Source organism: Psittacula echo (genome assembly GCF_963264785.1).
Source record: "Psittacula echo genome assembly, chromosome: 10".
NCBI lineage: Eukaryota > Metazoa > Chordata > Aves > Psittaciformes > Psittacidae > Psittacula > Psittacula echo.
This window is the reverse complement of record NC_137741.1, coordinates 13867886-14012064: the sequence shown is the minus strand read 5'-3', so window position 1 is coordinate 14012064 and position 144179 is coordinate 13867886. Positions and strand designations below refer to the sequence as shown.

At 40.1% G+C, this 144179-nt stretch overlaps 1 protein-coding gene across 1 annotated transcript; it reads left to right on the top strand.

The window, feature by feature from the left end:
* Positions 1–39481: 39481 nt before the first annotated feature.
* Positions 39482–141353, top strand: ARNT2 (aryl hydrocarbon receptor nuclear translocator 2; the record flags this gene model as incomplete). Its single annotated transcript, XM_080626788.1, has 19 exons — positions 39482–39542; positions 65494–65605; positions 71814–71861; positions 78167–78380; positions 80527–80740; positions 102472–102574; positions 104539–104604; positions 105060–105145; positions 113246–113322; positions 114983–115117; positions 115767–115841; positions 119374–119525; positions 126859–126931; positions 127088–127211; positions 131601–131700; positions 134287–134425; positions 136000–136165; positions 138726–138862; positions 141255–141353. Exons 1-19 carry the CDS (start codon positions 39512–39514, stop codon positions 141351–141353), a joined length of 2151 nt encoding a protein of 716 aa, XP_080482914.1. The 5' UTR covers positions 39482–39511.
* Positions 141354–144179: the final 2826 nt, after the last annotated feature.

The following is a 144179-nucleotide window of genomic DNA, read 5'->3' as shown; positions in this document are numbered from 1 at the left end:
ACAGTCCTCTGGACTCTACAGACTGCATTACCCCACTTGTTATGAAAAATTAGTGACTGAAATTGTTTTCCCTGTAGCTGAAACAGGTTTAATGTACTTACACCTTTCTCTACCAGCTATCTGTCTGCCTCTTCCCAAAGGTGAGCTTGGGGCAAGAATTGCTCCTTCCTGAGAATCTGAGAGTGCTAAGAACATCCTGGTCAGTGCTTCAAATCAGCCACTGCTGTTACCTGCAGTTATCTCTGTTCAGCTCTAACCAGCAATCCGCTAGTGTTGCGAATGGTCTCCCCATTCCTGAGGAGGAGTTACCTGGAATTACCTGTCATGTGAATTTTCAGATGAGGTGTTTTGATACTGAAAAGATGCTTTCAGCTGGGCCATTTTGAGGAATCCTACGTGTTTCAAAACAAGGTCTCTTGGCTTACCTCAAATCTCTGCCTTGCTATTTGACTACCCTCGATGTGCACTGTGTCCTGCAGTCATGTAGTTCACATGCTTGCCACTGTTAAATATCACAGATCTCCTTAGAACAGACCTAACCATGGTGTAAACTATTCTACATATCACAAACTCAGTATAAGCAGATGTAACTTGTAAATAGAGCAAGATAGAAGGCATCACAAGATATTTCTTTTTAAAATGGAATAGAAGGTAGTAGGTGAGGTAGTACAGATTCCTGTTGGTGATTGTTTTAATTTCTTTGTGGGGTGACTTGCTCCATTGCCTCCTGTTATGTTTATTAATGTCTAGCTTAAATTGTCAGTTAAGCCAGCTCTCAATTTATCCAAAGGTTTTAATGTAGGAACATAAGGAGATTACAAGAACAAATTGTCAGGAGAAAAGAAAGCTAAAGGCAACGGTTCTGATCCCTGCGCAAATAAGGAAACAAGGCTTTGTTTATACAGAGTATCCCATTCTTACCAAATTCAACAGATAAAATTCTGCTAAAAGTGCCAGTGTTACTTCCTTTTCTGCTATTAATTTTAAAAACTGCTGTAGACATCACGGTTTTGCAGATACTTGCTTAACACACAAATAGATGTCCACATATAAAAAAGAAAATGAAATTGGTTTTGCTGTGAGATGGAAAATCACCTGGAAAATTCTCCTGCACTGTGTGCAAAATATCAGCAAAGCATTTGTATACTTGTGTGTTCCAAGGCAATGTTCTGAGTATGATGCCAACCAGTCATTGATTTCTATTTCAAATGATTCCTTTAAAGAAGTGTTTCAGTTTGAACAACCTAAAGCAGGCATAACTGTTTCCTTCTCAACACTCCTATGCTAGTTTTCTGACAGCTATCCACATAAAAGCTTTATCTTTGGTGGGTGGGTAGTAGGGAATGCAGAAATCACAGCTTAGTGCACAAATGGTGGGGGGCTTTTTGCATGTGTGTTTGTTGACACTCTAACACCCACCTACCCACACAGAGCCTGTGGTCTAAGCCACATAGCATCACTTAAGTCGTACACCTGAGAAGGGTGGGCTTCAAGAGTGCTGCAAGTTCAGCTTGGTCAGAGTTAGATCTGGGACTACCCCTCCGTGACATAATGTCAATAATGTATGCACCAACCCTGCCAAATCTCTCTGTCCTCTGCTTAGAAAGCGTTGACTCCACAAAACCTCCTCTTAGATGCCAAGTTAATTTCTTTCAACCCCTGTGCTAGAGTCAGCTTCCAAATGGACTCTACAGCAGTTTCCTATAGCATTTGCTTCCAGTTGGCCAAGGCTCTGTCTGAAGTGCTCTAGAAAGGCTCATGTTTCCTGGAGATTAGAAGTTTCTCTTTACTTCAGTCACCTGAAACTGTGGTTTTCAAAAGTGTGTTAGAGCTATTTCTAGCAAAGTTCATGTTGGTTGCTTTCAGTTATCACCATCACATAACACATAACATGGCAATAACTGTAGATAGGGTAGAAAACTCTTTATTAGAATATTACTTCCAATATGGTGGGGTTTTTCAGACAGCAAGCAGCTGAGGCAATGTATCTTTAGAAGTTACCTCTTATCAGCTGAGACAGAGTAACAGACTGCCTATGAGCTCTTAGTCTATCTCGGAAAATCAAATAAGAATAAATGACTAAATCGCAGACTTCATGAAAAAGCTCAGCATAGGTTGATTGCTCCTGTGGTTCCCTTATAGAGCCAGTCTTTCACATTTGAACTGTAACTTCTGTGAATTTTAACTGGGAAGAATTCAATGATGTCTGTTACCAAACTGCCCAGTGAAGTCACTGGAGCATGCATAAACGGTTTTGAGAGCAGTGTGTTACATGAACACTTCAATTTTTAATCTGTGGCACTGGATGGCTATGATAGCAGTGGTATCTCTATTGTAAATAAATGGTGAGACTGATTCATCATATTTGGAAGGGATGGGTAGGCTGATAAGTTTCAAGTACTATACATCCAGGAAGTCCAGACATTTGAAACCTAGGGAAACACCATAGAAGAGTTTGTTCTGTGCTCAGTACATTCATGTTTTAGCAGTAGCCAAAAGAAAAAGAAGCCTAGCAGTCAGTTCAGGTGTTTTCTTATGAAAAAGTGACTGTCTGATCAAATGCCACCTGAAAAACATCACTTTTAGAACAAGATCCTAGCTGCAGGGAAACAAAGGAAAGCTGTTCTGCTGACTTAGATGGCATGTTTTAGCTCAATTTCTGCTGTATTTAATCTGTGCTTCCCTCATCCATAGGCAGGGGTAGGGAGCAGCACTCATAAGGTGCTATTTCTTCAGGCCTACAAGCTTAAGGAAGGAAGGTGGCACATCTGTAAAGGAGTATTACAAAAAAAATAATAGAAAGGCTTTGAGTGTATAGTATACTTGTTTCATACTGTGGATAAAGGCTACAAAAATTTAGTGGTGTTTGTGGGCTCTGGTGGTTCTCAAGTCCTTCTTAGCAGCCCTTTTAATGTACAGCTGGTGGAAACCCCAAAGATGAACCCTAAGGTTTGCCTCTGTGTGTGTACATGTATACAGTTACATATAAAATGCCCTCTTTGTATTTTACTGTTACTCAGCCTATTGCTCTTATGAACAGTGATGGATTCTGCATGGATCACGCTTCCTAACAGCTAAAGAGTATCTTTTGTCATGGCATCGCAGGATGGCTTTGGAAACAAATACTAGTATCAGCTATTCCTGTGACTGCTTGCTGTACGAGTCTTGTCCAGTAAGCTTGAAATGAAGCAGTCTATAAACGTGCCCTTTCCCTTAGGTGCTTGCTGAAATGTTCAGCTGCTTTCATAAAGAGAGACAGGTGTATCCAACTGGGACCCATTCAGGTGACACATTGCTTTTTCTCTTCCAATAAAGACAATGTATGCTTTAGTACTAAATACTGTTTAAGGAAACTTTCCTGTGGAATAGAAGCTGCTTCCATTTCCTTCCCAAATATTGATTTTATTGGGATTGTTTGGTTTTGTCTTTTTCAGAGACACTGCTTTGCTTGTATGCACTTTTTATTCCTTACCTAAATCTTGATGCAATGAGGATTATATGAAGTAAATACTTAAGAAAACCCCAAAACAAAATCAAAAACCCATCCCCTTGCTGTTTTTCTTCAGTGGGCTATATTTTGAGATTTAAGGATATATAAAGAGCACTTTAAATCAAATCCCAGGCTATGGAGTGCTATACAAAACATGCTCCCTAGGCACAGTATTTCTTCACAAGAAAATTTATTCCGTCTACTTAAATTCCATCTGTAACCGAACTTCATTTCTGCTTGCATTATGCTTTCATTCCTCTTTTAAAATATTATTTCCGTTGTTCCACACATAATTTAAACCAAGCCACTATTAGAAAACAACAGGATGGCACATAACTTCATTGTCTATAACAGTCCCATTATAAATCTTTAATGTATGTGCAAGGACTTAAGCAAATAAAACCTCAGATGAAAGGCTGGCTATTTGCACAGGAGAGTGTTGCTCACAAAGGTGAGTGTTTGGAAGGTCAGGATCTCTTGTGCTTCTTTCTTTATTTTAGTCACAAACAGAGTAACTTTTGCAAATGCAAGTAGCTGTAGATTCCAAAAATATTCTCAATATACCTTTCACAAAAGTCTTTTAGGTTCTGATCCAAAGTCAGTGGGAGTCTATTCATTGTATTCCACAGATTTGGGAACAAGACTCAAAGCAGAAGGCAGCTGGGGAAAAACTCCTTTACAGATGCAATTATGGATTAGGTTTTTTTCTTTTTACTTGCTATTACCAACCTGTTCCCATTCTTCAGGCAACTCTTAAAAGAACTCATTACTAAGATCTGGCAGAAGGAAAATTATCTGAAGTGACAGCAGGTGGTTTCTGAACAGGGGTATCTGCTTCTTTCCAGAAAATATCAGTACTGAACAAGAAGATGAGAACTGTAAACGCTGTAATGGTGAGAAAGAGCATGATGCTACTCATTCGCAGGGTGCTGACCAAGTACAGCAGATGAAAAGAGACAGAAGAGATCTGCCTGAATACTTTTGCAATTGAACAAGGATTGGATCAGCTTTACTCAAGTATTTCCTTCCTGGCTGCCTTTTGTAACTTGCAAAACTGCAGTGATGATTTAGTAAACTCAGGAGAATACAATCCAGAAAACAGTGTTTTTGCAGGTGCAGACAGTAGAAAATACTTCTGTTTCTCTCCCTAGGTAACACTCCAGGAATGGCAAATTGTAGCAAAAAGAAAAGCAGTGTTTCGTAAACTTGTGCTTTTAAATAGAGAGGTTATCTATTAAGCTTGCATATGCAGTATATGCAGTGAGGCTTTTGAAACTCTGGTGAGATTACCATGCAAGGTCTCAAATTCCTTTTTATAAAGGAATGCTTGTAGATGAGATTTTTGAAGCACGAATCCTAAAGAATCCCCAAAAATGGAAGACAAAAAGTATTCAGGTTTTGGAGTTCATTCTTTTTGCTTTGGTTTATCCAAGTTCCAAGACTTTGAGTAGTTATGATCTGTCATTATTTGGACTTCTAATAATGGGAGATGCTTTCCTGACAAGATCTTGCTGACAAAAATTGGCTCCTTCTGTTTTGCGGGCTAAGACTTCCTCTTCTCTTCAGTCTCACCGCTTTTCATTGTCTCTGATGAGGCTTCAGGCTTATGGCTCCCACCAGGCTTTTTGAAAATCACTGCTGAAAGTGAGCAAGTGCTGCTCAGCCACTCTGATGTATCGATAATGAGCTATTCTTTCCCCTGATTTCACCCCTAAAGAAAGCATGAGGATCCCAAAATGACTTGTGACAACAGTTAGTGCCACCAAGTGAGGTAGAAAAAAATTATCTATTATTATATCTGAATTATGCTCAGACTGAGGGCTGAATTTTAAACTCAACTAATGAAAATCCAGAACAATTCTACAACTTATTGTGTGATAGATTTATTTGGTATTATTTGGTAAGAAGTTATAGATATATTGGCGATGCTGATAGAGTGAGTGGGAGCTTGAATTTGAACATGGAAACAAAAATTGGATGGATGACATCAGATGCTTTGGAACAGTTTGTAACAAACTTAAAGTGTGATGCAGCAGATTCTTGAGTAATCATGAAACCAATCAGATGGCGCAGGGAAAGAAAGGGGAGGCTTTTCTACCAGATAACACAGGTTTGCTTAAGGCATGTGATTCTTTACAGCCAGCAGCACTGATTTAAAGTATAAGCAAAGCAATAAGAGAAAACCTGTGATTTGTGATAAAAAGAAATAAATCCTTTTTCTATTTCTAGTAGAAGAAATGTGAGCATCTGTGTTTTCAGCAACCTTCTGTCTCATTTCCTCATCTTTCCCCCTGAACAAAGTACTGACTGACACTGGGAATGTGATGTTCTTCCTGTCTAGGAATCTCTCTGGCTGGCTGCTATGCATTCAGCATGTCTGTAGACAGGACACACAGAGGCTTAGTGTCACCAGGGCTAGAGGAAATAGATTTGAAACTTAAATACTAAAATGATGCTGGGAAAAGATATGTCTCTGCAGCCACTGTTCAAGCAAACCCTTGTTAAGTTCATATGCTGTTTCCTTTGTATTTATGTTCAAAAGAGATAAAAAGATCCTTAAAGATTCCATGAACTAACTCATGAAGATTCAGAACTGAGCACACAGCATTTGGAGTCTTCTCCAGATGTTTCAGTGGAAAAACAGATATTTGATTTGCAGTCTGCCACTGATCATCAAGTTTATTAGGATACATACTTTCACAGCCTTATTTTAAAGTTCAATGTGTTCAATTAATCTGCAAAAACCCAGATGTCAGAATTCTTCCCTAAAGCTTTAGGGAACAAATACAGAAGGTGAAGGAATTGTGCATCAGTTCTTCTGCATCTTCTGAAGGTCAGCCTGCCTTACAGGTGCACTTTGAAGGTGCTTTGCAAAATGTAGAGCATGATCTTTCTGATGCTGGATGTCTTTTGGTGTGTAGCTCTATCTTTTGGATAGCATGTGGAAAAGGCAAGTGCATTATTTTTGCCCCTGTTTAAAACAACAGCTCAGGCAGTAGTACTCAGTCGTAGCCCTTTAATCCTCCTTGAAGTACTCAATCTTAGTCCTTTAATCCTCCTTGAATACTACTGCACTGCTGCTCTACAGACAGTAGGTTCTGGGGCTTTTGTGAGTGTGGAAAGCGGAGTGAGTCATTGTGGAGAAGTGTGTACACTGAACTGTAGCTATTACAGAGCATTAAGCAATTGCCCTTGGTAAGAAGTGATAATAGCAAATAATAGCGTATTCATTTTGTTGTTGAAAATTGATTGTCTAATATAACTGAAAATCCCAATTAATTTCAATCTTGATGCTCACAGCAGATAAGCATAATGAAGATTCTAAGAGACCTGCTTTCATACATATGAATAAAATAATTATTATGCAGGATATTTAAGTAGATGACAACAGCAGAAAATCTACCCTTGAATAACAGGAAAGGCAGAAAATGACCTTTCTTTTCTACTCAGAAAGGAAGTACTGGTTATGTATGTGGCATATTTTGGACGTCACTAGCTGTAAGGTATTTTTCTTTATAAACATGACAGCTTTATAAAACATGGTACAAAAATATTTTTATATGAATTCAGCTAAGCTTATCTCTTTGAGAACGTGTTGAATGCTGTATCTTTTAACATAACATTTTCTGCACCACTGGTTCCTGATGCAACTATGACACACATTTTCATTGTGCTTTGAAACCATGGACCATGTTTATCCATACACTTTATATTCTTTCATACGGTTCTGTACTGGAAGTTTTGTCTCTGAGACTTAAATGACAAGATGGTGCAGTCATACTTCACATTGTAAGGAAATGTCAGTCCTTCCACAAGTGAAAAAGTGGTAGAGATCTAGTGATGTGAATTAAAGTAGTTTAGCAATGTTAGAAACTACTATTAATTAAATTGACTTGCAACTCATTACTGGTGATGTAGGATAAAAATGGTAAACTTTCTTTTGTGTGTATCTAAGATGGCAGCGCAATAAAATGAACTTGACTTATGATGCAAGGCTCCTGCCAGGATTACTTAAAAGGCAGGGTGAAGAAGTGAAAACATTTGTTTACAAATATGCTTATTCTAGACTGTTGAGAAATTGGATTTTATACTTAATGTTCTCAATTGTAAACTTGACATGAACAATAATATATGGCAAATAATTCCAAGGTTCCAGTTCAGGAAACACATTTTGATTAGAGACTTGGAATTGCAAGAAGGCATAAATGCATCTCTAATCTTTCTTTTCATCTTGTGATTCTTCTTATGAATGCAGTGTCTTTCCAACATCAACTCTTATTTGCACTTCTTTTCCTCCCCCTATTTTGTTCCTCGGAGAAAATAATTTCAAAACAGTAGCTTGTTAAATTACCACAATTACTTTACTTGAAAATGTCTGTTGATAATGTCATCAAAACTGCATGTTCTGAGTTAATTCTAGCTATGTGTGAAATTCCTGCTATTTCCTTATGATAGATAAATCAATACTAGGTTTATAATGCTCATTCAGAGATGTCTTATAACAAAGCCTCCTATATTTCAAATTTATTATTGGCTTTGCTGGATGTCTAGATGGAGTTAACAGGGACAGATGCCATGCACACTGATGGTGACCTGTTACTGGAAAAATTGCACTGATCTTAGGCTCAGGTCCTTAAATGAGAGCGACTAGAACACCTACCAAGTGTTCATTAACAGAAAGTGAGAAATTGGGATAGAAGACAAGAGGGGAGCAGATCAGAGTCAGGTGCAATTCACTCTCCTCATAGATTTGTCTATTTTCAAAGTTGTAGGGCTAATGAAGGATAATTATAACTTATTAATTTCTCATTATCTTAATGACTGCAACTCAGTAACACCATATGTCACAAGGCAAAAAAGAGAAAATTCTCTTGACTGCAGTGTGAGAGGAAACAGCTCTTGTCAGCACCTATCAACCTGAAGGAGAAAAGTCTCTAAGACACCCATGTTGCGCATGAGTGGAAAGATGCGATAATTTCCAGGGTGTTTCTCGGTGTCATTAGCTGTGCTAGGACTAAACATTGCATCTTTAGCATATTACATCTTTAGTAGCACCTCTGCAAAAACTCTTTCAGCAGAAACTAAACTTTATTTGTCTAATTTCTGAGAATTATCCCTTCTATTAAAGTGGCACCACAAATCTTGCCCAAAACTGAAATGACAGATAGAGCAAAGAGGAAATCTTCTGTTCACTATGTAAAGACTTCCTACATGTTTCCCAGTGGTTTACAGTAACTAAATAAACCCCAACTTTCAAAAAAACATTGAGTTAGAAAATTAAAGACTGCTTCCATTAGTGCTCCTTTACAAGAGATCAATGGCTATTTAATATTGACATTTGACTGAACAGCAAGAAAAGAATCCCTAACTTTTGTCACTTGCATGCACTGCTCTCTTAAACATTTATCATGCATTGCCTTAGAGAGTTAAACATGCCTGAAGCCCAAAATGGCAGTTATTCTCGAGACGGGCAGTTTTTTAAAGCCGGAGCCTCCTAAGTCACTGAGAAAGCTGTATCAAGAAACCAGAGAAATGCAGCTTAATATTAGTCCTTAAATTAACAAAGCAAAACCTGCATAGTCAAATTTGCTTTAAATGCTGCACAGTTTCTTCCAAAGGCCTGCAATTATTGCCCAAACTGTAATTTTACAAACACTTTCAGGCTATGTAAAAATCCCTCTTATGAACCAAACTTTAAATCATGCTTTCCCTCTCCTGCTCAGTACAAATAGAAAACTGCAACTGCAGAGTACAGAAAGAGAACATTTGAGTCTGATGAAAACCACTGCTATGCTATGGTAAAGTACAGTTTATAAACATTTATCCACAAAAAAGCATCTGCAATTTCAGACCACATGGAAGAATTTACCCCAAACTAGAAATTAGCCATATCTGCTTGAGTCACATGAATGTATTATTCACTATAAAGACACTCATTCACATAGTTGCAATGTACAGTTTATCACTATCCAAAGGCACAGACCCTGTAAATCCAGCATTAGAGTAATACTACAGAAAATAGTTTGCACCCAAGCATAGGAAGCATGTTGTATAATTAAGAACAAGCACACAAATGAACACTGACATTAAGTTATTAAGCACCACCTCTGTTTAAGCACTGTCAAATATGACCATAGAAAAAAGCTACAAACCTAACAGCACTAGTTCAGCACAGGACTGTACAGCGAGCACTCCCCTGCAATACACACAGCCACACGATGCAAAACGAGACAGTTAGTGTCACTGCATATCAGCTCCATTCCTTCACTTGATTTAGAAACAACAACAACAGAAATAACCCATGCTCTGATGCTGCTCCCAGACTAGAGGTTGTGTCTCTTCCAGCAAAAGCTGCAAGGCTTCAGCTCCTGATTAACCCAGGGAGCCGGCGCCTGCTGCAATATCCAAGTCACTTACTGCATTGCTTTTCAGCGGAGTGAAAGTGGCTGCTCTTCCCCAGCACACATGGCTTTCTCAGCTGGAGGGTTCTCTGTTCAGCACAGTTCAGCTCCAAAGTCTCTGCATGTGGAGGGTGATTGCCTGTGCTCTGTACTGAGGTTTTCTGGCTGCAGTGACTGCTCACCCTATCCATTGCCTCTGGTGTATGCTAAGTAAGCAATCCCTTGGGTCTTCATAATGAAAGGATGGAGAGTCGCAGCTTTTGAGAGCAGATAAGGTGTTCTGCCGAAAGCCTCTGTGCTTCCATGGCATTTTAAAGGCAATGCCTTTATCCTGCCTCACAGGTTTTTATAGTGCAAGTTGTTGTATTCTGTAACTTGCAGTCAAATTTGCAGCCAAAACCTATTTTTTATGTTTCAGAGAGAACTTGAGTTTACAAATTCAAGCCAATGCATTTTTAAATGTTGAGGAACAAACACTTGCAATTGAACTTAATCTTCTAATTTTCACAAGTGCTAATGAAGGGGAGGGGTTTCCTAGCTCTAAAACATACTGTACCAGCCCCACTTACACCAAGGGTACAGTCATCAAGCAGCAGCCTAAAACTTCGTGGATTAACATCCCAGATTTAAAATGCTCCACTCACTGTTGTAGTCCTGAAGGATGGACTGCCGCCTTTGTCTGTTGTCTGTAGAGTGTCTGTCAGTGTGTGGTGGGGGGACTGGTCCTACAGCATGTTGACAGAGTTAGAAATAGCAAGAACTAGTAATAAAGAGACAGAGCAAGAGCCACAGTAAATAATTCCACATTAGGGATCCTAATCTTTTGACTGTGGTGACATGTTTGTCTGTTCCTTTGGGAAGATGTGGGGGAATTCACTTGCTTTCCTTCTAACCAGCCTGAGTGAGGCGTACAGATGAGCAGATTTGTGAAGCCAGATCTGACCTGTAAGGGATTCTCAGGAAGAAAGACCCATTCTGGTTCTGTACTTACCTATCACCCAGGCCTCCTGAGACCTGCCAGTGCTAATAGTGCCTAACTGTGTGCCGTAAATTTGTGAAAACCAATACATTGCAGTCCTGCAGGTAAAATGTGATGCTTTTTCCACATAGGTGCCCCAAACAGATAGCACAGCAATCATTCAGATTTCCTAAAACTAAGCATTGTATAAGGTGTTGATTCACTCATCTGCCTTAAAGCTCTTGGCTAGGGGAGATTTTCTCTGCCACTGATGGGAGTGTTAAGACCTCATGAAAACAGTGGTAGCAGCAAGAGGAGGCTTTAACCCCCTTAGTAACGGCTTCGAAATTCCCAGAGGCTGATTATCCTTCCAGATAGCATGGGGAAATCCCAGCCACTGAAAGAGCGTGCCTAATAAATATTTCAGGAATATTAATTGGATCCTCCAGAAAAAGGGCAGTCAAGGACAGGCACCTAGAAAGAGCATGTCACATTCTTCCTTTGGAAAGTGTTTTATTAGCTGGGCTTTGGCTTTTTCTGGAATTTCCATATCAATGCAGCTTTCTACACTGCCCCTCAGCATCAGTGGTACTGTACCTATCATTTTCAGTGCTGTGAGTTTTGCCTGTGAAAATGCCAAAGATACTCAAACTGGCTGACACTGGTTTGCACTTGCACAGAAATACATCTCAGAGCAGAGGGGAAACCAGCTCATGATATATTGGTGTCAGTGTCAGTGGGTTTCTATGAAATGTGAAAATACTCTCGTAACAGAAAAGCTGGCCTTTTTTTTTTCTCTCTTCTGCTCACAGCTGTGTTTAGCACCTCAAGGTAACAAATTTGTTGAGTCATAGAAAATAAGAACTAACAAAGGTGCCTTGAATTTTAAGTTTGTTGTATATAGAAATTATGTATGAGGCATGCGTCAGCTTTCAAAGTGCAGAGTTTACACAGTCCCTGGCCCAGGGAGTATCCAGTGAAGATCAGACAAAATGGTGCAGATGTGTAACAACGAGGATTACCATATGATAATCTTATTGGAAGGAAAGCAGGAAAACCTGGCTGGATTTGGGAGCTGCAGCATTGGTGGCAGAAACAATTAATTCATGCTGAAGGATCTCAACTTTTATAGGACCCTATAGAAAGGCACTCAAATTCTCCTCTTTGTTCCTCTCTCACCCTTTTGGAGTATATTGATCCTTCCAGTAAGTCCATTTACTCTCCTTGGTTGGGGGATAAGCTATAATGGATTTCTTTGAAGTGTGAGTTGGACAAAAATAATCAAGCCAGCACAGTAATTAGGTGTGGACCTTTTTAACATTCCAGTAGACCCCAGCCTTGGCTATGGGCAGATAAGTAGTTATTCTAACAAGCGTAATAATCTCATGTTCTGGAGCTGTGGTGAGGGCAGAGGGAAGAATTATAGATTTCAATGGATCATTTTCCTCTAGTTTTCTGGGCTCCTTGCCTCAGTTCAATAACACAGCAAGCTCTGCTATGCTAACACATCACTTTACTTTCTGCTAGTAACAGTATTTTAAATCCTGAAAACAAAAAGAACCAAGCAACTGATTTACCAGGGATAGGCACAAAGGATGGCAGCATTGATTCCAAGCCTTTAGGAGGCATTTTAAATTTAAAAAGCACAGTTGCACTCCCCACTCAAAAAAACCTTTGAACCCCAAACTCTGTATGCAGTCATTTCAATGGAAAACAAATATGTTGTAAAATAACTATCACATTTAAGGAACAGACCAATAAATACCCTGGAAGTGTAGGGTTGTCAGTTTGTTGTTGTGTAGGGAGGTACCAGCGACTAAGCAGCAGTGTTGCACAAGATGATTTAACTGAAGAGCTTTTCCAAGCCAGCTGGAAAGTATATTGTATTTGCAAACTGCAATTAAAGAAAACTGAATTTTAACCTTCCTGCTAGGGACACAGTAAAGGGCTCATAATTAACTCTGGATGTGTAATTTTGAAGAGAGCCATATAGTGCAGAGTGTTTGTGAAAAAAGTAAAATAGTTAATGTATGAATTTGTTTATTGTAAACTTATTTGTTTGTCATAAATATATAAGGATTTATATAGTAACAATATAGTTGTGTCAATAGACTCCACAAGCTTAAAAGAATTTGGGAACAGCCTGGATATGCCTTTATTGAATTCCTTTGTGTTATAGTAGGGACAGGTTTATTGGCAGCATTTAAGAGCCTCAGCAATAGCTTGGGATAACTTGCGGTAGCTATTGTACAGCGGCGAAGAACATAGCCTGCCCAAGGGGCAGCTGAGCTGGAGGCCAGTGTTTGCACAAGTGGAAGATCACCCTGCTGCTCCTATTTCAAGTGGGGAATAGAAAAATTGGGAGGAAAAGATTGAGCAAGGCCTGCTCAAGTCACTTGGAGCCTTCAGAGAATTCAGAGAGCACAACATAAGGTTACAAAAAGCCAAGGATGTTCTTTCTGTGCCTCCTTCCATAGAGTTGGGCAAAAGAGCATCTTTTTCCCTTAGTTATTTAAATAAATTACGTAGTGCAAATTTGAAATACTCTCCTGCTTCATCATCTTTCAGCTGGCTTTGTGGTCAGCTGCTCACTGCAACCCACAGGAATCGAGCACTGGAAGAAGGGCTTCCTCACTACACATCATCTCATGATAGCAATTAGTGGAATATCTGACTGATGTTGTGTCCTGGAAGAAAAGTGATTATAGAAACTAGATATTTGTACGTTAAGGACATTGTACATTAGGACAGTAATACTTTGATGTGTGAGATCAGATTTGTGTACATGCTGAATGAAACTTATCACCGTTAAACTGTGTTTAATCTTATTCCAGAATAATTTAACCTAAATTGAATGACAAACACTTTAATTTTCAACACAAACATGAAACTGCTTTAAATACACATCTTTACTGTTTTCAGATGTTTTTTCCTGAATATGCCTACATAGGCAGACCCTGCAAAAGTGAATGCACAGGAATCATGCCTGTGCCCTCTAGGAGGACATTCCCGAATCGTTTTTAAACTGATTTAATCCTATTCCATTTGAGATACTACAGCTTGTGGAGATGACAAGCAAAAGGAACAGAGTATTTAGTCAGAAAATCATCTCATTTGATTTAGACATGTTTTCTAATTTCATGGGGCAATTAGCTGTGGGGATCAGTATCTTAATTACCTTATATTTTCCCCTTAAATTAGCACGTTGCACACTCTTCTATACTCTGTTTCAGCTTTTCTTCTTTTGTTACTGTCAGTGCTGTTATTCTGACTGACTTGCTACACGTGAGTTGTTTAACCCACAACTTGTCATCTCTAATGGTTTCCAGTTAAAGCCATGACTTCAACTTTCCCTACATTTCCTACATGATTGTTCTCTCTAAGGTCAAGGATGTCACATAGGGAAATCTGGGTATGTCTCCAGTAAAACATGAAAGTGGAATCATGAAACTTGAACTGGGTCTAATAGAATATTCAAGATTATCTTACAAAACTTGTAGTCCCTGTGCCCCAAAAATGCACTAGGCCCTTCCCAGGTGATGAAAAGGCAGGCACAGCCCTAGAAGTACTTCAGTTTGGCAAAGACATGTGCTCTGAGAGGATGTGCTGTGGAGCTGTGGGAAGCTATGGTTTTATATTTCAGCATGAGGGAAAGAAGAGCAGAGTGTTACTGAGGAAAGGAGATGACGTGAACTGAAAAGTATGCAGACAGCCCTGATTGTCCATGAGATCAGAGAATGTCTTTTCTCCAAACACATTTTGCATTTGGATCTTGCCACTGGATTTTTTTTGGGGGAACTGACTGATATTAAGCTCTGAAGGCTTATGTGTTCATTTTGGAGGTGGTTTTGACTTGACGAGATAACCATAGGATAAAGGATGGTTGCAGTGGTGCAGTTTTGATTTTGCCGTGGGGATGAGAACTTGAAGAGGTTGTGGCAAGAAACAGGAGCTACTGAGAGTCCTGAACAGCAACTGAAGAGAGTGCTGTGACATTTCAGAAGAAAGCGGTTTACCTTCCTCTTGGGTACATTGAAGAAAAGAGGAAAAGTGAGACCTGGAGGGTGTGAAGAAGCTCCAGCTATTACATACTGTGCAAGGACAAAGGCTGGGAATTCACAACTCTGATACAAGTTATGGCATGTGTCAGAGCTGTGAATGACTGGTCTGTTACTGCTGTTCTGTGACAGTTATTTATTGCACAACAGTAAGAGACAATGAAGTTCCTCTTGTATTTGAACAGTTAATTCCACCTATGAAACTTCTTTTGGTATTGAGAATTCAGAGGAATAAACCAAATTATTTTTATGTAGACAGCTCTCCAAAGCCTCAAAGAGAACAAAAATTGAATGAGCTCCTCTGAGGAATATTTTCTTCTCTTTTGCCCGTGTCTTTGGGAAAATGTATTATCTGATGAGCTCATTATCTGTGCATCTTTATTGTTATTCTCTTCAGAGCTCAAGTCAAACATTCAAAAGGCTGGGTCAAAAGAAGAGCAATAGCAGAGAAAGCAATCTGGCTGCAAATGAAGGATTTAGTAAAATGGATCTTTTATGCAGCCAGCTTCTACAAAGAGAAAGGCAAGTGCAGTGCCTATGTTGTCCCATTAATATTCATCTGACTTAATCTAGAGGAGCTGGGATGAGAGAGGAATTCAGTTCTGAGGGTCTATAATTCTCTCTGAGGCTGTCTGACATGGGTAATGGGAGTCTTGTGCAAGCAATGCTTTAAAGAATCTACTATCAATTGCTGAACAATAACACCTGCAAGTGATCTTCGTAGCCCGATGTTTCGCCAGGAAAGAACTGGGTTGCTTCCTATCTTCACAGTTCTTGTATGATGGGGCTGGGAACACTGAGCAGGGAGCTAATGAGCCTTCATGAAAGCAGATGGATCTTGTGTTGCAGAGGCTGATATGCTCAGTCTCTTAGAGGAACTGAGTCAATTGACTGTAGTTCCTACTCTGAGAGGTTGGTGACCTTGAAGTAACAGCTTTGGGAAAGATTCTTCTGTTCATTTCAGATGGGCAGACCTAGACTATTAGAATTTGTTTCAACGTGTGAATTTTAGCTTATTAGCTAATGTCTGGATGATTCAAGTTGTTAATAGCTGGGTGCGAATTTGCTTTTCATGCTTTGTATTAAGTAACAACTAAAAACTTGTAAATTAAGATGTCCAGGAAACAAAACTAAATCAAGAAATAATTATATTAAGCTAAACCTTCTTAAGAGATGGAAGCAATCTCTAACCAAAACCAGGTTATTACAGGATGGTCAGAATACCTGTGGGTAATAGAGTCATCCATTACACCAGGCTCTCTTTAAATATTTACCACTATGCATGGCATGTATCCCTTGGAACAGTATGCAGGTAAAAAATGCATCATATGTGGAATGTGTAAGTGATAGATGAGGAATAACAACTATGAATGATCTCATTCATCTGTGCATAATTTTCAGATGATGTTGTTGTTACTCAGTATCACAAGACATTTATGACTGGGAGAACCAAAATGAAAATATGGACTTGGAACAAAAAATGGATCATCATGCCAAATGGAAGGTTGTTTTTTTTCTAGACAGCAAGTCACGCCTTCCTGCCGTGGATGCTTTGAGGTTTCTGTGCAAGAAGCAAGCATCTTGCTGTGGTTCAGAGAACTGCAGGAAAAACATCTTAAAAGGACATAAACCTTTCAATATGCCCCATTGAGGAAGGGAACATATATAGGTATGTCAGGTTGAAAAATGGTCCAAAGACAATTCCAAAAAAACCCTGAGTCAGACTGCTGCTCTCTCTACCTTAGCATGAAGCAAGGGAGAAAAACGTGAGTTAAGAAAAGGTTGGAAAAGTCTGAGAAGTTATGATTCTCCTTTGTACAAAAGCAGTGGTGAAAATATTAAATTAGTCCTATAAATTGATGTCTATGGAAAAATGTTCTTCTGTCTCCATTCAAACTTACCTTCAAAGAAGAATTGTGTTCAGTGGGAAAATGTCATGCCTTTATACACCTGGTCTTTAGTACAAGGCACAAGAAAGTCCCACCTGCACTCAGCTACCTCCTGAGGTTTCGATTTGTGCTTAGAATCAAACCACTGTGTAAATGATAACCAGTTCTCAAGTCCACAGATACCTTTTGCTGTAAAAAAAGCATTTTGGATGTAAAAAGCATACCTAGGATCCAAGTGGAGAAATCAAAAACCCCAGACTCCGTGGTTGTTTTGCAGTCTGCTCCAGTGGAGCAGATGCACCTCTGGAAATGCAGAGAAGCTGGGAACTGCCTTTAGTTAGTGAGCTGATAGGAGATGGGCTTGAGGTAGGACTTCCGTGTTTTGCTGCCACAGTCCTTTTCCTCTGATGAGCATTTTTTAGCCATATGAAAGGCAGCACCTACATGCTCCCAATTTTTTTCATTAGACAAAATAATTTCCCAGGCTTATGCTCTGTGATTTCTAAGGGGTGCTCTAAAGCAGCATGCCAAGCCAAAATTAGACAAGAACTATTATCTCTGAGGTTTTCTAGCTGATGTGCTTGGTAAGATGGTATTTAAATTGCATCTGTGGGCTTGTTATCTAGCCACAACACAAACCTCAATAAGGGCTTGAGATGAAACTGCATGAATAGGATTTTTTATTTCATTCTTGTACCTATTATGTGTTAGTCTGTTCTGTAAGTCAGTGCTTGATTTGGCATAAATGATCAGATCTAATCAGAGCTTTAGATGCAAGATACCAAGGATATCTTTATATCTTGATTTGCCTACTATTTTTTTCTTCTTATAAAGCATTACAGCCTTAAAAATTAGGAGTGGAGGGAAAGCCTGCATTCAGACAATGAGTTTTCTGAAAGATACAGCCAGTGCGCCAGGATTTCATTCATTGCACTCTCATAGCAAAAGATGCAGAAAAAGCTTCAGTTACTAGTTTCAATACAATCAGCTCAGCTTGGTGACAAAATAAATCAACCTCGGGCCTGAGGCGTATGACGAACAACAATTCCAGTTGAGACCTCCATTTCTTTATGATGAAGCTGTCAAACAGTATTAAAAAATCATGAACACAATTTTTTCCTGTAAACAAAGAACACTTCATTATAATATCTACCAGCTGATCTTGAGCATATATTAGCAATGAAAAATAAATGCCATTCCTTGAAAAATAAAATATAAAAGTAGCAGAATATTTTCTTTTTTTTGCATACATAGAAGGACCTGGTTACATCACATGAACATTTATTCCACTGTAAGCATCTTTTTTAATCGAAATAAATCTCAATTTCTCAGCTGTTTAAAAAAAGAGCTCTACTCCAGTAAAGTTGAGCTCAATTATAACAGTTCATTACAGCAAACAAAAAGCTTAGTTCTCTAGAGAAGAATAACATAAAAATGATGAGTTGTTTGTTGTTTTATGACCAAGCATTTGTGAATGGTCCAGTACTGATCTGATTCCTTTCAATTTTTGCTCATATTAGGATTATCTGTCTGTTACTAAAATAGTTTTTAAATCTCTGCCACAAATAGAAAGACCAGGAAAAAAAATCCCTCTAGACCTCAGCCTTGTTATTGTAATATAATGGGTTTTAGGGTTTTGAGCTTCTAAGTTTTTAGTGACCTCAAATTTTTTCCACATTTGAAAATATAAACGAGGTTTGCTATTTATTTAGTGCTGCTAGACATTTCAGTATAATGAAAACAAAATAAATCTGAGTCCTAGCTCAGCTGTGTGTGAGCCTGTTTGCACCAGAGTAACCATCCCAATGTGACTGATGGAAATCTTCATGGGAATCCCTTTGCAGACTTTCTCAATTGGTGTTCACCTAAGCAAATCAGAGCTTGTTCTAACCTTTTCTGAGAAACCTTATACATTTGTAATAACAGCTTCTTTCTCTTCTTTCTGCTACTCACACCACATTGATGGAGTTTTTTTTCATCACATGCCAGTGAAAAGAGAATGAATCCCTCCTAATGAGCCCTGTTGTCCAGGAGAATCTGAAGTTATAGGACAGACATTTTTCCAGGGCATCACGAAATCTGTTTCCACATCATACCCCAAAAGGAGCTCAACAGAAAGCCTTCAAAGGCTGGTAAAGAACCTTTCCCTGCCGTAGTGTCAGTGCACAAGTATGGCCCTGAAGCTGTTCCTTCTGCGCTACAGTTCCCATCTAGCTCTCTTGTAATACTGCCATTCACCAAATGCACAAGGCTTTCCACTGTACCAGTGCCAGGGGTTTGAGGGCCCAGCTGCTGGACTTAAGCAGAGGCAGGAGGGGAGCAAGCACTGGCAGCTGTCTGAGTGGAGAGCCACGCTTCATTCCTTCTACCCCAGCTCCTGCCAGCCACGCTACACCACTGTGCTCACACGTTCACACCGTCTCTCACACTCACCCACTCACTCTTCAGTGGATTAACACTGACATTCTTCCTGGAAAGAATGCGTTCTTCAGAATCTCATGACTTCAATGTGTGGCTGTTTATAAATACCAGCATGTTGAATAGTTTTCCTCCATTGCAAAGGAACATTTCCTAATTCTCCAATGAGATACTCCATTTTATATAGCGGCTGGATGTTTTGTCTGGGTGGATATTGCAGTGGCTCCAGCAGTTTCTTACAAAGTGCCACAAAGTTCCAGATGTTGGAATTCCACCTCAGTGTTGCATTAGGAGAAATTCAGCCTTGCACTACATTTGAGGAGACCACTGGGTGTTAGTAGAAGTTAACTCAGGATGGATCCAGGCTACTCTAGGGGAGCTTTCTCTCACTGTATCTATAGCAGTGTGTCACCTTCTTAGCTATGACTGGGGACACAGGCATATTCAAGGCTGTAAGAGATTTTAATACAGTGTTATATGGCCCTGAACAGGGCAGAGTTAATGACAGCAGTAGCCGCAGCCCTATCTTCTCTTTTGTTCCCATGCAACTTTTTGTAGCACCATGTTGGATGTGTTCATCATATAATTTAGCTGTTTGTACGTGTCACCTGCTAAATCTGACATACTTACTGATTTAAGCTATGTTTTCCCAGAAAACTGGAAATGGATTTGCAATTATTTTTTTCTCTTCTGGGTATTTATGCTTGTCTCCTTAGGTTTTAAGTGTATCTCATTTTAATTATAAGTAGCATAAATAGGGAATTAGGCAAAGAAGTAAGATGCAGTGTTTCCTGTTTTCAGTGCATTGCTCTACTCTCAAATAGTGTATTTTAAGAAGTCTTGAAAAATATTTTACATTTTCTGCTAGAAGTATTCTCTGGTATTCAACACCCCCCCCCACCCCCCACCCCCCTTTGAAAAGAAAGTTCTAAAAGTAAGAAATCTCAGGTTATATTGGAAAAAAACTCTTGGTATAAAATGGTTTATAAAAAGAAGCATTATGAAAATACTGTAAGTTGGAGGCAGGTGAAAAAAAGATAAGGAAACAGATGTGTTGTAAAACTAGAAAATGCTAAACAAAGAGAAAATGTTAGCAACTGAATTTACAAAATATGAAAGCTCTGGTTGCTAGGATTTTTTGACGGAAGATACCTACTTATACAATACCTCAGGTGATGACTTGCCTACCCCTTTTCCCCTCCACTCATGTGAATAGCAGAGAGCTAGGAAAACCTACAGAGGAAAGCAAATTCAAGAGTCAGAGCCCCTGCAGCACAGAAGCCTTTTCTACCAAACATCTAACCTGTAAATCTGGGAATTGTTAGTATAACATTCTAGGCAGCTGATCTTAAGAACTGTGGTTTGGAGAACCAGGGGAATTAAGTACACTGCTTTCATGAAGAGTTTATATGCTTCAGCCTGCGCATGTGAAGATTATTTATAGAGTTAAGTCCAAGAAAACTGTTCCGTCTGGGAGAAAATGGAAACCAATGGGCAACAAAACAGTGATCGAGACATGATACCTGGGGTAAACAACTTCAAGGGAGTTAAAATAACAATAACTCAATAATCAGTTGGGAAAATGCTATTTTCCAGGCCTCGGGCAGTTACGCAGTTGGCCTGCCAAGTCTGAGAGCCCAAAGATCAAAAAGAATATGAATCTTAAAAGGGCTTTGTTGGAACAAGAAAGGAAGAAGTGGGTTGTGAGCAGCTGCCTGAGGATGAGAGGAAGAGTCTGAAAAATAAAAGGGAGCGCAGCTGAGCCCGAAGGTGAAGATAACTGAACAGAGTGGGAAAACATGGGCTGAAATTCATACTGCACAGTGCTTATTTCAGCAGCAGGTGGAAGTAAATCCTTGTGCACCTGGGCATATGGTAACTAGAAATATCTGATTACCATCAGGATTTGCACTGATATCCAGGCTTTTGATAGGGTTTGGTTTTTCAGTGGACAAGGAAGTGAGCAGACTCTAAAACTGGATTTTGGAGCTGAAATTTGCTCATAGTTTGGAATTCAGCCCTTTTTGTTCTAATATCTCCCGATATTAGCCAGACTGTTCTACGCAGTGGAGAAATTTCTTGTCAGCTTTACTTACAAAGATCTGTGTATATAATACACTATAATAACTATTTCGGAAGTTGATTCCCTAGCTGGGGTTTGTTTGGTATTTTTTTGAATCCCACCATGCCTGCCTTCCACCCCATCCTACAGATTTGTCTTGTCTGTCCAATACCTTTGTTCATCAAGTAATGTTCATCAAGCTACTCCGTGTTGGCTGAGCTTCAGTAATTGCTGGTGTTTCTGTCCATTACTGGCTGGTGGAAAAAGAAAAGTCTTAGAGGTTTGTTTATTTACTCTAAGTAAAAAAATATATTGCATTGAAATTGTCTGGAAAGTAAGACCCTTCCTGTTGAACTCCTCTGGAAAATACTGTGTTTGAACATGATTGTGGACATATTTCCTTTTCCCTTCCCCTTTTCCCTCTTTTCTCTTCCCCTTTGCCATTAATGCTGATCTTAAGCTATAAAGGCTAAGACAAGCCATACACAGCCCTTCAGTAAATTAATTGTGGTCTTCCACATGCAGCACTCTCAACATCCCATCTGCTAATTCAACTCCCAGCAACTATATTCAATGTTTTCTACTGAAAACAAAAGCTCCTTGAGACAACAGCATGTAAGTACAAGCATTGTCTATGTGGGATGAGAGTTTATGTTTGGAATGACTCTTTTGTCTTTGAAACCCTGAAAACCTTAATAACTATTTTGGATGCTGATTCTCTGGCTGGGATTTGTTTGGGATTTTTTGGAATCCCATCGTGTCTGCCTCCTACCCCATCCTACACATTTGTCTATCTGCTATGGCTCAGCAGTTGAGCTGCAGGCTCCACGGAGCAAGGATTGTCATTATCTTCATGCCTCAATGAATTGGCTGCTACATGCTGCAAAAATATTTGTTACAAAATAATAGCAACAGCTCATCCGAGTGGCATTCACTTAAGTACTGAAATACTGCTTTTGAATTCAGAATATCTTGTTCAAATCTTCAAAATCTTCCTTCTTGCTCAAAGTAGGAAAATACTACGTATTCTGAAAGGGAAGCTCTCAGCAGTATAAACACCATAGCCCACAGCAGAACAGAGATCATTTGATCGTGATTCTCATGTTGGAGTACGTGCAGTTGGAACACAAAGCCCTAAATAAGCTTCTAAGCTGTGCTGAATGATCACCATTTTGGATAGAATATTTGGTGGGTATTGGAATAGATATTGCATTTTTATGAGTGCTTAAAATTCTCCCAGTGGACCTTAACAATAATTCAGCTTGCTGAGCAGTTGCTGACAGACCCTTATGGTGTAGCTAAGTCCATTCCATCTCTCCTTAATAACACAAATGTATGCCAGTTATGTTACAGGCACACATCTGCCCCAGATTTGTGTCAATGTGGGCTTGGATGTCGAGGTCAACCCATGGATTAATGTTAGCATGGCGTATTCAGTGATGCAACAGCTCATTTTTGTTTCACCTCTGTAAGGAACTAGCTTCATGGTTCCATTGAAGATAAAACTATGCTAGCTCATACAGCAGAGGATTATAAAGTCTATCAGAAATACTGTACCTCAGAGTTTTCAAAGTGATGTATTACCCTTGTGCATCTTCCTCTGTAAAACTAATGTCCACCTAAGCAACTCTGCATCTTGGCTAAGGGCCGACCATGCTTTCAGCCTAAGGCAGGTAAAAGGAAGGCTCAGGACCGCTTCCAAGAAACTGCCATCACAGGGGAGGCATTGACAGCCTCATGAAACCCATGGAAAGGTGAGGTCTTCAACTGTCACAGATCTACAGCTCTGATTCGTTACTGAACAGCATCCTCACTGGAGGAAAGATACGGACTTGGAAAAAAAAAGTCTTGAAAGTGATTGAAAAGAATAAAAGATGACACTAGTGGTCCTGGCTCTGCACAGTACTCAGGGAGCCTACTCTGACACCCTGCCAGGTATGTTCAGTGAGAGGGTAGGACTGGAGAGTCAGTGATGAGAATGGTATTTTAATACTCAAATGCCCTGTACCAGCCATAGCCCCCTGTGACCTTTCCCCATGAGGACTTCTGGGCCTGGCAATTAGGAAAAAAGAAGAAATGTGCTGCATTCAGAGATGTTTGTGTAGAGGCTACAAACATGGGAACAATGTCTTCTGCAGGACCAGTGGATGTCAGCTCAGGGGTGTGGGAACTGGGAGCAGCACATCTGGTTTCAGGGGCGTTCACTGTGTTCCATCAATAGCAATTTTCAGGATTTCTGATGCCTTTTTGCTTTGGCTTCATCTACAGCTCTTGACCCTTTCCCATGAATTCTCTTGCTTTTTTCTACTCTTCTTCAGCATAACAGAAATAAGCATTGTGTTTGGTTTTTTAATATAATGAATTGTTCAAACTCGCCAACAACAAAGCCTTATTCCTTGGGAAAAAAATTATTACAAATAAATAAGGAAACATTTTTAATGATCAAAAGCACTCAGCATCTCTGACTGATGTAATCTGGAGCCTTCCCACAGACACTGATTTCATTTATAGCTGGACTAAGGGCAGGAAGACATGCATAGGAGTTAAATATACATATTTTTTTTTACATCTGTGACCTGTTGAAAAGTGATATAGAACATGGGAGACAGAGATAAAGACTAAATAATTACCTGAATAGATAAATTAATGGTGATACTTTTAAATAGATAGGATGAGTGATCAAGAACTTCATAATGGCTTGTTGGAGGTATTTAAGGCTCTCATTCCACTTATAAATTTCATTTTCTATTTGACAACAGGAACAATATATCATCTATTACCAGGAGACAGTACATGAGTAGGAACAGGAGGATCTACATTTATGTTTTATTGACAGTACCTCACTAAATATAGAACCTTGATATGTATGAAGCAAAAATTTCTTCATTTTGATTTTACTGCTGATAGAGGGAAGGCTGCCCTAACGTCAGTAAAACTGTGAAATATCTTTTTATACGGCTATCTAATACTAATAACACTCACTGAATATCAAGGTAAAAATGTATTGCTCTGTCTTCTGACTCCATTCTCAAAGAAAGTACTCCATAGAAAGAAATTATTTTCACCCACTTACACGATTTTGACAATCTGGTTCCTTGTTTCTTTCCCAAATTGTTCTATTGATATCCATGGAATAGAAACACCGTGTCTCTGTATCTATCCACGCATTTTCTTCTTCCAGCACATATTCCAAAGTAATCTTGTGTCATAAGTAAATAAACCCCAAACCATGTTTTATTACCTCTTGGTGTTCTGTGTTTGCTATCCAACATTACTTCATAACCCACCAAGCTTATGAAGGGATTTTCAAAAAGCATTTCTGGAAAAGCTGGTCAGATGTCTTTCCACTGGACTGAAAGAAATATTTTTTGACTTTGTGTGGTTCTGTGTCAAAGCCAAATTCATGTCTGGGTAGATGTTGTTTCTTATTTTTGGCAGATAAGACAATGATGCAACAACACTACTGTCTCCGCATTCCTCATATTTGGGGATCATTCATTTAGCAAGGCCTTACTAACACGCTGTTGTTTGTCTCTAAGAAGCATATCAGAGATGACAGAACCAATGTGAGAATTTAGTTTTGTGGATCTTAAGCTCTTTTTCATTACAAATATGAATTGGTGACTAGATCTTTGCACTGCGACTGTATTTACATTTGTATCTTAGATTTTATTTTCCTTCTATTCATCCTTTACACCAAGTGTTTTTGTGCCTTCATTTCCATCCAAATGATGGTTTCCCCTGTATGAAGTGGTTTTGAGCTCTTCCGTAGATCCAAAGTTAAACTTCTTATTTATCTAGATGGTAGTAAATAATGCCTTCTTAAGGAAACTGGATTCATGGACTGAATCTACTGAAAAAATATTGTTGTTAATAAACTAATCTTTATCTTAATTTTGACCTTACATCTACCTTTTACTCATCAATGGAGCAAACTCAGAAAAAATTGCTTTATCTTAAACACTGCATCTACGTTAACAGCCATGCTATTCCTTCATTAACTTACAGGTAAAATTGGCAATTCAATCCGTCCCTCCTTGCTGCTTCTGGCTCTGTGATCTGGACTGTTTGTGGAACTAAGGGTTACTTTAGAATCATAGAATCATAGAATAGTTAGGGTTGGAAAGGACCTTAAAATCATCCAGTTCCAACCCCCCTGCCACGGGCAGGGACACCTCACACTAACCCATGCCACCCAAGGCTCTGTCCAACCTGGCCTTGAACACCGCCAAGGATGGAGCATTCACAGCTTCCCTGGGCAACCCATTCCAGTGCCTCACCACCCTCACAGTAAAGAACTTCTTCCTTAGATCCAATCTAAACTTACCCTGTTTAAGTTTGAACCCATTACCCCTTGTCCTGTCACTACAGTCCCTGATGAATAGTCCATCCCCAGCATTCCTATAGCCCCCCTTCAAATACTAGAAGGCTGCTATGAGGTCTCCACGCAGCCTTCTCTTCTCCAGGCTGAACAGCCCCAACTTTCTCAGCCTGTCTCCATACGGGAGGTGCTCCAGTCCCCTGATCATCCTTGTGGCCCTCCTCTGGACTTGTTCCAACAGTTCCATGTCCTTTGTATGTTGAGGACACCAGAACAGTACACAATACTCCAAGTGAGGTCTCACAAGAGCACAGTAGAGGGGCAGGATCACCTCCTTCGACCTGCTGGTCACGCTGCTCTTGATGCAGCCCAGGATACGGTTGGTTTCTGGGCTGCGAGCGCACACTGAAGCCGGCTCATGTTCATTTTCTCATCCACCAACACCCCCAAGTCCTTCTCTGCAGGGCTGCTCTGAATCTCTTCTCTGCCCAACCTGTAGCTGTGCCTGGGATTGCTCCAACCCAGGTGTAGGACCTTGCACTTGGCATGGTTAAACTTCATCAGGTTGGCATCAGCCCACCTCACAAGCGTGTCAAGGTCCCTCTGGATGGCATCCCTTCCCTCCAGCATTACGATTCAGACTTTCAAGCCCAAATGTCTTCCTAGCTGCAAGCAATGTCCTTACTGGAAATGAAGAAGGCAGAATGTAAGTCTCTAATAGATAGAATACCTCAATGCCACACAGTCACCAGTCAAATACACTGTGTATGTTAACAGTGTGGGAACAGAGATGCAAAACTGTTGAAGGAAATAAGCAAGTGATCTTAATAGCTAAGTAACATTGTCCTTTTTAAAACGTTTTGTTTAGTTTTGGTGCTTTTTTTCTGTGACTCACACAGCACAAGGCTTGTACACTATGGAGAGTTGCTCTCTTGGTGATTTAAATTATATTCAGTTTCTCAGTCTCATTTTACTGTTCATTAATACTCATTCCTTGCAGTGAGAAGGTCTTGTATCTGCACACTCCTTTAAACCACTCACACTAATTAGCAGTTGCTCATTATGCAACAAATGCAGAATATCATTTAGTACTAACATTAGACAGAGAAGATACTTCAAGAACTGAAATGTGAAGTCCTCATCATTGTAAATCTTTTTACAATAAAAGTAAGCTTGAAGGGCAGGGTTTACACACAGTGCATTGCTCACATCCCTTGCCTGTTCGTCGCTTGCTCTTTTAAAGCTTTGCAAGTAATCGAGCACCATGTTGACAGTAAGAAATTTATTTCATATTATTTGTGGGATAATTTGGTTTTCTCAGAACTCCCGGAGGTCCGAAGGAACTCATCCTGCAGATCTACTCTCTGTAGGTGAGTGTGAACTTCAGAGACCCATATCCTAACCTGTAATGCTACAGCTTTTGTCCTTACTTTTTATTTTTAATGAAAACATTTCATGGTATGTGATCTTGCAAGCACTTAAATTAATCTCCTGTAAAACTGGTCCATGAAATCTTAATCAGTCCCTTAAAAAGACAAATCCAAGAGATTTTCTGGGACCTGATTCTTCTACTTACATAGTTAAACCTTGTGTTCAAAGTAATAACCTTGGTTATAGTGACTCAGCTGATAGATTAATATACAGTCCAACCTGCACAATGAAAATTTGGGCACTCATTTACAACTGCGTGAACTATTTATAATTCAAATAACCTCCCACAACCCTTGTATGAATGTTATTGTTTGTGTAGTTACAGATAAAAATTATCTTGTTCATAAACTGGATGAACTGTGCATAAATCCTTGATGTTAATGAGTGGGATTTTGTAACCTAAGTAACATACAGAAGCACTATAACATGCAGAAGAAATTACTTTTGCCAGAAAAAGTTGCTTCACTGAGTTCTATTTAGTTTTTCTTCATAACAAACTTGCCTAATCTCAGTTTCTTTAACTTCTGTTAAAATATTAAATAACATTGTATCAATTGCATCCCCTATGACATTAAAGGGAATGGGAAGCTTAAGCACAAATTAATTGCATTCCAAATTGCGGCATATAGCTTAATAAACCTAATTTAAAGGACCTCAGAACAATGACATTTATGCTTTAATTAGAGCAGATGAAAGCTGTGCTGTGCACTTTTAGACAAACAATTTTTCTTGTGGAACTCGGCCTTTCTGACAAGGTGCAAATTTCCCTGCAGTATGCCACATGTCAGTCATGTCTGGCTTCCCGGAGATGGACATTGGCAAAATAAAAATAGAATAAAAAGTAATAGAAAATGAATAAGTATAAAAAAAACCCCAACAAAACCAAACATTAGGGAGAGCTAAGCAGACAGTACAGGCAGCTTTAAAGCAAGGCTTTCTCAAGAGCAGATTGGACTTCCCAGGAAAATGAAATCATTTGTTTCTCTTTAAGGAGAAGTTTTTTTCTTTAAGGAGAACACATTAAAAAGACTAGATATGTTCCAAAACCAACAATAACAGTTTAAGATGATAAATGTTATTTTAATGATCCCCATCTACTCTGGTATTCTAATGACAGCACATGCGGTTAAAGCACAAAACATCAATACTGCAAAGAAACAATTGACATGAGATAAAACCCCCATTCAAAATCAGAGATAGATTAATAGACCTAATTTACTTCAAAGGTATTCACAAACTGTTATAAAAAACAGATTGGTCATAAGACTTAGTTGTTACCATATGCATTTCACAGATTCTGTGTTATGTTCCTTGTGCTGGCACACTGACTAATGATTTCAAGACTGTTCCCCAGACAAGAACACGACAATTTGTATGTTGTGCATTAAAGCTCTTTGTGCTCCATAGCAAAATGAAACATAAATTTTGCAGGAGAATTTAGATGTTCTTTCACAATCTGGTCTGGTAAAAAGGAAATCGTGTAGGAGCTTAATATATATTTAAAACCGAGACTCTTACTGAATGCAGATGAATAATGTAGTATGCATACTGCACTTGCATTTACTTTAATTTTATGGGGTTTTTTAAATGCTATTTTATTATCTTGCAGGTTTTTATATTAAGAACTTCAGCACATCATTTAGCTATTGTCTTAGGTATGACTGTAGGTTTTTTTTGCAATTAGACAGAGTTGGAGGCACTCAGGACCACAGGATAAGCAGAGCAGGCAGGCAGACTTGTTGAATATAACAGCAATGTAATTGTTTACTCTGAATCTTAATGGCAGTAATTAAAAATGTCAGTATTGTCAACAATCCAACAAAATTATCAATGCTAAGCACAGGTATTTGGAAATATAGCCACAATATACCTTAAAAAAAGCAGATCATAAAATAACAACTGAGGAGGGCTGGTGTGGCAACAGTGCATTCAAGTCCAGAAAGCTGTGGCGAATTGCTTCATTTAATAGAAGTATTTCATATTGACTTTTGCAATTTATCCTATTTTGACTTAAGTATTAGAAAAATATATTACAAAAGGCTAAGCCGAGTACATAAAGATTGTAGGTAAAACTAAACATTTTTCTCTGGTTGAAATGGGCCATTTTGATATGACTGAAATAAAATCAGTAAGTAAATAATGCCTCCAGCTTTTTTCGAAAATCTTTTTTGGCAAAAATAATGCATGTTCCAAAGGAGCACTTTGATGAAACTGCAGATTCTGGAAAAAAATGTTCTGTTCAAGTAATGTCAGCGATCTCTATTTTAGGGCTTATTCAGCAATTTAGTGAATATAAAAGCTAACACCTCTCTCTCCTCATAATCAGGAAGGACTAGAGAGAGATATATTTTTTAAATGGAAATTAATTTTGGAAAAGGCTAGAATTGTAGGATGTGTGTGGCACCTGGCCAAGTACTTGATATTATCTGTTAATTGGAACTCGAATTCTTTCTCTGTTTTGCATGCATGTATGCCTGAGAAGTGATAAAACCAGGGCAGTTCTATGTGGGACTGTATGCTACAGAAGTTCCTTAAAATCATCCCTATAAATGGTCACCCCTCGCTAGCAAGAGGTGCATGTCTAACTTCCAAATTCTGATGGAATTGAAACTTAAGAGTTCATTTATCTTAGACTTTAACAGCCCAAAGTATTAGTAGGAAGCCCAGGCTGCTGAAGAACACGCTCCTCTGCACAAACAGGACAGTGCTGGTGAGCCACGTAATGGATATTAGACTATCTGGGAGTGAAGCTCCAACCCCATGTGATCTGGTGGTGACAAAAAGCCATGAATTTACTGAGTATTATTTCTTCTGCCTGGTGGTGAAGACAGGGATAAATGAGCAGTTACCATTGAGTTTTTCTCTATTTTAATCCTCAGATATGCCCCACAGGATCGCACATAAGAATGTGAAAACATTGAATCATGCCATTTAATTGTGGGTACTTAAACCTTCGTTTGACTGTGGCAGAGTTTTGATTCTGAAGACACAATACAGAAAACCAGAAAAGTTAGTGTTAATCTGCCCTTAAAATTATGGGGTAAATAAAGTGTGAATTCCAGAAAAATAATTTGTGTTTTAAGAAATGATTTTTCTTCCCCATTATCAGTATTTTGTTGTAACACAACCCAGTGGAGTGGGTTTTGCATTTGTGGCTGTGTGTTGCCAAGTGATGGTTAGATGATTAGTAATTCAACATGACCTTGAATCCTATCACCCACAAACTGGTAATCACACATCTTATGTCTATTTTGCTACTGCTTTGAACAAGAGAAGATGGAAGGAGTTGCCTTCTTCATGAATATTAGCATGAATACTAGCAGCAGGGCTAATCTGATCCCATATGGTATTAATAGAAGTTAATTCTTTTTTTTTTAAACAATTCAAATAATGTCTGAGAACAGCATTTGATATTAGTCATGATAGCACGAAAATACTGTATCAATAGTTTTCCATGAAAAATATTGCATGAAATGATGTATTTTGCTAGTCTTCAGGACACATTGATATTTATTTGGTCATCTGTGCTCCTAGGGTAAGGCACTGAGAGGTACTACAAATCCTCCAAACACATACCAAGGAATTTGTTAATTGGGAATGACAAGAGGAGAATGATCTTCATTGGGAAAATGCAGACTACTCACTCCTATTTTTATGACCAACTTTCACTTCAGGATGAGATTCTTGAAGGTGTGATTTCCTCAAGCCTTTAGAAGATGTTAAAATCAGAGAGGTTGTTACTGTAAAAGTTGGTCAGAGAAACTCTCTAAGACTCAACTTGGAGTTCTAGAAAGCAGGCATTCTAAATACAGCTCAGGGTAAATAGGGGGATGCAGCCCTTATCCGATCCTCATTTTGGCACTGGACAATGTCAAAACTGTGTACACATTCTCACTACTGGGCTTTGACCATTCAAAAGGTGAATCTACCTACATGGCTCTGTAACATCCAGCAGCTTTCAGGTAGACTGATCACAATTAGGAAGTCTCACTGTCCTCTCCAGACATCATCTGTTTCAGGCAACAGGAGCCACAGAGGAAACATTAGACTGATGCCAAATATGATTAAAGTCAAATTTAGACAAAGATCAGCTGTGTCCAGCACCATTCCAGGAAGTGCTGGGGGCAGTACTTTCCTGTGATCTCATTTTATTACTTAGGCTCTGGCTAACCACATTTCACACAGCTCCCTCCTGCACTTGCTCACCTCTCTGGTCTGTCTCCATCATTCACAGCCACTGCCACAGATGCTGGCAATGCAATTGTAGCATGGGGGAAAGTGTGTAGCCCTGTCCAGACAGATACAGCTGCATAGCTTAATATCCTCCCTAGTGGGGTTTGGGAATTAGCATAATCCCTGTGGTCCTCTGTAGCTCCAATGCACCAAGGGCATTCCTCGAAATCCTGTTCTCTGATTTTGCCTTCCATCACTGTTCAATACTCTAAATGATAGATCGTAAGTTGAGGTGAAGCAAACGTGCTTAGAATGGAAAATCCCTGACAAAACCTGTAAACATCACATTACAAAATGATAGCTCAGGCTCTGAAGAATCAGTCACCAATCCACCGTTCTTCTGGTCTCTCTTTATCTGTCCTTCTGCTCTCACCAATGGACAGGATAAAATACATCATGAAAGAGGCAGTATGAAAAACCAGTGTCGTGCTTACATCCCACCGACAAAGCTTTACAGGTATTTCATTTCCAGGCTTCTTGTGAGCAAGCTGCCCTGGAGCAAATGCCACTTGGGGAAAAATGTTGCTCTGGAGCAGTAATAAGTGGCTTTTCCAGACGTGTGCTAGCCAAAAAGAAAAAGCCCAAAGTATCATCCTAGATCTCATCACATTGAATTTGCAGTATGGTGACTGTAAATAAACAGTAACTACTTTTTCTTTCTTTTCTTTTCTTGGACAAAGATGAGTGGGAAAAGGAAGATCCTTATTTTCTAGCTTCCACGCAAATGCATTTATGTAATATTTGCCATGAGCCTTATCTTCAACAGAACTTTGTGGATGTGAAGCGCTCAGGTATAGTGAATTTAGATGAGATGAACACAGTAAAATGCATTTCAGTCTCTGGACTTAGGATATTTTGTGATAAATTTCCCTACTGTTTTGTCCAATTCAAACCACACACTTTAGGCATTGCTATTCCAGTCTTTTTCTTATAAGCATTCATCCCAGCGTGCCTTGCTGTGCTATTTGCACTGTACCATTATCTCCTACCCCAAAAGATGCAGCTACAAAACAGGAATCTATGTGCCAACTTCATCAATGTGCTGTTTAAAATCCTGACACTCAGCCTCGTGTTTGAGGGGATCAATACACGATCCAGCCCAGCTGGATAGAAATTAATTGATGTGGCATTTTACAATTAATTCAGAACACTAGGCTAATGCTAAGAGAGGTTTTAATTATGCAGATGAATCCTCCTACTGCATGAATTCCCTTAGTTGCAGTTTGCTGGAAGCTGCAAGAGTACAGCAGAGGGGAGTATAACTCAGTGTTTGCCTTGTCTTTACCCTGTTTTCTGAAGCATTGCAGAGTTAGTGGACACTGCCAGAAACAAAGTGCTTGGCAAGGTGGATCTTCAGTCTGGTTAGTTGTTATATACTGACAACTGTTTTTAACAAATATACTAATACACTTTAATTTTCATATATTATCAGATACAGTAAAAGAATTAAGATTATATTGGAGGTGACCTGGATGGATTGATAAGAATGTAAAATTATCTGTGGCTATATATCCAGCTATTAAAATATTCAAGATGGTTCTTCCTTCTTTGTTAACGCAAATGCAAGAGCCATAAAGCATATGGTAAGGGATGCTCCATCACTTTTAAAGAACACTTCTGCTAACGTAGAAATGAATTATGATGCATTCCATAATTCAGGGATTAGATTTTTGAACATAATTAAGCATGTACTGTCTGTTATTTGAGACACAGGTACACGTGTTCAGTTTGTATATTTCAGAAATAAAATCCAGTAGGAAGCTACCAAAAATATTTCATGCAGGCTTTAAATGGAAGGATCTGCTGAGAATTTGCATAATGTCTTACTTGTGAAATGTAAAACCTGCCATAAATCATAATTCAATTTATAAGACAATTAAATGCCTGTGTTTCTGTTCTCTTTTATGGTTCTTGGAAATTGTTATCTTGTGTAGCTGGAGAAAGAAGGGCTAAAGAAAGCAACGAAGGAGCACATTAGAACAGAGGGCAAGTATCAGACAGACGCTTTCTTCACATATTTGTTCTTTCAAGCTGTCCTGTGCTCAACTGAAATAGCACAGCATGCTTCAGATTCCTCATAATTTCTTATTTTCCTTAAAACACAGATTGCCTTCTATGTCTCATAGGACTCAGACAGTTTTGTTGCAATTAACTGTGAGAGATTTTCTTCCATTTTAGTCTTTTTGCAGCTTTCGATCCTCAGTAAATCTCTCTGATGAGATAAAGAAAACTCTGTGAGGAGAATAGAATGTTGTTTATGAAATTTATCACAATACTTTTCATAAATTCTCATTTCAAACAAGGCAAAGGCCTCCACCAAGTTGGCAGCAGTATTTTTGTAACATACCATGTTCTTAAAGTATACTTTTCAAACGGCATTCCCATAAATGTAAACATGCCCTGGCCCTACTTTTAGTTTTACTGTATGCCAGAACATAGCAATCTTTTGTGGATTACAGACAGATCAACCCTAGCAATATTGTAAATCTAGAAATCATGAACCAAGAAATTAAATACTTTTGCCAAGATGTGTGGATGTTACATTACTTCAATCTTTACATTTTATTGCATTCATAGACTTTGTGATAGAGCAGATGGGGCAGCAGGAATCTGGGAAATTGGCAGTTTGGTCGCACCCTGAGCAGTGAGTGAAAAAAGACCTTTTTTCCGTACAAAGGTACCAGCTCTGGTTTTACTGTTCATTTTTATTAAACTGACAATTTTTTTTCTCCAGCTAGTATTGTAGGAGTTGAGGGGATGTCACACAGTGGCAAAATTGTTAAAGAAAGCCCTCCTTTTGCTGGAACTACTAGTGATGTGCATGCTTGTTCCTGAAGAATTTAGCTTATTCTTACCCTTATTCCTGAAGGTGGAAAGGGAAGGTGTTCATGACTATCTACTGACTTGGAACATCATTTCTGTATCTCCAACCAAATAGGTCTCAGTCACTTTATGCTTTAAATCATAATATCCTGATTAAAATATAGCAGAAACACATCCCTTCAAATGAGTAAGTTTTTATTTTATTTCAAAGTGAGAAACATGGGATTTGGGGAAAAAAGACTTGACTCAGATAGTTCTGCATTCCGTGCCAGTTTGCTGATTCAGGCCCCGGTGCTATTTCTGGGATCTATCTTTTTGTTCACATCTCAAGGTTTTGGTAAGTAGACTAGCATTGTTTATAGTTCTTTTGTTTTTTACCTGGCTGCTTCCCAGAATGCTTCCAGGAATATCAGCAAGTGTGCACTGTCAAAACTGTATCCCCAGACGCTATGCGGTCAGTTCTGCCCAAGGTAACCACCAACAGTCTCTAATGATGCGTACTGTTGGCACTGCTTCTGCCAGTGAGGGATGTTAATATCAGGAAGTAAAATAAAATCTGCTTGGCAAACATTGTAAAGAAAGCAAGCTATGTGCTAATGTGTTTGCACCACTTATTCCTCTCTCAGGCTTTATAATCAAGTTTCATTGTTTAAATTTTGGTTATTAACACATAGTTAAGTTTATGCAAACTTAGAAGAAGCTTGAAACATTAGAGCTGAAGTTAAGAGATAAAAGATGCCTGTGTGCTTGGTTCCTAGTCCATGATTTTACTAGCAGAAAAATACTTGTCTGATCTCAGTTACATTTCTTAGGTAAGAGGACTTCTGCCACAGACATTTCACCTTTAGGAGGGTTTCTCTAATACTCAATGTCATTTTCCCTGGAGGAAAACCACTGCAAAATTTAACAGCGATAACTGTAGAGAAAATCATAGAAATTACATTTCTGTACCTCCAGGACTGAATAGAGATTAATATAACTTCCACATTCTTCTCTAGGTATTTTATTGCATTTTATAGGCAGAATACAATTTTCTCTTAAATTATATGGGATAGTTTAAAGAACAAGGTTGTAATTTCCTTAACAAATGCTTTTAAGACCTTCCTATGATAGTTCATGCTTTAAATGTCATCATTTTCTCTATAGCTTATTTAGACAAGTGTGGTCATCCATATGTGACAAAACAAATTAAAAAGGGCATGTAATGATCCAGTTCTGAGTACTTGGGTAGATGGGGTTGCTTAATATACATATATCACACTTATTCCAAACTATCTGAGACTTTTGGACGAATTGGGTGCAATATATTAACTCAATTACAATAGAAACATGGATCAAAGACTGTAGCTGGGAGGTCTTATTAAAGTATGAGACTTTATTAATGTCCCTGGCTTTGATTATACTGCATTAAAATGTCTGAAACTTCTCTTAGCTGTTTCATGTCCCCAGAGAAGAAAATCCTGCTGCGGAACTGTAGGTTCAAGTTTTCAGACCTTGTTTTTCAGTTCTGTTAAAGTGGAATTATCATAAATTGGTAAGAAAGCCAAAGACCTTTTTTATCCATTTTTGACACTGTACATACATTGTTACTAGCTTCAATTTATTACCTTTTTCTTTTGTGATTTTTGTTTGTGGACTTGACTCATTCACAAGGGGTAAACCATCTTGGAAAGACTTCAGATTTTCAAAGGAAATAATTAAAAACCTTGTCTTTCCTCTATTTCATAGAACCATAGAATGGTTTGCATTGGAAGAGATCTTAAAAATCATCTAGTTCCAACCTCACTGCTATGGGCAGGGACATCTGCCACATAAAAATAAATATAAATATATAAAGAAGTAAACATGTTTCAGAAATTATTAGTACATAGCATGGGATGAAAACACATAGAAAGGTACAACTCCAGGTTTTCCACTTTGCAGGCCAGAACTAGCTTTCAAAGGAAAAGCATTAATGAAAAGCAGTTACAGTGTGCTGTGATGCTCAACTGATCTATTTCTACTTCTAGTGCCAAGACGCAAAATACACATATATGCTGAGCTCTACCATCAGTGATAATAGCCCTCCAAATTGGAAACAATCATTGAAAGACACCTAGCAGACATTCTCTGGCACATAATAACAAGATTGAGATAAAAATCACTTTTCTTAATTCGTTTACTTTCCTGTTGCTACACATCATGTCAACACTTGTTTGTAATTATATTAATATGGTAAGTGAAGCACCCCCTGTTGTGCCACATGAACAGGAAAAATGTTGCATTTTGTCAACTTGCATGTGCATCAGATTTTGAGCTTGGTATTGATACAGAGCTGTTTAATCTCTCAGCAACTGCAAGGGCAGAGTCCAGTGCTGTCCCTGCTTTTGTTGTGAGGAGCCTCATTTCACAGGAATTAGGCTTTCAAGGTACACAGCTTGCATGAACTTGGAGAAATTAATTCAGTAACTACAGTGATTTTGTGTTGTACTGTGTATACTTCTTTGTATTACAGTGAGAATAAAACACAGAGCCTGCATTTCTACCATTAGTAAAACATGACTTTAAAAGCAGTGATGATCTTTCTCTTCAGTTACTGGTTTTACAGATCTCACCACGGGTATGGAAAGGCTCAGAATGAGATAGCAAGGAAGTAGTTTATTACAAGCAAACACAGAATAGTTCCATTAATTTATGGATTGTTTCAGGGATTCTGAAAGGCTCTGCTAATGCTGCCTATTAAGATAGAGAAAATGGGGAGGAGAGAAAATCAATCTCATTTCTGTATCCATTTAAGTGAACAAAGAATTACGTGTGAAACCGAACAGAGCGAGCCAACAAAGCTCACACCAAACAAAAAAAGAAAAGCAGCTTTATTTTGCATAATGATGTCTGAATCACAGTAGATTTGACAGAACGTGTTCCATCCTAAGCCCTGAGGTCTTATTTAGGTAGAGCACAGTATCAAATATACTGGCTGAAATGTGCTCTTTCTGGGCTAATCTAGTGTCTCATGGGATATTATGCAAGGGGACAACACACACACTGGTATTGGTTTATATTCAGTCATTATATTCAGGCTTATTCCATACATCTGTTGAAAGCTATGATAGCGCACTGTCAGATACCTCTCAGTTTGTTTCTTCCGGGGTGGCTTCCTTATCTCTAAAATAGAAATGAAGTAAGAAATATTAATGTTTTTCTGTATGAGAGAGATAACTTTTAACTCACGGATACTTGTAAATGCCTTCAGAGGACACTTCACAAGTGTCCAACGCTATAAATTACGGTTTTATAAGCTATTTTACTAACATAGTCTTAGGGGGTTTGTCCCATAGACTTTATGGATGTCTGTATCTTGACATAATGCAGGCTCATGGAAAAGTTCTCATGAGCAGTATTACCTGTGCAATTTGAACATGAGACTTTATAGAAAGGAATTGAGCTATAACCTGTTTTCTGCAGCAGGGTGAGCTCTTCCAAATCTTGCTTTCCTCATTAAAGGTAAGAATCTAGAAATACTGTGACCAAGGATCTCTGAAATCACCACAATGTTTTATCTGAATGGAAATAAACTGTATTTACAAAATTACTAATAATAACACAGTTATTATTATTAGTTATTATATATACTATATATATTATATATATTAATATATATTTTTATTATTAGTTACGCTTCTAGTATTAGCAGCGTAAATGCCTTAAGATAAGAATTAAGATTGCCTGCTGAGTATCCAGAACTTCACACCATCAGAAGGCACTAAAGTAGTGAGATGCTTAGAAAAACAGCTCAACTTCTGATGGGCAAAACCACAATAAATCAAAGATAAAGTAAACTTTCTAGATAAGGAGGAGCATTTAATGCTACTCTGATTAAACTCATCTACAGAAAATGAGTAAACACAGCTTTCATACTTTCTCCATCTTTCTGCCAATTTACATCTTAATGGCTAAACTATTCCAGGTTACTTATTCAGCAAAGCACGGGATTCATTTGCAACTTTTCATTTTGAGTGCTTCCATTAACTTCTGCAGGGCTGTTCAGGGCAACTGAGCACAGACATGGGGAAGCGTTTAAAAATTAACAGGCCTTTGCAGCATTCCAGGGTGTGAAAAAGCCATCAAAAATATTTTATCAGTATTATGTACACACTACACGTGACTGCTGCAGTTATTACACTGGTGGCTTTTCACAAATCTTGCAATTTGTTTGTTCTTTGATACTGGGGCTTTTTTCTACTTAAAGACCTGAGATTATGAGAAAAATCTCAGATTTCATTGAAAGTGTATTTTTAGTCCTTGTGTTTGTAATGGAAAACCTTACAATGTGAGCTGAGAGAGTTACAAAGGATCAGTTGTTCAGTTGCACTACTTAGCTTGGATGTGGGCACAGTGTGAGGTAAACCATGGGTTTTAGAGGGATACAATTCAATTATACTCCACCTGGAGCCCAGAATGACCTGTCTCTGAATTCCTGGATATTTTTTTAAAGAACTCAGAGTTCTTACATTTTCTGTTGTAATTCCTGGTAATCAGTATTATTAACAGAGGACTGAGATGTTTCTGTATAGCACTATCCATTTGCAGTCATGTATTTAATGTAGTTGTAATGTGAAGGTGACAATATAGCTCCTCTTACCCCCTGCTAAAAAGCTCTAGGGCTCACATCACAGCCGACCAAGCTGAATATCAGCTTTATGTCTGTGTGTGTGTTGGTCCTGGGGTGTCACAGAAATGGCACTCCTGAACCCCAAAAGGAGGATGCTTTGGAGGTGTACAAGCTTGTTGGGCTCTGTCCCACTTCCATCTCCCAGAGGACATCCCCACCTTTGGGAAGAAGGGACGTCACCGTTCGGGGACAAAAGAGATGGTGTTAATGTCATCCAAAGGTTCCTCTTCCGCATCCCGCAGAGGGGTCTTTAGTTTCGGATGGCAGTATGCTGCACCCTAGCCGCAACCCCTCACCTCCAGGGCTGGCAGACGGCAGCACCGACACTGACAGCCCAACCAGCACCCGCGGTCTCATCACAGACCTCCCTGCAGGGAGCTCGCACCCCATGAGGAGCCGCGCACACCGGGTCCGCGGGTTCGAGCCCCGAGGGGAGCATCCGGTTCGGGACCGGAGCGAAGAACGCGTCTACCCGGTACTCGCAGGGGGTACTCCCGGCCGGGCGCCGGCGGGCGCGGTCCCAGCGCACATGTGCGGCCGCCCGGCACATGCTCACTGTGCGCGGCGCATGAGCAGACGCGGCGCGGGGCCATCGGACATCTTGGGCAGCCCCTCGCAGAGCGGGGAGCGCCGCCGCCGGGACCCGGGGCGGGAGCAGCCGCCGCCGTCCCCGCGCCTCCCGCCCGCCCCGGCGCCAGCTGCCTTCCCCTCCCCCGGGCTGCTCAGAGCATCCCTCCTCCCCTCTTGCATTTGTCTTAATTCTTCTCAGAGACAAGATGGCAACGCCGGCGGCGGTAAACCCTCCCGGTGAGTAGCGGCTGCTGCCGTCGCCCCCTGCGCTGCAGGCAGTCCGTCTCGCCCCATGTGGCCCCGCCGCACAACACGCCTCCCCCCCCCCGTAGGCACACACCCGCCCCTGGGCACGGCGCGGTTCCCGCATCCATGAGAGTGAGCAGTCCCCGCCGCTCTCCCCCGCGCCCTGGGCTCGTCCCGCCGGTTGGCGGGGCCGGAGGGGGCGCGGCGCCGGTGGCGGTGAGAGCCGGGCCGCCCGCGGCGAGGAGCCGCGTTGGGAGCTACCTCCTTTCTGCCTCCTCGCACTCGGGGCTGTTGCCGTGGGGTGTAGGCGCTGTAGAAGTGAACAGTCACATAAGCATACGCGGTCATACGATAGGAAATAAGAGGACGTGGTGCCCAGCCGAAGATGAGCGGGAAAGGTGGCAGTGGGTGCCAGATGCACCATGCAGACCAGTGTACCCTGGGAAATGGTAGGAATATTGGCTTTTCCTGCCTGTACATTGGCCTGGTTTATTGTTGGGAAGCAAAACCATCTTGAGTGAAGGTGATGAAACTGACCAGGGGCACCATAGTGTGTTTGTGGGCTTTGCTATGTGTTTATTTTCTTACCAAAGGATGCAATAAATATTTCCTTACTACAGCATTTAGGAGGGGAAGAAATTTACCAACATTTCTTTGAGATTTTCATGAAAGAATACATTTGATGTGTTACATGTCTGTGAGGTGCAACATTATTTTGTTGAGTGTGTGATGGCATGAAATAGGTTTGAATGGCATGCTGTAGTATGTATTTGGGAGATGTACTTGAATGAACTTAGTTTTGGATCAACAAGTTTCTGATGTTAAAAACAAGTGGGACAATGGATCTTGCACTGGTCTCAATACTAATGAAGAATGTTTTTATCAAACTTGGAGTCCGTTTGCTTGTTTTAGTATGTGATAACGTTGGTTTTTTGTAGAGGCAGGTTCAGTTCTAACAATTAAGGACTTGCTTAGGTAAATGCCAACTAATGTTTAAAAAGGTTGTTTTTTAGATTAAATCCTGCTGTAGTTGGTCATGCGGTTGTCATACTGAAAGTAAATATTATGGTATAAGCAATTTGGTTCAGTAAGTGTCAATAAAGTAAGCAGGAGCAGATCTTTGCCAATCAGATTAAGTTTTGATATCAGATTTGTACATATTAAATGAAAATCAATATTTAATGGAAGGCTATTAAATGAATATAATTTAGCTTCCGGGATACCACGTTGTGCATGATAACGGAGAGTGTCATTGAGTGTAGATATAGCTAGAATCAGTGAGCTGTTTTGTGGACAAAGTAGGATACAAACAGCCCTTTTTGACTTTGGTTTGGTTTGCTGTTCCCCTGTCTGCTCTTCCAAGCTATGCTCTGAAGGAACAGCCCTGACCACTTAGAGGTCTACATGAAACCACTGAATTACAGTGGAGCCCAGCAGCCTTTTTGCACCAACCATTTCTGCTCTGTTTTCACTTGCCTGCAGCTGAAGCCACAGAAAGATGTTGTTGCAGGAGGTACGGTATGCATACACCACAGAGCAGCCTCAGAGTGGGGCTTCACAGTTGTTCTCCTGTGACCACTATGTGAATTTAGAGAGTGTTACGGGATTATTGAACAAACGAAAAATATGTGGGAGATGAGAGCTAAGTGTGTGGCTGTGTGCATCTCTGTGAAGCGACCTGATTCAGTTAAAGTTGACTGGCTGTGTGGTCGTCAAACTCTCTTAAGCACAGATTGCCGGTCCACAGGAAGGATGAGGAAACATATTGGTTTCCTGAAATTAACTGATACGTACTTTTGCAAGGCAGAGGTTACAGAGCATCATTTGACCCCTCATCTAGGCAGCTGGAACAGATTTGATCTGAAAGACAAACTTGCTGATTGCTAATGATCCTCCCATGTTTTCTGTGCATGAGTATTGCTGTCAGACAGATGTAGCTATGCATGGACAAAGTCAAAATGAGGAGTTTTTGAACTGCGAAAAGATGAGGAGACCTTTGATCTGTAGAGTAGTGCTATGTTTGCTCTACCACAGACAGCAGAAGATAGAGCTGCGTGAAATACCTTGATTTATGCTGTATTTTTTAAAAGCCATAGTCTGTTGCTTTTGTTATTATTTTTTTAGATTAACAGCAAAGCAATGTAGAGAAGCAATCAAAAGCTGTAGTGAGAGGATTTTAATACAGCTATTTTATCTTGGGGCCAGATCCTCAGCTGGGGTAATGTGAGAGTAGCCCTATTGGTATTGGTGAAGCTGTGCCACCTTATGCCAGTTGACTTTCTGATCTGCAGTGTTAGGGAGAGATTAACTTGTTAAGCATCTTTAATGATGATTAGAAATTACAATTGATTAAATTTTTATTAAGCAATTGTCTGGGGTTCTAATAACAGTTGATAATTTAGGCAGAACATTAGCTTGCAGCTACCACAATACAAATACATGTGATTTTAGTCATATTCCTGATAGTGGAATGGGGATTAGCAGAGACAGAAAAGCTGGGTGTTCTGTAATTCTGGATATGAAAGTTTTTCAGTGTGGGATCTCCTGATACAGAACCATGCATTGCTCTACAGGAGCATCTCACTTGTGTTAGATACAGATTTGTCCATTTTCCTACTAATAATGGAGAGTTTGGGTTATGAAATTTCACAGGAGTGGGAGCAGTTTGCAGCCCATCCTGGCTAGGGCTCATGGGAATTGCAGTGTTGGGGACCAAACTGTAGTGGGGATAAGACCATGTCAGTGGGCTTCTTGGGCTGTCTTAGATCTAAACTGATAGTTCTTTTTTTGTAAAGGTGGTTGTCCATAGCTGCAACTAGACATTGCACTAATGAAACTGGGGGGCTCTGTGAGATAGTCTTCTTTCTTCCTCTTTCTGCATGCTTAGCCTTGGGAATGGGATCTGTTTAGAAGTACTTTGTTCGTTTGTCGAAATCTGGATGACTAACTGAAGTGTGAAACACAATACAGGTGTGTGGGAAGCTAATCTGCATTGGCACAAAGCATCAGAGTTAATTTATTTCCTCCTGAAATAAGATTGGCATATTAAATGGGATTTAAGAACAAAAAAAATGTGGAGGTGTAACAAGCATTTCATAAATTACTGCTTGCAGCAAAGTAACTTAGTGCCATGTCTGTTTTAAACATACGTATTTTTGGAATGCAAACTTGTCCATAACTATTGCTACTTTGGGGTCAACTTTTGCTTTACTTGAGTGCAGTACATGATGTGGTGATTCTTGTATTAGCCAAGTTAGGATGAAAACATAACAGTCGTTACGAATGCAATATTTTCTTTTCCTGAGGCATTACTTGGTCTTGGGTGATGAGTTCCAGTCTGGCTCAGACTGATGGATGATCCCAGAGCAGCAACTTCCTGCTGCAGTCAGGTGGTGTGAAATGAACTGGTTGTGTCCTTTCAGTTCTTCCTAGTGAGGTATCCCTAGATGGAAGTGCCATCCTGGGCAGTACCCAGACATACTGTCAAATGCCACAGACTCTTAAGTCAAATCAAAAGAAATCATGAGATATCTGAGTTTATCTAGTGTTTCACCAGAGGGCAGATCCTTTAGGATGCATTTTGGGCTACGTTTTAAGATTTTGTGAAACCTTAGGATTGTATTCTTACATTGAATTGAAAAAAAAGTAAATGCGTTGTTCACATAATCCTTAAAGCTCCTTTAATGATTTGTTTTTAAGCAAAGAGCCCAAATTCTGAAGGTATGGAGAACAACATGTCCCCAGAAGGGCATCCACTAGAGGTGTGTTGAGACAAAGGGAAGTGGTAGGCTATGAGAGGAAGGAGTTTCAGTGGTTTAAGACATAACTATTGTAGCCAGTAGCTGATGGGGGGTACTTCAGCCTATGGCTAATCAAAGATATAAAAAAAAAATTGGGGTTGAATCTTGAAGAAAGATAATTACATAAGACCTCATTACTTTTAGCCTGTCAAGAGTTAACAGCAAATTTTATGTCATTATCAGTGAAAACTTGTAACTCAGCTCTTTAGAGAGGTGTATTGGTTTTTGGGAGTTGGTTTTATTTCTATGCGTTTGTTTGACTTGGGAGGTAGGTGGAGAGAAATCATTCTCCCATTTCAGCTGGGCATTCTGAGAATGAAATCATCAATTAGCCAGTCTTACGTTTACATTCAAGTTCCTAAGATCCTAAGTGCTGTGGACAAATCTTCTTGATGCACATTCCATATTCCCAAACAGAACTAGTTTTCTGAGGCTGACAGTCTGGCCATTCTTTTCTGTAGTTTTCATACAGCTTTGAAATTGATGGTTAAAAAAATCTGCTTCAGTGGTTTAGATTTCAGAATTGTCAGGTCGACTCAGAGCTTTGCTCTTCATTACAATGTAAACTATCCAGTAAACTCCAAAATCAATTTAACAGCATCCTAAGGAGTAAATGGTGTATTTTAGTGATGGAGGATATAATGGACTCTGATGTTTCTAGGATGCAGAAAAGTACTCTCCTTTCTAAGATAAAGTTAAAATAAAGGTCTCAAAAATGGAACACTCGTTAGCTAATGGGAGGTTTAAATTGCAGATCTCTTCTCATGTTTATATATATTTCTGACTGGCGAGTTGCTCCTTATTTCAGTTAAACTGTGGTATGACAAGATAGTGCCTCTTGAATTGTTCTGTGATAATGTTTTGTCCATCAGGACTGTGTATCAAACAGTAACTTGCATTGGAGAAATGTTAGTTTTTGATATTTCTAATATGCAGGGCATACAAAAGATTTTGTTTCAGAATCTCTCTTCTATCACAAAATACTTTTTTAAAATTTGCAGGTATAGCTTGTGGTTGGTTCCAAATAGAGTAATGTTTCCCCATGCCTCTTAGTAAAAATACAAAACAAACCAGATATAGCCAAATTTTGTAATACCAAATGGTATTGCTGATTTTTCTTTGCAGTAAGGAAAAAAAAATATTGTAGAGATTAGGTAGCGAAGGAAAAAAAATAGCCTTTTCAAAACAGTCAAGGCAAAATAACACTGTTGATGTAGTGATTATTGTTATTAAGAGGACAGAAATGGGGCTGTCATTATGGAGATATATTCGGAGATTATGCTTAAATGGCTTGTGAAAATCAGATATGTATGTCATTTAGGGTAATTTTGGGGGGCTTACTGCTTCATAACTGTCAAGTAAGAATGGAAGATGTGTTAATTCAGTGCTACCTGCAAAAGTACAATGTTATTAACATTTTCAATAGGAAAGAGAAGTAGGGGTCTTCAGTTTAAGACATGGGGCTTTAGATCTCGGGTCTTGTAAATCTCTGGCATGTTTTCCAGTCTCTCTATAGCAAAGAGATTTTGGGTGGACAGCAGTATTTAGAGGTAGATGTTTTGGCTCTGGATGAGCTGTTCTGTCTGAGCCAGCTCTATAGAGTGCAGAGATGCTGCCCTGGATGCAGAAGTTTGCAGACACCAACCCAGGCTACATTCTTTCCTTTACTGTAAGAGCGTGCTCAAAAAAGTTTATTGGGTGGGCGCTTGCTGTATAAACAATTAGTACAGTTTACTTCTTGCAAATAATATTTCCTTTGTTCACATGTAAAGCATTTTCTGTCAGCCCATCTGTATCAATCATTCTGTCAAATGAAGAAAAGAAAAACATTATAAGGCTGTATTTGTACATTGTAGCTTCTAATTATAATCCAAATAAAATAGATGCACATTGTTCGCAAAAACGAACTTCAAAAAATAATCGTTCATCATCTTCCATTGTTTAAAAAAATAATAATAATAAATTAATTGATTGAATAATACCATATGGACCAAATATGTACTTTTTGGCGACTCCAAAATGTTTGTCACAGAATGTTACAGGATTTCAGCAAAATCTGGCCTTTAAAGTGCATAAATTGCATAGTTTGAAATTTCAGTTCCAAACATAGAATGCCCTTTTTTTAACAAGAGCTGATTCAAACTTCAATTTGGATAGTCAAAATTTCAAATGGATCTTGCTTTTATTGTTTACGTGGATTAATGGCTGTAGTCATGCGATGGGTAATGAATTAGAAGCTGTTTTCAAGATAGATGTAATTTCCTTTTTTTGTACCCAAAGCACGCTAGTCTTCCTTGGGCAAAGCCATCTGCACAGGCAGAAAGAGAAACCCTTTGTTTTGGGTACTCTACATATTGATGAATGTTTCTAAACTTTTCTTTTCCTCTCTTTTTTGTTAGCTTTTATTGCCATTTTGCTTATCTTCAGTATTTTTGTCCTAAGTTTTCAGTCCTACTTTCCACTTATGTGCTTCTACTTTTCTTACAACTCCAGTAACAACCGTATTTTAACTGTGGTGCTGTGCTGAGCTATGTATTGACTCCTCAGTTACTGTTGTTTAAATGTAAATGAATCCTGGCATTGTACTGGTGCTACTTCCCAGTCTTTCAACAGCTTAAAAATTCAGATTCCATTCTGTAGGTAGCATCTGAAGTCTCTCTGAGAGAAAAGTGGTACTTTTTTTGTTACAAGTAACAACTGTGCTACCTTCAATATGACACAGCAGGTACTGTTAGGTATATTCAGTTGACTCAAATTAGGACCCTCTATTAGCTTACATCTGCCCTAGATGTATATATGTTGCTGTTTTGTTCAAGGACCGCTCATAACATTCATTTCAAATGCTTAGATTTGGGCTGCTGCAGTTTTTGTCATCTAAATGTCAACTGCATTTGACAAATAGAATAATATAAAATAATTATAATTTTTTTCTTTAATCAAGCAAAAGGGGCGTTGAATTGTTTAATCACTGGCTTTGCCAGCATGCAGATGGGAAGGCTTTTCAGGTAAGTTGCTCATACAAAATGCCTGAAATGGATAGTAATTAACAACTGGCTCTTCATTGGTATGTTAATTACACTGCCATTTGTCCTGGTGCCTGTCGTTGTTTAAATGTTCAGTTACACTGAACTGAAGCGTTCACTTCCTGGCAAACACAGAATGTATTAGAACAGTTTGACTCTCAGATATATGCAAATATTTTATGGGAAGAGGCATGCCAGTAAATCACTGAGCTGCAAAGAACAAAAACACTGCATATTTGTATTCCTCAGAGGTAAAAGCAAAACCTGTTTTCAGTGGAATACACAGGCCTCATTTTGAAAAATGGTCTCCAGTACTTTTCCAGTAATAATACAGAACACAAATTCATGCAAGTAGAGAATTTTAGGGGCTTGTAACTGCTGGCTCACTCTTAGTAAAGGTAGGTGGACATCTGGGTGCTGTTAAGTGCCCTTACAGTGCATGTATTTTAAAAATCGTGTTGTCTGTAGTATCTGGATGGAAAATCAGACTGAACTGGAAATGCTTTTAAAACTTAGATAAAGCTGGGGTTTTGGGTTTTTTTTTAATGCAGAAAATTAAAGTCACTTCTAACGAATAGATCAGGTCAGTAGTCTCAGATCTTACTGAACTTGCAGTTTAAATCTTTAGAGAATGCAGATTGTCTTCTATGATTTGGATGGTGCTTTGCAGAGTGCATCTCTAGTCTCCAGATAGGTAAGGACTGTATCTGGTATGCCTCTCAAGTTATTCAGTAATATTCTGAAGAGGGGCAGGCTGGTGAAGTTCTGTGGCTGACCACCATGTCAGTATGAGGCTAGTGTTTTAATTTGCTAAGCTTTTGTCATATGGGAACCGGTTAATCTGCCCAGTGCACAGTGACCCTCAACATGTGGCAGCCGTCAACCTTTGAAATTAGGTGCTGATTTTAACAGTAGCTGTGGGAAGTGGATTACAGTCATAAAATGAGCTATAAAATGGCAGTAGCTACTGTCTGTCACTGCCCTCTGAGTCGTGTTTGATCTGTTTATTGACAACAAATTTTATTGCTGTTGGTACTGCAGACACAACATGGCCATGGGTGAGCTGGACTTCCATTGTTTTGTGTCCAACAGGCAAAGTTACTAGCTCAATTTTGAGTCCAACTTTAAAGATTTAAAGTAGTTATGTAGAAAAGCTTGGTTTGAAATGCTATATTCTTGTGTCCCCAGCCACCGAGAGGCTTATTTAACAGCAGCACGCAGGGGCTGGCCCTGTGCGAGAGCTTGAGAAAATAGAGGTCGGTCTGATGACTACTCCTGTGAGTCATGTTCACGTCATAGTACATGGGGACACCAATGGTTTCCTCAGATTTAAATTTAGTTTTATAAAGCATATTTGAGAGATCTGCGTTATAGCTCTGTCACCCTGAAATTGCTCTGCACTTTCTGTAGTGGTAGTGGTTCGAACAGTAGAAAGCAAGGCTGTGTAATGAAAACTTCCCTTTATTTTCACAAGATTTTCAGCAGCCTTAGGGATACAATGGCGAGTTATTGGAGCTATGTAAAGGTTTTGGTGTTTCTGGGATAAGTCATAAGTGTTCTTCTGCTTGCATGTTTTGTTTTCACGTAAAACTGACAATTTTTCTGATTTATATAAAAAAAATAAAAACTTTAATTTGCTGTGCAGTTGGGTTTGTGGAAACAGCAGCTGCATCATAGCTGCATTTTATTTTTGCTTACCAGTGAAGGTTTGAAGTATGCATTTTCATTGTTGAAATTAAATTTAATGAACCATTGCTAAGAAAAATAATAGGAGCATTTTCAAACTCTGTTATGAGGACTGAGTAGCCTGGTCTAGTGGAATGTGCCCATGCCCATGGCAGTAGAACTAGATGATCTTTAAGGTCCCTTCCAGCCCAAACCACTGATTTTCTGACCGGAAAATAAGAATACTTTCTGAGTGCATGGGCACAATTCAAAGGTGAACCAAAGTCCTAATAACTACTCATTAGCTCCTTTCTTGTAGACATCAGAGAGTTTCTGTGAAAATAACTTTGGAGGTATTCAGGCCTTCATTGACTATGAAGCACAGTTTGGATGGGAGAGATGCGGGTCTCCCCTTCAGGAGGACCTATGCATGCTGTGGTGTCCAGGACCTGCTTGCTAGAAGTCAGCACCACGGTTGCCATCCGTGGTGCTGAAAGGGCACTGAGCTCTGTTCTATACCTCACCTGTGCCACAGACCTGGTGTAAGTTAAAGGCTAATGGGAGTGGGTTTGAGCTATTATTTCTGAGTGATAACCGTGACCAGGTGGGGTGCTGAAGACATGTTCCATTCTCTTGGCTCTCACATCATGCCAGTGATCTCCAGCAAAGAGGACAGCAGACTGCTGGAGTTGAGAGAGTCTTAAATGAACTTGACAATCTTCCCCAAATGGTGCATGGTAGGACCTGCAGAATCCACATTTTGCAGTTTCTACACAAGAGCTTAAAAAATGTGTAATGTCTCTGTAGATTCTCTGCTGGCAGCTCTCAGCATCTATGACTTAAGGTTGTTCCAACTGAAACTGTTTGTTATGTAGGTGAGGCTGTTCTGGATTCTCATTAAGAAAAAAACATGCTAGATCAGACTTGTGCTACATGGCAATCCTATCCAAAAATAGCCCATCACGGACATTTTGGAATGAAGTGTAAGATTTACATTATAGATGCTTACAGAAAAAGACAGCAATAGAGAATTTTCTTCTTCCTTTGTTATTCATGGGCACTCTGAAGTCCTTAGGTTTATACAGGTCTTTGGGGCTCCTTGTAGTTTATTCAAGCTTGAGACTTGGTTCTTGAATGCTCACAGCTGCTGGTTTTATTTCTTCCAAATTAAACTGAGTGTTTCTGGAGTTGCTGTACTTTGTAGTGTCTTCCTGCTACAACAAGTGAGCCTGTGCTTTTCTGAGATGTGGTAGTCTTCTAGTTAAATACATCTTTATAAACTTGCACTCTTCGAACAAGCTAACATACACGTTTCTAAGTTGCTTTCTGACTTAAGGCTTAATCTTATTTCTTTTTTAGAGATGTCCTTCTGCTTCCTAAGCCCTTTGGTTCTGAACTGTAAAATGGCACTGAGGTTTATGATGGTTTATGATGGAGGGAGAGGAGGGACAGCTGTGAGGGGAGGTTATGAGGGGAAAGAAGGGGCAGCCACTAGGGGAGATCACGAGGGAAGAGGAAAGGCAGCCATGAGGGGAGATCGTGAGGGGAAAGAAGGGGCGGCCATGAGAGGAAATCATGAGGGGAAAGAAGGGGCAGCTATGAGGAGAGATCATGAGGGGAAAGAAGGGCCGGCCATGAGGGGAGATCATGAGGGGAGAGGAAGGGCAGCCATGATGGGAGATAGTGAGGGGAAAGAAGGGCCGGCCATGAGGGGAGATCATGAGGGGAGAGGAAGGGCAGCCATGATGGGAGATAGTGAGGGGAAAGAAGGGACAGCCATGAGGGGAGATCATGAGGGGAAAGAAGGGGTGGTCATGAGGGGACATCATGAGGGGAAAGAAGGAGCGGCCATGAGGGGAGATCATGAGGGGAAAGAAGGGGTGGTCATGAGGGGACATCATGAGGGGAAAGAAGGGATGGCCATGAGGGAAGATCATGAGGGGAAAGAAGGAGCGGCCATGAGGGGAGATCATGAGGGGAAAGAAGGGGAGACCATGAGGGGAAATTGTGAGGGGAAAGAAGGGGTGTCTGTGAGGGGAGATCATGAGGGGAAAGAAGGAGCAGCCATGAGGGGAGATCATGAGGGGAATGAGGGGGTGATCATGAGGGGAAAGAGGGGGAGACCATGAGGGGAAATTGTGAGGGGAAAGAAGGGGTGGCCACGAGGGGAGATCATGAGGGAAGAGGAAGGACAGCCATGAGGAAAGATCATGAGGGGAGATCATGAGGGGAATGAGGGGGTGATCATGAGGGGAAAGAGGGGGAGACCATGAGGGGAAATTGTGAGGGGAAAGAAGGGGTGGCCACGAGGGGAGATCATGAGGGAAGAGGAAGGACAGCCATGAGGAAAGATCATGAGGGGAAAGAAGGGGCGGCCATGAGGGGAAAGAAGGGGCAGCCACGAGGGGTGACCATGAGGGGAGAGGAAGGGCAGCCATGAGGGAAGTTTGTGAGGGGAAAGAAGGGGTGGCCATGAGGGGAGATCATGAGGGGAAACAAGAGGTGGCCATGAGGGGAAATTGTGAGGGGAAAGAAGGGCCGGCCACGAGGGGAGATCATGAGGGGAAAGAAGGGGTGGCCACTATGGGAGATCATGAGGGGAGAGGAAGGGCAGCCATGATAGGAGATAGTGAGGGGAAAGAAGGGATAGCCATGAGGGGAGATTGTGAGGGGAAAGAAGGGGTTGTCATGAGGGGAGATCATGAGTGGAAGGAAGGGACAGCAATGAGGGAAGATTGTGAGGGGAAAGAAGGGGGAATCATGAGGGGAGAGCAAGGGCAGCCATGAGTGGAGATCGTGAGGGGAGAGAAGGGGCGGCCATGAGGGGAGATTTTGAGGGGAGAGGAAGGGAAGCCATGAGAGGAGATCGTGAGGGGAAAGAAGGGGCAGCCATGAGTGGAGATTGTGAGGGGAAAGAAGGGGCAGCCATGAGTGGAGATTGTGAGGGGAAAGAAGGGGCAGCCATGAGAGGAGATTGTGAGGGGAAAGAAGGGACGGCCATGAGGGGAAAGAAGGGGTGGCCATGAGGGAAGATCATGAGGGGAGAGGAAGGGGCAGCCACTAGGGGAGATCATGAGGGGAAGAAGAGGCAGCCATGAGGGGAGATCAGGACAGGAGAAGAGTGTCAGCCATGAGGGAAGATCGTGGGGGGAGAGAAGGGGCGGCCATGAGGAGAGATCATGAAGAGAGAGCAGGGTCAGCCATGGGGTGTGAGGGGCGGCCATGGGGGGAAGGACGACAGCTATACAGTGTGGACCGCTATAGGGGGCAGATGAGGGATGGCTCTGAGTAGAAATCGTGAGGGACAGCCATAAGGGTACATCTTGAGGGGAGATCAGTTTGTCCTTAGTGACATGGTTTAGTGGTCGTCTTGGCAGTCCTGGGATAATGATTGCACTTGATGATCTTAAAAGGTCTTCTTCAGCCTAGTTGATTCTTTGTTTCTGTGTTTTTACATTTTAGTGAAAGCTGCCAGTTTGAATTAATATCTTTTGCTCTCCATAGCTTTCCCTTTTGTTACCTGTGTTTCTCCATCCAGGTTCCACACATGTTTTAAAAAAGGAGGCCATGTAAATATGTAAGTAATGTTTGAGCTTAGGTAGCTGTAGGCACTGTAAAACAAAATCTTAGTGCTGGGGTACAATAGCTGAATTAAAAGATGGATGGTTTTACTTGTTGGCATTTTGGTTGAGTAGAATCAGTTGGAGATGTGTGAGTGGGTGGAAAGAACATTAACATGAAGTTCATGCTGAATTATGTTTTGCTTGAGGAAAACTATTCATTAGTCTCATAGCTGGCACATACCTTTTTATTCCTTCTCTAAAGTAGTATCTGACTACTTTGATGAAAAGGTTGATATGACATTAAGGAATTGGTTCTGCCTCACCTACTGATGATGTGCAAAAACCTTTCTGCCCTTGGCAGAACTGATTAAGACATAGGCAGCATGCCAGTGCTCACTCTATTCTAGGAAGGGCATACCTGTGGTAAATATTTCAGGGTACACAGAGTCATGGCTCTGTCGCAGAGTGTTATGTGTGGAGGTTAATAATGTATCTGAGTTCAGCTCCAGAGCTCATTGTGTCTCCATCTAGACCCCTTTGTCAGTATTGGTTTTTCAAGATGGTCTTAAGGACAAAATGTTCTTTCATCATTGCTATATTTAAAATCACTGTGGTACTTATGAATAAGAATTCCAATTTCAGAGACCAATAAATTCTTACTGTGCAGGAAACTTCTTGGCTGTTAGAAGCTGCCTGCTTTTTTCACTTCTATCACTGGCTGGCTATCTCATGGCTTAGAATTGACCTGGGAAGGAAGATGGTCTTGTGGTACATGCACTGGACAGGCTTCACATTTACTACAGACCTCTTAATCTCTGACAAGTAATATCCCCTTGCCACAGTTAAGCCTTCTGATTTTTGTTTCCATTTCTCTTACTTCAGTTTGTATATTCTGTTTATAAGACTGTATTCTGGGATGCTTTTTTCATATACGTCTGTTATAAAATGACTTGTTGTAGGAGAGTGTGGAGTTCCTATCCTGAAGCAAGAGCAGAGAATATATTTTCATTGTGATGTGCTAATTGATAATGTTTTAGTAACAGACTTTTAGTGCAACCACATGTATGTTGGACTAGCAAAGATTTTTCTTCTCCCTTTGGAAAAAAGAGGAGATAAAAAAGCAGAATATACAGCTTCTTTCTCCTTGGAAACAGCAGGTGTTATTTATTCCAGGCACATGAATAACCATTAATTTGTATTTTCTTTATATAGTAGGTATGATGTTGGGATAATGTGCTTTTTAAGTGTTTTGACAAAATATACACATGAGCATAGATGAATAGCTATTTCAGTGCTGAACTACCAATGATCCACGTAGCTATAAAGTCTCAATATAGGCTTTGCAACTTACTTTGTGGTATCTTGACTTTTGGGTTGCTTTTGTCACTTCATTTGCCTTTGAAAGCACGTTTGTTTATTCTCAGCCAGTTACAGTTTGTATTGAGAGCAAAATATTCTCTGCTTCATACACAAAAGAAATGCTTAAGCTGTATGAAATATACAGTTTCACAGAGTGAAAATTATAAGATAGTTTTCAAGTGTTTGTTGTGTGTTTGAAAGTTGAATTTAAAAAGCAGAAAAATGCATTATGTGGGGGTATTTGGTTAGTATGTTAATTCAAACTGCTCTTTAAATCAAGTCAGTGAGCTGTCACTGGAAGTAAATACATTTTCAGAAATCAAATCATGATTCTTCCTAATATTGAAATCTAATGATAAGGTATTTGTAATGATTTCTTGGTAAGTGCATTTGGCTGCCACTAGTTATTTGTTTTTTGGCATAGAGTCCCTTGTAGAAGCTGGAACCTCATCGTCAAGTTTGGCATTCAGACTAATTTTATGTCCTTTTTACTTGTCTGTGCTGCTCTTCAGTCAGCAAATATCAAAGCAAAAAACTTAGTTTGGTCAATATTTACAGACAAATACTCAGTGTGTTTTTTGACAAACATCCAGTTTGTTTATAGTGAGGTTTTTTTCAGTATTGTTCTTCACTTCTCTATTTGATGAATCCACAAAACTGTCTGTATACTTTTGGGAGCAAGTGGCTTGTAATGGATGTCAGATCATGTTTAATATGAATATAGGGACATGGTAAAATAGTCGTTTGTTGTTGCATGTTCTCACTTGTTTAGTAGTTCACCGGTAGAACATGCAGTGAATTCTTGTATTTTGTAAAATCAGTAAGAACATGACCATTTCAGCTGATCACTTCTTGAAAGCCTGGCAGACCTTATCTGGAAACATAATTTTCTCTCTTATTTTAATATTGGTAATTTTAAAAAGCAAAATATGAGATTCAGTATTCTAAAAGCTGTTCAGGGAATAGCTCTGTGAAGAAGTTAAGCAGAAAAAAAGTGTTCCAAAATTCATGACAAATTCTTGGGTGTGTAGTAAACCTAAAATAACACCAAGGAATCTACTGCAGCACAGTGTAGCAGAATTTTATATTTTTTATATTCCTATGAAGATTTCCCTTATGCAGTGATGTTCAGGTGTTTTATTTGGAGCATTTGTGGGAATCAGAAATTCTAGAAAGTAATAAAAAAATGCAAATGCAGCTGCCTTTGAAATTCCAAAAGCCTGTGGGCTATTATTATTATTGATATTATTGTTATATTATTATTATTATTTGCAGACATGAAAGATACAATATGTGATATTATCTAAAAGGCAGAATGGTTTTAGAAGCATCATCAATGATCCTGGGACAGCAAAAGATAGAAAAAATCACCAAGACCTTTTTTTGTCACATTTTTTTTGCTTGCAGAAAATTTCAGGTTTTGGGAAGCTCATCTTCAAAGATGAGGGTAGCTGCTAATATGGGTTGCTATGTCAGAGCAGTTAAGACTTCAGAAGATGTTCTGAAGTTGTCCTCTGCGGGAGCTTAAGCTGAACACATCCAGATCTCTGATAGGTGCCAGTTGAATGGTGTGAGAAGGTTGGTGTACTCTTCATGTTTAAGGTTCAGTTAGATTTGAATCTGGAATTTTCTTAATCAAAGACCTTTTCCATGGTCTGAAGGCTGGACTATAGTGCTTCATAATCTGGACCTGGAGTTTGGAAAAATAATAGTTTGGAGTAATAGATTACACAAGCTGTCTGTTCACTTTCATGTCTCATTTGAGTCATATGAAAGTTTTGTCTTTGCTATGGGAAAGTGAGGTTCGTGTTTTCTCCCATCTCTAGAGAAAAGAAATTAAAGAAATGTTAATCAGAAAATCTCCTTTGACTTACTGGAACTTTAGAAAGGAATAAAACGAACTGAATATTTAATATGCAAGGCTCAGGCTGGGTTTTCAAAATGGAGTCAGATGTGGGGTTTTTTTTCTCCTGCAAATTTTAGACAGAGAATGTTGCACTAGAAATTGTGAGGAAAGGAAAAAATACTAAACCATTCCGTATTTTCTGAGCATGTTTTATGGTGAGTAGTGATACTCTTTTTTTAGGGCGTTTCACATAAATATTCTTATTTTTGGTAATAAGTTGAGGTGTGGAAACACCTGAAAGGTCAATTAATTATTGAAACATAAAATAAGCATCATTTGCTTGTTGATCAAGCAGAACTGATTAGTCAATAAAATCAATAAAATACTGTTTAATGAAAACAATAGCATTTTGATTACCCAACAGTGCCCAAGGACAGTGGAAATATACTGATAATTGTTTAGTAATGCAAGTTGCTGTTCTGAATGAAATTTAAAATGAACCTTCTGAGGCACACTTAAAACGAATCTTTATAATAAATAATAAAGACATTTGAAAGACACAAGTAATTTTCAATGAATAATTCAGACCAGAGTAGTGGATTATGTTTAGTGTGAGGTGTCTCTGCCCATGGCAGGGGTTTTGAAACTAGGTGATCTTAAGGTCCTTTCCAACCCTAACTATTCTATGATTTTATGTTGTCCCTGAGCTTTCTGCATCTGGTGGGGAGTGATGTCTCTGTATGTGTGGGTGCATTACAAAGGCCATAGGTCTTTGACCTCAGCCTGGTCAGTGGCTTGCAGGGCAGCTCATGGACTGCCACTAAAGCAGTGGTGGTCAGTTTAGTCTGATGCAGTTTGGCAGTCATCACTTCCTCAGAAATTGTATGTGAGTATCTTTCATGGCCTTTATTACTGGCCCCTCCATGACTTGGCTCAATAAGATGACCACCAGAGATGGTTTATTATGGTGATTGACTCATCTTCTGTTGTAGAAGACAGGTCATGTGCAAGATCTCACTTTTGTCTTGATCTGGCTCCTTGGATTTTCAAATTTTTAAATTTTAATAAATTTATATTTTATCTAATTTTATATTATTTTATATAATTTACATAATTTTATATAAAAATATAAATTTCATAAATACTTGCACCTGTGAACTTAGACAATGCTTACTGTGCTTGTCCACCTCAATGAAAATGGATTATCAGAGTATTTATATGAAACAGTTGTAAGAGGGAACCAGGAATGAAATCAGCCACAAAAAAATCTCTGCTCCTTATTTAAGAAATATGTTGTCAAAGTTCTTCCAACTTGAATCTAGAGTTGTTGTCATAAATACGCTCATGAAATCTGGTAGCTGAATTCTGCTGTAATTAACAGAAAATAAGGACAAGAATCAAGTGATACTTGCTCTCTAAAATGACTTTCGTGTGAATTCTGTGCATTTCTGCTAGAGAGGGAAAGTAAAATAGTCAAGAGAAGGCTTTGGATTCTAAGGGAAGCAAAGCTACCCCTGATCTGCATCTGGTGAAGATCAGTTTTGGTCAATGTTGTAGGCAGATTTATCACCCATTGCCTTTATTTCATTGCATATTTACAGCTATTCAGTATATTTAATGTAGTTGAGAGGAGTTTAAAGCATTGATGTTGCTATGATGTAAACTCTGGAGAACCACAGGAATGGTCTGGGTGGGGTTTGTCTTGTGTAAACCATTGTAAGTATTTTTAGTAGTTTCAAAATAATTTCTGCAAATTGACAGTTGAACTTGTACATGAACAAAATAGGTTTGTGATCAAGCACTGGTATCTAAACCCGCTTTTGTTGCTGGAAAAGAATTTGCTAGGTGGATAGTAAAAAGCCAGACCTCTTGATAGAAGATAATAGAAGTGTTATTTTAAAATAAATAAATTGAAGAAGAATGAGTAAAAATGAAGTCTCAAATAATGACATAGTAACTGCTTTGCAGTCATTATCATAAAACAATTGCTTAGGAATTTATAAAAGAACGTGAGCTTGTAAACATCCTTGAACAACTTGGTTTATTGGAACAACCCATGGCAGAGGGTTGGAAATAGATGATCTTAAGGTCCTTTCCAACTCAAACCATTCTGTGATTCTGTGATCTTTCAACAGTTGTTTTGTAGAACAGAGAAATGAAACAAGGTGAGTAGTTTGGGGAAGGACAGGTAGCAATGATGTAAAACTAATAATCAGTAATCTGGAGCAAGGGCATACTATGGAAAATGCTTGATTTGATTTTAATGAAAGAAATTAATAGGGGTAGTTGGCTAATTTCTTACCTTTGCAGAAGAAGGGCGCTTGAGAAATGTTGTCTCCTGCTCATGATGTAAAAACTGGCTGTCCTGTCCCAGACGAAAGATTTTTCAAGCCCAGCATGCCTTTTCCAGTACTGGCCAAAAGATGAGGAGGTAAATGAGAAATGGAAATGATGCATAGTTTGGGGAACCTAATTTTTTGGTAATCAATTTAGTACTTCTGCCATGTGTCACTAACGTCAGCCGAAATAATATCAATTAAGGCAGAAAACCTTTAAGTGCAGAATTATGTTGTATCAGTACATGATCATGGTCCACAGTTAAGGTAAACAGATCTGTGATGACATTTTCTGAGCAGAATTCCAGTGGCCTGAAGACAGGTAGGGTCATGTTCAGACAGCATAAATGATACTGTTGCTGTTCAATGCAGCTTCACTGTGACCCTTTGTGTAAGATAAGGACCCACCTCTCTTCTAATAAAGGATCCTTTGATCCTGAAACAGCCTTTCAAAGCCAGCTTTTCATCCTCTCTGCAAACTGGCCTTTTGGTTTAGCTGTCCTACTCTCCCATATGTGCACTTTCCCCACTTGTGACTACTTACACCTGAGAGGCTTGCCAGGTATTGGAGGTTCAGGTTGTGTTTTCAGTGCAGCACTAGTCCAGGTCCCTAGATTTGCTTTTAGCCCACTTTTTGGTGCACTTCCAGACTTCAGATGCAATTTCTTCAAATGCGTTTGTCCATCATAATCATGGTAGAGACCTAGGCAATGTTCTGCTTCAGTTAAAGCCCCCACTTCTGGAGTGAGAAAAGATTTACCAAATTTTAGAGGCAGGCCAGGCACTTAGTTTCTGGCGAGAGTCTTCAAATTCATTCTGCAGTGCAGATATACTTCTTGTTTTAATTGTGAGGCGGGTTATTATTTTCCAAGATTAGAGGCATGCTTTCAAAACAAGAACCATTAAGGACTCTTTTTTTAATCTTTTCTCCTTATTTTGAATTCCAGCAACCTCTTTTTCTTGAGGGGGATGGTCATGATTTGGCACCAGTTGGTTGTACTGTCTTATAGAGGGAGTACAAAAAATAGTTCATCTAAGCCAGAGGCTAGCCAGAGGCTAGCTAGAGCATTCGCACCACTGAGGAGTCTGGCCTCATTTATAAACATGAAGTGGAAAAATAGCCAGAGAAATATGCATGGAAGTATGTGAGAAGGTGAGTTGGTGCCATGCTGTTTGTCAGGAAGGTAGGAGGAATGAAGAAGTAGCCACCCTTTCCCTTCTTCTCAACCTAACCTTAGATAGGCATATGTGTCTTCTGTCTGTGCTTCAGGTTGAATTTCTAATCTAATCCTGCAGTAGGTGCAGAGGTGAGACTCCGGGTCATCTTCTGAATGAAGAAGGGCTGTTCTGAGTTTATTCAGTTATATATGGGTTGTTGGTCATTCAGGCAGAGAAGGCATAGGCAGTAAGCATAAAATGCAGTTTGCATCCTATCTCTCAAGCTGAGCACTTAGAGCAAGAATTCCCCTAAAGTAGACCAAAACTTTTTGTCACAGCCTAGTTCTAATTCTCTGACTGCATTCTGCCTTATTTTGCATGTCACTGTGGTGGTGTTGAACGAGAGGACATGCAAAAATGTACAGATTCCAGGACTCCACAAATGGACTGTGTGTTCACAACAGTGAAGTCTAGAGGCAACACAGAAGTTTCACCTCTTCACTTCAAAACCTGCTTTCCCAGTCTACTGATTGCACGTATGGTAGATATCTCTTAGATTTGTCAGATTGCATTAGGTTGGGCATTTCCAAAGTCACAGCAGGAAAGGCAGTGAGCAAGATGACTAGATTGGTCTCTAGACCCCCAGTTAGGCTACGCTCTCAAATGGTTGGTCACTGTCTCTGTTGAGCAGCCAGTCCCCCCCAAATGATCAGCTTAATCGCATCCTCTCCCCCATTTCATGCATATTTAACATTACCTGTGATGCTCTGATTTTAATTTTCCAGAGAGGTTTCTCTAGTAACCACTCACCATATGCCCTAATTTGTCTTCAAGATTATGTGGGAACCCACCCTACAACCCGAAGTACAGGGCATCGTGATGGAGGGGAAAGTTTTTAATTAAGCAGGATTTATATGTTATTTATAAAAGCCCTCCCTATCTTAGTAGCTGGTTCCAGAACCTAAATGGTTAAAGTGGAAAATGTTAGTAATTTTGCTGCAAATAAATTGATCAGTATGCAAGACGGTTGTCACCGGCTGAATCATGGTCCACAGTTAAGGTAAACAGATCTGTGATGACATTTTCTGAGCAGAATACCAATGCTGCTACATTTCTTCCCAGAGGTTTCTGACACTTCTTATATGCGGATAAAATTTCTCTTCAAGAAGGTTTTGTTCACAGGAAAGAAATAGCATCTTTGCAAGAGTCTTCGTCAAAGGTGGGATTTACTGTATTTCATGATGTATTTGTTATCGTGATTCTGTTAAGGGCAGGGAAAGGAATGTTTTTGCTTTTCTCTGCATATGCTCTCTGTACAGTAGATCTTTCTGATGTGGAGTCTATTTAAAGTATCTGGCAATGGAATGCAAGTAAAACAGCATTAACAGTCATCAGGAACAATGAAAATGGTTTGTTTTTTGTATTCTCTGAGATCAAGCTCTGTTTTATAGTATCTGTAGTTCACATGTAAAAGCAATGACTGTATGTACAGCTAGATTTTTAGGTGTTTCTCTAAAATATTTTTTGCTACATGATAGCTTTGTATTTTCATTGGCATATTCTAAAATAAGAGATATGGTTTAGTTTGTTCTTAAATGTCTCTGTGCTAGGCAGAAAATCCCCTTTGCAACTACCTGCAGTCAAAACCTTTTTGCTAAGATGCATCTAACTCCTGTATGACTTCAAGGTATAGAAAAATACAGTTTCTAAAGAAGTTTTGGAAATCTGCTTTCTTAAAACATTTAAAAATCTCTGTGTACGATGCTGTGCATGGGAGAGGGCACGTTTGTAATCGTGCATTTAGCTTTAGATCCACTAAAGATTTACTTGGAGGTGATTGACGTCTCAGTCATTCTATGGATTAGCGGTCAGAAATCTGTCGCATGTGTATTGATAAAAATAGAATCTTTTTTGTTAATCAGATGCTGGTATCTGACTTTAATCCTTTTTATTACAGTAGATACCGAAGGGTAAAAAAGCCCTGTGGAGAGCATCCTCAGTGGTACTTGACATGTAATAGCAAGCCTGGAACAGGTCATTAAAGTCAGGGATTCAAAGTCCGTTGAAGTCGGCAAAAGCATTTCTGCAGTAGGCTTCAGATTTAAACCTGACCAGGTCTGTGGTGGGCATGTGTAGGTGAGGGGGGTGCCCCAGTAGCTGAAAATAGTGTGGTTAATAGGACCTTTAGTAAGATGGACTTAAAAAGGCTTGTCATGCACACGAACTGGTTACATTTCAGACCTTCACAGCAAGATGTATGACTGTGGTTTCTGAAAGGGAGCAGAGCAGGAAGCGCCATCTCCGGACCTGTGTGATGCTGGCTGTGAAAATACCTGGCCAAAATGCTGTGCTTTTTTGGAGGTGTCTTGGCAAGTCACCTATTGTATCAGAGACGAGTTAGAGCTGTGTTTCAGGCAAAGGATCTGGGGTGGGGATCAAGATTACAGTTTGGATTTAAGAGATGCAGTTTATTAATTCTCAGTGTAAAAGAAGTCCAGGTTCATCCTGGTGTGTTGCCTGTCCAGTAATTCTTGCTGTGATTGTGGTTCATAGGCACTTTCGAGGAATCCTTGTGCAGCACTTGGCTTGCTTTTTGTGCTCTGCTTTGTTAAGAGCACAGTAGCTGGGTTTTGTACAGATCTCTACAACAAAGTGTAAGATGAACATGGAATTTATAAAGAATAAATCCCTGTGGTTTATCCCTATATTTTTAGTCTACATTTGCAGATTGTCTTTCATTTCAAAAAGATCCCAGAATATTTTAGAGGTGACTTACATGTGGTGCTGGAGGGAAGTGTAATATCTAAAGCTTGGAGCAGTGAAATGAATTTGGGTAGAAATGGAGGGACTCACTCAACTGTTTCTGTATTGAGCACTGATGTTGTGGCTGGATTAGTATGGCTTCTCAGGGATCCCCAAGATGAACATGAGTATTGGTGGCAGGATTAGGCCTATGCCCAGGCATGACAGTGATAAGAGCTGTTAGGTGTCATCTAACTGGAAGAATACGTACTGAAGACTGCAGGTGTTACACTGGGATTTAATAGCATCTCCATGTTCTTTGGCAGATCTCTAGGTAACTTTCTAACTTTGAAATTAAATACTGTGTGTGTTCTTGCTGCGGAAAAGTGGTTTCTGTTTGGCATTGGGGCATTCTCAGAGCACTGCCTTGATGGTTATAGCTCATTTTCATGAACATTCAGCCTGATCTTGTTTTACTTGCTGAACATTATACCCTTATGCTCGTGTTTTAATTTTGGGTAAAATGAGCAACACTTGTTTTATATCTGTTGGCAGAAGGAAAGGCCACTCTGAGAAGGTCCACTCAGCTTGTGTCCTAATGCTTGTTGCTGCTGAAACACTTCAGCGAACATCAGTGTTAACATGTGTTTGGACATGGGCGTACATGAGCCTGTGGAAACATGATCTTTGATGATTTTTTTTTTTTTCTTTTAATGTAACCAGCTTGACATCTGCTTCTGCCGTGCTGGGTTTTTATACAAGTTTATGCTACAACAGAATAGCTTCATTTACTTTCAAGGGGCTGCCCTAAATTTTTGTTCATGTAACTTCACACAATTGTAGTTTGCTCTTCTGGTTTTTTAATAGATTTTTTTTTTTTTCTTTAGGTCTGTGTCCAATGCACACTCGTTTTATAATTATTATTCTTTTTTGTGGTAATAGGCTCCCTGGAGTACCTCTCTACCATAATATTTCTGAGATTCCTCCTCTCTGTTTTCTTCCTGGAGCATGCACAGACAGGTAACTTCTCAGGTCCTTAGTCAGAGAAGCAGCTGACCATTTCATCACATTTTTCTTCGGCTCATTTTTTGAGATAACATGTTTCTACTTTTCTGACCAGCTCTTTTTTATAAATATAAAAATATCATCAAAGATCTGGTCCTTTTAGATGCTTGCAGATGAGTACAGATGGAAGATACTTGGGAAGCAGCTCAGATCCATTCCATCATCTCCCCAGAAGTTCTTGCAGCCTGCAGCAGGGAGCTGCTGCATTTGTGAGCAGTTTTTACAGCCGCAATCTAGTGGTTTGTATTTTGGTGCCACTGTTCAACCTTGACAAATGGATGCCTTCCAACACCTGTTTGCCTGCAGCTGAGCAGTGGGGTCACTTTGTCACCTCTGTCCCTGAAGTCCTGTAATGCTCTGCTGTCACTATTTGTACCCTGAGACTGTCTGAGGTGCTTCACTGCTGCTCTGGCTGCTCCCACTGAGGCAGGTCAGGTTCTGGGTACTCTATACTCTATGATGGTCGTGTCGTTGGAGTTTCTTTCTTTGCTGTGTTCACTGCGTGGCTTGAAGGGTCCCAGCCTTTTGGTTTCTCCATTTGCAGAACTCTAATTCTGTTGTGTCAGGAAAGAAATCTTGTGAAACTGACTGCTTTTGTTAGCAGTGTACATCTACCCTCAAGGATGCAATAGATCGCACAGTGGCTGGTGTCTCTTTGACATGAGAAACTCTGAACTGGAAAGGTAAATTGGGTGTCTTATACATCGATGTGTATGCAGGTCTGTCACACCCTCAGGTTGTTGCATAATGGAAAGTCTTTGGGTTTGATGGACCTGCAACTTTCTTCCCTCTTAGTTGAGCCTTCACGTGGATTGTCTGTGGATCCCCTGATTGTTTTATTCTTTCCTTGTGCTTTTATCTTGAAAATGGAAATTTTTGAAGACATCCTTTTAAAGTGATCAGCTCTATGAACTTGGTTTTCTTCTCTCAGGACTACGAAGATATATTTAAAGGCTATTTAATGTAAAAAGTTACTTACTTCATTGCACTGTTTTTGATGTGCCATTCTAGAGATTCAGGATACCTCCACAGTAACTCTTCAGCTTATACCCTGATAGACAGCTGATCTATTTATTGCAAATATTTTCTTTCGAGTGTTTTTGGACACTGATACAACTGAGCCTGTAGTTTGACCATTCCTCTAGCCTTCATTTTTTTATTTTTTTCTTATAAAAACATACATGGTTTCTGTTTTTCCTTACTACTTGAAACTTGCTAACTACCCTTGTCTTCATACATGAAATCAGAAAATCAGCTAGTTTGGAAAAGACCTTTAAGATCATCAAGTCAAACTTTACTCCATATATTAAGGATTAAAATAAGAACCAAAAAACTCATTCTACCTAGCCACAACCACCTAAATTGGGGGGCAAAACTATCCAAGTTGTCAGTGGGGAGAGCAAGGAACCTATAGAAAGAAATTTACTCAACCTATTTTGGATGCACCTCTATGCATGGGACACATAGCAGTGCAAGGATAGTGCTTTGTTTCCCTTTCAGTGATCTGTAAAGTTGTTATATAAATAATTAGCTTGGATTTTTAGACTTCTAAGAGTAGATGAATCCAACCCTTGGCCTGGTTTTTCATAATTCTTGTTTTAGATTGAGGAAAATTAGATTAAAAAAAAATGTTATTGCAATTACAAATACAGTGTTGGTTTTACTTAAAATACAGCACATGGTTGATCTAAAATTGTTTTACTGTTACTGCTTTAAAAAAATCTGATCTCCTTGATGATCTGTGCTGGAATGTGTTTCTGAGTGACAGGGACACTTTGCAGGTAAATTTATTATGGTTCTTACCATCTGCTTTAATAAATGAGTAAGCAGAGCATTTCATAATTACCTTCAGTTGTGTCCATGGAATGTGAGTTTGAGTGTTCCAAGTGAATTACTGGTATCAGACTGCTAAGGATACTTAATTCTGGAAATAGTGATTTAACAGTTACTTAGATGCTCATACTTTTATTTGTATGGCAATATGCTAATATATATTTAATGTAGGGTTTCCACGTGGCAGTAGCATTAGACACAGAGGGACTTTCCATGTTGTGGTGTTGAAGGCAGAAGTCTCATTGTTTATCCTTGCACACTTTGTTGAAAAATATTGAATGAGTACTTTGCTCTGTTGCTTTTTAGTTGAAAAGGAATTAATGAAAGTAAATGTCCTAGAAGAAACTTATGGAATCAGTGAACAGATAAAATGTTATTTTTTGAAATGTGTAATGTTACGTAATGGATTTATATAAAGTGTGGCAGAGACAGAACTGCACTCCAGACATAATGAAAGAACATGGCTTGCTGTTTCCATAATTGAAGTTCTTTTGTACTTATCTGTTGGGGAAAAAATAGCAGGATTTTTTAAGACATTTGCTTTCCATTAGTAAATACATTTATCTGTAGCTCCAGATACTCCACCAAGTTTGGTTTTTTTTAAAGAAAAGTTGGAAGGAGGATGCATTTCCTTTCAAGATTATTAAATGCTGTGACTGTAGACTAAAGTATCCCTGCATTAAAAAAGTTTCAGTTGCTTCTTTAGTTTACAAAAGTTGCAGAGGCAAAACATGCTTCATCCATGGGCTAGGAGAAAAGGGTGTAAATTTGTTATATTCCACTTTTCTTTTTGAAGTGTAATGAACTGTTATTAATAGGTTGTAAAAGTACTTGCCATTAGCGGTCTGGAAACCATTGCGTAAGGTGTGCGCTTGCTGTTTTCTCACATCAAAATTTTGAGGTTTAACCTGTGGCTATGCCCAGAGCATTGGCATAGGGGTTAATATCAGCCTGGATTTTGGGCTCTGCTCTGCTCTGCAAGACGCCACACAGAAATACAGGAAGCCTTGAAGCTCTGCAAAGTTCTGGTCCTCTCAATGCCACCAGAATATAAATAATAAAAACCAGTGTTGCCTGATAATTCATCTGGGCTCTAAACTCTTGACCTCACTGGCAAACTGAGAAGTTTTCTGAGTTTTGTTTTTCTTGGTGTCTTGGTACCATGATCCACAGCTTCATTTGGAATCCATCTCTGCATTCTCTACAGAGCAGTTTAACTGTTGTAAAAGGTTGTTGGCCTTCATTTGACAGCCCTTCTGAGGAGTAAAATTAGAACCATTAAGTAAATTTAAATACAGAGGTACCTACATGCTATTCTCTCTGTCTCCCAAGGCACTCATAATGGCTGTTGACAGAACTGGCCTTCTTTTAAGAGAGCTGTGAATCTGCCGGTCTTTGCCTGGAGAGCTTTCCTTTTCCTTAGAAATAAAAAGCAAAGCTTTCTCAGCATATTTTTGAAAGGGCCTTTCTCTAATGTCATCATCCTGGGTTTTTTTTCAAATTCTGATTAAAGGATATTTTTCCCTCCTCTTTCCCTACTTCTGCATTACAGAAATGGCATCAGATATTCCTGGATCAGTGGCCTTGCCGGTAGCACCAATGTCAAGTGGACAAGTGAGAATGGCAGGATCCATGCCTTCCAGAGGAGGAAAGCGCCGCTCTGGGTAAGCCTTTGAGTGTTTTCTTTTTAGGTCTGAAGCTGAAAATGACTGGTATTGAAGAACTGAAAACACACTTTCATGTGGATGTTTATTACGTAATTTCTATATATGTAAACTACATTATGGCATTAGTCACTAATGGTTTGTTTCTCTCTTCAATGTATCTGTTCTTCCTGCAAGATCAGACTTGCTGATAAGTGTATAGTTTGTTGTTTTGCATGCTTCAAAAGACTTTCAGGTTTGGCAAAGCATCCAGGAGTTGAGTTTGACTCCTGTGGTTGTTGTATGTATAATGAATTGCCCATTGCCTACATCTGTTTAATCTCAAAAGGATTTATCCTGTGAATAAAGGTAGTGGGATGTGTTTTTACTTGCACATGCAGACTTATCCAACTTCATCTGAAGTTTGGACTTGGAATCTCAGATGGAGGCCTTCTGTTAAAAATGTTTTTGTTATAGTCCCAGGTAAGGAAATAGCACAGGCAGTCACTCTTCAGAAATTGTGGTTTATGATATTTGAGGTCTCAGTGGAAATGCAGCATAGTCTGCTGCTGGGAGAAAAGGCCTGAATCAAGTTCAGCCCTTGCACTACCTTGAAGGCTCTGCTAAAGAAGAAAATTTATCTTATCCAACTTCAGGTGTTGGTGTGGAATAGATATAGTTCTTCCACATCAGATTGCTCTTTGGCAACTCGTACTAATCCTCTGTTAGAATAAAAGTGTACCAAGAGCTGCAAAAGGACAGAAAACTGCTCTTTAGTGTTAGCACACCCCCACCCCCCACCCCCAGTTTTATCAAAGGTTGATCACAAATAGTGGGCTTTAGATGATGCTTTCTTAGTGAGATCCGATCTGAGAGTGCCTGCAAGAGATTGATTAGTCTTATATTTAGCCCTAAATATGACAGTGACAAGACTTACGATACCATAAGTAAAATCTTCACTGATGGGCACCTCAGGAGAAGATGTTGTTCCTTGTGAAAGCTGTTCTAGAGATTCGTTCACCAAGGTACGTTGCCAGTTTTAGGTGTCTGCTCAAGTAACAGTGCTGGAGTCTCAATCCTGGAATGGATTAACAAGGGAGAAGGTGAACCTCACCTTGAATGCAGACCTAAGTTGGTGTGATGTGAACGCTCAGGATGGTTGTTCTCAGAGGGATTCCTTCGGACCGGACAATTTGGAGATTTACACCCACTGAGTGTGTTTCGTATGATGAGCCAACCATATGAAATTGGTCTGAGAAATTCCTGAAGTCTGTCTTTGACAGGCATCACATTTTTATTTTTTCAATGAAAATGTCTTTTGAAACTTCCACTAAAAAGAGAAAACAAAGCATTAAGTTCTTTTCGTTGCTACATAACATATATAAGCTTTTGTACTTCTGAGTTGCAGGATAGTTGATTTCTTTTTTGATCATAAACCATGTCAACTGCCAATACCAGTTTGCAAATTACTGTTACCAAGGGTTCATGCTGCTGACTGTGAAATATTCTGATTATATTAAATAGTGACTTGATATTAATTGGAAGTTATACTTTAACTGTTGCATTTTAAGTATCATCATCTATTTGGGAAAAAGTGGAGTGGGGGGAGGGTGGGAGGGACATAAAATCAAATTATTTTAAATGTATTTAACATGCAAATTATGTGAGTAAGTTAGTACAGATTTGCTCTTGGACCCAAACGTATTTTATCTGTGCACCATAGCTCTGAACTAATAGCACTTGTCCAAGCCTGAGCTGAGGGTGCATTTTTAGCTCTTTTTTTGTTCGGTGTGTGTGTATTCAGACCTTGAGAGAAAGAATGCCTGCTGTGTCTAATTCCTCCTAGCTTCTCTTTGAACAAAGTTGCAGCTAACACTTAGTCCTTTCATTACCCTCCTGGTGATACATCTTTGTGCACCTAAATCCTTGGGCATTTTAGAACTGAATGCTTTGTGTCAAACATAAAGGAATGTAGCTGGTGAACACAGTCATCTTTTCCAGCTTCGGTTATCTCTGAAAATTGTTTCTTTTCTCATAATTGCTGAGGCAAGCTGGCAGAATAATTGCTGTATGGACTTGAATATAGATCAGTTTAAACTCATTGGCTATACAGAAGGTGTTTCTGCCATGTAGGCATTCATCGACAGCTTGGAAAAATATTTTTCCTTTCTATAAATTATACCAGGTACTTTATAGAAAAAAGTGACAGCATAAGGTGATGGACTGCAGTGGTCCATGGCTGCCTTAGATTAATATAACATCAGTTCTTTATTTAATGTGGGGTTTTCTTTTAGGATTTGCTGCATTAGAGGATATGGGGCTTTTTACCTTCCTAGGTTATCTGTACCTGGGGAAGGAGGGTTGGTGTTTGGGTTGGTTTTTTTGACTGATTGGCTTTGTTTCAGTTCAGTGTATAGTCTTGTCTGCTGTCTGTATGAGATCTGTAAGATTTGGGGAGATATGGGGAGGAAGAAACCTCAGGCCTCCTCCGTGGCTGTACCCCCCGATATTGTACTGAACAAAAGGCTGTAGTATGGGGCCCATCTGCCTCTCAGCTGCATCTGCTCCCTATCATTCCTGCCTGCCCCCTTCCTACGCTGTATAATCATGGCAAGCCATCTTTTGACATTTCTTGGGAATTTTACATAATAATTTTGTTGCAATGTTCAAACCCTCCCCCATATCAATTTTTTAACCAGTGCAGGACCACCTTATGGGAGGAGGGATTTTTCTTTGTATAAAAATGTTTCTGCTTAAAAGTAAATATTTTTTAAAAAACATTTTTGTCATGGTATTTATGGTACCCACTCATCTTTTTGAGGAAAATGTATTTTAATAAGTACCTCGTACATCAGGTCTTTTCATGATTGACATGAACAGCATGAAAGAGGAAAATAAAATTTATGCTGTCTCTTCTAAACAAAAGAGCATAGTGCAGCTCTTTTAAAGTCTCTCTTTAATGGGAATTTGAAATGAAGATAAAAGGTACTCTTTCTGAAACTTAAATGATGTAATTTCTCTTCTTGGAGGCTGCTTCTGCTGTTTTGCTAATGTGCAAAATATTCTATCTAAACAGAAGGTCTGATCTGTCAGGGTATGAGGAGTTTGTTGGAATATTATTTTTATATGTTCTGCTGTGTTCTGCTAAAGATTACAACTGATTCCCTGCCTTTCACTCCCATCTTGCTGTAAAGCAGACACGGAGTTCAGGCAGGACGTTGGAATTAATGACTTTATACCTGAGATTTTTTTTTGCATGTTTTGAAAAGGTTTTCTTCATCTTGCACAGTGAAATGTGAAATCAGGAAAGGAAGGACAGAGATGCATTTACTGTTGCATTTTTGCAAGTATTGACTTTTTGAATTAACTTCATATGAAATTTCTTCTTTTTAATAATCTTCATTTGAAATGAAGTCAAGTTTTTAAAGTAGTTCAACAAAACAGAGGCATTATTTAAAGATTTAGTCTGTTACAGTCTGATGTTGCACCCTAGGCACTCAGATTCTGCCATGATGGGCCAACTATATATGTGGTGGATATTGCCTGTATATATTAACCCATCTGATATCCAGCCGTCTTGATAAACAGGTGTGTTAGTCCACTTATTCCTTTGGAAGTAGATATACAGCACAGGCAGCAGCATCAAGCATTAACTGTCATCAGCTTCTCTGTAATTCTCTGCATTATATTCCAGTAATAATAAACTAGACTAAATGCAGTAGAGCTGATACTTGATTTTGACTTGATTTTGGGGAGAAATCCATCTCTTGTCACTCAGCTGGAGTATTTGGCTGGAAGTTAAGAAAATTGAGGCACAGGATCTCAGTGTATTGAGGAGAAGGAAAGGAATTAGAAAGTTAATCCATCCCAGATTAAAGCAGTGACTTGTTAAATCCCCAAATAAAAGGCTTCTCCATAGGTATATATATTTTCTGCAGCCGTTTTCCCTCGAGTTTGAAACTGGAGGTTTCTCTTTCTTGCCCCTGAAACCAGAGAAGGATAGGCCTGATGTGATGCTTTTGTGAGCAGTTTCAGGTGGAGCCAGCCCAGTGCTGGTCTGAGTATGCCCCCTGCTTTTAAACAGACAGCTCTCCTGTGAAGGGGACTTTTACATTCTCAATGTACGTAGAAACATTGCAATTGAAATAACTTAGAAGTTTTTTCTGGAATCTCACCTATAGCCACTTTGTTATATGTGGGGAAGAAGCAGGTAAGTAAGAGGAGACCTTTGGCCAGATGATAATGTGTTAAATGTTAAATTGCTGGGAGTATTGTCTGTGCAGCAGGTCTGGGGAAACTTAGGATGCTGGTGCTGGTGCTGAAGGCCAGATTTGGGGTGATGGATAGCAGCGCATTGGCTGTGTCCTGGCTTAGCTGCAGGCTCTGTAGCTCTATCAAGGGCTCTGGCCACTGGAGGTCGGTGGTGTTCTGCACAAGGCAGCTGAGAGGTCACAGACCTTGAAACCCAATTTGGTGATAATTAGGCAAGCAAAAGTGTAATTTATAATGAAATTGATGATTGCATCAAACTTAACCAAATTAAATACATGTCTTTTCTCAAGACTCTTTGGGGAAAATGTTTTTCTGTCTACTTCCTCCGAAAATGAATAATCACTGTTTCCATCTGGAAAATATTACTGTGACTTTTCTAATACTGTTTCCAATTCTTGTGCTTGTTCCTTGTCCTGACTGTACATAGATTGCTGTGACTTGGACACGTCCTTCATAGGCCAGTCTCTCTTGGTTATCAGAGTTAGGAAGCAAGGCAGTATTGCCTGACTGGCACTCATACTTCTGTATGCTGATGTAGTTTTAGAGAGCATTTTTGCAACATTGTTCCCACACTCTGAACATACAAATCGTAATTTTTAATTGCTGGGGGTTCTTTTAATACTGAGGTAAATATTGTCACTTTGCAGGGTTTTTGCCTTTAATAGGACTTACATCTGTTGTTAATATGAAGAGTGTTAGAGACATGGAATCTGTAATTGTGTAAAGGTTTATTACACTGAAATGTTAGAAAGCTCGAAGTGTTAAAAACCCCGACAAAACTGTTTGCAAAGCAAAACTGTGATTTCTCATCTACACAAATTACATTTAAGTGACTGATAAAGGTCTGCATAATACTGATGTATTTTCTTATTAAAAAATACACTAATGCAACAGTTGTTTTTGATAAATTTATAACATCTTGGTTCTTAATCTGCCTTAATGGCTGAGTCACCTTCTTATAATTGAGATATGTGTTTGTTCACCTCTTTTTAAAAGTTTAAAAATGAGTAAAACGTTTTGGAAATTATACTGTTGCATAACTTTCTAGGAACTTGGTATCAATGAGAAGGAGACAATCACACTGCCTAATGTAGGAAACTAATTTAGGTGGCTAATTTAGGAAGTTAATCTTCCTAGTCTCTCTGTGTAAGAAGTGAAGAAAAGAGGTTTCTGCTTTTTGTAGCTCCCTGGAGGAGCCTAACTGGAGGGGAGGGATTTGCCCCAAGGAAGAGCTCGTCTCTTCCACTGACTTAAGAAGAAGGTCTGGGACATAAACCAGGTAAGTTAGGTGTGCGGTATACCCATGGGTCTTTTTTAGTATTGACGACTGGAATACCACAAAGTAGTTGCCATTTGCAGACTGGGTAATAATTTGTGTGAACTGATGGGTTAATTTAGGGCAACTCTAAAGAATGTACTACAGTTACAATCGGTAGCAGTGATGTAGATAATCCTCGTAGCAAGGAGGCTGGGAGTTTATCCTGTTCTACGTCTAGCTTTCTTTAGGCTGGGTCAAAACCAGTGCCCTAGCATTTAGTATGTGTACAGCTTTAGAACTTTTTCTTTAGTTTTAATTTTAGTCCTTCAACATAGAGTCCCCACTGACTTCTGTGAACTTCTGTCAAGCCTAAAAGATATTTTTACTTCTGACCATCTTAAAACAACTTCATTTGTTTACTATCTCATTTTATTTGTTAATTTTAACAGTGCAGGTTTCTGCGGAGAAGAAGTCTATTACTTTACTTTAAAAAAACCCAACAGCTTGTGTTCTTTGTATTCCTGGCAGATGTTGAGCTACCTTTAGGGATTCTGGAGAATATGAGCAAGACTGTAATCTACAGTTGTTAACGCCTCCAGTCAAAATATAAACCAAACAAGATTGAGAACCAGTGGCTTGAATGTTCATGTCACCATTATCAACATCATGATTACTGATTTAGAAATCTTGCTTTTACAGGATGGACTTTGATGATGAAGATGGGGAGGGGCCCAGCAAATTTTCAAGGTGAGCATTTATAAAGAGTTGGCCAAATCACTGACATTTTTCGGTGGAGAAAGACAGCTGTCTCACTACTAATGCTTTAAAGTAAATATGAGTATGGATAAAGAACTTGCCAACAACTTGACCTAAATTCTAGTTACTGTTTCTATAAGCTTCCTTTGCAACTTTGCAACTGGCAGAAATCTGCCTAATGTAGTTATTGGTTTACATAGCTGACAGCGTATGTCATAATTTTACTTTGAAGCTATGTCAAATGAGAAAACTTGTGACTTGTAGCTTATTATTTCAACTGTTCTACATGAACTCTGATTATTTGACATTGCTGAAGTTGTCTTTCTGGCACTGAAAATGAATTTTAGTTTGAATTTCTTTCAGATGTTAACTGCTTGTTAAGATAGTATGACAGGTCCTAGGGATGTGAATTTTTTAAGGTGAAAGCTCCTTATATATTATTAGGTGTACCTGAATAGTAAAAATTGCCAAAATAAATGTTAATTAACATGGACTATTCTAGGCTAGAAATAAAACCAAACATTAAAGTGTCATTGCCATTTTTTCACTTTTTCTTTTCCCTTGGTCACACTGTTTGCATTTTTTTTTCGTTGGAAACCAGGCAGCTGCAGTGAGGGGTAGATTCTTTGAGGCCTGCAGGTAACTACTGGTTATCCACACTGTAACTGCAGCATTATAGCAGTAGTCGTGTTGAAACACAACTGTCTCCATAGGGTTTTTAACAGGATCCTCCTGGGCAGTCTGAAAGATGAGTGTGTGGAATATGTGTCGTAACACCATATCATAACCTACTGGACAAGACCAGCAGCACCCTTGTTTAGCTGATGTCATTTACAGAAAGGATATTCCAGTTCCTGGTGTTAAAACTGGTGATCTGAGGGCTAGTCCCAGTCCCAGTGTTTGGTGGGCTGCACCTCCAATACCGTGTTCATTTTTGGGCCCTTCACAAGAGAGATATTGAGGTGCTGGAGTGAGTCCAGAGAAGGGCAATGGAGCTGGTGAAGGGCCTAGAGCACAAGTGTGATGAGGAACGGCTGAGGAAACGGAGATTGTTTAGTCTGGAGAAGAAAAGGCTCAGGGGTACCTTATCGCTCTCTACAACTACCTGAAAGGAGGTTATAGCAAGGTAGGGGTTGGTCTTTTCTCCCAAGTAACAAGTGATAGGACAAGAGGAAATGGACTCAAGTTACACCAGGAGAGGTTTAGATTGCATATTAAGAAAAATTTCTTCACCAGAAGAGTCATTAGGCATTGGAACAAGCTGCCCAGGGAAGTGGTGGAGTCATGATCCCTGGAGATATTTAAAAGACATGTAGATGCGGCACTGAGCAACATGGTTTAGTGGTGAACTTGGCAGTGCTGGTTAACAGTTGGACTTAATGGTCTTAAAGGTCTTTTACAACCAAAATGATTCTGGGATTCTAAGATTTGTGATGAATATGACCTGATTTGTGCCTGCATAAGTGTCAGGGTTGCTAGGCACACCGGCGCATGTGTGTTGGTCTCTCTCCATCCTGGCTTCAGCCTTTCAAAGTTTGGTAGTGGAGAGAGCCATAGTTCCATTCATTTTATTGCAGAGGTATGCTGTACTGTGCTTAGACTCCGCTGATTTTAGATGTCAGATGAAAATCTGATATTTAAATCTTAAAATGCTGTTAAACCTCCAGGTTGTTCTGCTATTACAGAGTGTGGGAAAACAGCGCAGAGATGCTCATGGGCATGTTCACAGTATCACAGTATGTTAGAGATTGGAAGGGACCTCAAAAGATCATCTAGTCCAATCCCCCTGCCAGAGCAGGAACACCTAGATAAGGTTACATAGGAATGTGTCCAGGCAGGTTTTGAATGTCTCCAGAGGACAGTTCAGACATCCTCTTCCAGTTGCACCCCTCTTTTAGGACTTTTCCCTTCCCCAAATACCTCACCTGGCTGATTCCTAGCTTGTAGTGATCAAAATTATTTGGTTAGCGAAGAAGTGCTGTTTAAATATTTAAGCTAGCCCAGCTGACTTCATGCCAGAAGAACCATGCACATAGTGAGGTCAGCTGGGAGACTGGAAGGGAGAAAACAGTAGTTGGAGGCAGTAACATCTTCAGCTCAGCTAGTCAGATGAGGATTAGTAGACAAGCCTCGAACTAGGCACAGGAAATAGTAGTGTTAGTACTGTACTCCACGTGAGTTAACCCACCTTGCTTCTCAGGGACTTCCAAGCCAGCTCAGGTATCTCTGCATGGCATCTCATTGTCACATGGAAGCGTATGCATGCACTTCTCACCAAATGGTATGTGGCCATTCCTCATTGAACCTGTCTTTTTTTAACAAATTCTTCGGATCAATCTGTTTTCTGGGCACATGCAAGTGGAATAAAGTGGTGTTTTCACTTGAATGAGTTAAGGGTGCTGGTGTTAAGCACAGCATAGAAATACAGATCAAGGCTCACTTAAGCTTTGTCTTCAGTGTTTGAATGAGTCATAGTAAGGAAGAGAAATATGAAACCTTATAGAGGAACTTGCACAGTTGAGGTACTTAAAATTAGTTTTCATTCATTTGAGAAAAAGTTCATTACTAGTTTTGTAGAGACAAGATGCTTAATTATTTTATGCTGTTTAACTTTGTTAGCTAATGCATGGGACCTTCATAGGCTGTCTGTTGTAATAAATTGCATCATTTTGGAAAGGCATAATTCTAATACAAAATCTCACTGGACTATTCTTGAGCAGAAGTACTGTTCACTTCTAGAGAAGCCGTTAGCCTTATTTTTGGTATTTTCAAACCCCTACATACTCTTATTTGGAAAAAGCAGTTTGGTTTCTCCAAAAATAAGATCTTTTTCAAACAAATGGAGTTTTTGTAACTGCACTAGCAAAACGTGATTTCAAATGATGAGTCTGTTTTTAGGCAAGGAGGAGCAGCATGTCATTCTTTACTGAAATGTCATGTTGCTGCCTGTCTCTGGGACAAGGCTTCAGAAACAGTGAAGCTTTAATCCCACTGGGCTAAAGTCCAATTGATCTGGATTTCCTCCATGAAGTTGCTGCCGATACACCACACATACCTGTTCGGGCATCTAACTGCAGTTGGTTTGGGTAGGAATGAAATACCTGTTTACTTCTGGGATTTAAGCCAGTTTTAATTTCACTTCTGTTTACCCAGCAGTTTCATCTGCCTGACTGACTTTTGCCAGTCTTCCCAACAGACGGTGCAGTGTCTGTACCTGCTAGAGCTGTTTTCTGAAGGCGTCCTGATATAATACATTGCACTTAAACGTGTGTCTCTGCCCTCCCACGTTATCCGTAGACCATCAGTGCCCTCTGCTGAATGGAGTGAGTTGTGGTTGTAATCTGGAAAAGATACAGCTCCTTCACTTCCAAACGGCAGTGAATATTTTGTGGGCTGCTGTAAATAAGAGCTCAGTGGTGTTCTCTGTAATGGTGCTGGTTGTTAAGTTTCCCGAGCAATGCGTGTATGTCAAAGTGTTTGCCTAAATCCAGTGAAATATGTCTCCAACTTTTTTAAATATATAAATGAAGCTTTTGAATCGGCATGGCTTGGAAGTTTCATCAGACTATGTTTTCTTTGCTTTATCATTCTCATGCCCTCATTTTTCTTGCTGTTATTTGTAACAGTTTGCAGTTGTGAACCTCTGCTTTCTGCTGTGTGTTGACTGTCATGTGGTGCATAACCCTTGTGGATTTACTTACTGTCTTTTGTTTCTAGGTATGATGGTGATCAAATCTCTGGTGATAAGGAAAAGTTCGCAAGGTAGGCGTGTTCTGTAGAGCTCTTCTGCTGAGAGAAAAGAGGGGGATGTTCGTGTCCAGAGAATCTCAGTACGTGTGCATTAGCTTAGAGAGCTGGTTATTTTGTTTCTAGGTGGGATGATGATCAAAGTATTGCTGACACAGAAAGGATGGCCTGGTAGGAAAAGAAAAAATCAAATATGGTTTGCCCCCATTTTTATTTTATATGATCCCATCCTGACTGATCAGAAGTCAGGAGGGTTGGCTGATCCAAACATGTTTGAAATCAGAAATAGTAACCTTGGACTTAAGTGGGTTTGGATCAGCTCCCACATTCTCCCAAAATTAAATGCCCTTCCAAAATTTCCATATAAAAGTAAAGTTAGTGATGACAGAATTAGGACATCATTCTGTAGACGTGTTCGTGAGTACCAGGGTTCCCATGGCAGGCACTTTTGGAAGAGGAGCACAGCCCCTCTTTCTCTTTTAAGGGTTTAAATGTGAAGCAATTTCAGTAAAGTTTCAGGGTTTTGTTTGCTTGAACATGGCCAGGTGATGAACGTATTATTACTTTACAGCTTTTATGAACATAAATGAAATGGATTATTGGATATTCTTCTCTTTCTTCTCAGGAAGTTTTGCAGCCTCTTTGTTTATTCTCTGTTTTGGTTGTTTTCAGGGGTTTTAAAATACTTCAGTGGCAGACAATGTAATATGTACTTATAAATGTAAAATATATGTTGAATATGGGTGTTCTTTGTCTCTCTTTTCTTGGTCACCATTTCTGTGAAAAATGCTTTCGTCATGTAAAAGTGCATTTTTCTTCCACTTGTCCATATTTATCTCCATGTATATGATGACCTGTACACATGTGCTGTTACGTCAATGTGCACTGTCACACAAGTTGTTCTGCTTGTGTGTTTGTATGCAGTCTGACTCTCATAGGCACTGTTCTCTCCTACATCTGTGAAAACCTACACGAAGGCTGTTTATTGGCCATTTGAAGTGGAAAGGTTCACTATTACAGTGTATTAGATAAGTAGATAGTGACCTTCACCAAGGGACTGGCTGTAATTTACTGAACGGCCACGGGCTATCATTGCAGGGACCCATAGCTGGATTTCCTGAATCAAATAGTAACCATAGGCATCAGCAGTAATAACAAACAACTGTGCTTGTAGCCTTAACAAGTGGCATTTCTGGAGACAATGCCTCATGCATATAACATGAGGGTACACATTTTAGAGCAGGACAAGCCCGTGCATTCCTGTATTTTAAGAAGCAGCATACTATGACTTAGATTCCTCACTGCCTTTTAAAAAAAGGCTCCATTATTAAACGTAGCCAAAAAGTATGCCAAGCCTACCTTCTGCTTTCATAATCAGTCTTCATAACAGTCAGCTCCAAAGAATGTTGCAGTTTCTTTTAATGTTATGTTATCATACTGGTCAATGCTGGTGGACTTCTCCAAGTGATCAACTTTCACAAGAAAATGCCATACACAGCTCACTGAAGATGCTGCTTTGACATCTGAAGCATCATGTACCTGTTGTGTGCTTGTATTTAGCTGCCATCAGACAGGTACAGTATGGGAAAAAATAAGTGCTAGGCACTCAAGTATTCTAGGTCCATTTGGACCATTTCAGATATATGTATTGGTGTAGTTCCTTAATAGTGATCAAGCAGTGGTGATTTACAGTAGGGGGAAACTGAATTCTCAGATCTTCAGTTCTGAAAGATTTTGGTAACTGTTCATTTTGAGAACTCTCAAAGTTGACTCACCATGTCAATCATATGTTTCCTATGAAGGATGAGAACACTGGAGAACATGCCAAAGTGGGGCAGCACCAAGTACTGTCATTGTTATTTCCCTGCTGTGCTAGAGTGTTCTCGAGCATAAATTCTGATCTGTGTCTGACAAGCCAGATGTTTATTTGCTGTCTTTCATACTCATTTATTTACTGGGATTTTTTCTGTATGTACTGTTTTACCGTATATGGTCCCAGTCTTGCAGTCTGATCCTGCAGGCATGTTGTGTCTCCCTACAGGGGTGCAGGATGCTCCACTTGGCATTACAGGACTGGAGATGTGTGTTGTCACTGAATGGAGTTTTTTGATCCAGCTGTTGTGTTTCCTTAAAACAAGACCTTTTATAAGCAGATCCAACACCTTGAGCAAGGAAGCTGTGAGATGCATCCCAGAAAATTTGAGAGTATGGCTGGACTTGACAGTTGACAGTTCTTCACATCTTTCTATTTCTCATTTTTTTTCTCCTTAAACCAAAGGAGATTAAACCGGTTAAGAGATTAAGGCCACAAGCCAAAAGCTAGAAATAGGGGTTCTTCTCAGAGCCATGTGCAAATAATACTTATCCTTCTATGGCCTGGATTTTCTGTCTAGAAACTGAGGGATAATGGTGCTTAGTTTTGTAGAGTACTTTGCTCTCCTGGGCTGAAAACAGCAAAACAAATGTGAAGTATTAGGACTCGTTACCTCCAATTAAAATTCTTATCATGTCTGCTTTTCTGTTGGTTTGGTGTTTCTTTAAATGTTCAGGGAGAATCATAGTGAAATTGAGAGACGCAGAAGAAACAAGATGACACAGTACATCACCGAACTGTCTGATATGGTTCCCACTTGTAGCGCATTGGCTCGTAAGCCTGACAAGTTGACAATTCTTCGGATGGCTGTTTCACACATGAAATCAATGAGGGGCACTGGGAACAAATCTACTGATGGAGCTTACAAGCCTTCGTTTCTTACAGAACAGGTAGATTTTTCGCAAGTATCTGTTTTCTCTGGTTTTTGGTCTTAAGAGATGTAAGGAAACATTGAGAGGAGTAGAGTCTCAGCTTGATCCTTCACTGTTGTGTAGTAACTGGTACAAGCTATGTATTCAAGGCGTTTGTGACTGTTTGGACTTGATCTTAGCTGTATGTCAAATCTTTCTCCTAGATGTAGCAAAATGCATGTTCTTATTGAGGACTGTCCATCTGAAAAGCAAGTAATTTGCTGCTTCTCATCAACGGAAAGGAATTTTCACCCCCAGAACTGGGTTTTTCCCATCCTAACAAAGATCCTTGAATATAGGTCAGAAATTAATCTGGAAAGACCTGCCTTTTCCTCCTGGGTTTAGAGGGAGTTTAAAAACATTGTTTAGTCTTAACGCCTGAATTCCCAGCAGCTGAACTGGGCAGAGATGAATCCCATCTGTACTGGCTGAGGTTACATTTTGGATGGAAGAAGGAAGATGCACCCAGTGCTCGAAGGAAAACTGTTTAACTGAGCGCACTGGCAATTTCTACCACTTTCATTGTTTTTGAAGTCCTGTGGGTGTAATTGTGCATTTTCGTGGTCTGAAACCATTTAAGCACTTACACATGTAAGTTATGGCTAAAGGCAATACTTCCTTTTATTAGAGAAACAGCAGCTGCTGCTGACCTCTTAGTGATCACATCTCTACTTACCCTGGCTTTCCTGCAGTGTGTTTCTGGAAGGACTGTGCCATTCAGCTAGTTCTTGGTAGGGTACCCTAGTCACTTCTCATTGCAACTCTTTGGGTTTTGAATCTTGAAGAATGACAGGGTTTATCTTCATCTTTGTTAATAATGTATGCAAAACAGGTCTCATTATCCTCTGTATAGTACAGCCAGCTATGCAGTGAGGTTTTTATTTAGTCAGTACTTCTATATGCTTTCCTTAGAGTAAAGCAGAGAAGTTGACAGGCTGTTAAGTGTTTCTTGAGATGAGTTACCCATTCCTTTAGTAGAATTTACCAGACTTTGATCCTCACTTTATCAGCTAATATCTACCACTTGCACAGTAGCCATGCTGAGCTGTCTATCTTGGAATTGGACTCAGCTTGTCCAAAGCTCTCTGAGTTCCAGATGCAGTATCTTAACAAACTCTGGTGGTCACTGGAGCCACCAAGCAAAGGCTGTTCAAGCTTGTTTCCCAGGAATTGGAGTGGTACTTAGACTCCTTTCCCCTGGGAGGCTTTTAAGCTCTGTTAAGCAAAGGTGATGTTTCTGTGTGATGCATACAAACAACTGTTTACATGTGCAATACAAGGTTTTGAGTGCCTAAATCCAGTGTCTGAAAGTGAGGGAAAGAAGAACCTTGCTTTAAAGGACTGTGGTCCCCTTTTTAGAGCTCAGGTGGGGTCAGGGCACTAGTTGCTTCATCTCAGGTGGGTGTGTGGGTCTGTCAGATATCTGTCTCAGGACAGAAGTACCCAGGATGATGAGCAGCGGACTTTGTAAAGAAAACACCAAAGACAGGGTGTCTTTGCATCTCTGAGGTTTCATATTCACAGGCTGGAATAAAAAACCAAGAAGTGATACAACCTCGTGTAGTGGCTTGGGCCCACTAATGGGAGGGGAGGCTGAGGTTTCCCCGTCCCTGTTCCCACTTAATGCCTTTTATCCAGAGACTGTTTAATTTTCAAGCACAGCTCATCCGGAGGAGGGGAACGGATGACATGACACAAACCAGAATGACTTGTTGGTTTCTTTCCAATTAATTTATCCAGGACGTTTAATTAAAGGATGAGGTTGCCATATGAGTTATAGCTATTCATTTCCTCTGTTTGTACACTGAAATAACTTTTTATTTTTTAATGTTAGATGCCCATCACACAATATGTAGTGAGTTTTATTTACTTAATTTTCTTGAAGTGCATTGAAATCACCAGATGAAAGGCAATCAAGAAAAACAAAGTGTTGTTATTAAGATCAGCAGTTTATGGCTTGTTGCAAGTTTGGTTGTGGTGTTCTATTAATACTACAGTGAAAATTTCTGCCTAGGTTGTGATCAGCTACTACGATCACAAGAAAACAATATTCTTTGGCAGTGACAGATGTGTTATTTAATCCCCTTGTCTTGCTGGCATTCTAATCAAATCCTTTCTTTGGCAGGAACTGAAACATCTTATCCTGGAGGCTGCAGATGGGTTCCTGTTTGTAGTTGCCGCTGAGACGGGAAGAGTGATCTATGTATCAGATTCTGTGACTCCCGTGCTGAACCAGCCACAGTCTGAATGGTTTGGCAGCACTTTGTACGAACAGGTTCATCCAGACGATGTGGAAAAGCTGCGAGAGCAACTATGTACATCTGAAAACTCTATGACAGGTCAGATATGTCTGATGTATAGTTCTGTGTGACGGATCCCTGTAGAGTTTTTGTGATGTTCAAAATGATGGGTTTAAAAATCTGGTGAAAATGAAAGTCAGCAAGGTTACACTGCATTTTTGTGCAGGCAGTGCAATAATAGAAGTCTTCTTTTGCATGACTATATTTTGCGTCCTATTGTTTGACTTCAGTCAAACCACCTTCACATAGCTCTGCATTCAAACTCCTGGGTTGGGTAGGTTTGGAATCTGGATTGTTTTCAGGCTTGGCCTGGAAATCTAGATTGTTTTTCTTTCGTCCTCAATGAGCTTGTGACTTTACAAATATGTGTTTCTTTAGGGCAGTGTTTATTTTGAAGGGAAAAATCATACTTTAGACTTTCCCATTTTCATAAAAATTCCTTGTGGTTTGCTAACAGGAATCCTGGGGAAAAAAATCTAGTGTCTGGCAGCTGAAAATGTGGATTTTAAATACGAGGCTTGATCCTGTAGCAGTGATATAAGTTAGCTGTAAGTTGACTACCTATCATTTCACACATAAAACTAAACCATATTTCTGTGTTCAGTACAACTCTGGCTTTTACAGTTGTTCAGCCTCAAAGCTGACAGTAGGAAACTACCCTTGTCTTTAATAGGATACATGTGTGTTAGAGCTATGAGAATTAGCTAAATCCTGTTTTAACTTAAACTCGGAAAGGAGAAAACCCAACTTCTCTTTTTATTCTTCCACATCGTATATTTATAACTAAAGGAAAAAAAGCTGGGGGAAAATAAAACAAAGTCCTGATCTGTGCAAAAATCACATAATTCCTCCTTGCTTTAGTAATTCATAATTCTGACCTGGTTCGCTGGAAGTTTTGTTATGTTTCATAACTCAAAACACAGTGATCCAGTTTTGAGTGAACCTGCACACTGTTTACAGCTTCCATGTCAAAACAGTGCCAAATTCATGATTTCCTGTGGTTTAAATGTGATGCGGTTTTGGCAGAGCTTTCGTATATTCAAATTGGAAACTCAAAGCAGAATTCTGTGGTGAAAATCCAGATGAATTGAAACCAAGTGAACAGTTAGGGAAACCTGTGCAGTGCAAAACAGCTGAGTTCCATACCACAAGACTTGCAGAAGAGCACAACCTCTGTTTTTATTATGTAGCATGTAATACATTTTAATGTATGTACCATCTTCCTCCAGGTAGCCTCAGTGAACAGTCATGTTTTGACTTCCAAAAGTGCTCAGTTATGGGACTTAACCTGCTCAAACTAGAGCAGGACTAGACAATACAGAGCACTTTTTTAAAAACCAACTCTGTGTTTTTTCCAGTTTTAACTGTGTGTTTTTCTTTTTACACTGAATTCATCTGTAGCCAGTGGAAAGAGAAGTTCAAATAATAGTATTTATAATGCTAAATTTTTTCACTGCCTGAGTCTTTTGGAGTTGTCAGATTGACACAGAAAGCCTATACGTCTGCTGTATATGGGCAGCTGAATGTTTTTCCAGCCTGTTTAGAGCCAGGGTAGCCTTCTTAGCTGCACTCCTTAAGGTTCAGAGGCAGGCTGGATGTAGAAAGGTGCTTTTAAGGGACTGGAGAGTGTGTGTAGTTACAACTGTTCCAAGCAAGTACAAGTAAGAGCAGTGTGTAATTGCTCCTAACTATATGGAGCACATTGTGCAAGTTTTCCTTTACAATGTTGGTATGGTTACATATACAGTGCCATTTTTTGGCCAGCTGAACATCTCACAAGCTATAAACCAAATAAGTCTGCTTCTGAATCAAGCATAGACGTGTAGTTGTATGTACGTCATCTCTCATCAGATCATCACAGAACAGATTTTTAAGAGGTCTGCTGCAGTTTTCTAGCTTTTAAATAAATGTAGTGTAAAGCAAGTGGCATCGTAATATAGGTCCTAGTTTTTGAGTAGTGTTGGTTTAGAGCTCATAGAATTATAGAATCATTTAGGTTGGAAAAGACCTTTAAGATTATCAAGTCTAACATTTAACCCAGCACTGCCAAGTCCAGCACTAAACCATGTCCCTAAGTGCCACATGATGTAACCGGTGAAGTACATTTAGTTAGTATACTAGTAATTTTGTCAGTCTGTAGAGCATAGAATCATAGAGTCATAGAATAGTTAGGGTTGGAAAGGACCTTAAGATCATCTAGTTCCAACCCCCCTGCCATAGGCAGGGGCACGTCACACTAAACCATGTCACCCAAGGCTCTGTCCAACCTGGCCTTAAACACCACCAGGGATGGAGCATTCACAACTTCCGTGGGCAACCCATTCCAGTGCCTCACCACCCTTACAGTAAAGAATTTCTTCCTTACATCCAATCTAAACTTCCCCTGTTTACATCCCTAGCCAAGTTTAATTATAACTGGGCCTTAGCTTTCCTAACCTGGTCCCTAGCTTCCCAGACAACATCCCTGTATTCTTCCCGGGCCACCTGTCATTGCTTCCACCTTTTATAAGCCTGATTTTTTCCTTTGAATTTTCCTCAGCAGCTCCTTATCCATCCAGGGAGGTCTCCTGGCCCTCCTGAAATGTAAATAAATGTAGCATGTAGATAAAACAGAAAACTCTACTGTTGTATTAAACTTGCATTTCCTTGACCCTGTAAAGTATCATTAAATAAGAGAAGTAGTCTTCTATAAGGACTGGTCAGTCCAGTGTCAATGGCTTATAAACAACGTGCAGCAAGCAGCATCTTGCTCCTTTGAGATACCTTTTTGGCAGCAAGGTGATTTTAGAGTCCGTTCAACTAGTTACACTTTCCTTCTTGTAACACAAGCCATTTTGAGAGTAGCAGCTTTGTAACAGGTAGGAATGAAATGGAATATTGCAATGAATGTAAATATGGGTGCCTCAGTGACATTTTAAAAAGTCAAGTAGGCAGATGCACTTCATTAAGTCAGTGTTTATCAAGCCATTTGGGCAGCCCCCAAGTCTCTCTTGGCTTCTTGGCTTTCCAGAGTTATGTCTGGTGCAGAACAAAGGGCAATACAGAGCTTGAAAGAGATGCAAACTGCAAGCCAGTGAGCTGTGTTTGGTAAGTTCACTGCAGGCTTCAGGAAAAGCCTCATCTTTTAGTAACTCTGGCTGTTGAGATAGGATCTGCCTGGGGAAGAGAATTGCAGGTGGAAGTGTAATGATCTGTTACAATTTTTAATTTCGCTCTCTTCCTCGTCTTCTCAGGGTACATTTTCTCAACCCTATAGTCTCCTCCTTCAGCCCTTGAGCTGGGGAGGCAATGACAAAGGAGAAACTTCACTTGCTTCGTGTTAGGTCAGAGCAACATCTTTTGGTTATATTTGCTTGTCCTGTTACAAGCACTCATCGTTAGTGCTGCATTGCTGGGGTTTTCCCAGCACCTCTTAGCAATCCTGCTACCCAGGAAGCTGCTCCAGACCCTGAGGACTTGGGAGGCTGCCACTGCCAGAGGGGCGCGACAGAGAACAAGCTGGCGGAGAAATCAGGCTCCCTCTCACATTTCTGCTCCCAGGAATAAGACTGGACTGGAGCTGTGGTTACATGAGCATTTCTTTGGCAGTCACATCAGCTTATGCAATCATCACCTCATCTCACCCTCTCCTCATTTGGCATTTACGTGGTACTACAATGAGTCACATCAAGGGGGCTGACCCAGCCAAAAGCTAAGCTAAGTAAAAAGAACCTGGGGTTTGGTAGAGACAGCTCTTTGGCCCACCTTGTCATAGGGTTGCTTAAACTCTTGTGGTAGCACCACAGAGAAGCAGGAAGTGAATATTTAAGAGTAAGGAGAGGACAGGATTTAGGAGCAGTAAAAGTATATGCCAAATTGAAGTGGCTGTTTAACTATGGCTTGTACCATGTAGTGTGTTTGGGGAGTTAATTGCTTGCTCTATTTTTAACTTCTAGGATATCGGGAAGGATGGATAGCTTATATTCCATTTTATATCCTCAGAGATTTCATTCCCTGGAAATGGAACAATTGTCTGCTTGTTTATTATGCATTAATTGCTAACACATTGTAGCAAGAGGAAAGCTGAACTGTGAAGTATATGTATGGTTTGAAATGTTCTGGAAAAGACAGCAGCTGAGACTTGGGAGAAACAAATAGTGCTCCCAAGAAGTCTTGACATGTGTCATAGGCATGAATAACCAGAATGGGGCTAATACTGAGAATAGTAATTTATTTTCCCTCTTTGTTGCTGGAAATCTGCAGATGGGACAACAACCTCAAATATGGATGAAGACCACATCCCACAGTAGGATCCATTAGCAAACACCTATTTGCCCTTAGGGTGCACTGATGAAACCTGATGGATGTTGGGTTCAGATGCAGGTTCAGGGCTGGAAGATGTGAAGGGCTGAATAAAGCATAGCATGGTGGAATCGTGATGCAAGCAAGAGCCTCTAAGCAGCTGCAGACAACAACTCTAATGGTACAGAGAATGGGCAGGACCGAGATTTAAGTGCAAAGAAAAACAGCTTTTGAAGAGCACCTCCACTAGATTTACTTTCAAAAAAATGGCTGAACAAGTACTGGAGTAAACTGGCCTTCCACTAAAATACAGTGTTTGAAAACACTTTGTGAGACTGATTTCTATTAATCTAATTCTCCATAAGCAGTTCATGAAAGAGGAGAATGAGGAATGTAGGTACCTCTGTATGGTTGCTTGGAAATATTCCAGTGATTCCATGACGTGTCTCAGATACGCTTGTCAAGGCTGTGAAGTCCCTGTTCCTGCAGCCAGCATCTCCAGCTGATGCAAATGGGAAACACCCAAGTTTATTATATTAAGTTCTGAGCTCTGATCAGCACAGCACATAGTAATCCAGCTAAAATGTCTCCCTTCAGCCTCACTCTCTCTAGCTTAGGCAAGGCAGCAAGCAGCATATGTAATCCCATCTGTGGCACAAAGATGCCTCAGGACATTGAGGTTCAGAAGAAGACCTTGCAGACTGTTTCAGCTGAGCAGTTAAGGGATACTGAAACTGTGGATCTGTGACTGCAAGAAAATGATGAGAACCAGAACCTTTACTGCTTTCAGTTTCAAGTGATTTAAAAATGATTAAGTCAATTTACTTGCTAACTGAAAAGATTGAGGTTACTTCTGGACAGAACTTGTATGCCAAGTTTAATCTTGGCATGATATTTTATTGCCATATTTTGTAAGTACAAAAAAGTAGAACTTTATGATGGAAATGATGACTGACCACAGCACAAGTTCAGCTGATAGGTACTTTTTTAAAAGAAAAGACCTTTGTATGACAATTCTCTGTGGTTTGTGAATATTATGGAAACATCATTTCATGTTATATAAGCAGACAGCTGGATTGGGGAACCTGTCTCACGGAAACGTCAAATACTACATAGTCTTACAGTGATGGTTTCAGCATATGCGGTTTTCTGTCCAACTGCAAAGCTTTGTTACCAAGCACAGGTTGTAGAAACAGCCACAAAATCTACAAATTATCTGTAAAAATAAGAAAAATTATATTCAACTCAAAAGAGGGCAGTACCAGAGACCAGTGGAGAAGCATCCCACAGCACTTCACAGATGGGAAGTGCTCAACAAACAGTAAATAACCATGTGAAAGAAGATTAGGAATAACTTCTCTCTACAACAGATACTTGTCCTGAAAATTCAGCACAGGATTTCTTTTTGTGCTGTGAGCTGTCTTATACTTCCATGTCAGTTTTCCAAATCTAAATTATGCATGATTTTTCTTAAAAGAAAGGGGGTTCTTCTCACACAGCCAGCCACATGAGTGCAAATGGTCAGTTTTGAACCCTCCTTTCAGTGAATGATTTAGGACTTCAGCTGATGTGGAGAAGAGCTGGATGAGACTCCTGTTTGGCTTCATGAGCAAAGTCCACTGAAGAAATTCAAAGACTAATTTGAGGCATGAGCAGAAACTCAGTCCTGGCAAATATAATTCTGTTATGCCTTAAAATCAACATCAGTAACTGTAAAACTTGTGTCTAATGAAAAAGTAGTATGTTATTAAAACAATTAATGCGATGACTTCTGCACTGTATTAGCAAACCAGGGACGTTCTCCTCATCAATTTAGAAGTTGTATCAGCCTATTTATAAGAAAAAAAAAAGGGGGGGGGAGGGGCTAAACATGTATTTTGGGTACTGGTGCCAAAAATTTTATATCAAAAATACATTATCAGATGCTCTGTCTTTCTGCATCTTTTGTAGAAATTAAGATACATGTCAAAGATGGATGCTTTTCTACCCAGACTTCTTAACTCTCCTTTTGTTTGGAGAAGTGTGTCCTTGCTGAGACAGTTTACAGAACAAGCAGCTGTAGTAAAGCTCCTTTGGGAGAGTTTGTTCTCTAGCCTTCGATTCTGAAGAGCACATTTGTAAGAGGCTTTATGCATTGGAAAGGTACTCTGTGTGTAAAGGGCTGTTTTAACTGACAGCGCTTGATTTCTTTATTTATTTACTTCTGTCTGTGAATTCCTTTAAGTACATGAACCCTAAAGAACTATCTGTCTCTGAAACGTGCCCAGCCCAGCAGCTTAGGAAGTCAGAGTACAGAGAATTAAAACCAGATCTCAGTATTTTAGATTTTAACATCTTAGCCCAGGATGATTGGCCTAGTAAGACTGTTAGTCTCTAGGCAGGTAAGAATGAGTTGTATAACTTCTTGTTTATAGAAAGAGTTCATGGCTACTTGTGCTTTTCATCCCAGGGTGAAACAGTGGTTCATCATCTGTTTTCACTGAACGTCCAAACTGTAGCATGAAGATGAATGAGCAGCCAGTAAACAACACACAGCAAAACAGGGAGGATGCGGAGGAGAGGAAATTTCCATATACATAATGCGAGATGTCCTGAAATCTTTTATGTCTCTGCAGGACTGTCTGAAAATTTGTTTTTTGGGATTTTCCACCCATGCGCACACACTTACGCACACACACCCCACTTTATTCCTCAGGAGGGTGGAGGCTGGAGACAGCTGTGCCAGGATTGTTGCACCTGCGATGGAAGAGAACAGAGATGTTATTGAAAACAAGCTTTGACACTGAGGTTGCCCTGAAAAAGAGGGGACAATTCTTCAAATGTGCTGCCATGTATAGAGTATATATGAGTGATTCATGCCAACAGAGCATTTGAAGTTTCTGTCTGGTTTTACTATAGAAAAATCCATTTTTTTTTTTGCAAGGTATCTTTTCCTATTTTAAGTGTGAAATCTTGGAAGAGATTTATTGCCGACAATTGCCAAATCACCATGTGATACCTGTTTTTCAGCAAAGTTATGTTGTACCACCGGCATTGCAGTAAGCAAAGGGGATGTTTGAGGTGTAAGACTTTCTGTACACACCAGCCCCATTGCCGTGCCATTGTTTCAGAGAAAAAAAATCTGCCTGTGTTCTTGTGGACTCATAGCAGACGGACAGCCTTTGCACTTGGTCAGTGCCAAGCATAGGAATTATGTTTTTTTCAGCTTTAGGCTGTTCAGTGGGTGGGGTTTTTATGTGTAGGATGAAGGAAGTGAATGTTCTGCTCCCTGTAGCCCCAAAAGACAGGCCTGGCAGGCGGGGAGGGGGAGTTGCTATTTATGTTAAGGATAGGCTGGAGAGTATGGAACTCTGTCTGGGGACGGTTGAGCAGTCGACAGAGTTTGTGGGTCAGGGTTAAAGGGAGAACAGCTATGGGGGACATTACTGTGGGGATCTGTTACAGACCGCCTGATCAAGAGGAATCTGTGGATGAAGTGCTCTATAGGCAGATAGGAACAGCCTCACACTCGCAGGCCCTTGTTCTCATGGGGGACTTCAACCACCCTGACATCTGTTGGAGTGAAGGTACGGCCTGGCACAAGCAATCCAGGAGGTTCCTCGATTGTGTGGAAGACAACTTCCTTCTGCAAGTAATAGAGGAGCCGACAAGGAGAGGTGCCGTGTTTGATCTCATGCTCACCAACAGGGAAGGGCTGGTTGGAAATGTGATGCTCCAGGGCAGCCTTGGTTGCAGCGACCACGAGATGGTTGAATTCGAGATGCTCGGGACAGTGAGAAGAGCATGCAGCAAGCTCACTGCCCTGGACTTCAAGAAAGCAGACTTTGGCCTCTTCAGGAACCTGCTTAGTAAGGTTCCATGGGATACAGCCCTAGAGGGCAGGGGGGCCCAAGACTGTTGGTTGTTATTCAAGGATCACCTGCTCCAAGCTCAGGAGTGTTGCATCCCAACTAGAAGGAAGTGCAGCAGGAGGGCCAGGAGACCTCCTTGGATGGATCAGGAGCTGTTCAGGAAAATTCAAAGGAAAAAAGACGCTTATAGAAGGTGGAAGCAGGGACAGGAGGCCTGGGAAGAATCCAGGGATGTTGTCCGGGAAGCTAGGGACCAGGTGAGGAAGGCTAAGGCCCAGTTAGAATTGAACTTGGCTAGGGATGTTAAGGATAGCAGGAAGGGATTCTATAGGTACGTAGCGAATAAAAGACAGACTAGGGACAACGTAGGCCCCCTTTGGAAGATATCGGGAGAACTGGCTACCCAGGATTTGGAGAAGGCTGAGGTTCTTAATGACTTCTTTGCCTCGGTCTTCACTGGCAAAGTCTCTGACTGCACCACCCAAGTCTTGGAAGGCGGACGCAGGGGCTGTAAGAATGAAGACCCTAGGCCCACTGTAGGAGAGGATCTGGTTCGAGACCATCTTAAAAACCTAAACGTACACAAGTCCATGGGACCTGACGAAATCCATCCGCGGGTCCTGAAGGAGCTGGCGAATGAAGTTGCTAAGCCACTGGCCATCATATTTGAAAAATCATGGCAGTCAGGTGAAGTTCCCGAAAACTGGAAAAAGGGAAATATAACCCCCATTTTCAAGAAGGGAAAAATGGATGACCCAGGGAATTACAGACCAGTCAGTCTCACCTCTGTGCCTGGCAAAATCTTGGAGCAGATTCTCCTGGAAGGCATGCTAAGGCACATGAAAAACAAGGAGGTGCTTGGTGACAGCCAGCATGGCTTCACTAAGGGGAAATCCTGCTTGACCAATTTAGTGGCCTTCTATGATGGGGCTACGAAACTGATGGACAGGGGCAGAGCACTTGATGTCATCTACCTGGATTTGTGCAAAGCGTTCGACACTGTCCCACACAACATCCTTGCCTCTAAATTGGAGAGACATCAATTTGATGGGTGGACCACTCGGTGGATAAAGAACTGGCTGGATGGCCGCACGCAAAGAGTTGTGGTCAATGGCTCGATGTCTGGCTGGAGGCCAGTAATGAGTGGTGTCCTCAGGGATCGGTGTTGGGACTGGTCTTGTCAACATCTTTGTCGGTGACATGGACAGTGGGATTGAATGCACCCTCAGCAAGTTTGCCGATGACACCAAGCTGTGTGGTTCGGTTGATATGCCGGAGGGAAGGGATGCCATCCAGAGGGACCTCAACACGCTTGTGAGGTGGGCTGATGCCAGCCTTATGAAGTTTAACCATGACAAGTGCAAGGTCCTACACCTGGGTCAGAGCAATCCCAGGCACAGCTACAGGTTGGGCAGAGAAGAGATTCAGAGCAGCCCTGCAGAGAAGGACTTGGGGGTGTTGGTCGATGAGAAAATGAACATGAGCCGGCTTCAGTGTGCGCTCGCAGCCCAGAAAGCCAACCGTATCCTGGGCTGCATCAAAAGTAGCGTGACCAGCAGGTCAGAGGAGGTGATCCTGCTCCTCTACTGTGCTCTTGTGAGACCTCACTTGAAGTATTGTGTGCAGTTCTGGTGCCCTCAACATACAAAGGACATGGAACTTTTGGAACAAGTCCAGAGGAGGGCCACGAGGATGATCAGGGGACTTGGAGCACCTCCCGTATGAAAATAGGCTGAGAAAGTTTGGACTGTTCAGCCTGGAGAAGAGAAGGCTGCGTGGAGACCTCATAGCAGCCTTCCAGTATCTGAAGAGGGCCTACAAGGATGCTGGGGAGGGACTCTTTATCAGGGACTGTAGTGACAGGACAAGGGGTAATGGGTTAAAACTTAAAAAGGGGAAGTTTAGATTGGATATAAGGAAGAAATTCTTTACTGTGAGGGTGGTGAGGCACTGGAATGGGTTGCCCAGGGAGGTTGTTAATGCTCCATCCTTGGTGGTGTTCAAGGCCAGGTTGGATGAGGCCTTGGGTGACATGGTTTAGTGTGGGATGTCCCTGCCCATGGCAGGGGGGTTGGAACTAGATGATCTCAAGGTCTTTTCCAACCCTAACTATTCTATGATTCTATGATTCTGTTTGCAAGCAAATGAATTAGTGCAGTAGATGCTTAGGAACAGGAAACAAGCTGTATGGCACCTACATCGTGGCTTAGAAGTGATGTGCAAAGCCTCTGTGTCTTCAGCTTCTCTTCTGTCATCAGCTGGTTCGATCAAGCACAGTTTGCCAACTTCATGTGACAAAATAGAAAGCTTAAGTGGGTGAGTGAGAGCCATCTGAGTTTGAATGTGCTGGGCTCTCAGGAAGGAAAACAAAGTTTTAAATTTTCTGTGTGTTAAATGACACATATGAGACTTAATGTTTCCTTTGCAAGTGGATCACCATATTTTTCAATTGAAGCAAATGAAACAAATCATTCCTTCAGTTGTGGCTGTGTGACCAGTGACTGTAGTCCCATGATCTTACAGAGGGGATGCAGAGGGTAGAATTTGGCTTTTTGTTCTTTATCTGTAAAGAAGAGGACCTTAAAGCCTTGAAGCACCATTCCTGCCCTTTGACACACTGGACAATATCACAAAAAATAAGAAAAACCCAGTCTGCTCTCTTAAAATAGGTACTTCTAAATGATCATACTTTAAATGTACATTTAATCTCTCTAACTGATTCCAAGAAAATTTTGTTTTGCTTTGGTCTCTAGGGCTGGTTTTGGGGGGAAAAAAATCCCCTATGTTGGGAGAAGCCCAGCTCCTACACAGGCACACTGAGCCAGTGGTCTGTCTCCCTGCTGCTGAGACAGTCCATTTGGGTGGATAGGACTCGAAGGAAAACTAGTGAGAATAAGTTGCATTTTTTTAATTATAATAGTGTTTTAAAAAGGTCAGTACATGTTTTTACCAAAATAAGGAAGCAACTTCAGTTTAGTACTTTGAGAAAGACTTATTACACCTGGTTAACATAGGGAGTGCTTTTAGGGTGAATTTTCAAGTGCTTGGGCATGCATGTGCAAGTGGATTTTGCGGTTGTTATTTCTCTTCAGTCCTCACCTAGAGTTTTCTCACTTGGAAACTGCCATGTACTTAGGTCTGTTATCACAGATGTTTGACTGGATCATTTTCAGTTGCTGTGTTTCAAGTATGGTGGGTTTTTTTTGACTTTCAATATTTATTCAGCCTGCTGTGTTTTGTTAAACATGGTGACATGGTGATATATATGGAGTGAAATGATTTTCTTGATATTTAAAAAAATACGAGTTTTTCACAAATACCTGACCAACTTCTTTGGTTAACATATTGCCAGTAAAGCAGTTCGATCCTGCCTCTTGGAGCCTTTGCCGCTGGCCCTGCTTGCAACCCTCTGTAGATCTCAGGTGCTTCACTACTTTGATGGGAACTCCACAGATGCAGGGAGGGTGCAATATTAGCCTTAACATCTGCGCTGTGGAGAACTAGCTTATTTTAAATGAACTAAAAGAGTAGCCTATGAAAACAGCCAGAGAACGTACTTGGGCTTTTTGTTCTCCTCCCTCTCTCTTGCTTTTTCTGTGTTTAAATCTAATTCTGTCCCCAGCAAAATATCTCACAAGGTCATCTTGCAGTCATCATTTCCTCTAATGGACTGTTCCGTGGTGTGTCACCAGCTCATGTGGAACAGACCACAGCCAAATTTTTGAACCAGATCATACTGGTATTTACTAATAAAGCATATATCCCAGTTATTTGAGTTTGATAATGAAGTACAAGTAATACAGAATGCTAGGAGCCGAAGCTTTTTGGCAGAAGTGTTTTTCAGTAAATCTTCCCGCTGAGCATTCAAGTGAAACACATAAGTTAATTTAAAAGCTACTTACAGCCTTTATGTATTGATTTATTATGCAGTTGTGAACAGTAAAAGAATAAATTACTTATTTCAGAGTTATTTTGGATGGCTGTCCTGTCATGGGAATCTCTGCTGCTGGTGCTTTGGAGTAACTTTCTGGGGTTTTCCATCCTTTTTTCTAATTACAGAAAGTCTGCTCTGTCTTTTCAGGAGCTCTTTGAATCTTGGATCACTGGCAGGCCTTAGTATGATCATTTTCCCCAGCTCAGGCTTTCCTTCAGATATATCTGATGATTGTAACAGAAATGCTACCCCAACTGTCTAGCTAATGGAACCATGAACTTGGTGATACTCGTCTAGTGACTGATCCTGAAAGTACCTGGGGAGATCAGAAAGAGGCTGAGTCAGGACTTAACGCAAACCTATAGCAACATGAAGCTTCTGCTGCTGAAGTTTAAATGGACATTGCAAGACTGAAAAAGGAGAGAAGCACTGCCGCACTTTACAGATAGGGAACTGGAAATGAAGATAGATGCTGTTGTATTTATGTCTAGGGAAAGCTTACACATCTTGTATGGGCTTCTATAAGCTATTTTATTTAGCATGCTGAATGTTTCCCATACATAAGATAACCATTGTTGAGAGTTCAAAATACATTTAGTCCTTCAAATGTTTTTGGTTTGTGTTACAACTTAACTTTGAACATGTGCTTTGAATTATTTGCTTGGGTTTTTATGTCCAGTTTTTCCAGGCCCATCAGTGAAGAGAGTTGCATGTGATCTGTAACACTATCCCTTCAGATAGTCCCTTAAAATTAACTCAGGAGCAAGGCTCAAAAGCCCACATAGTTTCCTTTTTAATTTAATTATAATGATGCATATTTGTCCAACACTGTAGAGAATGACACGATGCAGACTGGTTAGTCAAACATGAAGACAGGCACAGCAGAAACCTTTTGGCCTCATGAGCTTTTATAAGAACAAGTTGTATTAAGCAAATGGCTGTGTAATGTGAGGGGGTTCTTATTGAAAAACAAGCCTGGGTGAGAAAGCTTTTCAGTGCCCCTTCTGTGGGTGAGTGTCTCCAGTTGATAAGTAGGGGACAGAGAGAGATTTAAAAATAGCTACATTTCAATTGCATTACTTCTCTTTTATTTTTATTAACTTTGGTGTTGATTCAATCTACTCTTCATTCTATTGTAGGAGTGTCATAACTTGAATCTAAATGCTTATACAATGCCTTTTGCAACTAGATGATGTAAGCCTTGACATATTTAGAGAGGTTCAAATAGTTCCCCTGAGAAGCTAGGCTAGTGAGGAGAGTGAGCTTTGATGGTTTGTATTTATAATCATAGAATTATAGAATGGTTTGAGTTGAAGGGACCTTAAAGCTCATCTAGTCCCAACCCCTTGCCGTGGGCAGGGACACCTTCCACTAGACCAGGTTGCTCAAAGACACATCCAACCTGGCCTTGAGCACTGCCAGGGATGGAGCAGCTGCAGCTTCTCTGGGCATCTGGTTCCAGTACCTCACCAGCCTCAAAGGGAAGAATATCTTCCTAGTATCTAATCTAAATCTGCCCTCTTTCAATTTAAAGTAATTTCTTTTCCTTATTTAGGCTAATTGTTTACATGAGCTTGGGCCCTGTTTCTAGCTGCATCTCCGCTGCTGGCTGACCACAGGCTAGAGAAATCATTCCTTTGGGCTTCACTGTCCTCATCCTTAAAATAGGAGTAAAGGTGTGGATCTCCTCTGAATGTTGCTTTAATGTCTGCCAACAACAAGTACCTGCTTGGAGCCAGTCATTTATTTTGTATATTGGTGTATTTGTTTATCAGCACATTAGCAATGCTCTGTAATGTAGTGGAGCGTGCAGTGAGGTACGGATAAGGTGCTGCTTCCTGCTGCATGATAAGACAAGCACAAGAGAGCAGTGAGGCCCCAGCCTGTGAGAGCTAAAGCAGTCTCGTAACATTTGGGTGGAAGACGCTGCCAGCTTTGGAGCGAAAGTGATTTCATTTTATCCCTGCATCCCATAAGTTTCTTGGTTGATACATGCAGTATAATGACAGCCGGGAAGCCCTCTGTTGTCCTGAAGTTTGTTCCAGGCTTCTTGAGGCTGACTGATTTTACAGCTGTATTGTATTCTCAAGGGATATTATTATACCAGTGTCCCATGGCTTCATTCTTCTGGAGAAGTTGGGCCAGGGCACAAAATCCTGTACACAGAGGACAGAGGTATAACTATTAGCTTGCTGTACAGCCTTGCTGGTAAGGTGCAGTCTTCTGTGGGGAGATCCTGTCATCTCTGTACAGTCAGACCAGTTGGGAAGCAAGGCTGCAAAGTATGCATGGGGAGACCTTGTTCCCACCCACAGGGCTTCTTCAAAGTCCTACTAACCCGCTCTTCAAAAGATTTGATAGGATTCTGATTTTAATATCAGGGAAGATTTAGATCACATCAACTGCCTCCACATGATCAGGAGCATGTTCCCCCTCATCAATGTCCTGAGCTTTTGACTGAAGTTGTGATTGTGGTCCATAAAGGCTGTGATACCAGCAAAGGATGACCTGTGCTACCAGACACCTTCCAGTCAGAAACCAGGGGCTCCTGCACCCACAGTCTGGAGAACAGACCCTTTCCACATGTGAATTAAAACTATAGATACATCACTAACAGCGCAGCTACAATAGTTATTTTGCATGAATTCAAGTATGAAAGAGAAGAGCCTGCTGCCTGTTATGAGCCCATCTGCTCTGCATCATCGTGAGCCCTGGCAGCAGTCCCATGTGGCGGTGCTGTGTCTGATGCTGGGGAAGGCAAAAGTATTGGGAGTGCCAGTGCCTGCACACAGGGGTTATTTGTCAGTGAGCAGGAGGGTTGGTGAATGAGTTAAGCATCACGAGTTAGACAGCTTGTTCTGTAAAAACAACCTCATCAGGCTCATTCTTTCTAGAACTGTACATTTTTCATGGTCTCTTGATGTGTTTTAAATGTTAACTAGAATTGGTGTCCCTTTTTGTCAGAGATTTAAAAGACTGTTAAATGCTCAGCAAATATGAAGTAGTGGTGTTAAAATAAACAACAGGTTGGCAGGCATTGCCTATGAGAGCTGCACTGTAACCTCCAATGTGAGTAAGAAGCCTTCTATAAAGTCAGCGCTGGTTTTGGGTGCACAGTGTAACTAGTGCCAGTCGTGTTTCTGCCATTAGTTTATATACTAAAGCATGGTGTTAAGCCCACCTATGTTTTGAGCATTCAGGCTATTCTTACCACTCATGTGTTTGCTTTCTCTTCAGTGAGGTGCCAGAAAGAGACGGTTTTTGTGTGTTTTATTAGGATTGTGTTGTTTGGTGCATTTACCCTGCATAGTTCCTGTCGTTGGTGGTGTGATGGCGAAGGGATGCTCTGTTTTTAGAGGATACTTGGATGAGCAGCTATTTGTGTGCAGTTGCTTTTGGTCTCACCAACCCTACAGTAGACACCTTGTCATTATAAATGGGCAGGTACTTGAGCTTTCGGGACAGGGAGTATGTATGTGGTAGATGTGTCTATGCTTTTATGAACATTATTTTTATTTAAATAATAAACCCTAGAATGCTGAGAGAAGAGCTGTGTGACCATGATTATTTTTTATGTGTATATTGTTTTATTTGCATGTTGAGAGCTGCTTCTGCTTTATATAAATGTGAGTTCCTGGAAGGAGAGCCTTCAAATACTGTGTTTGCATTGGAGTTTTGGTTCTTCATGTGTTCCTGGATCTTCTGATATTTTAGGGGTTTTTTACATCCACAGGGTGGATGTATATTTGTTGAACTTACTAGAATTTAAAGCACTTGCTGAGCTGTATTAAGCATGAGATGACAATTGTAAGGGTACACATTTTTAATGGGTTTTATATTCTTTTAATTGTTGAATTCATGCAGAATAACTGCTTTGCTCTGGCATGAGCTTATGAAGGCTAATGTAATACAAATTGATCAAATTAAGGTTGCTTAATCTTCTTATTGAAGACATGTTGTTTATGTGTTCATAATGCATCCATTGTTTTCAAGAGGAGCTCTGGCAGCTAAATACCTCGGTTGGTGTAAAGCTATAGTTGGTGTGTATGAATAAACTGATAAATGAAAAATTAAAGAAGAGTTACACTTTGTTTTCTGGAAGTTCATTGATTATCCCAAGCAGTGATCTCTATCTTATCTTATCTTTAGCTGAGAACACACATCTTTAAGCTGATCTCTGCCACTAATTTCTAAGGACTTAATGTACTAATAGAGAGCATCACCACAGAAGGCCTTTGTTCTCTGGCTCTTCAGTTTGAGGGCCAGCTTACATCTGGAGCAGTGTCCAGAAGCATCAGTGCCTTGACCATCACTTTGCTTTTATTTTTAATTATTTTTTCTTGTTTTCCTGCATCCCTGTCTTGCTTTTTCCGGTTTTTAATAGTAAGATAAAGATGGTTTTAGTTTTCATAAGGATTTTTGGGTGCAGTATTCCTGTGTTCTGTTTGTCTTCCATGAGTATCCTGTGGAGTATTTTTGATGAGCACAAAATCATCTTTTGTTATCTTGTCCAAATGAAACTCAGTTTATGCTTTATTTTATTTTGCCTGGAAAGAAATATGTAGACAATCTGGTGGCTGAGAATAATTATTAAATACTTCACTTGTTCTTTGTAAGACAAGACACTCTCATCTACAGCACAAAACTTGCTGAGCTGCTAAGGTATTGAGGGCAAGGTGAGACTCCATATATTAATGAAGACTGTTTCCTTATCAGGTCCAAGATTCTGTACAAGACAGCTGTCCTACTGATGAGATAGAGGGAAGTAGAAAATTGTATCATGTGCTTTGCCAACAGTATTTTTATGTGCATGAGGCCAAAACAAATTTCTTCAGATCTTTATAAGCAGGCAGTAGTCTTCTGTTATAAGAGAGGGTATTTCCATGCTGCAAACTGGATGTGAATACTATATGATTGTTTCTAGAGACAGTAATTTCAACTTGAACTGAAATTTTTACAGAAAAATGCCTCTATGTAACAAGCCTTCTTTCTAATTAGATACTGCAGGATTCTTAGGACCTGGAAATCCAGCAGAGAAAGCATTTGTGGTAGAATTAGATGTCAAAGCTTATTTTGAATCTGCCAGAAAAAGAAATAGCAAAGAACTGCATAACAAAGGACAGACTGTGTTTGATTACCAGGCTATAAACCTTAGCGTGCAGTGCTTAAACATGGAGGAACAAATTTTCTACAAGGCTGGTGCTATTGTGTGAAGATGGATTTGAGCCAAACTCCCAGATTTGAAACCCCAGGAAGTTCAGTAGGCTGAGACCAATCTTTGGCTTAGGTTCATCTCAAACGTTGCAAGCACAGCAAAGGTATTGAGCATTCACAGTAGCAACCAGAGATCCAAAAGGGGAAGGTTTGTGCATAATTCCATCACTATTTACACATGCAAGAGGCGTATCAGTGCCAATATGACTATTTGTCCCCTTGATCATTTTGTTTGAGAGCATCTTTGAAAATCTGCTGCAGCATAACACAAAGGGAAAGTTTCTGGCATGTATCCTAAGTACTTGAATCTGTTACCTACTAATCTCTTTAGGGGGAAGAGCTTTATATGGCTTCTCTAATTTTACATCAGTAATGAATCACTTGAAGACTGGCCTCACCTCGGTGGTCCCCTCTGACAGGCCTTTCTTATAACAACACCTGACATCAGGTTCCTGGGTTGAATGGTGGATTCCTGCTCAGAGAACAACTGGTTTATTAGAGGTTTAAACAATACTGCCTTCTGGATGGGGACTCTAGTTGGTAGATTTCCACACGTTATCAATTATACCCAGACCAACCGGAGAGATTTATGTGCTGATTTTAATGAGCGTTGTGCTCGTTTATTTGCTTTCTCTCCTGCAGCACAGTAAACTCTGGCTCCCTCTGAGTTGTGCAGCTGCTGAAAATGGTAATAAGACAGAGGTGTTGGTCACAGCAGTGCTATATTGCAGATACTCATCCTGCACTTGCTGTATCTGAGGGTTGTGTCTGTAGCTGGAGGGGGGAAAAGTTTAACATGAAAATGAACTACATGCAATTACCAGTTTATGGGGAAGCTCATAAGGGAATCCAGCTGACGGTGGCACTGGGTTGTTAAAACTGTTCTCCTGAAGAAACTAAAAGAAATGTGCACTATTCAGTTAGCAGAAATTGTCAGAGCATCCTAGAATATTTCCTATTCATAAGAATATAATGGCCAAATTTAATATCACATATACTTTGTATGTGTTTCCTCTGGAGAAATCTAAATGAACGTTTATCACCCACATAGTAGCACCAGCATAAAAGGTACAGGAATACACAGAGATACAACTATTTTATGTTTCTGTGACAGAGCCATCATCAGAGTATGCAGCCTCCTTGAACTGAGCTGTTTGAATGACACTTGAGTTGTGATTTATGCCAGTTTGCTTGACTGCAATGTGCTTCTTGCTCAGGTCCATCTCGTGAGCAGCTGCAGGGATTTGGAGTTGATACTAAATCAGGTAGAAGATGATTTTGCAATTCCCTTCTGGCAGAAGCAGGGTGGTGTGGGTCCATTCCCTCCTCAGGGTCTAGGTGGAATGGTGAGGAGCCTGGGGAGAAATGTCTGTGACTTTTGTCTTGAGACCAGGTGAAACTGTATTGTCACAGCAAAAAGAAGTCATGACAAATAACTGTGGTATCGCTCCAGCTTGTCCTGACTTCACTGTTTTCCATCTCTCTGCACTTCGTTAGAATTATCTGGTAAAATCTAAATGCTGTCAGTCTAGGCCTAGAAATGAATATGGGATTCTTAGCAATTAGCATGAAAATAAAAAGGAGTAATCCTATATCCAGATTGCCATCATTAAACAGGAGAACTCTCCAAACAGGGAAATCTTTTATGTGCTACTGTAGGCAGACACAGTAACATGCAAGGACTTGGGAGTATTGATGCCAATCCTCTTCCAAAGGATCACATTTACGTGTGCTGCATGGCTGCGTTGGTTGCATGCAATTCTCACACTGGGTTGTTCCCCAGTTTACTCTTCATGATATGCTCTAGACATCTGGTGATACTAGTATAACTAACTTAAAAGCTGAGTCTTGGGAGATCCCTCTTATGTCAGGGAATAAGTACACTAACAGGCTTATTTGAGCTAAATATAAAGCTTTGTCCTTAGGCTATTCACCTGTAATTCTTCCTCTTTTTAATATAATTTGATCATAAGCTTCTAATAATATACAAGAAACAAACTGCTTGTTCTTTATCAAAATCTGCACTGTATTGTTAGAGCTCTAAAAGGTTAACATATGCACGATGGACTGTTGAAACAAACTGCTGAGAGCTTTGTCGTAATACCTGTGTACCAAACATTTCTCTGACTTATACTCCCACAGACCCCCTGCAGTGATTTTGTAAGTCAGAGCAAAATTTAGACTGCTACTTCTTATCTGGTACATATTTCTAAGACATTGCCAAACAAAAGGCTAAATTTAAAAACTGACTTCTGTTGTCAGGGGTTTCAGACATGCCAAAGGAACATGTGTCAGCAATTTTAGGCTTAGCTGCCACATAATTGTGAAGTATTCTTATTTTTAGAGATGCTCCTGGATGATGAAAACTGAGGAATTTCTCTTGGCTGTTGGAGTTCCATTTACTGTCACTACTTCTTGATTATTTGTGTCACTTCAAGAATTTATACTGGAATGGAAAAAAAGTGCACAGAAAACAATTCCTCTTTTGTTTACATAACAAAGTTATTGTGTCCAAAGAGAAAAATGCTTTTAATGGTTTCGTTTGGCTTTACATGCTCATATGGACAGCCATTGGGTCCTGCATATATATTCTGTCTTTTTTGCTTTGTTGTGTATTGCCTTCATCTGTGAGTCAGTTTGCCTCATCCCTAATGATATTTTGTTTCTCTAAGTTGTGTGAGTAGGTATGAGGATGCGAAAACAGATTGTGGCTTTGGCTGTAAAAAATTGCACAGAGACAGACTTTCTGATGCAGGGGAGGGAATTGTGTTTGAATCTCAGATCCATCCTACATCATGGGGTCAGTGTAAATGAGCTGGGAAATGTGGTGATATGATTTCTTCCCTGCTCACAGCTGAATCATATATACATAGCCCAGTGATTTGAATAGAAGCATCTTTAGGAATTGTTCCCAGATTTGCTAAGTTCTTCACTTTAGAGACATACCTAATGACATCTAACCTTCTGTTGACAAGGATGGCTTTCCTCCAGTAGTTACCTTGAGGATACCTTAACAGTAAGATGCAGCTGCCTGGTTACTTCTCTGAAATATTAATCTTTAAACTGTTTGTAGTGATTTTATTCTCATTCATTGATGGAGCTAAATATTTTCTGTTAAAGTAATTCTGAAGTTAATGTTTGGCAGTAGGATTATTTCAGAACTCGATTTTTGGACAGAGACTCTTAAGTAAATCTGGTAAAGGAGACTTGGAATGTGTTCCGTATGATTTCTTCAAGTATGGTATCTTATGTTCCTGTAAACTTGGCTACTTATATCACAGTAAAGACTTAAGGTTTTAAATAGTTATAGTTATTGAAAGGTACCCACCTTAAACATGTAGGTTTGCTCATGGCTGTCTGTCATCAGCATTGGTGGCTGTCATTTAATTGTCTAGCAGCTGTTCCACAGCATTTCTCTTGCCCACTGTCACTTTTGTGGCTGTGTTCAGCCCTGAAGCATTGTGGATATGGGCCAGTGGTTCATTTCTAGTCTGTTACTAATGTGCAAAATTCTATAGTCATCTGTTAGCAATTGAGCTGTAGATTCAGAAGTCCATTCTCTTAGTTCTTTGGCGATGAACGATAGGATTGTAGGTGATACCCTGTACTCTGCAATCACTAATCTGAACCTGTCTGTAGTAATCACTGCCTTCGTTTTGTCTCAGGAGAATGGAAAGATTTATCTGTGACCACCTTGCTACCTTTGTTTTTTAATAAAGACCTCCTCAAGCTTGGCACTCCCTCCATACTGTCCTCTTGGGATGACTTGGTAGCTGTCATCCCTGTTCAATGCTGTGTCTGTGGTGTGAGATTTGAGGTTTGCAATCGTCTTATGCTGTTCAGCAGGGTCCAGCCGTGGACCCAGATTCATGTTGCTCTGTGGAGAGTCAGGTCATCTCACTGATCCTGAAAATTAACTTTAAAAATATGCTGTCATGTCAGTTTTTTATCACCTGAAAAGGTCCCACTACAAGTGCTGTTGTGACATACCCTGTGTCTCATTATCAAGGAGAAAAGCTTGGTCTTATGTGTTCCTCACCGTCACTGTAGCTGTGGATGTGTGAGGTGGTGTTACAGTGAGAGCATTCTGGATCACAAGAGTACATGGAAAGAGGAGCAGCTGTTAGGGGAATAACGCATGTTGCTTTCTTCATACTTCTGGTAAAGAGTAAAGTGAGCAGATCAAGTTGGAAAGCTGTGCTTGCTGTCATTGTCTTCTCTGCCTCCAGGCATTTGACCCTGCTTTGAAAGTTGGTCTTGGGCCAACCGAGAAAAGAGCCATCGCTGTTGTAACTCAGTCAGCTTCGCTGAAATCATTAGTTAAGCCAGCACATAAGCAATATGAGACCAGCATCAAGATTTCTTGTTGGCATTTTTCCGCCTAACTGGACTAATGGCATTTAGCTTATGAACTTATCATCATATTAGTTTTTAGTAAATGGAATTAAATTTATATACTGAACGTCAGTTGCTCTCCATGGCTTTTTTAGGACGAATCCTGGATTTGAAGACTGGAACAGTAAAGAAGGAGGGTCAGCAGTCCTCAATGAGAATGTGCATGGGATCAAGGCGCTCTTTCATTTGCAGGATGAGGTATGCATTTACCTTGTATTCCTCTGATGGATTTCGTCCCATCTCAGATTTGATTCAGACATCTTGTTGCACTATTTGACCTGGAAACTGTAATGACACGGTCCCATTAAGCATTTCCAGAATGCTTGTTTTTGGAACTGGAGTAAAACGGAAACCTTTCTTCCTTTATGATTAATGACAAAACAGCACCAAGTTTGTGTGTTGCAGTTATTTTTATCAGTGTGGGGTGTAGGATGCTTTCCCCAGAGAACTTCATGACAACTTCACCCCTGGAATGTAAGCCATTGTCTCTTTCAGTCAAATTATTCGAATCAGTACTTTAGGAACAAGGCTTTCACAAACCAAACTCTGTGTATTTTTTTTAGCAAACCAATAATATTAAAAGAATCTTGAAGACAAACAGGAATTCAGTTGCAAACTTGCCAGCTATGTAGGAATTAACCTAAGCCTGGTATGAATTAACCAGATGTCAGCTGGTTGATGCTAGATAAATGAGTAATTGTTAGAGGGTTTTGTTTTGCAATTTTCTGACTTCTGCATTGCTTGGGCTTCTTGAAAGAGATTTGCCTGACCAGTGCTTCTGGCTGGGGCTTGTGGGCACTTTTGTTATTGTAGTGGTAATGGGATAAAATGTCTGTTGCTATTGCAATAAGTTTCTGTCTCTGTGGTTAGTGGGGAAAGTACAAAATTGCATCTGCAGCCTATATCCAATATATATGCTGAATACAGATGATGCAAAATTTGTTATGGAATGGAGCACGCAAAGCAAAATATTTGACCCATTACAGCAGATGCCTGTACTTAGGTGGTGGATTTTCTTCCACTCATGGGAAGAGGCTGAATGTATGGCCCTTGGGTGCTTTTTTAAGGGTTTTATGTATTTTATATATCTCCCAAGATCAGACTTCAGAGCTACAGGACCTTTCCCCGTTAAGCAAGGGGAAAGACATACCACCTGACAGAGAGACACTGGGAACATTGCTTTTTCTTCCTCCAAGCTGCACACAGTGATCATGTGAGGAGGACATTTTTGTGGAAAGAAAACTAGGCCTAATGTCCTGTTTACAGTTGTTCCTTTGCTTTTAAAACAATTCAGATTGCAGTTATTTCCTAGCACTCTGATTCTGTAAACTCCAGCACATGAGAGCACATGCCAGTAGCCCCATTGTTTTGTTTTTGGAATTCTAAATTTTATTTTAATTCTTCATTCCTTCTCCTTGGCAGTGACTGGTGTGAAAAAAAAAAAAAAAAACAAACCAAAAGACCCAAACCTTGTGAGAAGAATGAGCTTCAAATAACGTGAACTTTCATTGTGATTATCGCTTTCATTGTTATTGTTCTTCTTTTCCATTGAAAATTAATTGCTTTTACCTTTCAAACTGCTCAGCTTCAAATGGATTGTTAAAATTATACAGTTGGGCATATTTAATAATATCAAAAAATGTAAATGTTCAAGTGTTAAAGGAAGTTACTTGACAGTATAAATAGTCTGTTCTTGCAAACATTAGTTCAGCAGCTGCTAGTGTTGTAGCTGGTGTATGGCAGTTGAAATGCTCTGTCCAAGGGAGCTACTGGAACACTGAGATTATTTGTCTATGGATAAATGGGGACTGACTTATATTCTCTTCTAGTTTTCAGCCTTGTTTTCCAGTATTCTGAAGTGTATCTGTACTTCAGCCACTCTTGGAATGCCTATTTCAAATAATCTTTAGGTTGGGGGAGTGCAGGAGGGAAACTTCTTGTAGTCTCTTCTATGCTAAAGTAAAAAGAATGTTTGTAGCACACACAAAAATCTCAGCCTGTGGAAGCAGCAAGTTCTAAGAAAACATGAATGTGACTTTCTGTCAGAAATAAATATCCATTATTGTCTACTTGTATATGCTAATAAAGATCTTAAAATGTATTTTCATCCTGTATATTTCTTCTCTTTTTTGAGCCATTTCAAATATTAATTTACTTTTTAGGTGTGGAAATGCTCCTCTGGATCATTTACCTCTGAACAGAATAACCACCATGAGAAAAAGATACAGGTACTATCATTTAACTTATCACAACAGTTAGTTGCCATAAGCACTCTCATTTTTTACTGAGCTAATGCTCCCTTAGGGAGTACAGCCTGGCCAAACATCTGCATTAGCACGCAGCGTAAAACAGCACTGGGGCTCAGGAGAGGAGAACTCACCACTAAATTCAACTGTTAGCAGAGTCATTGGATCTTTTTGCAAACCAGATCTTTTTACACGAGTCACTCAACTTCTTTGTCTTAACCAGCTCCATTCTGCAGTATCTTTCTCAGAGAAGTATTACAGAAAGCAGGTATGGCTTGAATAGCATTTAATGGAGCTGACATAGTACAGAACTCCAGGTTTGTTGTTTCTAACATAACTTACAAATACCGGTAAATCATTAGTAATTGTAGTTTAAAAGCATAAAGCTATTCTGCATGTCGATCAACACAGTATTTTTGTGTTTCTTTTTCATTTAGGAATGGCCTTGGCCCAGTAAAAGAAGGTGAAGCACAATATGCTGTTGTCCATTGCACTGGCTATATCAAGGCTTGGCCGCCAGCAGGTATGTATCTATCCCACTGAAGGTGCTGTGCACCACACTGTCTTCAAGACAGTTGAAAACCTGGCTCAGAGTCCATTGCTGGTACAAAACCAGGCTGAATTTTAGTGGGGTAACCAATTCCATCTCATCTTGAGAAGCTTTTGATAGCAAGAAATCAGCTGTTACTCAGGGCCTCCCTATTTTTCCATGTGAAGCCCTTTTCAGTTTCACTGGCACAAAGGAACTGTAGGAATTGTTGGTAATGCAGGATTCCAGCAACTGGGATCAGAAGTTTTCACTCTGATAAACAAACATAAAAATGGCCTGATTTTAATAAGGTAGACACAAAACATTTGTACCACTAGAAAATACCAACTAGTGCTTTTATACTTAAGTACCGAGTTGCAAGCACCCATGTATGGAAATGTGTAATTTAGGTGCATAGGCCTTCCCAGTGTTGGGGTTAGTAGAGAATGTTCAGAGATTACATTAAATTCTGTTTTGAGGCTGTTTTTTCCTGGGAAACGAGTCTTGGCATATTGCTTTGAACTACAGAGAAAAACATTTACCTACTGTAACTCAGTATTACATATGGGAATATTTACCTTTGAAAAATCCAAGGAGGAGACAGTGGAGCTCATCCAAACACCATCATGAACTGAGTGAGCTGACCTTGGCGTTCGCAGTAGTTGCCATTGTAAGTTCTAGTGCACTTTAGTGAGGTGGTGTCCCCATCTTGAGCTCTTCCAAAACCTCACTGCTCTCCCATGCTTAACAAGCTCTTTAATTTCCAGGCCTCATTAGCTTATGGGAAGTCTATGCCAGTGTATTCTTGTATTTCACTGAAGATCAAGTGAGAGTTTTCCTGCCTTGTGTCTGTGTTCTGGTGCATTTCCGAAAGGAGGTCATATCCTGTCAGCCTTGACTTTGCGCGGTTAAACCAGCCTGCTTCTTCTAATGTCCATTCTCACAAGGCATTCCCCTCTTTATCTTTGTGTCTTTTCTTTGCACTTGTGTTTCCACTTAACTTTTCAAAATGTGGGTCATTGGCGCTATACACTCTTGTTCCAGGTGAGATTGTAGTAATGTATAATGGAAGTGGTATTTCCTATCTTGACTCACAGTATACGACACAGCATGCTTCCCTTTTATATAGTGTATCCTGCTGGCATCTTAAATCACCCGATATATATACATATATATATATACACACACACCAAGCTTCCTTTTTCTCAGTTGTCAAGTCCAAATCTTCCAGTTCGTAGCAAAAATAGCTTTGAATTGTGTGATCTTTCAATTAATAATATGAAGTTTCATCCCATTCCTGTTGCTGTACTTTATGGCTGTTATTAGTCCCCAAGTGCATGCTTATGCATTTAGTAATGTTGAATTTCATCCCATTTCTATTACTCCACTCCTCAAGATCACATGGTGCTCCCTTATAATATCCCAGTGCTCCTCCACAATTTTAATGCCTCCAAACTATAGCACAATCCTAAGGGATGTTTTCTATTTTGACAGCCTTATGTGGAATTTCAGTGTTCTTTTATGTTACCATCCAAATTGTTACTCATAATAGTCATGCTGGAGTGCCTTTCTCAGGGCATATTGTACTGAATCAGAGGCTCTTTCATGAGTGTTTATTTGCCCTCCTAGTCTTCCCCACTTTGTGTTGGTGATTGTCATGTATCCATTGACTTCTGAAGTTGAATGGGAATATCCATAGGCTGAATTGGTCCCCAGTATACATTTGGGTAAATAAGTGGCAACACCACTGCATTTATTCTCATTTCCAGTGGTAATTCAACCATAATCTGTAAAGCAAATGAAATAGCTGCAGCAGTAATTGAAATTGCTAGGGCTTTTCTACCCTGTAATAGAATTACTTCTGTTCTAATCAGAGAGCAGCAAGGCTCTGGCCTTTGCTTCATCTGTGGCTTCTTGGGAATAAATGGGTTTGTGCTAAATCACAGCTGTTAAAAGTTCAGCTATGGAAAGGTTGGTTTTAATTTATTTTTTAGTTGCTAAGTGGACGCTAATAGAAACTCATCCTTTTCTTTCAGAGATGCAATGTGGCATGTGCATTATACAACCACTACACAGCACATAAAACATACTTTCATAAATGAAATAACTGTTTAGCAAATGCTCTCAACGTGATTTGTTTAGCACCTGGTATTTTCTGGTTTTGGATTGTATGGCATCGTGTGTGGCCAATGTGTTAATTTTTTTTAAGTCCCGCACTGAGTATAACACAATCAGTATTGATACAGAAATACCAAGGCAAGAACTTCTCTTTGATTATTATTAGTGTGATAGACTATCAGGTTTGACAACACTGCTGCTGTGAGCAGTCTGCTAAGTCTCTTAAGTAATCTGGGTACTTTAAAAAGGTGAAAACAAATAAACTACAGACAGCTGGCCATCAGCATGGTGGCATATTTTAAGGACTGGGGTTTTGTGGTTTTGTTGTTGCTGTTTTTCCAGAGATCTAAAGTAGAAAGCAAATTCTGTTATGGGTCAGGTTTGTGGTCAGTGTGAAAACACTTTTGCACATCTAGCCTACCTTTTTTTTTACCTTTTTTATTGCTTTAGTGAAGAAGCAAGGCTCACTTACTGGCAGACTGCCTTTAGCCCCTTTTCCACTGAGAAACAGGAGAGAAAACAGGAAACATCATGCCTTGTCCTCCGTTTAAGCTCTGTTAGTTAATGGTCAGTTCATTTTTCTCCATTGCTCTGCAAGAGAAGGGTAAAGCTAAGGTCAAGTGCAAAGCCTGGCATATGATACCTACACACTTATAGCCCTATAAATTGCAAGTTGGCCTCAAGTTATAGGGGTGAATTTTGTGTAGAAGTCAAAGGAAAAAAGGAGTCAGAAATTCCAGAATGATACTGCAACCAGCTATGTTGTATGTTATATTAAAGAATGACCATGTAGTGTTGGATTATTTTGAATGAGGTAGAAAGACCCCTTGTTTGAAACTGGCTGAGCACAAATTCCAGCCTTTGTCCTGCTGTTCCTGGCAAAGCAGCACAGCTAGAAGAACTTGGGATCATTAACCTAGATAGTGCTTCAAGTTCATAAACAGTCATGAAACTGAGAAATGCTGTGATCATTCGATTTTCAACTTATGGAACCATTTGCTTTTCTTCTGGGTTTTGTTTTGTTTTGTTTTCCCTCTGAGCATCTCATTCCTGGAAGGAAATGTATCTTAAGTGGTCTATATGATATTTTCCTAATAGTTTTTTTTTTTTTGTTTTTCATGCCATAACAATTGATGGAAAATATTTGGTGGAGAGAGAAGATACAGTCTGTCAGGATGTTGGTAGTTTCCTGTAAATGAAAACCAAGGACCTGCAGAAAAACATATAGTGAAGAAAAAGCTTAGATAGATACTTATTTCAAAAACTTCAAATAGAAAGTCCCAGAATAAGGTTAAATTCAAATAATGTTGAAATCTTTTTTTCTCCTTAGTTAAATAAGAAACATTTTAGTCTTCCAAGTCAGACTTACCGTAACATCTTAACCACAGCATGCCAAAGCTGTTAGGTTATTTTAACGTTTTGGCCAGAATCTGGACGTTTGTACAAAGTACTCCCTCCTCCAATACAAAACAAAATAGTTGCTTGAGTATTCTTTGCAGTGTTGTCATTTTCAAGGCTTTTTTTTTTTTTTATTTCTTCTTCTTTCTTTTTCTAAAGAGAGAAGAATTTCAGGTTTGTTGGGTTTCCTTCATGAGATTTTTTTCCTTGGTATGCTGTAAACATCGAGAGCCTTTTTCCATTATGTATGGGAGATAAAGTCACACAGTGCAGTTTCATGCACCTGTGTGTAACTATCAGAAATGGTTCTGATGAAGATAGCCAGTAGCAGGGGATTGCTGCTGACCACTGGGCACTTAAATAGCATCCTTCTGAAGACTTATAAATCATTTAATTTTGAGTATAGTGAAATAAAACCACAAATCCACTAACACGATTCTGTGTTTCACAGAAAGATAGAGAAAAAAGGCAGAAAATGGTTCTGTTGTGTTGTTAGAGCCAATTGGTAGCTCATTGGAAAAACTCTTAAGTTTCTTATGTTGACACAAAGACATGCCATTGCCCTGTGGGAAACTGTTTGCTGGCATAAGGGATACTTGGAAATTAAATATAACCTCTCATGGCACTGCCTTCTATTTGTGAGGCTCAGCTGAAGGCTGAGCTTTGTGAATTGTTGACATCAACTTGAATCATTGAACAAGCATAGCACTATATTTATTATTCAAGAGGAACATATATTTGGTATTGAGAAATCCTGTCTCAGGGTTACATATAAAGAATGTGAATAACTAATGTATGTTTATTTTGTTAATGCTGCCTAAAGCATGGCTGCTTTCTTCCAGGCTTTTGCAACTTTTCTTGGAGATAATGATGGTACTTGGTGATGTTAAGGAGAAATATTACATTTTGTTAAAAGCTGGACAAACTGGTAGTAAGTGCAGTGCATGTATCTTTATTTACCTGTCTATACTGAAGTATGTTCAATAGGAAGTATGCTAAAACAAAAGTAAATCACTTATACAAATGCATCCTCCCAAAAAAGCACACCTACAGCTGAATCTTTGTAACTATCAGCAAACAACAAAGAAAATAATTTCCCTCTATGGAATGCTGTCAGTAACAGCACCTACATTGCAGACAAGCAGACAGTCATTTTGGCATGTTTTTACTCTAGGCCCTTTTAGGGAAAGGTTAGCAATTCACTGGGTCAGGTATTGATTAATTCGAGGCAGATTATTTTTTATTCATAGGGTGTCTTGTGAGACAACGCAACTAATATATTTTCCATTGTGTTACACAGACCAAATATAATCCACCCTGCGGGGGAAATAAACCAAAAAGGTGAAAACTAGATGGGCATCCCTTGCCAAAAGAGTGACATCAGAAATTATGCTTCTTAGCTAGGTTTAATTTTGGAGCTTGTTTATTGCTTTGAGTTTATTTGGGCAGTAGCAAGCATGGACCAAGTTCCTAAAAAGGAAAGCATGTTTGCAAGCTGCAGGAAAAAAAGGTTATGCAAAGTAAAAAGCCATTCAGCTGAGTGTCTTTGCTGTCATTCTGAATACACTGTGCCGCTAAGGAAATGATTGAAAAAGCTTTTGAAGTCAAGGGAAAATACTTTAAATTTGTCCTTCTCAAATGGAAAACTCTATTTAAGAGGGATCTTTTGGTTAAGGTTATCTAACTAGAATGCCTACAGTTATTTCCTTAAAACAGCACTTAGACCATGTTTAAGTGGCCTGATTTTCAGAAGTGCCAGCCAGCCACCAAGAAAATCCTCTGAAGGTGGTATTGTAGGACCTAGAATCAGTCACCATCTTTGAGATCAGACCCCCTATACTGAGGTGTCTGAATGTAACTGTATGTTCATGTTATGTATGTATGTTAAGGTGTATGCTTCAGGTACCAGCTTTTAAAATATTTGTTCTTTTGGCTGATGAACTTGCCTCACTGCTGAGTTCAGGAACAAGGAATAAGAGATTCTTCATCCGTCTTCTCAAGGGATGCAATCCTAGCTGCCATCTTCCAGCCGAAGTGTTGGGTCAACTCTTCGGTAGCTCCAGTGCTTTCTTTCCTCCTATGGTTGCTTTTGTACAGTGCTGCATTTCTGTCATAGCAGAGTCAATGTCCTCATGCTCCTTCCTAAACACTATTTCATTTGTCCTGCTCTCAGTTCACACCTCCAGTCGCAACTTTGTCAAGTGAAACTTCTGGCTTCGTCTTCTTATCCCCTGCAACTGCACACAACTGTCAGTTAACCATTTTCTACCTATTTAAAATTAAAATTGCTCATGTGGAGGAGTGTAGGTTTAGTTTTGGAAGCTCAACCGTCCCTGTGCTCCACATGTATATGAGCGGATAGCAGCCATGTATCTGCAAAATTTTGCCTTAAATGGACACAGATTTGGGTCCATTTAGGTCCAACACAGATAAGTTTGCTTCTGCTTTTTCAGGGTAATACTGTCTTTCAAGAGACAGCCAAATTCAGGTCCTTTGCCTACTGGAGCTGTCGTTAGCTTATTACTGCATCTTGCATTGAAGAAATAACTGTGTAAACAAATCAAGGAAGGAAAACAAAGTACTTCTAATACTTCTCTTAGCTTCTCAAAGTACTTCTGTAGTACTTCTCTTAGCTGTAGTTTCATGTCAGTGGTTTATGCTCTCCACAGTATGCTGGTGTCTCAGAGCATGGGACTTACTGGCGTTTGGGATCTTCTTTGTGGTTTCCTTAGTATGTAGAGGAAAAGAGGCTGGCATAGTAGTGTGTGAAATACTGAAGCAAGGCTTTGTAATTTAGCTGCCTGAAGGACCTGATAAACTGCAGGCAGCGCGGAATAGTCATGCTGGGGGGATATATGCAGGTTGTCTTCATTTTAAGGATTTTCTGAATTACATGAAGAATCTCCACTGAAAGTTTGGGTCTGTAGTGACTCACAGAGGGTCATTGGAAACACAAAATAATGTCTTATTGTAAAATTACGTGTTGATTCCACCCAGTGATATTTTTCACTTAAATGTTTAATGATAATGTATTCCTAAGGTCACATACTGCCACCTTGATCTTCTCATACAGTTTCTAGGAACACATTTCAGAGGGGTATCCTGTTGTTTGAAGGATTGCAAGTGGGTTTAGAAGTTAAGGAGTTATTTAGAGCAAAAGTTTTTATGTCTGGGTAGCAAGATTATTGTGTAGAAGACAAGGGGTTTTTGCCTAGCTCTTGTAGTGTGACACTGAAATTCCTGCTGCGCCTCAATTTCCCCCTTGTCAGAAGGGACAATAATGCTTTTTCTTTGTAAAGCTCCTGAGATCCCAGTTATCTGTTAAAATCACATTTGTCTGTTGCGAGCTGCAAATGAAGATACACCGCCAAAATTGTGAATTCCATTGCAAAAAAAGTTTGAATATACAATCCAAAAATGCAGCTTTTTTTCTGTCATATTTTTTGTGTATTTTATTTTATCATATAGCTCAAAGAGAGCTGAAAACTACCTGATTGTCAGATAGGAATCAACTATTTTGATGGAAAATAACTTCCTTCAGAGACTACTTCAGTTTCTTCAGCAGCATTTGTAGTCATTTTACAGAGTTGTCATTTAAGGAAGTTGTATGCTGTCATCCTCTGCACGGTCCAAAGATTAACTTACATTGGGAATTATAAACTTTGAGAATCAAGTGGCTGTTTCATAATTGGTAGCTGCTTTGCAATTAATTTCATTAGTGCTTTAAAGTGCCTCTTAAATGATTCACTGCCTGTTGTGACTGAGTTCCTTGAAAAGCCTTGTGAAAGAGTTTACACATCACTTAAAATAAGTCAGCAGTGTCACTTTTGGAAGATGTTTTTTTCAAGTGCTTCACAGGAAATTGCTATCTCAAACGTGGAGTTGGGAAATAGCCTTAACTAAAGACTTAGCCAACTAGCAAGTAAACAGTGCTAATGTGAACGTTCCTATTTGTGAAATACTGAGATGGAAAACAGTACATGTGTATGTTTTGAAATGATTCCTGTGTTTATAATAGTTACTCCTGTTACACAACAGAAACAAGCACTATTCACAAAGCATCCTCATTTTTTCAGTCTTTCAACTTAAGAACCCAGACTTAGTCCATTATAGAAAAAAGTAAAACCAGCTGTTAAATATGAGCATGAAGTTAATGAATAATCAAGGCTCTGCCTTGTTTTCAAGGCTCATTGTAATACATTATTCACAAAGAAAACTGAACATGATGTGCATTCACTGACCAGATGAAGTGACTACATGGTTCCAGTAACATGCCACAGAGTAGTACTCACGGAAATGTTACTGTCCATCTCGGTTTATAATGGAATTTTTGGTTCTGCTTTGTCCAGCAGCCAAAAGTGGTGCCATGGGTACTATATATGCATGTGAGGTATGTAGGATTGAGCATGACTGAGGAAGATCATCTAATCTGAACCCAGAGATGATGCCTCAATCCTAGAGAAGACAATAAGGTTATTTTGAATGATTTAAAGCATGTAGAATAGTATAGAACCAGTCTAGCAGCATCTCTGCTCATCTCAATTTCCCAATTATAACAGTGTTTGTTATTTACTCTAGGAATGACTATACCAGAAGAAGATGCTGATGTGGGACAAGGTAGTAAATACTGCCTTGTGGCAATAGGAAGGCTTCAGGTAATGCCGGTCTTTCCTTATACAAACTACTTCCAAAAGCATAGTCAGTGTTGTGGTTTAGTTGTAAAAGATTTGCACAAAGTTCTGGTACTAGATTCTAACTTTTAACATCCCTCCAAAATAAAAAGCACCTTGATGTCTGTGTGCAGCCAGTCACTTGTTTAGAAAATGTCAACAGAGCAAAATGGAAATGTGGTTTTGGTTAATATGTGAACTTAATCCAAAAACAGCAGCAAAGATGATCCTGGAAGATGAGCATGTACAAACCTCATATTCTCTGGGGTGTGTAGGGCTGGGATATTGTAGCTAGTGAGAAACATGGAAGTACAGGCACGCCAGGTGATAGGTTAAAGTGGCTCCCAAAGCCAGTGATATGCGCCCTGCTATTCTTCCATTCATTCTCTCTCTCTCTGGCAAACCAACTACTTTAAAAACTCTGATTGCAGGAGTTATTCTGAAAATGGTAAAGATAAGGTAGTCAAGAGGCACTTCACAAAGAATAGCTTCATTCTCAGTGTGTATTGTATTGTACATTCAGATGTGATGTCAGCCAAGGGAACTGTCAGGATAAAATTTTACTTCCTTTTTGTGCAGATGGTTGCAATCGATGTGTTACATTTTCTTCCTTTATCCATTGCTGACGAGAGCTCTGAGCAGGAGCTAGAGCAGTCACGGTGAATCTCCTTCACCGAAGCAGGAAGGCTAATTTTTGTCTTTCCAGTCTCGGAATTCTGCCATGGGTGAACATGCTTGAGCCTCTTGCATGACCTCCTGTTGGCGTGCACTCATTGCCATCTGCTAGGATGGCATCACTCCTTCTGACAAGGTAGAATGACCCTTTCATTAGAGCACAGGTGCTAAGCTCATCTTATCAGAGGAGAACAGCCTGCACATTACTGCAAGTGTTAGCACTTCTGCAGAACGTGTCTCCATCGTGATGGCAGAGCGGCAAAAGTGTTGCATGATGGTTTTTAGGTTAATCATGCTTTTATAATCACGGGTAATATATTTCGCTGTTGGAGAGAAGGAATTTGTGGGGATTCATATGTTACAACTGCCAAAGAAAAATGATTTCCAAGAAAATTACATGAGTAACGTGAAGTGTCAAAACATCTGTTACTTTAAAAGATCCAGCAGGATATCTGAGGAAGAGCAAGGGGAGGCTCTGTGGATGGGCTTAGTCATAGAGGAGTCAAGGTGCACTAATTAAAACTCTGTTCTATAGCAGCAGATTGAAGTCTTCCATACATTTAACAGGCTAATCTGTTTCAAGACATCAAAATAATGAAATTTTGTTATTTTTGCATTGGGACCTTGTTAACAGAGATATTTCTGAAGGCTGTAAGAAAACAGTAGTCTAGTTTGTGTCCTCACTAGGAATCCATGGATATGAATCCAGCTGTACTTATATCCTTACTAAATCCATCCTTCTTCAGAACTTCTTGTGTGTTTGTTTTCCTGCCATGCTGTTAAGTCTAGATAGGTGTCTTGGGGTGAGATATTTGCAAACTAGACTAAGGGCTGTTGTGTCTCATTTATCTGTGCTGTTGTTTTATTCATGACCTCCTTTAGTAATTAGCAGACTACCAGCAGATTTTGTTCTTTAGCTATGTAATCAAATTTGACTTAAGGTGACTTCTGTGGGCTAATTTGGTCCTAGGTGACCAGCTCTCCAGTGTGCATGGACATGAATGGCATGTCGGTCCCCACTGAGTTCTTGTCCAGGCACAATTCTGATGGAGTCATTACCTTCGTCGACCCAAGGTGCATCAGCGTCATTGGCTACCAGCCCCAGGTCAGTGAGGCACTGCAAATATGCAGATGCTTTAAACCTTTCCATTGAAGACAGTTCTGTGATAAAAAGTTAACAGTGCTTGGAGAGAGTTTTAGTCCTGTAGATCTTTACTTCTGCCAATCTATTGAGCAGTAAGCAAACATCATTCATGGCATCTGTTATCCTTTAGGCTTACATCTGCTCCTCTGAATAGGAGGCTAGTCACAGAACTGGGTAGAATAGTAAATGAAATCCTGACTACCACAACTCTCCCTTGGATAACTCTCAATAGTTGCAGTTTGGAAGAAAAACTTTCTTGCTCATTTATTTTTCCCTTTTACTTTGACTTTAGGTAGCTTTATTGTTTTTACAAAAACTAGTGCCATAAAATGAGCTGTAGTAGAGGATGTCAGTCTCTTCAAGACACCATTTCACAGTTATTAAAAAAAAAATCACTTAAAATTTGTTTGTAAATGCATATATCTGTGCAACAGTACAAATACAATGTGGGATATGATGCCTACAAACCTGTTTGTATGATTCATCCCTGGTTAACTGAGTAGTCCCACTAAGGCAGGTAGATGTAGCGTCTACAAGGATTACTTGCAGATCTGAAGGTGGATTTATGTTGTGGTTTGGGGTTTTTACACATCTTTATGTTTTATTCTAGGATCTTCTGGGGAAAGATATTTTAGAATTCTGCCATCCTGAAGATCAAAGCCATTTGAGAGAGAGTTTCCAACAGGTGCCGTGTCCTGTTCCTTTTCTTCCATGATTTATTTATTATTGTTGTTACTATTTTGTTCAGAGCAGTAGCTTTTATTTTACATTTCAAGGTATTTCTTCTGTTATGCAGGAGAAGGAGGGGCAAGATAGGAAATAATTTGTTGATCAGTTAGTAATCAGTTAAGCTGCATAAATGGTAGTTTAAATGCAGCATGTGTGTTGGCTGTGTTTTCAGAAATAAGTCAACATAGTTATATGTTTTGCTTTCTTTTTACAAAAAGTTAAATGGGTGTTCACAGTTAGAGCTGTTCTGGAGATGCCTGCACAGATCCCACTCCGTTAAATGGCAACTGAAAGTATTTACCTGTTGATTTGAAAGTAGTTCTACCCCCCTAATGCTGGATTGTTTGTGACCTAAATTCTCTGCTAGCATAGATGATATACTTAATATAAGTTAATGGAAGTTACACCACTTCACATCAACAGAGAATTTGACCCTTTTTCCTACTAGGAAATTGGAATGCAGAGAGAAGTAACAAAAGATATACAACATATGGAAAGAGTTACTTATTTGGATTCATTTTTACAGTGGGCCATGTTTTTACATCAGCTATATCAAAGGCATTTATTCCGTTGTAGAGCTTAGTGTTACAAATTGGTCTGGGACATACAGTAGGAGTGCTTTCCCCAAGCCCTCTGCCTGTTGCTGATCTTTTCAACACCTTCCCTGCTGCACTAGAGAGTGTAGCATATTATGTTTGAACTGATTACTGAGGTTCAGTTGATCTAAGTGGTTCCAGATTTTCTTAACTACAGCCTATAGCTCAAGCAAGATTTGACAATCCATCTTGCGTTGGATACTGAGATGTATTTTTAGCTGTGAGGTGTGGATATGAAGTGACTTCTAAAACAATTTGTATAACTATTTATTCAGGCATGGCATGCAAAAAGTGAGCCTGGAAAGCCTCTCTGGGGAAAACAACTAGATGCTGTTCTGTGTTGATAGAATAGATTATGAAACTGAGGTTATGGTCTCTACAGAAGCATTAGAGATAGTGTAGGATACTGGTACTCCTGAGCTATTTCTCACCATCCCCTCTTTCAGGCAGAGACTACCAGCCTCACTGCTGAGCTGGCAGAAAAGGCTGTGAGCACTCTGCATCCATTTCAATGTCCCTTGAGCAGGCTGAGTTCAAAGAACAGCCAAAGACTTTTCAGGATGTTGGTTCGCAGGGAGGAGCCTGTGAAAGTTAGATGCTTTACATAGGTTCACCACACCCAGTTATCTTCTCTGCCCTACCTTGGGTGGGGGTGTGATGTTGCAGCTCAACCTACCTGATGGGTAGCTGTCACCAGGAGTCAGGTACTACTCCCCATCTTCTCTCCTCCCTGACCTCCCCACCTTTTCTACTGTCCTAATGCTAGCACAGATGGACTTGCTGGGACTAGCTTTCAGCTGGTTCAGCTCCCTGAATTTGTGCCTGATCGCACCAGTGGCACAAGAACAGCAAGAGCACATATGCTGTTTTTCACTAGTGCCCAAATGATTGATTCCATTAATTTATCCAAGAGACAATGATAGAGAGCTGCTGGATAATAACATGTCAAGCATCTGTCTCTGGAGTGATTGCCTGGGGCTCAGAAGGGCTGCCTAACTAACATTCAAGTTAATGACTTGGTCCACACAGTGTTCACCAAGAGTGACATCAGGCAGTGGGAAGCTGCCAGAGTATCTCAGAACTGGGTTGCTGGAGACTTCACTGTCACTACTCACTATTAGGCATGTGCACAAATGATTTGCTGGATCAGACCTGCATGATTTACTTAAGGTCATACAAAAAGAGAGCAGAAAAAAATGCAGATTAAGTGAAAGTTTCTGTTCACTCAACCTGTGTCCAATCTTTGAAAATAGTGTGCTCTTTCTTTGGTAGGCAATTCCTTTTTAAGTATATTTTTGTTCAGTAGAGCAGCAGTATGACTTAGGCTGTTCCTTCAGTCATGCAATAAAAGGCTGAAGTAAACAGTTAAGCTATGCACCAGGTGGTTTTTATTTCCAAAGAATGTAAGAAAGCAAAGATTAAATATTAGCTTTGATTTTTTTTTGTGCTATTTTGTTTGTGTGCACTGGTTTAAGACAGTTCAGGATTTTCCCACTAGTGATCTCTATTCTTTATATATTATTACAGAATTAATGTTTGCTTAATTCAGACTTCAGGACAATAGATCACTGCAGTTTGTTTTATTATTGTTAGTTTGGCCATGGAAGTCTCTTTGTTAAAACACAACTGTGATTTCCAGTAACACTTATTTTCTAAAAACTCTCTCAAAGCTTGACATTTCTAACTTGCTGACAGTATCAGAACCAGGTTGGGGCATGACAGAGGAGTGAGGAGGGTTTTACAGTTTTTGGTCAATTGCCAGAATCCATCTCAAAGCTTTTACTTCCTTGGGAAGATAAATTCATTCATCAGGGTGGGAAAATCAGGCCGGAATGAGATAGTCTCAAGGCCAACATCAACAAATAGAGCATAGTATCAAAGAATCCAGAATATAGCTATTGGATGTCCAGTAGGATGCTGTTCAGATTGAACACTTTTACACAGGCTCTGTGGTTTCTACCCTGGGTGTGGTGGTACAAAATTGCTGATAAAAGAATGTCGCTCACTGAACTCAGACTACAAAAGTAGTAAAAAAAAATAGGCATTTGCCTCAGTATTATTTTGAGCTTTCTTGGGCATTACTAAAGGGCTTTTTATCTTCTATTTGCATTCTTTCCATTTAATTCCATATCCAGTTGATCAGATTGAAATGCAGACCTTTGGAAAAAACAGGATTGAAGCATTTTTATTAATCCAGTTACCTGTCAATAGAGGGTAAATACTGGGGTTTTCTCCTTTTAGAGAATACAGGCTGCAGATAGCTAATAGAAAATAAATCCCAGTGGATAAGGATTAACAATCCACAATGAGATGTGGCATTTCCTTGCAGCAGACTTTCCCTTTCCATCCCTGAGGCACCCCTGAGATAGCTTGGTGGAAAAGCAGTAAAAAATAAACATAGATAGCCCAGGTAAGTGCCAGCTGAATGACTTGGAACAATATAAATTTTCTTCTGACTTAAACCAAGGTTTTTAGATGCCACATGAAAGGCAACTACAGTGCCACTGTGCAAATATTGTTTTGAGTGTACTTTACTTGGCTGCTTCTTAATTCTCACTTGATGCCCAACTGTTGACTTCAACAAAATCTCATCTATCAAAACCAGAATTTGAACTGAGCATTGCCAGATGTCTGAATTCTTAGTTATAAACAAATAGGCTGTCCAAGCAAAGAATTTGCTCTCCGTTTTCATTAATACTATTAAAATGGACAGTGGCTTATCAGTGTTCTCTCCATTCAAATAGTGGCTCACTCTTTCCTCTTTTGAAAGCCAGAATGTGTCCATAGCTTTCTGTAATTCAAGTTTAAAACACACCAGTTATTGCTGGGTTCTATTCATTTGCACAGGAGGTAGCAGTCTCCTTATATTAACCTTTTTGAATGATATTGCAGGTTGTGAAACTGAAAGGTCAAGTCCTGTCTGTGATGTATCGTTTTCGCACCAAAAACCGGGAATGGATGCTGATAAGAACCAGCAGCTTCACATTTCAGAATCCTTACTCTGATGAGATTGAATACATCATCTGCACCAACACTAATGTAAAGTATGTGCCTTTCCAGATGCTCGTGTATGGGGTTTTGAAAGAATTTAAGCATTGCTTTTTGCTGTAAAGCAGCATTCTGATTTTTTTTGTAGCCTGTTTCTAACTACTTTTATTTTCCTGTAACAGTGCGGTCTATAACAGGTTTTTTCTGCAATGTGAGATCTCACAGCATAGCTGTTTCTCTGTGTCATGATCCTGTGATGCTTCCAGGGCCTGGCTGCACTGGGGGAGAAACGTCACTTATCTGTTATGTCATTAGACAAGTCCATTGATCTCAGTCCAGGCTGCCTGAAACTAACACAGAGCTTCCAGCAGCAGACCAGCTGTCCTGATACTGGAGGAAGGTTAGCCTGATCCCTAAGCCAAGGAGAGGGTTGCGTGTCCATGCTCATTGTGATCATACCATTCCTTAGTCCTGGACATCTTCTTTTTGAGCTCTCTACTCTTATGGCCCAGAAAACTGGCACAATCATTTCCTTAGTAGGCTTGACTGGGAACGCTTCCCAATACTCAGTTAAGTGGAATATCCCCAAATATGGGGGCAAATCCAACCCTTATCTTAAGAGGGAAATTATAACATCCTGTCTTTTAATTAATATTTTCAGAAATCTGTCACTGGACCTCTTAGGAGGAAGTAACTCGAGGACTGTAGTGGAGGTTCATCACTCTGTAACTGAGCAGAGAAGCTTTTAGAGCCTCCCGAGTTCTGAGCCAGTTACTGCAGAAGCTAATCTGGCCTTGATAAAACCATTGCTTTATAATGTGGGGGTTTTTATAAATATTTCTTCTTTCTAATATAAACTTAATCTCTTTCTAAAACAAAATCTGCTTCTGGTCTGACCAAAGATGTTTTGCCAAGTTTTTACTTCAGAAGAAATTATTGGTTTTCAGATCTCAACCTGTTTGACTGCATAATGGAAATGCTGAGCGAGCAGTCTGCTAGTGGAGATGCATGCTGAGAGCTCCACTTGCAAAACCAAACCCCTGGGGCTTTGGCATTTGAGCTTAGGAAGCTAGTAAGTGTCTCACGGTGTTCCTTGACTTGTTCCTTGGACACAACTAGAAGGGCTGTACATTCACTCACTTGAAACCTAGTATCACAATTGGCTTGCTCAGTTTCTTTTGCATACTCAAAAAAGTCAGGCTTAAACAACTGAATAGTTAAACTCATTGAAAACAAGCAAATGTGCCTTGAAATCAGACAGCTAAATATCTCTCTGTCTGCACTGTGCATCAAAATAGATATTTCCACATTTCTGCTGTCCCATATTTCTTTTCCAAATAATTTGTATATGCAAAAACAGGCCTGCGAAATTAAAAGCAACTTCTGAAATCTGTCCAAGGCTGGTTTAATTGTGTTTTGTTCCCAGGAATCCACAGATCAAAAAGTGGAGATGTAGACTTACATCGTGTTGACTCTTGGGAATGTTTTTTTTGCTGAGGCTTCACTATACTGTTCAGCTTGGCATCGTAGCCCTTACTGTGGTGAACAGGACTATGGCAGCTTCTGGCTCTTGTTATCTCTCTCTTGCTAGTTTGAATAACAACCCAGAAATGTTGACCTAATATGGAAGTCGCCTGCTGCTACTTTGACAGAGGATGTTCACTCTTTCCTGTCATGGCAAAAATGTTCTAGTCTGATGGCAAGATACAACCCATATACATCTGCTTTTGAATAGTAGAAAGAATGCATTATTCAAACTGTTTTCTGTTTTCCCCTGTTCTCTCCCACTTCAAAGACAGATTTCCAAAGAGGATTTACTGTAGTGAGCTGCTGTTTCTGCCCATTTCTGGATATTTAATTTTATTTTTTTTTTTTTTCACGTTTGGGGCCATGTTTTGATTTCTGATTTCCTAGATGCCTCGTGAATTATATGTCATGGTAACTGTTGATTTCCACTTCCTTGTGAAGCTCGTGCTGGGACTGGTGGTTCAGCACTGACCCCAATGTGCATGGCTGTCTTCACATGTTGGTGAAAGTATCAGATGCTCTGGGTCCAGCAACATCTTCACATGGAGACCAAGCAGGGGTGCCTTCCACTGCAGTTGTAGGCGGTTCTGTCCAAGACATATGTTGATGTGTGTGTCATTGTGCTAACATAGCCAGCTCCATAACATACAGGTTTGAGGCAGTTCAAAATTCAGCATGACGTTGTAAAGGCAATGTTGCTAAAACATTTAGGTTTAAATCAGGTTTTAACTCAGGATAGTTTAATGTCACAGTACATACATACATCTGTGTATGTCTATTAAATGAACAGAGTTGGTTAGTAAACAGAATTTTCCCAAAAGACTATAGAGGGCAGTGGTGGTTCCAGTTGTGGAGGGATTGATGATATTTTGGTGGTGGTGGTTTGGTTTGTTTGTTTTGTTTCTTTTTTTCTCTTTTATTTTTTATAAAGATACTCCTTTGGAGCTTCAAACAGTCAACTTTCCAAACTTGCTTTTGGTGTGGAAGGATAACGAAACATTAGGTTCAAATGTTCACTTAGTTCCTTGCGAAAAAAGAAAAAAAGAAAACTTCTCTCAGTTTCACTTGGGTGTAGTCATCCAAGAGAAACTTCCTGGAGAAATGAGGCATTTAACGTTTAGCATTTGTGCTGTGTTCGGCTGAAAAGAAGAGTCCCCTGTTTGACCACATCTTCCTGTGTAGCTGGGACTGTTTGATTTCCAAAAAGAAAGAATAATTGTGATCAGTGTTTATTTAATATACAGATGGAGCAGTGTTTGAATAAAATTATCTGTCATGGTGACAGATAAAGACTACATGAAAGTCTTTTTTATGTATATAAATATATATTTATAATTATATACATATATGAGAAAGATATTTTTCTGACCTTCATGGAAGTTCTGATGTTCCGTTGTGTAAGCCCCAAGTCCTATATTTGTGCATTTATGAATCCAGCAGTTGTCCCGAGTCTCAAGACTTCTTCTCTCAGAATGAGCTGGCACAGATCACTGTGGGAGGCAGCCTGCCTGATGAATCAGCCCTGCTTGTAGGAGAGATGCTTTCTGTTTCACATTCTCATGGGCCAGAGTACTAAAGAGATGAACTATTCTGATAAAATGCCAGTCTATTATAGTGGTGCTGAAGACTTTATCGTGATCTGCATGCTGTCTGTGGTCTATCTGATCCCTCAAGGCTGGTGTTGGACAGACCTTTTCATAGAGGTGAATTGGAGTTGGAGGTTAAAAGAAGGTCTGAAAGAGGATTTTACAATGACTGCCTCAAGGCTTTTATTGCTCCCATTTTGTGCAAACCAGACACAGGAAGCACATGTGCCTGCATTACATAAACACAACTTGGTAGGGATACAGTAATATTGTTTCTCTGTCACCACAGAGACTGTTAATTTTAAAGTTCAAATCCTGTTTTTGGTTACTCTGATGCCTAGAAAAGGAACAAGTGACTTCAGTGTTCATAGAGAGAAAGAGTAATCTGGCTTACGTCCTTTCCAGTGTCAGAGGAGCTTTCACACAATCTTCCCTTTTCCTCCAAATACATTTTCTTAAGTAAATTTGAAGTAACTATCAAATCCTTCATATTTTCTCAACCATTCCTTGTTCAAGCCGTGGACTTTCCCAGTTTCATACCGAACCTGTGGGGGAGCCAGGAGTTCCTGCAGTAAAGCAGGAGTCCTCTGTTGACCCAAACAATACCTTACTTGCTATGTTGAATATCCTGTAGTGCTAGGAACTTTGTCTTTCATTTTCTTCTTGAAGCTGTGAAACTGAAATTGAAACCAAAGGATGGTTTGAGTTTGGGTTTGGGTTTTGCCCAAACCAATAATAATCCCTTGTTCTGTATCATCTTTACAGAAATCGTCTAGCGATTGGGTGATTGAAGGGACCTGCATGTGTTGACTGTTCAGTCAAAAGTGCTGGTTAGATGGCAGGGTGTGAAGCACCAGCTCTCTCTGGTTGGCTGGTCCATCAATTGCTGCACAGCTTCTTTCAGGTTTCAAGCATCATTTGAACTATTTCTAGAGTAGCAGCAAACAACAGCAGAAGATACTAACCTAGTTTTGTATTGGAGTCTTACTAATTGCAGCATAGCTTTTACAGATTTCAAGGACGATACTCTTTTAAATCTGGTTTTTATAGGAAATGGTTTTGAGAGGTTGTTCCCAAAGTTCAGTGCTGTTAGCACAATGTGGTATTTATATTGTACTGCAGCTTAACGAGTATTAGAGATGAAAGATAGAGAAGGGCAAAGGAGCACTAAGTTAGAGAAGTGCCTACAAAACAAATAACGAGTAAGTATGCTGTTTTGTTTGGCTCATTTGTATGTATATGGCTGAATCAAGAAAGCATGCTTTATACAGAACAGAAGAGACCTAATGTGCTGTTTATTGACACATGCACCAGGTCGGTGGTAGTAAAAACAAATGAAACAGTGTAATTAGCTTTCACGTTAACAACAGGATTTAATGAGTGTTTATTGTCCACAGAGTGGTATTTAGAAAAACTTCCCCATAGATTTGCCGTGATTAAATTGCCTCCCATAGCTCTGTGGAGTAGGATGCATGTTATGCTTGTGAACAGAGAATTTTTTTGCATTCCAGAGGTAATTTTTAGGAATTCTCTGTTGGCTAAAATCATGTGGAAAATCCATGGCTCTCTCATGACCTGGAGAGTGCTGGCTTTTTTTTTTTGCATGTTACTCACAGGACAAAAGTTATTCTGTATCTTATGTGTTCTTACACTGTAAGGCAAGCAGAAGGCTTTTGCCCATCTGCTCCCATCTGCTGTTTGTTGCAGGTTACAGGTTTTTGTCCATTTTGCCATTAAAGCTAGTAACTGGTATCTGAGCAAAGTGTTCTCTGGAAAAGTATCAAGGGATGGAAAAATCTGTTACTTACTTCATTACCTTGTTTGAAAGTTCCCTCACGTTCCCATCCGTTTGTGCCAAAATTGTCATTTGACTTTGTCTGCATGTTTGTCTCGCAGTGCCTTGATGTTTGAATCTATATAGTTTAAAACTTAAAAGAAGATTTGGATAAAAATCTAAAATAGAAGCCTGTGGCCAAAAATGTGTCCTGATTTTCCAGAGTTTCAAATCCATGATCTTGCTGTTTTGCAAAATCCCATCTATTACCACTTGTCACATTCTAGTATCTCTCTGGGAGAACACCCACATGGTGTGTAATTCCTCTCAGCTGGATGATTTTTCCTTCAGAGAGAGGCCAGAAACTGTGACCACTGTCAAGTATCATTTGCAAGTATCAAGCTTTCTTGTCAGTCCAACTCCAGTTTTATCTCCAAAAGATCCAAATTTTGATCTTTATCAAAATTTGGGTGTGAGTGGGTTATTTCCTCTTTGCTAACTGAGCAAAGAGCCTCATAAAGATTGTACGTTCTTCTGCACATCCTCAGGCCAGAAGTAATTTGCTGATTGTGACCAAGTGGCAGAAAGCAACTGTTGATGGAAAGTGGAAAACATTTAGATGATCTTGCAGCTGCTGAGGTTTTTTGTCATTACACAGGCAGTCTTCCTGCTGCAATGCCAGCAAGCTCCCAGCTTGGCCTCTAGAGACTGGGTCAGAGCCTCCTGTGGTACTAGCCAGTGCCAGAGCAAGGAACTCTGCCTTCTCCATCACAATGCTGCTTCTTCAAACAAAGGATGCAGTGAATGCTTTGCTTCTTACAGGGAAATCTCAAGCTGTTGTGCCTATTTATCAGCTGGACTGGTGGCTGCACGCTGCTTTCAATGGGAAGTTGTGAAGTGAAGGTGATGCTGAGCTCAGAGCTATTGCTTGCCTAGGCTGGAGCCTGGGCACAGCTCAAAGCCAGCGGTGTGCTGGCAAGGCCCTGTGGCTCTCGTGTTCTGCCATCCCAGCTTAAAGTGGGGTTTGTCTTGTCTCTAAACAGTCAGACAAACCTGTGCTTAGGCAAGTGGGGTTCCTAATGACCCATCATGGGGATCATATAAGCCCGAACAAGAAAGCATAAATTTACATTTTAATAGTAAAATTCTGTTCTTAATGCAGTCCTTTCAAGAGGATTAGGTTTTATTTCTGGTAAGCTGTACTGCACAGTGGCTTTTTGTGTAGAAGCTTTTTTGTTACAGTAATTTTAAAGTGTCCAGTAGCAACAATGAATGTAACTGGCTTTGATTCTATAAATTAGGAGCTTTGAATTTGCCTCCTTTCAGAATTTTTAAAAGCGAGTGAAGAATTTTATTCAGAAGATCACTGTGCTGGATATATTACAGGTATATGAAAGATCTGTGTGTTTGTATAAATGCAGTATATAAAGGCAATATTTGCACATATAAAATGTGAATATACTGACTTACTGCCACTTTCATGTTGTCCTTACAAGTCACTTATCAGTTAATTCTCATGACTTCCAATGATATTGGCTAATTGTCATAGTTAAGTAACAGCATCTGACACTAAGCACAAATTAAGTGCATTTCAAAGATGTGAAGGGTTTTCAGCACTAAAGTTCTTCATTCTGCCAAATGGCCCCAAACATTTATTGCCTCTGGCAGCTGCTTTTAAGTATTTTTCTATTGGGCTTAAACCACGACACTGCTGCACATTTAATTTTTCCTAAATTTATATGATTGGATTAAGGGTATTACTTCCAGTGATTTTTATCTCATTTAAACAGTGGATATTTTTTGTTCAGTTCTGATTAGCATGGAAAGGAGTCTTGTATTTTCTGTAGCAGTAATCAACACAAATTGATTTTATGTAATGTCTTGATTTTATATAGTAGCACACGGAATTTATTTTGGATATTCAATGCCTTAAAAGCTTTCAAAAATTTAATAGACTCTGCACTTGGATCCTGATGAGACTAGAATCAAAGCATGTTAAATAGTTTGTATTGCAAAGGGATTTATATGCAGCTCTTTTCTAGCTCAACAGGTTATTCCATATTTATGTCTGACATGCTTCAGACAGAGCTTTGATCACCTTTTCTTACTGCCTGGCATAATTCTGTGTTAATGTTACTGGAGGTTTCTTGTTCAGTATGATCAGTGAAGAGGTCTGGTATATTCATCATTAACATGTAGAAGACATTCTTGCTGTTTTAATAGTGAATTCTTAATCCGTTATAGGGAGGTCAGATTCCATCCTACATTATTTGCCCTCTACATTTCTGTGATATTACAGGAGAAATCTTCATGTGCTTTGGTCCGTTCCTGTGCTGCAGTCTTTCTCAATGAGGAAGCTTTAAAAACCTATTAATTTCACAGGAAAGGATATACTATATCACCTGAGAGACGTTTCACTCGGAGTATAAAATAAGAGACGTGGCTGTTCCTTTTTGTATCTTAATTGGTTTTTGTAACAAAGTAATTTTGTCTCCTTTGCAGACAACTGCAGCAACAGCAAGCAGAACTTGAAGTACATCAAAGAGATGGGCTGTCGTCCTATGACTTATCTCAGGTGAAATCTCTCAAGCTTTTATTTTTGGCCTCTGATCTTTTAAAACATAAAGCAATCTTAGATTTCAGAAAAACTAAAAGTACTTTGTGACTATCCTTGAATTCCTTCTCATCAAATATGATGGAGAGAATTACCTTCCTCTGTGTATCTCAACAGGTGCCTGTTCCAAGTATACCAGCTAACGTTCATGAGGGTGGAAAGTCTGTGGAAAAGCCTGATGCTATCTTCTCCCAAGAGAGAGATCCTAGATTTGCTGAGATGTTTGCTGGAATAACTGCTTGTAAGTGAATGGTGTCTGATGTTTAGTCTTTAACACTGCTACACTTGGTTACATGATGTGGAACATAGCTTCCGTGGATTGAAGAGAACCTGCAACATGGCAGAGAAATTTCCGGCAACATCAGCCTTCAGGACATATTCTAGAATTTACCTTTAGTTGATATTTCCCCTAAAGAGGGTGAGGAGTAAATTCAATGAAGGGAAGACAGCTTTGCTGTCATTAGAGCTACCTATTTTTGCTTCTCTTTTTCACAGGTACACCTTAAGCAGTGTTTGTAGATACTAAACATTCTGAGCAGAACTTGCCATTTCTAAGTACATATTTTCTTGGACAGCAGACATGAGTTTGTCTCTAAAAATAGACATGGATTAAGAAAGTTGCCATGTAGTTTTTAGAGTTTTTTTTATCTGCCATCAGCTTTTACATTGATGCTTTCAGAGACACGTGCTGCTTAAAGTGTAATAATATACTTGGTTTCTGGTCAGTTGGGGCACCTCCAGTCACATTACCTGTGAGTGAGGCCTTGCTTTTTTTCCTACAACTTCTGAACTTGTTGCCAAGTTCTTATAAGAGTGATAAGAGTCTCAGAAATAGTATGTTCTCCTACAGCTTGTGAAAATATAGAAGTCCTTACTGAGTGTCCCCACCAAAACGTTTCCTAGCCCTGTTCTAAGAGATAGCAGCCAACTTGTCAATGGGACAGACATAGCTGACTCAAACTAGCCCCAGCCTATGCTGCCTGTTATCCTGACAGACGGAAGTCATTGAGAAGACTGGCAGCTGAAGGGGTCATCTGAGATGTATCTGTAGGAAACCAGGCTTGTTAATTCCACTGCTCGTGGAAGAACTTGTTTATTGTTCTTAACTGTCCTCACTGAAAAAGAGAAGTTTTTACATTTGTTTTAAATAAATCAATGTGCAAGTGTCACGCAGCGCATGAAGGAAGTGACCCACAGGGTTTGACTCCAGGGGTGTTGGGAGATGACCTCACTGCATTGGTTTTTTATGTCTGGATTGGCCTTTTCAAATGGAGAGGGCATTGTAACTGCAGAACAAACTTGATATTCTGTCCTCCTGTTGCTAGGACTTCTCTGTTATTTTTGTTCATCCTTGTCTGTCTACTCTAACAGTGAAGTCAACAACTGAGGCCATAAAAGGGGTCCATTAGAAGGTAGCAAGAGTCCAACCCTAAACACCAGAACATGTTTTTCCAAGCAAGAACATCTTGCTTTTTGGCTGCCTTATTGGCTCTTTTTCAGCCAGCTCTCAACTGTTTGTGGATAGGGGTTAGGGTTAAGGGTCTGTCAAGCTGTGAGGTAGCTGGGAGGTTATATGCTTGAAAATGCCATTTCTCTTTTCACTCTTATCAATTTACAGGCTATGCTTTCTTTGGGACATTCACCCTGTCTGAATTTCTCATGGGACCTGTGATCAAGGTCTTCTCTGAATGATAAAAAAAGATGGTTCACAGTTAGAGATGAGATACATTGGCCAAAACCAATATTGACAAACCTGCATGCTGCCTGCAAGACATTTGCATTATGTTGTTACCTGATCTCATTCTCTGCTACGTTCTGTAAAAATACAGGTTTTCCATGGGGAAATTGTTGCCATGTTTTTAATTATGTGGCCACACATAATTAAAAAACAAAAGTGGGGAGAGAAAGCCTGGTTTCACCAATTCATGAAAGTGCATAGAAGCACAGGATGATGTGATTCTTACAGAGATCTGCCTTCTAAAGGCAGATGCACTGGTCCTGCTGGGAGAAGGGCATATCATTGACCAGTACAGTAATGGGGTTTAGAGAGAAACAGGTCTAAGAATGCAGCTAAAACACCAAAACAAAATAGGTTTTCAATGTTGTATCAAGGGTGAGAGCAGAGAATTAGTGTATAAAGGCCTGCGTGGCAGTACGGGTGGAATAGGTGTGGGCCAGATTCAGAGGCTAAAGAGCATTCAGGGTAACTCAGGAGAGAGATTTCAAAGCCAATTTAGCTGCTCATGATTAGTTTAGCTGTTCCCTTTGTCCTGGCCTCATCCTGCAGCGCAGACCCTGGAAGCTGCCATGGCAACTCTGCTCCCCTTGAGGAATTCCAGTTCATTTAGTGCATGCTCAGTTTTGCTGGTGAGTTGTTCTCAAATATGTGAAGTACCCGCAGGATTTTGGCTCAGTCTCTTCCAACCCTGAGAGTTTGGTATCCCTGTAAAGGGTGACCTTAGAAAGTGGCACATCTTCACATCTTCCATTCTCAATTCTTCCTGTTACCTACACAACCTTCTCTGGACCTTGTCCTCATTTCTCCTTTGCTTTCTCATATGAGAGCATAAGTTTGCAGCCCAGACTCGGTGTCTGTGCTGGGTAGTATGTAGCTAGTGAGGAATTTCTACAGATTTCTACATGACAGAGGAAAAGCAGTGACAGCTTGCATCAGTGGCCTACACACTTCTCCAAGGCTCCTGGGAGGTAATTTGAGGTAACTTCTTTCAGAAGGTGAGCTTAGATTCTTGTTAGGAACATAACATAAGAATAATTTACGCAACAGTGAAGAGCTGTTGTGTGTTGGGAGGCCTTTGGTGAGCCATGCTAACAAGGTCTCTAAAAGCTGGGGAAAACTAAAATATACTCTTATTACTTATGAGTTGAATAGGCCTTTTGTCCAGGAGAGCATCGTGTCAAATGAGTGGAAAGCTGGAGAGAGCAAAGGGAAAAATCATGGAATCATAGAATAGTTAGGGTTGGAAAGGACCTTGAGATCATCTAGTTCCAACCCCCCTGCCTTGGGCAGGGACACCCCACACTAAACCATGTCACCCAAGGCCTCATCCAACCTGGCCTTGAACACCGCCAAGGATGGAGCATTCACAACCTCCCTGGGCAACCCATTCCAGTGCCTCACCACCCTCTCAGTAAAGAATTTCTTCCTTATATCCAATCTAAACTTCCCCTGTTTAAGTTTGAACCCGTTACCCCTTGTCCTGTCACTACAGTCCCTGATAAAGAGTCCCTCCCCAGCATCCTTGTAGGCCCCCTTCCAGTACCGGAAGGCTGCTATGAGGTCTCCACGCAGCCTTCTCTTCTCCAGGCTGAACAGCCCCAACTTTCTCAGCCTGTCTTCATACGGGAGGTGCTCCAGTCCCCTGATCATCCTCGTGGCCCTCCCCTGGACTTGTTCCAACAGTTCCATGTCCTTTTTATGTTGAGGACACCAGAACTGCACACAGTGCTCCAAGTGAGGTCTCACGAGAGCAGAGTAGAGGGGCAGGATCACCTCCTTTGACCTGCTGGTCACACTACTTTTGATGCAGCCCAGGATACGGTTGGTTTTCTGAGCCAATGAGGAGGCAGACTTGATTTCTAGACCTGTCATTGGTGTGTGGCAACAGGTGCACTTGGAAGTAATAAGGTAAGATGGGGAAGGGTGGCGAGGCAGACCTTCAGATGATTTTCAGAGAAGTAGTAGTAGTTAGGTTTCCCTGGTCTTTGGAATAATCCAGTGCCAGAAAATTAAATTAAGGGACTGAATGGCACTGTTCACCCAATCTCATTTCTTTCAATTAGAGACTGATCTCCAGTTGCCACATTAAGAGTAGACTATAAAAGTTAATGGCATCTCCATGTGTGTGTTATTCACTACGCTAGTCTGTCTTACGCCCCCATGGGATGCTTGCATCCTGTTTCATGGCTCCCTCGAGCCACATACAGGACATCATAATCCATAAGAGACCAGTGTTTTGCATTGCCACAGCTCAAGTGGGCAGGTTTTGGAGACCCTCAGGCTGCGGTAACAGTGGGGGGCTTCTCGTGGCACCAGAAACATACCCTCACCTGAGGCCACCCCCAGGTAGACATAGAGGCACATGTGCGTCAGCTTCTTCTTACCAGGCTTGTTTCATGTGGCATTTCCCCTGGGCAGACATCCCATCTTTCTTTCAGAAAACCTTTGTTCCGCTTTTTCATCCTGTAGCTGGACCCATGCCCTCATCACTCCCTACCTCAGCCAGAGCAACTGTCTCACATTCCTCCTCCTGCCTATGTGGTCAGGAGCAGCTTCCAGCAGGCACAGAGAAGGTCTGTGCTGTGTGTGACCAGAGGGCACGTACCAGTGTTATGTTCTTTGCAAACAATAGCATTAATGAGGTACATCCTGAAAAGAGGGTATGAAGTACACACAAACCAGCTGTGCCTCTTGTTTCCTACTGAATTGTCATATATCCCTTTTGTGTCACTCTTAATATGTTCCACAGGACTTCTTCATGAAGCTTGAAGAGGGTAAGAAAACTCCCTGACGCAAATATATATATATATTGCGATTCTCATTAAATAATTTTGCCTTCATTTTCTCATCCCCTAAACTTCTTTTTTTCTGTGATTTGGTTTTCTTCTGTAGCAGATAAAAAAATGATGGCCTCAGCATCGACAGCAGGAAACCAGCAGCTTTACTCACAGGGAAGCCCATTTCAGCCAGGACATTCGGGAAAGACTTTCAGGTACTGTAATCCAGATTATAAACATATCAGTTTCTGTCTGAGAGTGGGGAGCTGTTCCCCTTTGATCTTGTGGAAACAAAACCAGCCTAAGGTGCAGGGGCTTTCTTTACATGAATGAGATTTAGTTTGTGTACTCTTGTCCTGTGTGGTATCTCAGCACTTGGGCTAGGCTTACAGGCTGAGATGGTCTTGATATCTCTATTAAAAATACTTGTTGCTGTGATGATGTAATTGAAAAAAAGCTAAGAAGCATCAACAATCACAAAGAGAAATAAATGTGAGAGGTGGTGAGGCAAGCTCAGAGATCTGAGCAACATTCAACCAAGCTAGGTTGGTGCAAAGTTTTGTTTTGCACTTAGAGCTGTCAGTACTTCTGCAGTCTGACTTGAAGAGCATCAGTGTGGACACCTTATTAAAGGGAACAGAGGATGCTTCATTCATAGTCCTTGGTGAGAGCTAGAAACAGACATGAGTAGTTTTATAAGGCAGCTTTCAGATGCACATAAGGTGGTGGTTTGACATTTTCCAAGGCATTTTTGAGTAACTCAGAGTGCATGTTGTTGCCTGCCAGCTGGCAATATAGATTTGCCTAATCTGAAGTTTGAGAGTTTGCCTTCATTTCTGGAGAATTTTTGAGAGTGATTATACTTACCTTGGTGTCTTTCCTATCACCATTCTGGGACTGTCACACTGGAGTTTCATCCTCCTGTATTTTTCAAGATTGTGAAAGTGAAGGAACAGCCATTTAGAGGCTTTCAGGTCCAGGAATTAGAACAAATCTGCAAATGATAATTTTATTTAAACCCATATGTCCTTAAAATTAAAGTTGCTAATAACCTCAGTGGGGAGAAATAAAATCCCCATGCATGTGTTTTGTCAGATTAAAACTAAGAATGACTTAGGGGGGAATATGACAGTAAATTAAAATGTCTTTTAATTGGATATTGTATATTGCTGGATGGTTGGCCTGCCATCATGGGGTTTGGTGTGGGTTTTTTTTTTTTCATTTCCTTTGTTAATTCCTGATGTTTAACACTAGCTTTCTTCCTGCTGCTGTTCTATTACATCAAATAATGACACATCTGCCAGCATTTCCACCCTTGGTGAACTGTCCTCCTTGAATGCTCTCCAGCCTGGTCCGTTCTGACAGCCTTTAGGCACTATTTTACAGGCTCCTGGTTTCAAAGTACATGTTCCAGATACAGTCCAAGTCCCTGCAATGATGGGACTTGCCAATCCAGCTGGACAGGCATTGGCAGTGGGGACAGCCCTTCCCAGCAGTTGTTGTGTGCTTCTCGGCTCAGCCAGATTTAGATGGACCTTCTGGTCCACGTTTGCCTCTTCAGAGACTCTGTAATACTGAAAAATAAAATAAAAAATAAATTTAAAAAAATCCCAGCTAACAGAAAACAAACTCTACAAAGAATTCCTGAACACACACTTTGGTTTTCAGCAGCTTAAGAAAGAGAGAATAGCAAGTCCCATATTCAAATGCCTGCCACGTTTTGCTTACCACTCTGGGAGGGCTTTTGTCAGCCTTCTCAGAGGATTCAGATTCCTGCTTCCTCTCTGCTCAGCCTTGTTTACTTCTTTTCCCAATCTGCTCTCTTCTTTCTCTGCAAGACTGTGAAAATAGGCAATAGGGAAGAGACTGGAGAAAAGAACAATCCGTTTCAGTTGATGCACAAGAGCATTTTTATATGTTGTGTCTTCATTTATATTAATTTATGTGTTTATAGATGACATGTAAAATAATGAATGTATAATATATGAAAATATAGAAAAGTGTGCTGACAATGTGTGGTTACACAGATTCAGTTGTTCTAGATTTTCATGAGAATAAATACTAAAGTGGAGCAGTCCTTCATAAAATTGTCTTCGGAATTTCTGGGAAATTTCTCTGTAGTGAAATTCAGTGTTTAGGAAACAGATAACATATAAATGAGTTCCTTTGGAAATACCTTTTTATTTAAATTCCAAAGCTATTACCATAGCTTAAGTTTCTGTCTTGATGATTCTTTTGCCTGGGTATATAACTGCATACTGCTCTTTAGCATCAGTTGGTGAAAAAAGGAATTAAAAGCTCAGATTTTTAATATATAACACACGCTTCTTCATTTCCCAGGCAGAAAACAAATAAAGAAGTGCTTATAGGTATCATCTTTTCGTGCATCTTCATTTAGTATAGCATTTAAACAAATGCTTAAATTGAGTTTAAGCACTAATTTAAAATTCAATACCTGACTGAATACTCTCCACAAGCAGGTTTTTTTTAATGCATTAAGTATTAAACTAGTATGGAGCTAAGTGTTTATGCACCATGTGTCAGACTGATTTTATCCTTGCAAGCCCTTTCAAAGAGATTACAGAAGTCTAATTCAAAATAATTTTGCCCTCTGTGTCTATTTGACTGACATTTCAGAATGCCAATGTGTGTCATAGTTTTGTGATGGTTTTAAGTAATTTTTTTATCAAGACAGATTGAACCATTAGTTTTAATGTGATTATCAAAATTTCCATGTGTGGAATATTATTTGTGCACTGGGAATATAACTTACAAATGAGGCACTGTTTCTGTTCCTTTAGTTCATCTGTGGTACATGTGCCTGGTGTGAACGACATCCAGTCTTCTTCTTCATCAGGCCAGAATCTGACACAGATATCTCGCCAGCTAAATCAGAGTCAGGTTGCCTGGACAGGAAATCGCCCACCATTTCCAGGACAGGTATTGATTAAAGGTGTTTTATTTTCATGGTCATTAAAGATTTCCAATCTCTGTGCTTTTTACAGAAGAGCTAGTAGACCCCACTTATAACATGATTTAATGTACTTTGTCATTATCATTTATGGTTGGAGAGAAATTGGTTCCCCCACTTCTGTTCCTTGGCAGGTTATAGTAATTTAAGACAACTGTCCTGTGTGTAATTGCATTTAGTTTGTAATAGTGTCCATAATAGTGGCAGTCGCTATGCTGACATAAATCCCAGTGGCAGGTCTCAGTCCTGCACTTCCATGTGCACTGAATGAAGCAAAAGAGGACAGCCGTTTTATCTTTAGTGTTAAGGCTGTGATAATTTTTTCTTCGATCAAGACCTTGCACCCAGCAATATTATGCACAGTCTGCAGAGTTATCAGAAAGGGGCTTATACAAATCCAGGCAAGAATTCAGAGCAGAAGTTACTTAGCCTGATGAGCATGTCCACCAGCTCCCTCTGTACCCATACCTCTGTACCTGAGTGGGTCCCATCCAGCTTCAAGGACTTGCGTGTGTCTAAGTGGTGTAACTAGTCACTGACTGTTTACCCTTGGATTATGAGGGCTTCATTTTGCTCCCTGTCTTCCAGGAGATAATAGCTTCGCTTGAGTGCATTGATTGCCAGTAACAGTGCACATCATTAGAAGTATCTGGAGACCTAATCACCTTTAATTTCTGCTTGTGGAATTGGTTAGGCAGTGAGTTTTTCTTGGAGCTGCTGGATTTGTTCAGGATGCAGAAAATGGTTTATAAGCAGTTTCTGTCTGTAGCATTAAATGTTGCTGTAGCACATAACTTTGGATGAGACACTTCACCTCCCTTAGTCTCAGTGTACATGCTGTACATGTTTCAAAGTGGCCTGCAGTGTTAAATCATTTGTGTAACATTCTTGGAGATCATATGACAAAGCCATTATGTATATTAAAATGGTAGCAAATCGATTTTTAATACCTTAAATTGACTCAGCTCCCCAGTTAAAGCAAAGTGAATCTGTTCCTTCTGTGCTCCCAGGGCTGGTGATTCACACTCACTCCTAAACCTTTTACAAGGCAAAATAACTGCTGCCTGGACTTAGGCAGAGAGAGAAAGCAGCTTATTAGTTTTGGAATGTCTTTGACCATTTACTCCAGGCACTGGAGACTCTGGTCATCTGAGAACTGCATATATTCTGTAACACATTCAGATAACCATGAATTTACTATGGCACTGCAAAATCAAAACACCTGGCAAATAAAGGTGAATTCTTTATACCTGTTCAGTTTGAGATTAGTCCTTATAAGAAGGTGAAGAAAATCATAGCTCTGATACTGAGTACATGTGAATTAATAAGCAAGAGAGCTCTGTCTTAGTTTATAGTTTGTTGTGTTCCTTCTGCAGCAATAAGTTGGCTTTGACAGAAATGAAATATGGCTGAGACAGAAATATCGTGGCTATTTGCATCTCTAGGGTTTCTATAGTCTTTGCTTTACACTGTTAAAAAGTAAGTCTGCTGTGCTGTTCCTTGAAAGTGCAACTTATTCCTTCTTTTACCCTTTACTCCTCAGCAAATTCCATCACAGTCTGGCAAGGCTCAGTCATCTCCCTTTGGGATTGGAACAAGTCACACCTACCCAGCTGATCCGTCGTCATACAGCCCCCTGTCCAGCCCAGCCACCTCTTCTCCAAGTGGGAATGCCTACTCAAGCTTAGCAAACCGAAGTGCAGGGTTTGGTAAGTTTTAAATGACCTAACACAGAAATGCATATAAAAATGAAACTCCTCAATATTAACAATCCTCCAACCTTTCTTTTGTTGGGTTGGTTGGGAAGCCCAGGTGGGGAAAGGGTTTTGCATTCTGCTGTTGAGTATGGTGGACAGACATGACCTGTTCCCTCCTTGCTGCATCTCCTCCATCGAACACACTTCAGGATATTGTGGTATTTTATGGTATGAGGGAACTGTCTTTTTTTTTTCCCCCAGTAAATAGTGACATGAATGATTCAGAAGCTGCTAACATCAATAGTTACCTGTCCTGTCAAATTGTGGTCAGCAGGTTCAATTTCTTTTTACTTTTGAGGAGAACTCTTAAATGGCACATATTGACATTCTCTTCGTTTTTCAACTTCCGTGACTGCACGGCAGTGTTCTTCTGCCCAGAGATGGCTTGTTGGAGTTTGGCTGGAAATAGTTTTTCTCGTATTCCCCTGTGCTACTAACCTCATCAGTGTAGGTGCCATGTTTTGAAATGGTTTTCTTTTCCTATTACATGCTAATTTAGTGGCTTTCAGACTGTGACCCAGTAGATGACCCCTTGGTAAGTTTTGTGCACTCCACCAGCAGAATAATATTCAAGAGTAAAAAATATTATGAATCCGTCAGTGGTAAACAAACATGAAAAATGTTGCTGGTGGGTAATAACGTGCCATTCCAAACAACATAGGTAGCAGTGTGCTAATGTGTGTCATTTTTCTCTTGTTCCTTGAGAATAAAATGGGTACAGACCTGTTGCAGATCAGCCTCACCAAGTGGAAAAGGTGCATCGAAACAGCTCTTCCCACAGAGCATTATTCATGCCTCCATTTCCATTTGCATCAGGCTTTGTACATTTGTTTATGAGACAGCCTTGTATTTCAAGCCTAAGCTACTTGGCAGGAACTCTTTCACCTAATGAGAAACATTTCCTGACCTACATCAGTTTGGATACTATTAATAACTCAGCCTTCACAGAGACGAATGTCTTGAACCTCTGGCTGGCAGTAACTGTTTTGCTGAAAAGCAGCATCATTTGCCTCACTGAGTTAATTTCAATGTGTTGTTCTGAGAAAAAAATAACTTGCAGCTTTCTTTTAAAGGGTAACTTAGATGGATTTTATTTTGTCCCATAAAATAGCTGCAGGGTTTCTGAGTCAGCTGAATTATTGCTTGTGGTAATGTCAGTGAGGGAAGAACTGTAATTATCCACTTCAGATGTGATAGAAATACATCACTACACACTGTTCGCTTTTCTGTGACATGTTTGCTTTATTTGTCTTGCATGGTTTTGCTGGTAGCCACAAGTATTGGATTAAGCACGTGTTTCTGTATTTTCTGAAGCCATAATTATGAGTAGTGATCGATTTGGTATGATTGAGTCTGGTTATCAGAGACCTGATGTAGCACACGTGTGGATGTTTGGCACAGGCAATTTGGCATCCTTGGCAGAGGGCATTGATAACTGGGGAGAACCAGCTCGGTATACCCAGCTTAGTTCTCTGCAGTGAGGGAAAAACAAGCAAAAACAGCAGGAGTAGTTAAAAAAAGAGAAGGAAAATGTTCAGAGAAAAGGCATAAGCCTGGTAGGAAGCTTTCTAAAATGCTAATTCTTAGAAGGAGATATTGTAAATAATTGAAAGAAAATTATCCAGAAATTTTATACATTTTACGATAGTCTATAGAAATGGACGGCAATATGAATCCAGCTTATGTGTGACCTGTGACTGTACTCATGAAAACAGTATGTGTAATATGTGACCAAAGCAATATGTGTGGCATCCTGTTTCTTTTTTCTAGTAGCATATTTAGAGGAAATGCATCTCCCTGAGGTCATCATTTTAAGTGTATTTACCATAACACATTGCTGTTCATGTTACTCTGTGACATTTAAATGGCCTCAGGCTTCTAAGATGCCATCACCATATGAAAAGGATAGTAATTTGCTATAAGCTGCATGTTAAAGAAATTATTTTTCAGTGTTAATATTGGAGGACATGGTAGTCCACAAGCAACACTGCATTTAATACAACAGTGTCTGCATTTAACACAGCAAGGCTGTTGCCTGTTGATCTTACTGGCTTTACATCTGCTTACAAAAATCTTAGTTCTGCTTACATGTTTCCTAGCTGAGTAGGTAACTGTGCACCCACTGCTCTGCAAGAATTAGTCTTTTAAAAAGCAAGAGCATTCAGATGATGCAGTTTGGTATTTAAGTAAAATGGCACATAAGCAGGGGGGATGCTTTGAAAATTGTTCTCCATTGCCTGGCTTACACTGTCACTGTATGTTTTGCTGTGAGCAATTCATCTGCCATGCCTGTGCAGCCACAGCAATGAGCTTTGCTCTTAGGTTAGCCCCCACCCTGCAATTCAGGGCTGAAACTGGTTCAGTGCTTCCACCCCACAGGGCCTGGGTGTCACTTGGGATCTGTTTTCTGAGGTGATGTGCAAACACAGGCATTGATGGTTGAAGCCTCAAAAGCAGGTGGGAGTTCTGAAGGAGCTGCTCTCTGACTTCTGCCCTTTCTTCCCCCATCCAGCTGAAGGTGGCCAGAGCAGTGGCCAGTTCCAGGGGAGACCTTCCGAAGTCTGGTCCCAGTGGCAGAGCCAACATCACAACCAGCAAAGTAGCGACCAGCATTCACACCCGCAGCCCAGCCAGACCGAGGTGTTCCAGGTGAGGAGAGTTCAGTGAGCCCAAAGTCCCTCTGACAACAGCTCAAAGCTGACCTGAAGAACTGTGACCCTCAAAGATCAGGCTGCTAGCAGGGCTTGGAGCAAGTACCTCTTGCTATGTGCTGCCATAGTTTGGCACTGCTATTAGCTGTCATTAACTACAGCTGAGATGTTTTTGTTTTCTGCAGAAGAACAGCATCTTTGCTGATCTAAAATGCTGTTTTCCCTTCTCTCTGCACCCTATACTTAGGGCTTATGTGTTTTGCAGGGAAGCAAAGAAATAGTCCCAAGTAGAGTGTCTTTCTTATCCTGGTGCTGGCCTCTAAAATTCCAGACAAGTCCAGTTAGACGTCAGTGTAATTTTCTTTGATGATTCAAGCAGGTAAGGAGTCTGATACTGCATAGAAGATAGTGGCCAATACTTTTTTAAGGTTAAAGCCAGTCCGGTATCAGATAGCTGGTAAAAAATCCTCTTCGACTAGCTGATTTTTTAATATTAAGTATAACTTGGGGCCTTCAGTACAGATGGAGTAGGACTTCATAAGTTAACTAATAAGGCCTCTATCCTTGTATAACTTGTTTTTAAGTTAGATCAAGAAGGCAGTTTGCAACAAAACAATGCAGATAAATGCAGAAAGGACAATTCAAGCCCCAAGCAAGGTTTGAAGTGGGGCACCTCATTATCTTTTAGAAAGTAAATTCACTTGCTAGACCGGGCTCATGCTTAGTCACTCGCAGGAATGCTGCAGGAGAGACATTAGCCTGAAAATATTCCTGTGTGAGCAAACCATTGCTTCACAGAGGAACAAATAACATTACTACATCTAGAGTAACTACCTGTCTGCATGCTTTTACCCCATGGCTCAGGCAAGAGAAATCTGTGTCATTTCTCTCTGTTAGCAAAGTTTAATGGCTTTGCACATACTTTAACCCAAAAGCATATTCAGGGTAATTCCATGGAGCCGGTGGCCCACAGAGACATGGGGCTCCAAGCAGCAACTTTGTGTCCCAGCAAATGTCTTATGGAATTAGTGGGAAGGAGGGACAAGGGAGAAAGGGAGAACTGGGCTCACCTGCAGAGCTCTTAGAGGACTGTGCATTTGGAGGGAATTAGGACAATAGCAGGATGTGATGGGAAACCTAGATGAGCCCAGTTAAAATGCTTCCAAGAAGCTGCTTGCATTGTTTGTGCCTGAAGCCAACTATGGGTTCGCTGGACATAAAGAGAGAGGCAAACTCAGGAGGGGAGCTACCCTGCTGAGTCTGTACCTGAGGTGACCTTGCTACAGAGGCTCCAGCAGCAGAAATGTCTTTAGAGATGGAAGTGTAAATAGGTGAGGGCAGCTACAAATTCCCCTTGGCTGGGAAGGAATGTGGAAAAATTTAAAATAAGTGCAAGTTTTGGTCAGAAAATGAAGGCTGAGAAACTGCCAGCTGCGTTCACAGCCTCTTTCACCACCATCAACAGGGATGCTGAAGAGATCTCAGATGGATTCTAATCTATCTTATTTGGGGGTAATTTATCAGTACAAAGCAGTTCACAGTAGTTATTCCTTCACAGAGCCAACCCTGTGAGCTTTCTTATTTGCTCTTTAGGTTTTGTTTTATTGTAAGGATAATGAGCCATCCCTGGCAAAACTTGGCTTTGCAGTAAGAGTTTGTTATTATAAGGACTAACAGGAAAGGCAAGCATAAGCTCTGGTTTTCTCAGCAAGGAATATCTTTTCCCTGTGGCTTCGGTCTCCAGCTGAGAGGAAAGGTTGAGTTTTTTTTGAAGCCTCCTGCAGGGACCTCACTTGGCTCAAGACACGTGGGAGCAATTACCATGAAATGCCATTTCTCCTGAGAAGTTCCTGGTATTTTCTTTGCCTCTGTACATTCATGAAGGCTGCTTGGGCATCTTGTTAGCTGGGGTGGATGTCCATTCTTTAGTGTTCCTCAGGACTAAGAGCTGACTTGCTGGTGAGCAGGTGATACCCTCCCCATACCCAAGCTTATACAGCAAGAGTTGCTTTCTGTGCAGGAGTGTGAGATGTTGAATACCTCCCATATAGCAAAACCAGAGAGTTTTTCTCTCCATATGTTCTCAACCTATCCAAAGGGAGCTGTTTCAGCCTGGAAGGAGCATGTGGCAGCTCAAATGTGCCTTATTCAGAGGAGCAATCCAAAACTTCTGCCCTGTTAAAGTCCCACCTCCTGTTCAGAAACACTTCAGCAAAACATAAGTAGCGCACAAGCCTTAGCCTACCCCCCTGCACAGGTCTGTTTTTCACCTTGTTTATCTAAACTTGGTCTTTTCTGGTTTTACATTGAAAAGATGAACAGGAAACAGTTTGTGTCTGGATAACATGTCAGGAAGTGACACTTCACTTTGATTTTTCATTATCATGCAGGACATGCTACCAATGCCAGGGGATCCAACGCAGGGTACTGGCAATTACAACATTGAAGATTTTGCTGACCTGGGCATGTTTCCACCATTTTCGGAGTAGCTTGCAAAGCAGGAATGGAAGTTCTTCTCCAAGGCCATTTCAAGTGTAATTTTGGCTCTGCTTTTTCTGTGTTACATTTCTATAGAAGCTACTAAACCAGAAGACGCATTTCTCATGTTTTGGATAGTGGTGCAGGGCTTGCTCTCTCCTCCTTAGGGTGCGTCAGTGCCAGCAGAGGAGCTCCAGCACTTGTTGGTGTTCATTGACAGCTCCTTTATTATTATTTTATTGTTATCTACCTCAGAGATGAAAAACTTTGCTTGATTTAAGAAAAAAAAAATCTCTGAGTCTTAAATATTTGAATGTGAATGATACCTAATATTTCCTTTGAATTGTAATTTTTAAATAGATAATGAAGTAACAAAGATTAACAAAGAAAAGGTAAGGTAATTTCGTGTTACAGTGCCTACTGCTCAATTCCAATGCCTTGCTTTAAGCTTAAGTTTGTGGAAGCAGACACAATATTCTGTTTTCTTTTATTCTTGTAGGTTTTAGGTCACTTTGAATGTGAGATTAAGCAACATAATGTAGGCCTGTCTCGCTGAAGATTCAGCTCTGCCTTTTCTAACTTAAACTTGAATGTGTGTACATTTTGGTACTTTATGTATATCTTGTGCTGTATGAAGTGATTTCCTGTACTGGTTTCTTTTGCCTTTACAAAGGGTCCATTCTGGAGTGCACTGAAAAGTTTGCTGATACACATAGAGGATTTAAGTATCATGGGAGTCTCCATCACTTAACATAGGTGTTCTTACTTTTAATTCAGGTGGTTCTCTATTCAGAACAAACATTAACTTACATAAGCTATTAGTCTGGTTTTGCACTGAATCGAGGCCTATAACTCTCTGCATTTCTCACTGGCTGCTTTAATTTCTATTGTTCTTGCTTTCCCAAAAATACCGCCTTGTAAAAAATGACTGTAAAGACGTCGAGATTGCATTTTCTATATTTGGTGCATTTCCTTTCTGTGAAGTACTTTTTTATACTGAGAAACCTCACATTTTAACAGTGCAAGGTGGTGGGCTATTACTAGGAAATCATTAGCTGCCAGCAGTGAGATGGTTTTGTAGTGTATAATTTTTTTAGAGTGAGTTGGTAATAGATATCAATTGGACTATTGTCCACTGCGCACACAGTGATAACTTGAATTTTTGCTTGGATTCCCAAGCAATCCCTTCTGTTTAACCTTCCTATTCTGTTAAATACGGGATTTTCAGCTTACCAAGTATGTTGAGGACTCTTGAGTATTCTGAATGCTGTATGCTTTTCTGCAGGGGTAGGTTAATCACCTTCCTCTTGGATGAGTCACCCACCATATGTCTTCATCAGAAATGAGGTAGAAAGTTTTTTATTCAGTATTTCATATGCATGGTGAGTTACAGAGGTTGGGTTCTAAGGTCAGCATTTTTATGCAGATCATTTCTTCTGGGATGGGAGGAGAAGGAATTGTTCACGATGGAACCCGGCGTTCCCACATGCAGGTTGTTCATAACCTTTGAGGTTGGACAGTGGCAGCCAGCCTTTGCAGAGGACGAAGGGGACAGCTGCCCTCCACCTTTGCATGTTCAGGGACCATCACAGACCTTGAAACATCAACCCATTTAGAAGATCTCAATGTCCACAGCAATTCTTAGACCTCACAGCACTAGGATCTGCCATCTCATAGCTCCTCTTGAATTCTGGGGTGCCTCCAAGGGGAAGCACCGTGCACATCATGCAGTCCATCCTGTCAGCATAATGCCTTGGAAAGCAGGCATGCCCCTCTCCCACAGCCTGCTCTGCTCACGCAGGTTTCATGCTGGCAAGCAATGCAGGTGGCTAGGCTGCAGCAAAAATGACCCAGGGACGTGGGTTTAACAGCCATATTGTGATGTTCCCATCTGGCTTTGCTTTCCTGACCTTCTCTGAGAAGAGCATGTAGTTTTCAGTATCCAGGAAGAGTCCTCCCTACTGTTTCTCTTGCTAAATCTGGGACCGATCTCTTACCCTGTAAGCTGAGACTAGGGACTCTTTATGTCTCTAGATGCAGTACTAGAGAGGCCTCAGATCTCCTGGTCTGTACTCGCCTCACCAGAATCACACTGAGAACAAACAAAAATCCGTATATCTCTTCTCTGCCAGAAATTGGGAAAATATCTTCTTAGGTGAGCAAGCCATGCACTATTCTTTTAAATCCATGCATGTTTATTCTCTTGGAGCCTTCTCCCTTTCGCATTCACAATGAATGACTGCTCATTGAATGAGACGGGCAAAGCTCTGCTATCCCGGAATGAAATTCATTGACTTCTGTAAATGGTGCCTAGATGCTGCACTAGCTGAGCAAGGTGGTCAGCATCTGTACAATGGAGCATGCTTTTGAAAGAGGCTGATTGTCAGGGAGAAAGCAGTGGAGGAGCAGTTTGTATCCCTGCACAGAAGATGCTTGACATGATGTAAATGTCACTCCTTCTAAAATGTTTAAAAATATTTCTCTAAAAAGTGAAAAATTATTTGAAAAAAGTGCTGCTCCTCTCTTTTATCCAACAAACCGCTGTTAAGTGTAGTTATAATATACTTTGATCCTGAATTCAATCTAAAAATAAGGTTTTTAAAGTAATTTTCTGTATCCTAGCATCAGCGATGCTGTCTTCCTCAGTGTGTCATGATTTTTATACTACTGTAGACGGCTTCTCATGTACAGCAGTTGGTTGTGCAGTTAGAAGTGCACTGTTAGAATTTCAAGCACATCTCTTTTATGGTTTTGTTTTTTTAAATACAGTATTAGTTTTTTAAAGCCAATACCTGAGGCATCAGAGCACGGACTGCTGCTCGCCTTGTAGACCACTC